The sequence below is a fragment of the Eucalyptus grandis genome, chromosome 10 (genome assembly GCF_016545825.1).
Source record: "Eucalyptus grandis isolate ANBG69807.140 chromosome 10, ASM1654582v1, whole genome shotgun sequence".
Lineage (NCBI taxonomy): Eukaryota > Viridiplantae > Streptophyta > Magnoliopsida > Myrtales > Myrtaceae > Eucalyptus > Eucalyptus grandis.
In genome coordinates, this window is record NC_052621.1 from 37194655 (window position 1) to 37317611 (window position 122957).

At 40.5% G+C, this 122957-nt stretch overlaps 20 protein-coding genes and 1 pseudogene across 30 annotated transcripts in view; 12 read left to right on the forward strand and 9 right to left on the reverse strand.

Moving 5' to 3' along the window:
- Nucleotides 1-5684, forward strand: part of LOC104423163 (pleiotropic drug resistance protein 1) — an 8341-nt gene extending 2657 nt beyond the window's left edge. Inside the window, exons 6-24 of the mRNA XM_010035632.3 lie at nt 49-125; nt 316-369; nt 457-547; nt 649-950; nt 1055-1336; nt 1406-1722; nt 1830-1990; nt 2082-2185; nt 2281-2443; nt 2521-2637; nt 2790-2923; nt 3042-3374; nt 3525-3815; nt 3896-3979; nt 4067-4200; nt 4313-4540; nt 4624-4795; nt 4889-5143; nt 5249-5684. Of these exons, the coding sequence (XP_010033934.2) occupies nt 49-125; nt 316-369; nt 457-547; nt 649-950; nt 1055-1336; nt 1406-1722; nt 1830-1990; nt 2082-2185; nt 2281-2443; nt 2521-2637; nt 2790-2923; nt 3042-3374; nt 3525-3815; nt 3896-3979; nt 4067-4200; nt 4313-4540; nt 4624-4795; nt 4889-5143; nt 5249-5509 (3560 nt within the window). The 3' untranslated portion in view covers nt 5510-5684. The remainder of the gene's footprint in view (nt 1-48; nt 126-315; nt 370-456; nt 548-648; nt 951-1054; nt 1337-1405; nt 1723-1829; nt 1991-2081; nt 2186-2280; nt 2444-2520; nt 2638-2789; nt 2924-3041; nt 3375-3524; nt 3816-3895; nt 3980-4066; nt 4201-4312; nt 4541-4623; nt 4796-4888; nt 5144-5248) is intronic.
- Nucleotides 5685-16345: 10661 nt separating this feature from the next.
- On the forward strand, nt 16346-24594 carry LOC104423162 (pleiotropic drug resistance protein 1). Its single transcript, XM_010035631.3, has 24 exons — nt 16346-16903; nt 18091-18211; nt 18391-18479; nt 18661-18745; nt 18862-19021; nt 19124-19200; nt 19391-19444; nt 19531-19621; nt 19723-20024; nt 20128-20409; nt 20478-20794; nt 20903-21063; nt 21155-21258; nt 21354-21516; nt 21594-21710; nt 21863-21996; nt 22116-22448; nt 22599-22889; nt 22970-23053; nt 23141-23274; nt 23387-23614; nt 23698-23869; nt 23963-24217; nt 24334-24594. Exons 1-24 carry the CDS (start codon nt 16560-16562, stop codon nt 24592-24594), a joined length of 4359 nt encoding a protein of 1452 aa, XP_010033933.2. The 5' UTR covers nt 16346-16559.
- Nucleotides 24595-27357: 2763 nt separating this feature from the next.
- LOC104424185 lies at nt 27358-29145 on the forward strand (annotated as a pseudogene).
- A 1910-nt stretch (nt 29146-31055) lies between these two features.
- Nucleotides 31056-35891, forward strand: LOC104423165 (putative tRNA pseudouridine synthase). The gene is made up of 7 exons (XM_010035634.3): nt 31056-31345; nt 31434-31469; nt 32479-32591; nt 32704-32852; nt 33870-34014; nt 34153-34596; nt 34800-35891. Exons 1-7 carry the CDS (start codon nt 31072-31074, stop codon nt 35226-35228), a joined length of 1590 nt encoding a protein of 529 aa, XP_010033936.2. The 5' UTR covers nt 31056-31071; the 3' UTR covers nt 35229-35891.
- Nucleotides 35892-36933: 1042 nt separating this feature from the next.
- Nucleotides 36934-41450, forward strand: LOC104423167 (biotin carboxyl carrier protein of acetyl-CoA carboxylase). Its single transcript, XM_010035638.3, has 9 exons — nt 36934-37247; nt 38329-38517; nt 38643-38722; nt 39627-39683; nt 39841-40074; nt 40226-40288; nt 40825-40893; nt 41043-41088; nt 41187-41450. Exons 1-9 carry the CDS (start codon nt 37226-37228, stop codon nt 41255-41257), a joined length of 831 nt encoding a protein of 276 aa, XP_010033940.1. The 5' UTR covers nt 36934-37225; the 3' UTR covers nt 41258-41450.
- A 731-nt stretch (nt 41451-42181) lies between these two features.
- LOC104423166 (aspartate racemase) lies at nt 42182-45997 on the reverse strand. Its single transcript, XM_010035637.3, has 2 exons — nt 44591-45997; nt 42182-42756 (listed from the first exon to the last, which is right to left on the reverse strand). Exons 1-2 carry the CDS (start codon nt 45314-45316, stop codon nt 42475-42477), a joined length of 1008 nt encoding a protein of 335 aa, XP_010033939.2. The 5' UTR covers nt 45317-45997; the 3' UTR covers nt 42182-42474.
- A 7052-nt stretch (nt 45998-53049) lies between these two features.
- LOC104423168 (uncharacterized protein At1g15400) lies at nt 53050-53451 on the forward strand. Its single transcript, XM_010035639.3, has one exon. The coding sequence runs from the start codon at nt 53050-53052 to the stop codon at nt 53449-53451; it is 402 nt and encodes a 133-aa protein (XP_010033941.2).
- Nucleotides 53452-59225: 5774 nt separating this feature from the next.
- On the forward strand, nt 59226-63660 carry LOC104423169 (probable polygalacturonase At1g80170). 2 transcript variants are annotated; one of them, XM_010035642.3, is made up of 10 exons: nt 59226-59482; nt 59614-59943; nt 60646-60777; nt 60890-61060; nt 61145-61165; nt 61298-61505; nt 61817-61898; nt 61975-62083; nt 62213-62329; nt 62944-63660. In XM_010035642.3, the coding sequence occupies exons 2-10, from the start codon at nt 59728-59730 to the stop codon at nt 63232-63234; spliced, it is 1347 nt and encodes a 448-aa protein (XP_010033944.2). In that variant the 5' UTR covers nt 59226-59482; nt 59614-59727; the 3' UTR covers nt 63235-63660. The 2 variants fall into 2 exon arrangements, with proteins under 2 accessions (XP_010033944.2, XP_010033943.2); XM_010035641.3 differs by having other exon boundaries at nt 59226-59943.
- Nucleotides 63661-64176: 516 nt separating this feature from the next.
- Nucleotides 64177-65634, reverse strand: LOC104423170 (hypothetical protein). Its single transcript, XM_010035646.2, has 3 exons — nt 65341-65634; nt 65089-65194; nt 64177-64656 (listed from the first exon to the last, which is right to left on the reverse strand). The coding sequence occupies exons 1-3, from the start codon at nt 65496-65498 to the stop codon at nt 64396-64398; spliced, it is 525 nt and encodes a 174-aa protein (XP_010033948.1). The 5' UTR covers nt 65499-65634; the 3' UTR covers nt 64177-64395.
- Nucleotides 65635-70521: 4887 nt separating this feature from the next.
- On the forward strand, nt 70522-73804 carry LOC104423171 (pentatricopeptide repeat-containing protein At1g52640, mitochondrial). Its single transcript, XM_010035647.3, has one exon. The coding sequence runs from the start codon at nt 70690-70692 to the stop codon at nt 72256-72258; it is 1569 nt and encodes a 522-aa protein (XP_010033949.2). The 5' UTR covers nt 70522-70689; the 3' UTR covers nt 72259-73804.
- On the reverse strand, nt 72434-76012 carry LOC104423172 (pentatricopeptide repeat-containing protein At1g52620). 3 transcript variants are annotated; one of them, XM_039302736.1, is made up of 3 exons: nt 73151-76012; nt 72588-73056; nt 72434-72479 (listed from the first exon to the last, which is right to left on the reverse strand). In XM_039302736.1, exon 1 carries the CDS (start codon nt 75855-75857, stop codon nt 73389-73391), a length of 2469 nt encoding a protein of 822 aa, XP_039158670.1. In that variant the 5' UTR covers nt 75858-76012; the 3' UTR covers nt 72434-72479; nt 72588-73056; nt 73151-73388. The 3 variants fall into 3 exon arrangements, with proteins under 3 accessions (XP_039158670.1, XP_039158671.1, XP_010033950.2); XM_039302737.1 differs by lacking the exon at nt 72434-72479 and having other exon boundaries at nt 72548-73056; nt 73252-76012; XM_010035648.3 differs by lacking the exon at nt 72434-72479 and having other exon boundaries at nt 72548-73056.
- A 695-nt stretch (nt 76013-76707) lies between these two features.
- Nucleotides 76708-81136, reverse strand: LOC104423173 (pentatricopeptide repeat-containing protein At1g80150, mitochondrial). 4 transcript variants are annotated; one of them, XM_010035650.3, is made up of 4 exons: nt 79137-81136; nt 78702-78898; nt 77602-77850; nt 76708-77492 (listed from the first exon to the last, which is right to left on the reverse strand). In XM_010035650.3, exon 1 carries the CDS (start codon nt 80578-80580, stop codon nt 79369-79371), a length of 1212 nt encoding a protein of 403 aa, XP_010033952.2. In that variant the 5' UTR covers nt 80581-81136; the 3' UTR covers nt 76708-77492; nt 77602-77850; nt 78702-78898; nt 79137-79368. The 4 variants fall into 4 exon arrangements, with proteins under 4 accessions (XP_010033952.2, XP_039159455.1, XP_010033954.2 ...); XM_039303521.1 differs by having other exon boundaries at nt 77602-77855; XM_010035652.3 differs by lacking the exon at nt 78702-78898.
- A 1658-nt stretch (nt 81137-82794) lies between these two features.
- On the forward strand, nt 82795-84578 carry LOC104423174 (mediator of RNA polymerase II transcription subunit 4). Its single transcript, XM_010035655.3, is given in 2 exon segments — nt 82795-83080; nt 83083-84578. Coding segments are annotated over 2 exon segments (1290 nt in total). The 5' UTR covers nt 82795-82926; the 3' UTR covers nt 84219-84578.
- A 439-nt stretch (nt 84579-85017) lies between these two features.
- LOC104423175 (RHOMBOID-like protein 5) lies at nt 85018-87652 on the reverse strand. 3 transcript variants are annotated; one of them, XR_005547000.1, is made up of 6 exons: nt 87224-87652; nt 86420-86583; nt 86167-86336; nt 85768-86030; nt 85565-85680; nt 85018-85254 (listed from the first exon to the last, which is right to left on the reverse strand). XR_005547000.1 is itself a non-coding variant. In XM_010035656.3 (5 exons), exons 1-5 carry the CDS (start codon nt 87526-87528, stop codon nt 85620-85622), a joined length of 963 nt encoding a protein of 320 aa, XP_010033958.1. In that variant the 5' UTR covers nt 87529-87652; the 3' UTR covers nt 85277-85619. The 3 variants fall into 3 exon arrangements, 2 of the variants coding, with proteins under 2 accessions (XP_010033958.1, XP_039159456.1); XM_010035656.3 differs by lacking the exon at nt 85018-85254 and having other exon boundaries at nt 85277-85680; XM_039303522.1 differs by lacking the exons at nt 85018-85254; nt 85565-85680 and having other exon boundaries at nt 85764-86030.
- Nucleotides 87653-88131: 479 nt separating this feature from the next.
- Nucleotides 88132-89677, reverse strand: LOC104423176 (embryo-specific protein ATS3B). The gene is made up of 3 exons (XM_010035657.2): nt 89220-89677; nt 88833-88940; nt 88132-88606 (listed from the first exon to the last, which is right to left on the reverse strand). Exons 1-3 carry the CDS (start codon nt 89349-89351, stop codon nt 88331-88333), a joined length of 516 nt encoding a protein of 171 aa, XP_010033959.2. The 5' UTR covers nt 89352-89677; the 3' UTR covers nt 88132-88330.
- A 2705-nt stretch (nt 89678-92382) lies between these two features.
- On the forward strand, nt 92383-93454 carry LOC104423177. Its single transcript, XM_010035658.3, has 2 exons — nt 92383-92779; nt 92952-93454. The coding sequence occupies exons 1-2, from the start codon at nt 92629-92631 to the stop codon at nt 93191-93193; spliced, it is 393 nt and encodes a 130-aa protein (XP_010033960.2). The 5' UTR covers nt 92383-92628; the 3' UTR covers nt 93194-93454.
- Nucleotides 93455-97492: 4038 nt separating this feature from the next.
- Nucleotides 97493-100565, forward strand: LOC104423178 (hypothetical protein). Of its 3 annotated transcripts, none has more exons than XM_018864497.2 (6): nt 97493-97662; nt 97769-97851; nt 99016-99241; nt 99618-99705; nt 100111-100177; nt 100260-100565. In XM_018864497.2, the coding sequence occupies exons 2-6, from the start codon at nt 97831-97833 to the stop codon at nt 100311-100313; spliced, it is 456 nt and encodes a 151-aa protein (XP_018720042.1). In that variant the 5' UTR covers nt 97493-97662; nt 97769-97830; the 3' UTR covers nt 100314-100565. The 3 variants fall into 3 exon arrangements, with proteins under 3 accessions (XP_018720042.1, XP_010033961.1, XP_010033962.1); XM_010035659.3 differs by having other exon boundaries at nt 97495-97662; nt 98989-99241; XM_010035660.3 differs by having other exon boundaries at nt 97495-97662; nt 98994-99241.
- A 1034-nt stretch (nt 100566-101599) lies between these two features.
- Nucleotides 101600-103810, forward strand: LOC104423179 (glucan endo-1,3-beta-glucosidase 14). The gene is made up of 3 exons (XM_010035661.3): nt 101600-101849; nt 102134-103170; nt 103533-103810. The coding sequence occupies exons 1-3, from the start codon at nt 101789-101791 to the stop codon at nt 103608-103610; spliced, it is 1176 nt and encodes a 391-aa protein (XP_010033963.2). The 5' UTR covers nt 101600-101788; the 3' UTR covers nt 103611-103810.
- Nucleotides 103811-103863: 53 nt separating this feature from the next.
- On the reverse strand, nt 103864-106265 carry LOC104423180 (palmitoyl-monogalactosyldiacylglycerol delta-7 desaturase, chloroplastic). The gene is made up of 5 exons (XM_010035663.3): nt 105509-106265; nt 105269-105409; nt 105029-105169; nt 104418-104524; nt 103864-104327 (listed from the first exon to the last, which is right to left on the reverse strand). The coding sequence occupies exons 1-5, from the start codon at nt 106052-106054 to the stop codon at nt 104117-104119; spliced, it is 1146 nt and encodes a 381-aa protein (XP_010033965.1). The 5' UTR covers nt 106055-106265; the 3' UTR covers nt 103864-104116.
- An 824-nt stretch (nt 106266-107089) lies between these two features.
- On the reverse strand, nt 107090-109041 carry LOC104424186 (SNF1-related protein kinase regulatory subunit gamma-like PV42a). Its single transcript, XM_010036555.3, has 3 exons — nt 108659-109041; nt 108040-108391; nt 107090-107419 (listed from the first exon to the last, which is right to left on the reverse strand). The coding sequence occupies exons 1-3, from the start codon at nt 108964-108966 to the stop codon at nt 107090-107092; spliced, it is 990 nt and encodes a 329-aa protein (XP_010034857.3). The 5' UTR covers nt 108967-109041.
- Nucleotides 109042-109668: 627 nt separating this feature from the next.
- On the reverse strand, nt 109669-120765 carry LOC104423181 (topless-related protein 4). Its single transcript, XM_010035665.3, is given in 29 exon segments — nt 109669-110256; nt 110334-110500; nt 110732-110920; nt 111561-111656; nt 111743-111871; nt 112004-112183; nt 112260-112370; nt 112950-113048; nt 113051-113092; nt 113266-113355; nt 113428-113534; nt 113537-113585; nt 113690-113924; nt 114039-114166; nt 114346-114441; nt 114521-114616; nt 114745-114815; nt 115052-115121; nt 115223-115272; nt 115275-115331; nt 115452-115575; nt 116484-116581; nt 117137-117275; nt 117617-117779; nt 117882-118040; nt 119247-119360; nt 119447-119626; nt 120269-120417; nt 120582-120765. Coding segments are annotated over 28 exon segments (3312 nt in total). The 5' UTR covers nt 120370-120417; nt 120582-120765; the 3' UTR covers nt 109669-110084.
- Nucleotides 120766-122957: the final 2192 nt, after the last annotated feature.

Sequence of the window (122957 nt, forward strand, 5' to 3'; positions counted from 1 at the left end):
ATATCTGTATAATGAGAAAAAGGTGGATCCTTTTGTGGCACTCTGTAGATATGTTGGCAGAGCTATCGAGAAGAGAGAAAGCAGCAAATATAAAACCAGATCTTGATATCGATGTCTACATGAAGGTACTGCTAATAGTCGCTTTTCTCCCATTTTCCAAATCAAACAAGGATATGGAACACATCATGCATAAGAAAACTCGACAAGGAACAAAGTGTTTTTGAGTACAACACTGGCATAGTTCCTTTCTTTCTCACGGGCAGAAAACAGTGTTGAGTTTACTTGTGGGGTCTTTTGTGGTGTAAAATCCCCCAGGCTGCAGCAATGCCAGGTCAGGAGGCCAGCGTTGTGACAGATTATGTTCTCAAGGTAACCTTTGACAAGGATCACAAAAAGTAAGTCACACAAACAAATTTGGAGGAATAAACGTTTGATGAACATGTCCATTTTCCACAGATTTTGGGGCTGGAAGCTTGTGCAGATACCATGGTTGGAGATGAAATGATCAGGGGTATTTCCGGAGGACAAAGGAAGCGTGTGACCACAGGTTAGTAGCAATTTCCATCGTTGTAGATACCGGGAAATTAATATACGACGTTCCCTCTCTAGTCTAATCAGCAAAATTGATCACTGACCTGCATTTGCCAGGTGAGATGCTGGTCGGGCCCGCAACAGCATTCTTCATGGATGAGATATCTACTGGGCTGGATAGCTCGACCACGTACCAAATAGTGAAGTCCCTGAAGCAACTCAATCACATTTTCGAAGGCACGACCGTTATTTCCCTTCTCCAGCCAGCTCCAGAGACTTACAATATGTTTGATGACGTTATTCTACTATCTGATGGCCAGATCGTGTACCAGGGTCCTCGTGAGCAGATCCTAGATTTCTTTGAATCCATGGGATTCAAATGCCCCGAGAGGAAGGGTGTTGCCGACTTCTTGCAAGAAGTACGTTGAAACATAACAATTTTCCACCTTGCAGATTTTAGGAGATCAAAAGCATTCTCAAAGCAAGTGTCTTGCAATAACACATTTTCCTTTTATATTGATAGGTAACATCGCGGAAAGATCAGCAGCAATTTTGGGCACGTAAAGATGAGCCTTACACTTTTGTCGCAGTTTGGGAGTTCGCAGAGGCATTCCATTTGTTTCACTTGGGAAGGAAACTCAGGGACGAACTTTCCACTCCTTTTAATCGAAGCGAGAACCACCCAGCTGCTTTGACTACCGAAAAATATGGTGTCGGAGTAAAGGATTTGCTGCGAGCTTGTGCCTCAAGAGAACTCTTGCTTATGAGGAGAAACTCCTTCGTTTACATTTTCAAGATCTTTCAGGTAAATGCGGGACTTCAATTCTCATTTCAAACTTGAACTAGCTATAACACGACTCAACTCATTTATCAGCTCACGGTTGTCGCGTGTGTTGTGATGACCCTCTTCTTTCGGACTAAGATGCCTCGGGATACCGCAATTGATGGAGGGCTTTACATTGGCGCATTGTTCATCACTCTCGATATGATCATGTTCAACGGAATGGTGGAGATTAGCATGACAATTGCCAAGCTCCCGGTTTTCTACAAGCAGAGGGATCTCCTCTTTTACCCGGCATGGGCATATGCTCTTCCAAATTGGATTTTAAAGATCCCTATCACCTTTGTGGAGGTTGCAGTTTGGGTGTTCACGACCCACTATGTCATCGGATTTGATCCACATGTTGATAGGTGGGAAAGAAAGGGGATAAGTCCACTGTTGAACGATGGCAAATCCAACATCGCATTCGTAAAATTTTTATTGTTTCGATTATGAGGTCTCTGTGTCGTGTTTGCAGATTGTTCAGGCAGTACCTTTTGCTTGTGCTCGTTCAGCAAATGGCATCAGCCTTATTTCGGACAATTGGGGCAGTGGGTAGAAACATAATTGTTGCCAACACATTGGGGACATATTTTCTTTTCATTTGCGTTGCATCAAGTGGTGTTACTCTTTCAAGAGGTATAGTGTACAGTAGAATTCAAAACCTTTTTTTCTTTGGCCTTCTTTAGTCACGAGGAGTGCTAATTTCGAATCCTCATACCAATTGCAGAGGATATAAAGAAATGGTGGATTTGGGCTTATTGGGTATCACCCCTAATGTACGGCCAGAATGCGCTAGATACTAATGAGTTTTTATCATCAAACTGGAACCAGGTGAAACCTTGCAATTGCTCGATGCCAGAATTTCGTATTTCTCCATGAATATCGTTTCAGACCACTTGATTTTTGTTATGTATGCCATGTGATAGGTTCCCTTCAATTCAAGTTCCAATGAAACACTAGGAGTTCAATCTTTGAAGTCACGTGGAGTTTTTACCCATGCCTCCTGGTATTGGATCGGAGTTGGGGCAGAGTTGGGATACATTTTGCTCTTCAACATCACGTTTTCGATGGCTCTCACTTTCCTTAACGGTAAGTGGATTCCAGTTTCTTCTTCTTTAGGCTTCAGTCCATTGGAGCTAGCCTAACTTCTCTAAGCAATTTTGCAGCCTATGGCCGATCTCAGGCACTAAAATCAGAAGATCATCAAAGCAATGAAAATGATCATAGAGAAGGAGGATTGGTTCAGTTGGCGTCTCGGGGTTCTAGTCACCAACAAGCACCTGGTAATAGTCTCATTGTTTCTTTCAGATTTTATTGTCTATTTTTAGCAGGTGGGTGATGAACAAAAGACTAACAGTAGAGGCTGAAAAGAGCAACTGTTTTTGTCAAGGACTTGCGTTATGTCTTAACCAACGTTTTCTTTTCGGATTTGCAGTGAGTTCACCCAGATCCTCGTCTACAAGTCCCCAGATGGCCGGCATGACTAATAGGAAAAGAGGAATGGTCCTGCCATTTGAGCAACACTCCATCACTTTCGATGAAATCAAGTACTCAGTTGATATGCCACAGGTAAGAGATTCAAGTTGAACCATGAGAAATCTCAAGATGGTACCTCTTCCTGATAGAAGCATATATAGTCATACCCGAGTATTGCCATTTAATTACCTTGTTTTGTCTATGTTGGCAGGAAATGAAGAGTCAAAGTGTTCTCGAGGATAAATTAGTGCTCTTAAGGAGTGTAAGTGGTACTTTTAGGCCTGGTGTTCTCACAGCTTTGATGGGTGTCACAGGTGCTGGTAAAACTACTTTGATGGATGTGTTGGCTGGCAGAAAAACTGGAGGATACATCGAAGGAAACATAATGATTTCCGGGTATCCAAAGAAGCAAGAGACATTTGCTCGGATTTCTGGCTACTGTGAACAAAACGACATCCATTCACCTCATGTCACGGTCTATGAGTCATTGATTTACTCTGCATGGTTGCGCTTACCTGCTGACATCGACACTGAAACCAGAAAGGTCGGCCTCTATCCCTCGTTATGAACTCTTCAAGTTTTCACTTCTTTTAAAGTCCAAACTTATGGCTCTTTTTGTCTAGCTAGTTGTGAAGTCGTAATCAAGAGTCATTCTTATCCATCATATCATTTGTATTTCAAAAAACCTTTACAGATGTTCATTGGGGAAGTCATGGAGCTTGTGGAACTAAATCCACTGCAACAAGCCTTGGTCGGTTTGCCTGGTGTCAATGGTCTTTCTACAGAGCAACGAAAAAGGCTAACCATAGCGGTTGAACTAGTAGCAAACCCCTCCATTATTTTCATGGACGAGCCCACATCTGGGCTCGATGCAAGAGCTGCTGCTATTGTCATGAGAACAGTAAGGAATATAGTGGATACAGGGAGAACTATTGTGTGCACCATCCACCAGCCCAGCATTGACATATTTGAAGCTTTTGATGAGGTGAGTAATGTCACCACAACCTAAGTACAAGAATTTGTCCATAATGCTATTGATAAATGAGCCATGTACCTCTGCCGTAGCTTCTCCTATTGAAACGAGGTGGGCAAGAGATATATGTTGGTCCGTTGGGTCGTCATTCTTGTCATCTAATCGAGTACTTTGAGGTACGAGTTGCTTGGCTGGTAAGGTTTCAATTTCCCTTTTTCTCAAAGTTCACTAAATCACCAAGAAGAGATACCTTCATGTGAAAGGGAATCCGAGGAGTTAGAAAAATTGAAGACGGTTATAATCCAGCAACTTGGATGCTTGAAGTCACAACACCAGCACAAGAACTTGCCCTGGGGATTGATTTTGCTGATTTCTACAAAAATTCGGACTTGTACAGGTGGGTTCAGTGCATTCTGAAAGGACCAGATTTTAGCCTTGTTAATGACCATAAGAGGCAACACTCACATAGATTGCAGAGAGTTAGATTGACACATCCTGCAATTTTCCAGGAGAAACAAGGCTTTGATCAAAGAATTGAGCGTACCACCTCCTAATTCCAAGGATCTCTACTTCCCCACTAAGTATTCACAGTCAACTTTCACCCAACTCATCGCTTGCTTATGGAAACAACATTGGTCTTACTGGCGCAACACAAACTATACAGCCGTTCGGCACCTCTTCACAATCCTCGTGGCCTTAACTTTCGGGAGTATGTACTGGGATACCGGATCTAAAACGTAAGTCCTGCCTAGACACGTAAAAGTTTTAGCCCGTGTACCATCAAACTGGATGTGTGTTCATCAACATTTGGATCTTGCAGGAACCGAACACTAGACGTAATTAATGCAATGGGCTCAATGTATGCCAGCTCTATTTTTCTTGGGGTCCAAAATGCATCTCCTGTGCAACCAGTTGTATCGGTGGAAAGAACAGTTTTTTATAGAGAGCGAGCTGCCGGGATGTATTCAGCCGTGGCATATGCTCTAGCGCAAGTAAAATTTTGCTTCGCAATGATCCCCATCTTCTCTTAAAAATCAGTATTCTAATTAACTGTTCCTTACGTTGTCCGAATCCCAATATTGTAGGTTCTGATTGAAGTCCCCTACATCGTTGCACAAGTCATAACATACACCCTCATAGTTTATCCGATGATTGGATTCGAATGGACAGCTGAAAAGTTTTTCTGGTTTTTGTTCTTCGAGCTCTTCACTATGATGTCATTCACCTTCTTTGGCATGATGGCAGTAGGCTTGACCCCTAACCATCATATCTCCAGCATCATTTCCTTTGCATTCTTCTGTCTATGGAACGTCTTCTCGGGGTTCCTAATGCCACGAACCGTAAGTTCTATCCAGCAACCATTTCTGATTTTCTTGTATCTTTTTCCAACATGGTATTGATGCCTAATAATGAGAGATTACCTTTACTTGCTATATCTTTAACAGAGGATGCCTGTTTGGTGGAGATGGTTCTATTGGGCATGCCCAGTTGCTTGGACTTTATACGGGTTGGTGGCCTCGCAGTATGGTGATGTGGAGGACATGCTTGAGGACTATGGCGGTTCAGTGAAACAATACATCAAAGATTACTTGGGTTTCAGACACAACTTCCTAGGGGTGGCCGCCGGCATGATCGTCATGTTCCCCATTCTCTTTGCTTGCATTTTCACTGTTTCCATCAAGGTGCTCAATTTCCAGAGGCGATAAAAGTTTTTTAGCATTCGTTTTGACTTACGGCACATGGCTAATAGCATTACCATCGCCAATCGAAGAGGCGTGGGTTCTGCACTCATGTTATGAACAGGAGCCTTGCAGAGATCATTTCCAGTTTGAACTACTGATTTTAATGAAGGGCAACTGATTATGAGTCAGTCAGTCCTAATATCCATTTCTCAACCGAATCAATCTGTGCAATATTTAGACATCGAGTAAGATTACAGTTGTTCATGTCATGCGGATGAAGTATTTTAGAGGAAACAAAAACCAGACAAGATCAGGATAATATAATTTGTCATTTCTGACGGTATAAACGTCATTTCTTTGGCCACAACACAATTTGGCCAAAATTTTTTAGCTTATATTGGAGCTGTAGCAAGATGAAGGTAAAAGTTGCATGTTAATAGACATACTCATGTCATCGCTAGTTCAAACAGCTCTTGTTTTTCTCCTTGAACCTAAACGTAATCTCTTTTATAATTAAAGTGACTTTGAACATTAAATAGAAGATACCACCGCAGGCGGTGGTATCGCCCAATTGGATAAGGCTCCCATGATCCTTTATGAGGAGGAGAGGAGTTCGAATCTCACTGGCCGCACGGGATCTTAAGTGTGATGTCAGAGTGGTTGGTCTTCTGCTAGCGTCTTCCCGGGTTTACCTCGCCGGTTGCCGGCTGTACGGGGGTTTCCGAGTCATCAAAAAAAAAATTAAATAGAAGAGAAAAAATTTAAAAGAAAAACACTTAATCTAAAGACAAATGCATAATTATGGAGTGATTATTTGAATGGGTAATGAAATAGACTATGCAACTGATAGAATAATTAAATACTAAATCACACTTTTGTATTAATTGAAAGGTGTCGCGATCTAATTTTTTCGGATTCAAAACTAGGTAAAACTAGATTAATGGATTACTAAGTCTTTAAGCTTAGCTCGGGCTCTCCCAAGCCCATATCAATTCGCGACTTAAGTTTGAATTTTTAACATGCAAATGATTTTCAATCAGAAGTCGCCACTAATCTATTTTTGGTGAGTCGATTAGAAACGGGAAATTTACTTTACTCCTACGAACCAGAGATTTATGAGTTTGGTTTTGGTTACACCAGACTATCTAAGTGCCATTTCAGTACTTTTATTTCATTTTAAAAAAAAATATTTGGCAATTGAATTGATTTTAATTTAACTTTCTAACATGTGAGGTGATCATACATGTGCGCATACTGCTAATTTAACACTCAAGAAAGCAATTAAATAATGCAAAACATACTTCGAAGCAATGAAAGCATATGCATTGTTAAATCAGAATTCACATCAACAATCTTAAATATGATTTCTAATTAACACGCAATTTCAATTTTTGTTTTCACTTTATTTAATGAAAGTCATGCGATGCACGCTAATAATCTAATATGACATGGCAACATGACCTAAACTATATGACATGAAGAAATGTAATGATTAAATCCAATCTAAATTAACCAGGACGATTTAATTCTAGTGACATGTGATGAAATGCAATGATGTACAAGATTATTTTAACTAAAATAACATGCGACATACAATTTAATATGCGAGCTTATATGTCACGCGACATTTATTAAATGACCTAATCTAATGACGGGCAATTTCTAATTATAAATGAACCTAACAATAATCACTAAAATGACGTGCATTTCATGGACTTAATTCTATATAACGTGCACATGATTTTTTTTATTCTAAAAAATGCAATATATCCTAGAAATTGTAACTAATTTACCCTAAGACAAATTTTATGAAATTCAAAATGCAAAAATGATCTAGCTAGATTAAGATTCTATCTAATTTAAACTAGGGATTAAGTCATATTAAATCCTAATTTAAACTAAGACATTATCTAGATCTAAGATGCAATTTATCTAAAAAAATGATCTAAATTTAAAATGAAACATGCAATTCTAATCTAAAATGCACAATAATTTTTCTTGTGTTTTTCTTTAAGAAATTCGAAATAAAAACTAACAACCTAAATGAATGCACTTTCTTTTTTTCTTTTTTTTTTTTAAAAATTTGTAGTAAGATTGAAATCCTAAATATGCAAGATAATAAAAACTAACCTAATCCTTATTCAGATTTTTTTTTTTGATTTCCTTATTTAAAAAAATCTCAAAATAAGATTGCGATTTTAACCCTAAAACTAGGAATATTCTAAAACAAACTTAACCTTAATTCGAATATTTTATGGATATTTTTTAATGATTTTCCAAAACAAGCAATTATCAAATAAACATCGTATTTAAACTAATCGGGACATTCAATCAAATAAATGATTAAAATAATCGAAAAAATAACATGTTATCTCACAAGTTACAATTATCCTAACCTGGTTATCACGACAACAAGATCAAAATAACTAAAAATCTTATCAGAATTCTTACGAATCAAATTAATAGTTATATTAATTAACACTTAAAATGCTATTGACAAACCCCAAAAATTAATATAATTAAAAAATGATTCGATATCTTACGGATCGAATTAGTAATTACAATAATTCTGAGAAGACCCTGCCGATAATGCCTACAAAATTCATTAAACGAAGATCACTTCAAATTTACACAATAACAACTAAACTTAAAAGAAATAGATAAAAAAAATAATAAAACTACCTAATTTCCTTTTCTTCTTTTCTTTTTTTTTTCACACGTGTAACAGTGGGTCTCGAAGGGCAACCGGTTGATCAGTCCGGCAAGGAAACTCCAGCAGAGGCAGTTGGTCGCCGGCGTTCGGAGCCTTGGCGAGAGTGGACCGGCAGCAGCAGCAAGTCGCGGATGAGGCGGAGCAGCGGGCTCGGATCTGGATCTGGCGGAGGCGGGACTTTGGGCTGTAGCTTTGGTGGTGCGACGCTGGGTGGGCGTCCGGATCAGGCGCGGCAGCAGCGCTGGTGTGGCGGCAACGCGGGGGCTTTGCAGGCGGCGGTAGGCGCAACGGAATCTCGGAGCAGTGCAGTTCGGTGGCGTCGGCGCAGCACGGGTCGTCAAAGCAGAGGGCTGTCCGTCGGGGCTCCGGTGTTGAACTCGGGCGTGGCCAGCGGAACGTCGGTGGAGCAGAGAAGACTCGTGGATCTGGCTGAGGCGACGTCGCGATTTCGGGGGGCGCGGAGCAGCCTCACTCAGAGCAGGGGCACGGGGCCGGCGCGGTGGCGAGCGAGCAGGAGGTCGCGGGTCACAGTGGACTGCAACAGAGGGCAAATCGGCTCTCCGGTGCGGTAGATCGGGCTCCGAGCGGGTGCGGGGACTGAGCAGAGGGCGGTGATGGCGCGGTGCGGTGTCCGGTGGGGAGGTGGTCTGCTGTGATCGTTGATGCAGGGCTTCGGGGACAAGCGGAGGCGCGGCGGAGCTTCACGGGTCGTCGAGTTGGGCGACGAGCAGTGCTCAAGTGCGGGGCACGCGGATGATCAACCGGACATTAGCAAGGAGGTGCGCCGGTGAAGGGACTGGACACCAGGAAAGCATCGCTGAAGAAGATGAACAGGAAAATCTTTTCCTTCCTCTTTTTATTTTTTATTTTTACTTTCGTCGGCTTCCCTCTGTCCTTTCACTTTTGACTTTTGTGTTCTTTTCTTTTCGATTTCCCAAAAACCGAAAAAAAAGCTCCTCCTCATCTTAACGTACCCGATTGCTTTTTATAGGTAAAAACAAAATGCAATCCTTACGTGAATATTCCATCGGACGAAAATATTGTTTATAATCTCCTGATCACCCAAAATCCTCTTTTTTTTTTTTTTTTTTATCTCCTTGATATTCCCAACAAACTAAAGATAAGCTTGCAACCTGATTTTAAAAACCACCATAATGTCACATAAAATCTTAATTTCCCACGAGATAATTAATTAAAAAAAAATAATGTGCTTGGGCTAATTTGCTCTTTTCGTGGGCCTAGCCCGATCTACCCAATTAGAGCTCATAAACATAAATTTGAACCCATTCACCACTGGTCCAATAAAATGCAAATAAAAAATAAATGCACCTACAACTAAATTCTATGCAGTTAATTAATTAATTAAAAAAATATATATATATATATACATATTTTTTTAGGGGTTAAAATTAATCCATAATTTTTCAATGCGACAAATGACTAAACTGGTAGCAAAAATTTAGGTGTCAACAAAAGGAATGGAATGTGATTAGTGAAAAGGTAATATGGCCTCTTTGAAGTCCAATGTCAAAAATTCTTCATTGGAAACATAGTCTGGCAACTTTAACAACAATGACGCCGCTCCTCCTCCATTGTCCATTGTCGTTCTCACCCCTCCATCCCTACCCATGCTTTGAGCTCCCAAGATTTGTCCGTGGAGGAAATTAAAAAAAATGGCAATGTGGCTACTCCCAAGAGTGCATGTTGAGTCGGGGTTCTTTAAAAACGAATTGCATGAACGAAGCCCTTTCCCTCTCCCTCGCTTGCTCTCATAACCCCAACTTTGGCTTTGACAAAATTTTACCCCAAATTTTAAAGAGGGCTCTTCACCAACCTTTTCAAGTTTGACAAAATTTTGCCCCAACTCTCTAGATTGGGTTGGGTTTCTTCAAATACATCTCTAAATGACGTCATTTGGACTTCTCACTCAATGATTATCTTGCCATCGAGCCATGTCGAATCTTATATATATTAAATCATTTGTACGTTCGATTTTTCGATGAGGCAAATAGTCAGTGGGGTTCGAGTGAAAGATTTTTTAAAAGATGTCTTACTCAAGTGAGTGAAAAAAAAGTTATAATAATCGAGTGAGCGCCATAAGAAACTTACGACACTTGTGGTGTTCTTATCCCTTCATACTTTGCTTTACTACTATTCCTACTTTTTACCTAATCAAACACCACTATATGGAATATATAAGAAATGTATACATATTGTACAATGTGAATTTTGATAATAAAGAGGCTATGGATGTTCTTGAATATTTTCTAAAGTTTATGCTGGAAATTTCACTCTTTGCTTAATTGCAATGTTCTTACATTTTATCTAATAAATATTATTATCTAGAGATATATTGCCAAAAATTAATAAATCTATATGTACAAACGAATGTATACCCATATATATATATATATATATATGTACAATGTGAGGCATTGGTGTTTGGATTACGTGATCTTCTTAGCATTGCGATTTCTTTTTCTTTTCTTTTTTTCAATTTGAGATATGGAACGTAAATATTATCATTTTGCAATTGCATTTAAGTGATAGAGGAAGAGTTGTGATAGGAAAAGAAACATTACTTTCTTTTTTTTTGAGTACTTTGACAATTTAAATGGTGAACTACTATATTATTTTCCAATTACATAAGAGACATCAAATTTAGACTTTCTAATGGTAATATTGATGAGAATAGATAGATTGTTAGATGGATGATTTATCATGGTGTTGGGAGGCAATACGTGAGCTCGAAACCTCCATTCAAGTAGATTGCTAAGAGAGCTCTGAAATCCGAATTCAAAACTTAAGACAATGAGTTATAAATTAACTAAGATATAATAATTGCTCTATTTTTTTCTCATATGAGAGAGAGAGAGAGCACCATGGTATATGGAGAAAAACTATTCACCAAATGCAGATTTGTTGTTTCATTTATATAAGGTTTGATTTTGAGTTGAAGAATATTAATGTCGAGAGATTAATTTTATGGTGGTTTGGATCTATCTTTTTTATGTTTCCTATCTATGAAAGACATGAAATAGTTTTTACCAAAAAAAAAAGACATGAAATAGTTGGTCAATACTTGTGGTCTTTGAAATTTTCTTTATAGTTTCTTCTATAGAAAATAAAAAAATTATATTCTCTAGCTTAGTTTCACTGGTCCAGTCTAGTCCAGTTAGTATAGTTCCTTCCCAAGAATTGGGAATCGGACCGGTTATTCAGACATGTGGAGCAACCCAGTGAACAACCTTCTTTGTTCTAAAAGCAAAGGACCTTCTCATGCACTCCTCTCCAGTTTGCACATCTGATATAGAGATCAAGCCGTGCTAAGAAACAGGACCAAACTGAACTGAGGATTATGAAAATAAGTGCAGAAAGACAGAGAGACACCACAAAAACATCGAGCTGTTACTGACCGCACGCCAAGATGCGGTGGAAATACACAGAAGAGGAGTGAGCAGCCTGGGGAACGCGAACGCGGAGAGACAAGCTTAAGCAAACCCTGCCCAGCAATGGGATCCTAAGTGAGAAAAACAAGCGAACATCATAAAACCTGGTTTCGAAGCATTATATAAAAGAAATATGGAGAATCTGAATGAGGGTTTTTTTTTAATACTGGGAATGCTGTTGGTAATTTCAGTTTGTTGACTGACTTTTCTAAATTGTTTTAGAGAATATAAATGCATATACATTGGGTACTTCATATTAACGAATCGTTTCATCAATTCTTACAGGCCAATCTGGTTTTTTCGGGCTTCTCAATCTTCCTCCTTCCTTCTAGCAAGGAGACACCCTGCCGTTCCTTAACACCTCTCTCGTTCCTAGCTGTCATCTCCCGTTCTCTCGAACCCGACGAAGAGTTAACCTAAACAAGAGACCCCCACGAAGCTGTGCTCACGAGCATCAAGAGGCCTCACCGAAGGAATGGGAAAAGCTCCGAAGCGGCCCTTATCATTTTGTGAGATATGCCCTTCTTGTCCTCTTGATATCCCACCACCACAAGATAAAGGTATTCGGTGAGACTGCAGTCTCACTCGCCTAATATTTTCTCAAGATAACGGAGGTCAAAGGAGAAATAACGGAGAGAAAGAGGAACTTTAAAAAATTTCTGATATGTGGGACCAGTTTGAACACATGTCAAGCACTGAATGGACTCACTATTTGTAGGTAAGGGTTGCGGCCCTCGCCCGCACATGTCAAGTGCTAAATGGAGTCATTATTAGCGGTGAGGGTTGCGCCCCTCTCCCATGCCTGGTGTAGGTAGCCTAACCTAGCTTGTGGTTGAAGGGGGTTGGCCACCAACCCTCACTAGACTTGGTTATTTATAGTTAAAATGACTAGATGAACTTAACACGTGAAAATGTGTAGGACTTACTTGATAAATTTAAAAAATATATGATTGAATCGGTCAAAGTATAATAGATTTATGAATTTTTGGATAATTTTCTCGCATTAATCTATGGTCAGGTCTAAATGAAATGTCAAGCCCGACATTGGGGCTTGGCCCTGACCGGGCCCAATTGATATGACCTTTCTACATCCAAGGCAGCAAACAACCACTTCCAAATAAGTGCAAAGGGCTTTTCTCCTTTTTCCCTATGAAAATCACACTACATCTCTACCCCCATGCGCCTATTTTGTGGCCTGACGTCTATGATCTCTATTTAGAATTCTCTTTCTGCGTTCAACAACTACATGCTATAGTGACCCAAGTGGTTCCGGCCATGCTCGCCATCCTATTCACCTTCCTAATCCTCGTGTTGACCAGAAAACCACTAAACATGCTGTAAGTTCAGACAACACGACTAGGTTTGTGTATGAACAGTTTCGTTTCTGAAAGCTTTCCTAAATGCAGAATTGCAGAGAGATAAAAAGAATGCTTATGAAGTTTAATCGATGCTTGAACTTAGCTCCCGCTAAGGGCACATTTAATAATCATCCTATTCTTGGAAATAATTTCTGCTCAGAAATAATTTTTTCAGATTGTGTTTTTTGGACGAGTTTTTGAGCATTCAAATGCATTTGATAATTGCACAAAAAATTTATTTTCGGAATATAAATATATTTGGTATTACTCTCAATTTTTTTGTGATTTAGATTTTTTTTTTTTAATTTTAAAATAATTTTATTACATTTTTCTTTTTTTTTCTTTTTAAATTTTCTTCTTCTTCTTCCTCTAGTCAATCGCAAGCCTTAGCCATAGCTGGCAATCCTCGTTGGCCTTGAGAGAGCCTCACTAGCCCTTGGCAAAGCCAAGCTTCGCCCAACCATCGTGAGGTCAGCCTCGCATGGTCAAGAGACTTCAACCTCAGGGCTTAACTTGACTGGCAATTTTTTTAATTTTTGATTTAATTGTAAATCTATTCCTAGGAACAAACTTGTTCCTAGGAAAAAAAAAGTGATCAAACGGATTATTATTTATTTATTTTTGTTTTGAGGAGTAAAATGATAGAACTAGGCATTGTTGGTACGTTACCAAACAAGCCCTAAGTAATCATTTCTCTTTGGCCTACTTTCATTGAAAAAGGAAAATAATTTTGTTGTGAATTAAAAGTTGCTTTTGTTCATCCATTATTGTCTACTTAGCACTATTAGGTACTTATAAAAATCAGAATCATGAGTAGTCCTTTTGAAGCCTGAGAAGCCAAACTCATGGAAAGTCGCTGGGAAGGAAATGGCTATAATGAAAGATGAGATTCAAAATGAATATAATGGTATCTTTTGGTACTCAAAAGATTATCAGTTATTACATTTGATTACATGATTTTTTTATACCAAAAACTTAGCAAGCGAGCGTCGTGTGCACCATTTCTACTATGATCGTAAAGATTCGAGGTGCTATAAGATAAATGATAGTCTAATAATCTAATTTGCAGTAATAATGGAGAAATGTGAAAGGTGAAAGTCACAGCCACCCTAAAGCAAGACCTAACACTATATCCTCGGCAAAAAAGAGACATGACATGGGTGGCATCGGACTTCCCCCATTATCGTTCGCCTATTCTGTGGAGCTATACACTCTTGGGTTCCGTTTTTTTGGAGAGAACAAATCATTTATGAATCATTTTCTCAAAAACAAATGCTTGTATCGCGTAAAATAATTAATTAATGAAATTTTCATTAACAACAAAAAATTTATATCTAAAATTTTTTATGGAGGATGAAAATATTTTTCGTTCAATTTTGTTTTCGCAAGTTATATTAGCTATCATTTTTGGAAAATTGTTTTCCTTCATTTTTCCATGAAACACACACAACTTGTGTGCATCTTTTTTTTTTTTTTAGAAAATGAATGATTTGAAAAACATATTTATAAAATTAATCACTCGTGTCGCTTGGAAAAATGAACGAATGAAAAAAGTTCCATCGTTCAAGAAAATATTTAGATATAAAGTGTTGTTGATAATAAAATGTTTTTCATTAATTAATTATTTTAAGCGACACAAATAATTACTTTTGAAAGAAATTTTCAAATAATCCATTTTTCGTGAGATAAATCCACTCATGATCCTTTTCATAGGGAAAAAGAATAAAGATATTGACATCACAAAGAAAAGGAGAGGATGGTCCGACAAGTGATGGCAGTCCACTTCAAGACTATTTAGTCTATTACGACATCATTAGAGAACTTGCTTTTAACACAAAATCATCGACAATCCGCATAGCTTGAATTTACTAGAACCGATCTTAGCATGCTCCCCCTGATTCCCACCAATTTCTTGATTTTTTTTTTCTGCCTTCTCGTTCCCATCGCCTTCAACCTAGAATGCCGGATGCATTTACATCTCATAGGGTGTCCAGTCTAGACATCTAAAGCCGCCAATTTTGGGGGCCTAAAACTATACTCTATATCTCTCTAGAACTCCACTTTTTGCACCTCCCTGGCATTGCACAAAACCGGGGATACAAAGCTAGCATGCAATTATGTGCAGTGACATAAGGCATGCTAGCTTTGCAACGGACTCTTTACCCATCCTCACTCACCCCAGACGCGGGTGACTACTATATTAGTCTACCTGTTGATAGTCGATGCAAGCACCAATGTAGAGTCTACTTCCCCATCGTGAGGTCTCTTATTTCATTATCTATCTTTGGGCAGAAGAACAGCCCAAGTGTCATAATTTGGCACGGGAGGACACTTAAGTGCCATAACTTTAAAATGGTATACTTGAGTGCCAGTTTTGAAGTTAAATGGGACACTTAGGGGGCGCATGACAACCATTCTGTTCCAGAAATAGTTTCTTGAACAGAAATAGATTTTTTTTATTTCTATTTCTAGAAGAGTTTCTAAGCAAAAATAACCGTTTGATAACGACACAAAATTTCTACTCTAAAAATAGAAATTCGTTTAATAACGACACAAAATTTCTTCCTTTCGAATGACGGCGGCGACGACCGACGACCTTTAATATAAAAAATAAAAATAATTTAGTAACAAAAAAATAAAGAATAAAATAAAATAAAATAAATCATAAAAAATAAAATAAAAATATCATTTTATTTTAAAATAAAAATATCCTTAAAATAAATTTATTTTATTTATTCTATTTTATTTTTATTTTACGAATAAATTTATTTTAAAATGAATAAAAATTACAAATAAAAATAAATTTATTTGGCAAAACACTCAAGGCAAATAAAAATAAATTTATTAAATCTAATTTAATTAATTTGGCTCAGCCCTCACCCCCCGTTCAATCTCCCCCCTTTTTAAATTTTCTTAATTTTTAAAAAATGTTAAATTTTTTTAAAATTTTTGAATATTTTAAATAAAATTAATTTTAAATCTAATTTAATTAATTTTTATATTATTATTTACACGTAGACACGAAACGGCGTCGTTTTTGCATTTTCTCCGCCACGTTAGCATGCAAAACGACGCCGTTTTGGACCAAACTTCGCCGGAAAATTGCCACGTCGGCCATTTGGCTGGATTTTTGCTTTGGAGTGGCATTAAGTGTCCCATTTTACTTTGATATTGGCACTTTAAGTGTACCATTTTAAAGTTATGGTAGTTAAGTGTCATCCGTCTCAAGTTATGGCACTCCAGCTGTCCCAACCTCTCTATCTTTGTCTTCCTGCTATAGAGGGAATACAAATAACAATGCGGGGTCTTCCACTCTAAGACGGATCTCTCCCATGTTTCCTCCTTGAGCCTTTTAAGGACCTGCTCAGGTCTGTGTGTGTTCTCGCATTCCCTTGCAACAATGCTCGATTCATAGGCCCATCTTTTCTGTATGTACATAAATGCATTCCCTCGCAACAGTGCTCAATCCATAGCCCATATTTTCCGCACGTACATAAAAGAAGGAATATCAGGGACGCGTCCGTCGATCATTGCCTTCGTTCTTCGACTCATCAATGGAGGGAGGAGATGTCTACAGAGTGAGCAGGAGCCTGCGTGCGAGTGTCTCCGGGGCGTGGAGGAACCGTGGGATGGACGAGGCGTTCTCGGGGTCCCTATCACGCCGAGGCGACGAGGATGAGGACGACGAGGAAGCTCTCAAATGGGCCGCCCTTGAGCGGCTCCCCACATTTGACCGCCTGAGGAAGGGCATCCTGACCGCCTCGCGTGGCGGAGGGGATGAGGTCGATGTGCTGAACCTCGGCTTCCAGGAGAAGAAGAAGTTGCTCGAGAGGTTGGTGAGGGTGGCCGAAGAGGACAATGAGAACTTCTTGTTGAAGCTAAAGAACCGCATCGCGAGGTAAAAGATATTGAGAAATGCCATGCTAAGTGTGGTTTTGTTTCACCGAAAATTTCATGGTAAAATAAAATATTTTCTATAAAAATCACTTTCTAATAAAATGTTTAGTTTTCATTTACTTGGTGGTTTAAGGAGAGTGATTTCGTTCTTATCAAAAGAGAAAACTATCTTTTCTCAATTTAAACTTGTTATTTTCAGTCCATGGGAAATGTTTTCCATAAATCGATTAATTTTCCATCATCCAAATATTGAAAAGTTGGAAAATAATTTTCTGAAATAGTTTTCCTCCAAACTAACAAATCCTAAATGATGTGGTAGATTTTACTATTTTTTTAATTGGATCCACTTATATAAATATTCTAATCCCTTTGTGATTAGTCTTTCATAAAAAGCAATGATATTAACTTGTTTATTCTATAAAATGAAGCAGCAAATGGTTAGTAAGTATTCAAATAAGTGCATCATAACGGTAAATCCGTCATATCATGGTATTCTTATAATTCTAAAAACTTAGAATTCCTTAGCAAATTATTGATCCTTGATCAACGAAAGACAGATAGTTCAAATAAGAGTGGGTATTCCAAGACTAATTGATAGTTTAATTTAAAAAAAAAAAAAAAAAGTTGGTTAGTCTCTTATGGATAAATTCGAAAAAAGAAAAGGTAAATTGAAGATGTTGGTAAGAAAGACAAGTCAAAGTTACCAAAAGATTAGAAAGGTTGATCTTCTGTCAAATGATTTAGTAGTTTTATGAAAGTGTTAGTATGTTAGCAACAAATTATTGAGAAATTGGGAGACCCGTCACTTTTTTTATTAATAGTATTTTGACACTTACCAACTCTTTTTGTAAAAACATATCCCTTTTTTTGTGGAAATAGGATGATAGAATTGTCGTAATTGGATTGCCAAGGCATTGAAAGAAGCTGCCAACTGATAGAATAGAAGTTACAATGCATTACCTTACCAATCCTAATGAAATTGCAAAAGTAATATTTTTCTTCGTTTACCACGGTAACTATTCATACAAGTGACTATCTGCTGTAATTAAGCATTTGTGAGCTAGTAATGCAAAATGAATATTTCTTTTCTTTATACATATTTTTCGCACAAATTGTGTTCGACTGTTAAAGCAGTTTTAGTGACATTTTGTCCAATTATGGTTCTTATGAATGTGGTTTTCGTTGTAGAGTGGGAATTGATCTTCCTACAATTGAAGTGAGATATGAGCATTTGAATGTGGAGACGGAGGCTTTTGAAGGAAGCAGAGCTTTGCCCAATTTCATTAACTTCAGTCTCAATTTTGTAGAGGTAATCACCAGCACCAGCAAGCACATCAAACATAACAAGCGCACTTTTTTATTTTTCATTTAGCAGAGACAAGAACACTGACCATTAATTATATACAAATGCTCAAATGTAGTAAATATGTTTCTGTCTAATATTTTCTTATTCTTATTCTTTTTACCTTTTTCCTTTTGTTGTTGAAGGGCATCTTGACTTCCCTGCACATCCTCCCTAGCAGAAAGAAACACTTGACTATCCTGCAAGATGTTAGTGGGATCATCAAACCTGGCAGGTGGGCAAATTAAACCAAATTAAAAACAACTTTAAATCACATATGAAATGGAATCTCACTTCTAAGTTCAGTTTTTTTTTTCTTTTTTCTTTTTTTGGCTTGAACCAAATGACGAAGATTTTTTTTTGTTTCCTTTCTTCTTTTTCGCAACCGGTTTCTGATTTGCGTTCCGTTTTTGCAGGATGACATTGCTTTTAGGTCCTCCTAGTTCGGGGAAGACCACACTCCTGTTAGCTTTGGCTGGCAAGCTTGACCCCAAACTGAAGGTAAATGCAATTATTTCATTTAATTTCACACCTTTTCTCTTACCCGATTTCCAACGTGTAGTCGCTGAAACTAAATCTGTCTCAAAGTTCACTAAAATACAAATACTGTTACTTAGACGACAGGAAAGGTTACTTACAATGGACATAGCTTCAATGAGTTTGTGCCCCAAAGAACTGCGGCCTACATAAGTCAACATGATCTTCACATCGGAGAAATGACAGTAAGAGAAACTCTGGCCTTCTCTGCGAGATGTCAGGGGGTCGGAACTCAATATGGTACTTAGAAATCTTTCTTCTTCTATCATTTACATAGTCGGGTTTGAATATGAGATATCTGTATAATGAGACAAAGGTGGATCCGTTTGTGGCACTCTGTAGATATGTTGGCAGAGCTATCGAGAAGAGAGAAAGCAGCAAATATAAAACCAGATCCTGATATCGATGTCTACATGAAGGTAATGCTAATAGTCGCTTTTCTCCCGTTTTCCAAATCAAACAAGGATATGGAACACATCATGCATAAGAAAACTCGACAAGGAACAAATGGTTTTTGAGTACAACACTGGCATAGTTCTTTTCTTTCCCACGGGCAGAAAACAGTGTTGAGTTTGCTTATGGGGTCTTTTGTGGTGTGAAATCCATCAGGCTGCAGCAATGCCAGGTCAGGAGGCCAGCGTTGTGACAGATTATGTTCTCAAGGTAAACTTTGACAAGGATCACAAAAAGTAAGTCACACAAACAAATTGGAGAAATAAACGTTTAATGAACATGTCCATTTTCCACAGATTTTGGGGCTAGAAGCTTGTGCAGATACCATGGTTGGAGATGAAATGATCAGGGGTATTTCTGGAGGACAAAGGAAGCGTGTGACCACAGGTTAGTAGCAATTTCCATCCTTGTAGATACCAGGAAATTAATATACGATGTTCCCTCTCTAGTCTAGTCAGCAAAATTGATCACTGACCTGCATTTGCCAGGTGAGATGCTGGTCGGGCCCGCAACAGCATTCTTCATGGATGAGATATCTACTGGGCTTGATAGCTCGACCACGTACCAAATAGTGAAGTCCCTGATGCAATTCAATCACATTTTCGAAGGCACAACCGTTATTTCCCTTCTCCAGCCAGCTCCAGAGACTTACAATATGTTTGATGACGTTATTCTACTATCTGATGGCCAGATCGTGTACCATGGTCCCCGTGAGCAGATCCTAGATTTCTTTGAATCCATGGGATTCAAATGCCCTGAAAGGAAGGGTGTTGCCGACTTCTTGCAAGAAGTACATTGAAATATAACAATTTTCCACCCTGCGCTTCTTGAAGATCAAAAGCATTCTCAAATCAAGTGTCTTGCAATAACACATTTTCCTTTTTTATTGATAGGTAACGTCACCGAAAGATCAGCAGCAATATTGGGCACGTAAAAATGAGCCTTACAGTTTTGTCACGGTTGGGGAGTTTGCAGAAGCATTCCATTCGTTTCACTTGGGAAGGAAACTCAGGGATGAGCTTTCCACTCCTTTCAATCGAAGCAAGAACCACCCAGCTGCTTTGACTACCGAAAAATATGGGGTAGGAGTAAAGGATTTGCTGCAAGCTTGTGCTTCAAGAGAATACTTGCTCATGAGGAGAAACTCCTTCGTTTACATTTTCAAGATCTTTCAGGTAAATGCTGACTTCAATTCTCATTACGAACTTGAACTAACCATAACACGATTTAACTCATTTATCAGCTCGCTGTTGTCGCCTTTATTACGATGACCCTCTTCTTTCGGACTAAGATGCCTCGGGATACCACAACCGATGGAGGGATTTATATTGGCGCATTGTTCTTCTCTCTCACTATGATCATGTTCAATGGAATGGTGGAGATTAGCATGACAATTGCCAAGCTCCCGGTTTTCTACAAGCAGAGGGATCTCCTCTTTTACCCGGCATGGGCATATGCTCTTCCAAATTGGATTTTAAAGATCCCTATCACCTTTGTGGAGGTTGCAGTTTGGGTGTTCATGACCTACTATGTCATCGGATTTGGTCCACATGCTGATAGGTGAGAAAGAAAGGGGATAATTCTACTGTTGAAAGATGGCAAATCCAACATTGCATTCGTAAAATTTTAACTGGATCGATGTATGAGGTGTCTGTGTCGTGTTTGCAGGTTGTTCAGGCAGTACCTTTTGCTTGTGCTCGTCCAGCAAATGGCATCGGCATTATTTCGGACAATTGGGGCAGTGGGTAGAAACATTATTGTTGCCAACACATTAGGGACATTTTTTCTGCTCATTCTCTTTGCATTAAGTGGTGTTGTTCTTTCAAGAGGTATAGTGTCCAGTAGAATTCAAAACCTTTTTTTCTTTGGCCTTCTTTAGTCAAGAGGAGTGCTAATTTCGAATCCTCATACCAATTGCAGAGGAAATAAAGAAATGGTGGATTTGGGGTTATTGGGTATCACCCTTAATGTACGGGCAGAATGCGCTAGCTACTAATGAGTTTTTATCATCAAACTGGAACAAGGTGAAACCTTGTAATTGCTCGATGACAGAATTTCGTATTTCTCCATGAATATCGTTTCAGACCACTTGATTTTTGTTATGTATGCCATGTGATAGGTTCCCTTCAATTCAAGTTCAAATGAAACACTAGGAGTTCAATCTTTGAAGTCACGTGAAGTTTTTACCAATGCCTCCTGGTATTGGATCGGAGTCGGGGCAGAGTTTGGATACACTTTGCTCTTCAACATCACGTTTCCGTTGGCTCTCACTTTCCTTAACCGTAAGTGGATTCCAGTTTCTTCTTCTTTAGGCTTCAGTCCATTGGAGCTAGCCTAACTTCTCTAAGCAATTTTGCAGCCTTTGGCCGATCTCAGTCACTAAAATCAGAAGATCATCAAAGCAATGAAAATGATCATAGAGAAGGAGGATCGGTTCAGTTGGCATCTCGGGGTTCTAGTCACCAACAAGCACCTGGTAATAGTCTCATTGTTTCTTTCAGATTTTATTGTCTATTTTTAGCAGGTGGGTGATGAACAAAGGACTAAAAGTAGAGGCTGAAAAGAGCAACTGTTTTTGTCAAGGACTTGCGTTATGTCTTAACCAACGTTTTCTTTTCGGATTTGCAGTGAGTTCACCCAGATCCTCATCTACAAGTCCCCAGATGGCCGGCGTGACTAATGGGGAAAGAGGAATGGTCCTGCCATTTGAGCAACACTTTATCACTTTCGATGAGGTCAAGTATTCAGTTGATATGCCACAGGTAAGATGTTCAAGTTGAACCATGAGAAATCTCAAGATAGTACCTCTTCCTGATAGAAGCATATATATTCATGCCCGAGTATTGCCATTTTAAGTACCTTGTTTTGTCTATGTTGGCAGGAAATGAAGAGTCGAGGTGTTCCCGAGGATAAATTAGTGCTCTTAAGGAGTGTAAGTGGTGCTTTTAGGCCGGGTGTTCTCACAGCTTTGATGGGTGCCACAGGTGCCGGTAAAACTACTTTGATGGATGTGTTGGCTGGCAGAAAAACTGGAGGATACATCGAAGGAAACATTATGATTTCGGGGTATCCAAAGAAGCAAGAGACATTCGCTCGGATTTCTGGCTACTGTGAACAAAACGACATCCATTCACCTCATGTCACGGTCTATGAGTCATTGATTTACTCTGCATGGTTGCGTTTACCTGCTGACATCGACGATGAAACCAGAAAGGTCGGCCTCTATCCCTCATTATAAACTCTTCAAGTTCTTGCTTCTTTTAAAGTCCAAACTTAAAGCTATTTTTGTCCAGCTAGATGTGAAGTTGTCATCAAGAGTCATTCTTATCCATCATATCATTTGTATTTCAAAAAAACTTTACAGATGTTCGTTGGGGAAGTCATGGAGCTTGTGGAACTAAATCCACTGCGACAAGCCTTGGTCGGTTTGCCTGGTGTCAATGGTCTTTCTACAGAGCAACGAAAAAGGCTAACCATAGCGGTTGAACTAGTAGCAAACCCCTCCATTATTTTCATGGACGAGCCCACATCTGGGCTCGATGCAAGAGCTGCTGCTATTGTCATGAGAGCAGTAAGGAATATAGGGGATACAGGGAGAACTATTGTGTGCACCATCCACCAGCCCAGCATTGACATATTTGAAGCTTTTGATGAGGTGAGTAATGTCACCACAACCTAAGTACAAGAATTTGTCCATAATGCTATTGATAAATGAGCCATGTACCTCTGCCGTAGCTTCTCCTATTGAAACGAGGTGGGCAAGAGATATATGTTGGTCCGTTGGGTCGTCATTCTTGTCATCTAATCGAGTACTTTGAGGTACGAGTTGCTTGGCTGGTAAGGTTTCAATTTCCCTTTTTCTCAAAGTTCACTAAATCACCAAGAAGAGATACCTTCATGTGAAAGGGAATCCGAGGAGTTAGAAAAATTGAAGACGGTTATAATCCAGCAACTTGGATGCTTGAAGTCACAACACCAGCACAAGAACTTGCCCTGGGGATTGATTTTGCTGATTTCTACAAAAATTCGGACTTGTACAGGTGGGTTCAGTGCATTCTGAAAGGACCAGATTTTAGCCTTGTTAATGACCATAAGAGGCAACACTCACATAGATTGCAGAGAGTTAGATTGACACATCCTGCAATTTTCCAGGAGAAACAAGGCTTTGATCAAAGAATTGAGCGTACCTCCTCCTAATTCCAAGGATCTCTACTTCGCCACTAAGTATTCACAGTCAACTTTCACCCAACTCATCGCTTGCTTATGGAAACAACATTGGTCTTACTGGCGCAACACAAACTATACAGCCGTTCGGCACCTCTTCACAATCCTCGTGGCCTTAACTTTCGGGAGTATGTACTGGGATACCGGATCTAAAACGTAAGTCCTGCCTAGATACGTAAAATTTTTAGCCCGTGTACCATCAAACTGGATGTGTGTTCATCAACCTTTGGATCTTGCAGGAACCGAACACTAGACATAGTTAATGCGATGGGCTCAATGTATGCTACCTCTATTTTTCTCGGGGTCCAAAATGCATCTCCCGTGCAACCAGTTGTATCGGTGGAAAGAACAGTTTTTTATAGAGAGCGAGCTGCCGGGATGTATTCAGCCGTGGCATATGCTCTAGCGCAGGTAAAATTTTGCTTCACAATGATCTCGATCTTCTCTTAAAAATCAGTACTCTAATTTTATGTTCCTTACGTGGTTTAAATCCCGATATTGTAGGTTCTGATTGAAGTCCCCTACATCGTTGCCCAAGTCATAACGTACACCCTCATAGTTTATGCGATGATTGGATTCGAATGGACAGCTGAAAAGTTTTTCTGGTTTTTGTTCTTCGAGTTCTTCACCATGTTGTTATTCACCTTCTTCGGCATGATGGCAGCAGGCTTGACCCCGAACCATCATATTGCCGGCATCGTTTCCTTTGCATTCTACCTTCTATGGAACCTCTTCACGGGGTTCCTAGTGCCACGACCTGTAAGTTCTATCTAGCAACCATTTCAATGATTTTGCTGATTTTCCTCTCTCTGTTTCCAAAATGGTAGTGATGCCTGATAATGATAGACTACCATCACTTGCTGTATCTTTACCAGAGGATGCCTGTTTGGTGGAGATGGTTCTACTGGGCATGCCCCGTCGCTTGGACTTTATACGGGTTGGTGGCCTCCCAGTATGGCGATGTGGAGGACATGCTTGAGGACTATGACGGCTCGGTGAAACAATACATCAAAGATTACTTGGGTTTCAGACATGACTTCCTGGGGGTGGCTGCCGGCGTGATCCTCGTGTTCCCCATTCTCTTTGCTTGCATTTTCGCCATTTCCATCAAGGTGCTTAATTTCCAGAAGCGATAAAAGTCTTTTAGCATTCATGGTGACATACGGCACATGGCTAATAGCATTCCCATCGCTGATTGAGGAGGCACAAGATCGAAGAGGCACGGGTTCAGCACTCATGTTATGAACAGGAGCCCTGCAGAGATCATTTCCAGTTTAATCGACTGTAATCTTACTCGATATCTAAATATTTCATAGATTGATTCGGTTGAGAAATGGACATTAGGACTGACTCGTGATATAATGTCAGTTCTGATGGTATAAACGTCATTTCATTGGCCACAACACAAATTTGGCCAAATTTTTTTAGCTTATATTGGAGCTGTAGCAAGACGATGGTAGAAGTTGTGTTTGAATTAGACAGACTTATGTCATCGCTAGTTCAAACGGCTCTTGTCTTCCCCTTTAACCTAAACGTCATCTCTTTTATTATAATTAAAGCGACTTTGAACATTAAATAGAAGAGAGAAAATTTAAAAGAAAAACACTTAACTCAATCTAAAGACAAATGTATAATTATGGTGTGATTATATATAGGAGTAATGATAGAATATTTAAATACTAAATCACCCTTTTTTATTAATCACCCGCCGTGGTGACTCAGCTGGGTAGGCGCTAGACTTCTATCGTGGAGGTCCAGTGTTCGAAACTCCTGCAACATGCGTTACAGGAATGCTAGCTTTGAGTCTCTTGGTGTTGCAGGAAGGCTAGCTTTGAGTCTCTTTGCAACTTACCCAGTGGCACGTGTGTGGTGATTAGCATGTGTCGCTCCCAGTGATTTACCTCCGGCTGCCGAGCGTGCAGGATTCCCTGAATCACCAAAAAAAAAATCACCCTTTTTTTCTAATGGCTTAAGCTTTCATATCTAGCTCTCTTACATAACATACACACACACACACACACACACACACACAGGGGTGAGCATGGTCCGGGTTGGTCCGGGCCACCCCCTAACCCTAGGACCAACCCATACAGTGTCGGTTCTCAATTTTTAGAACCGAGGACCGACCCTATTAAGCCTGGGACCAAGGATCGGACCGACCCAATGGGTTCGGTCTGGTTCCAGGGTCAACCCGGGACCAATCAATAATAAAAAAGCAAACCTACAAATTCAAATTACACATCCATCGATAATGTGGCATTGTGCAATTAAACTATAAATACCAATACATATTTAGTAAATTTAAGATGACACAATAATAGAAATTTCGTGCACAGTAACCGTTCATCGAGATATGGGACAAGATGGAAAGTTCTTATAATCATCTATCTTTAATATTCATAATACCATATGCAAAAGCGTTTTCCTACATTTGATTGTAAAGTCCACTTAACCAAAAATGAGCTTCACACCACTTGACTAGCAAATCACCGTACCAACCGCTAAAGATACTACTCTACTCTTAAAAAATTTCTACCATTTGACACAAATTGAAAAGTAAAGTCCAGCTGAAATTCATTAATAAAATACAATTAAACCATAAAAAGTTCAAAATACTTAATATAAACCATGAATATATAACTGCACATCTTGTTAATTCACTTGAACTTCTAAATACTTGAAAACAAAACAAACGACTCATAATTAATACTCAACAAAAGTTTTAAATTGAAATTACTATTAGTACTATTGATAGAACATCTCAATATAAAATAATATAACATACATTTTACTTAGGTTTGAATATATAAAAGAATTATAAATAATATAATATAATATACAAGGTTGGTCCGGGATTGACCGACCCAAAACTCTTAGGACCGAGGACCAGCACACGTACGATATTGGTCCCGGAGTTTGAGACCAAGGACCGGCCGGTCCCCTTGGGAATCGGACCAGGACCCGAAGCGGGGTTGGGCCGGTCGGGGTCGGTCGGGGAGTCGACCCAAGACCGCTACTCACCCCTACACACACACACACACACATATATATATATATATATATATATATATATAAACATATTTGTATGTGTGTATTTATTGAAATGAATGGAATGTGATTAGTGGAAAGGTATTATGTCCCCTTTGGATAATTTTCCCATGATTTCTTTTTTCTTATTCTACTTTTATTCATATTTAGAGATGAGAATACTAGAAATGCTATAACTTTTATACGACGCTCACTTATGTGTCGTAATTTGATTTTATTTTTTTGCTCACTTGAATATCACATTAGTATAAAATTATTGACTTGAGTACCTATTCTGGCAATTCATCCTAAGTTGCTTTTTAAATTATGTCTTTAATCCGACATGGCTTTTTTAAGAGAAATTGAAGTCTAACGTAAAAAATTCTTCAATGACACCGCTCCTCCTCCATTGTGCATTGCCATTCTCACCTCTCCATCCCTACGCATGCTTTGAGATTTGTCCGTGCAGGAAATTTAAAGATGGGGTTCTTTAAAAACGAATGGCACGAACGAGCCACATTCCGTCTCCCTCGCTTGCTCAGATAACCCCAACTTCGGCTCTGACAAAATTTTGCCCCAAATTTTAAAGAGGGCTCTTCGCCAACCTTTTCAATTTTGACAAAATTTTGCCCCAATTCTCTAGATTGGGTTGGGTTTCTTCAAAAACATTTCTAAATTACGTCATTTCAACTTCTCATTCAATGATTATCTTGCTGTCGAGTCACGTCGAATCTTATATATTAAATCAATTGCAAGTTGGATTTTTCGACGAGGTAAATAGTCAGTGGGGCTCAAGCGAAACATTTTTAAAAGGTGTGTTACTCAAGTGAGTGAAAATATATAATATATACTAATCAAGTGAGCGCCATAAGATGTTCATTGAGGAAGTCGCGGAGCTTGTAGAACTTAATCCACTGCGACAAACCTTGGTCGGTTTGCCTGGGGTCAACGGTCGCTCTACCGAGCAACGCAAAAGGCTAACCATAGCTGTTGAACTAGTAGCGAACCCCTCCATTATTTTCATGGATGAGCCGACCTCTGGTCTCGATGCAAGAGCTGCCGCTATTGTCATGAGAACAGTGAGGAATACGGTGGATACAGGCAGAGCTGTTGCATGCACGATCCACCGGCCGAGTATTGATATATTCGAATCTTTTGATGAGGTAAGTAATGCCTACACATCCAGAGTACAAGAATTTATTCGTAATGCTATCGCTGCATGAGCCATGTACTTGTACTTGTGCCGTAGCTTCTCTTATTGAAACGAGGTGGGCAAGAGATATATGTTGGTCCATTGGGTCACCATTCTTGTCATCTAATCAAGTACTTTGAGGTACTCACCTCGGTTGATACTGTAGGTTCACTGCATTCCCACAGGCCCAAACTTTAGCCTTGTAAGCGACCATATGAGGCACTCACATAGACCACTGAGAGTTAGATTGACACATCCTGCAATTTTCCAGGAGAGCCAAGGCTTTGATCAAAGACCTGAGCGTACCACCTCCTAATTCCAAGGATCTCTTCTTTCCCACTAAGTATTCGCAGTCGACTTCCACCCATTTCATCGCTTGCTTATGGAAGCAACATTGGCGCAACACAAACTATACAGCCGTTCGGCACCTCTTCACCATCTTCGTAGCTTTACTTTTTGGGGGTATGTGCTGGGATATCGGATCTGATATGTAAGTCCTGTCTAGACATGTAAAATCTTTAGCCTGTGTACCATCGAACTGATGTGTCTGTAAACCTTCAAATATTGCAGGAACCGAAGAATAGACGTGCTTAATGCAACGGGCTCAATGTATTCTACCGCTATCTTCCTTGGGGTCCAAAATGCATCTCCTGTGCAGCCGGTTATATCAATGGAAAGAATAGTTTATTACAGAGAGTGAGCTGCTGCGATGTACGCAGCCCTGCCATATGCTCTAGCGCAAGTAAAATTTTCCTTCACAACAATCTCGATCTTCTCTTACAAATCAGTACTCTAATTAAAAGTTCCTTATGCGGTTTGAATCCCCATGTTGTAGGTTCTGATTGAAATCCCCTACATCCTTGCACAAGTCATAACGTACGCCCTCATAGTTTATCCGATTAATGGGTTCGAATGGACAGCCGAGAAGTTTTTTCTGGTTTTTGTTCTTCATGTTATTCGTCATCTTGAGTTATAATTACTTTGACATGCTAGTGGGAGGCTTGACCCCGAACCTGCAAGTCGCCGGCATCATCTCCTTTGCAATCTTCCCTCAATGGAACCTTTTCTCAGCGTTCCTTGTGCCGCGAACCATAAGTTCTATCTAGCAACCCTTCGGATGATTTTGCTCATGTTCTTCTTCCTTTATCCAACATGGTATTGACGCCTGACAATGAGAGACTACCCTCTCTTGCCGTATCCTCGACACAGGATGCCTATCTGGTGGAGATGGTTCTACTGGGCATGCCCAGCTGCTCGGACTTTATACGGATTGATGGCCTCGCTGTACGGCGATGTGGCGGACAAGCTCGAGGACTATGGCGGCTCAGTGAAACAATACATCAAAGATTACTTCGGTTTTAGACACAGCTTCCTGGGTGTGGCCGCGGTAGTGATGGTCATGTTCCCCGTGATCTTTGCTTGCATTTTCTCTGTTTCCATCAAGGCACTCAACTTGCAGAGGCGATAAAAAAAAAACACACATTTTTAGCATTCATATCGGCATATGGCGCCGCCAATGTCATTCCCATCGCGGATTGAAGAGGCACGAATTCGGCGCTCATATCATGAACAGGATGCTTGCAGAGATCATTTTTTGTTCGGACTACTAGTGACTTTAATTGAGGGCAGCTGATCAAAGGGTCAATCAGTCCTAATAATCCATTTCTCAACTTGATTAGTTCTTGCAAAATTTGGATATCTATTAAGATTATAGTTGTTCATGTCATGCCAATGAAATATTTAAAGGTAAACAGAAGTTCAGACAAGATGAGGATTATCTAATTCATCACTTTTAGTTCAAACAAGATGAGGATTACTTAATTCAATCACTTCTGATGGTATTAACTTCATTTCTTTAGCCACCACCGCCCGTAGCGATGCAGCTGGCTTGGGCTCTCTCTCCCTCACGAAGGGGAGGAGTTCGAATCCCAGATACGTCATTAGAGATTCTTATCTGGAATACTATAGTGGTGGGTCCTGCAGCCGCTCTCCCACTGTTTGCTCGCTCGGTTTACGGGTTCTCTGGATTATTTAAAAAAAAAAAAGAACTTCATTTCTTTAGCCACAACACAATTTGGCCAATAAGTTTAGCTTGTACCAAAACTAAAGGTGTGTGTCAATTATACTAAAAACCGACTTTGAACATTAAGTAGAAAAGTAAAAAGTCTAAAGGAAAAACTCTTAAATTCTTACTCTTAAAATCTTACTCTTAAAAACTCTTAGGGTGTGCATGGAAACACTCCAAAAAAGTGTTTCCGGCACAGACACTTCATACGGAAAGTGTTAAGAACAAAAAGAACGAAACGCGTTTGGTTGCGTTTACATTCTTTTTTTTTTTTTGTTTCTGGAACGAAATAAGAACGAGAAAAAAAACAATAAATTGTTGTTTCTTGTTCCCCGAAAACAAAAATGAAGAAACATTTCCAGTGAGCTTCTTCTCTCTCTTCTTCTTCTCTTCTTCTTTTCTTCTTTTTTTCTTCTTTTCTCTTTCGCGGTCGCCGGCCTCGGCCATGGCTGCGGCCGGCCGTCGAGGCTCGGCGTCGCCGGCGGGGGCGAGGCCGAGCGTCGCCCGGCCCCCTGCGAGGCTCGGGCTCTCCGGATCTGGGTGAGCCCAAGCTCGCCCGGCCAAGGCGAGGCTCGGCCTCGCCCGCGCCAGCGACGCCGAGCCTCGCCTTGGCCGGGCGAGCTCGGGCTTGCCCGGATTCGGCGAGCCCGAGCCATGGCGCGAGTGGCCTAGCCAAGGTGAGGCCGAGCCCGTGGCTAGGCAAGACTAACTGCCCCGTCACGGGAGCCGGAGACCGTGACCGAAAAAAAAAAAAAATAAAAAGAAAGGAAAAAATGAAAAATAAAATAAAAATGTTTAAAAATTAAAAGAAACAAAAAAGAATAAAATTTACCAAACGTGTTTTACATTCATTTTTTATTCCCTGGACTAAACGTTACCAAACGCGTTCTTTTGTTCAAAAATTGTTTCTCCTGAATGAAACACTTTTTTTTGTTTTTTTAAGGAATAAAAAAGAATGAAACGTTACAATTCGCACCCTTAAAGTCTGTTCAAAGTAACTCCTCATTTATTATAAATAAATACTTTTCGACTTAATAATTTTCTTGAATAAAGTAATTACACACTTCAAAGACAACGCAACATTTTTGTTTCTCTTATGTGGATTCTCTCTTGAATTTTTTATAGAATACAAGTTAATAGCCAATGCACTCAATATGCATAAATCATATAATATAAGTCGGATTAAACTCATTCTCCTAGGTGTAATTTTTCCCAGACACAAAAAAGGAAAATTTAAAAAAAAAAGAAAAGGAAAAAGATAAACAGAAAAGCCAAATAAAGAGCATCATATAGATCGCCTCCCTTCAGTCATTTCTTCAACCTTCGGCCATGGCGGTGTGCTCGCATCGACTGCTGCACTTCCCATGGCTGTTGCTGAAGCCCTCGAGCCCAAGAACCTCGGCTCTTGCAAACCCAGATGGGAGCAGACGCGTAGGAAGGCTCTTCCACCGCTGCTCAGCTCAGACCCTGTCTTCCTCGCCGCCTTCGCCGCCGGCTCTCGAATCCTGCGGCGCCCCGGAAAGGTCGGAGCAGCTGAAATGGCAGGCCTTTCTGAAGAAGAAGGTGGTGATGCGGGTCGGGTATGTGGGCACCAATTACAGGGGTGAGCTCGAAGCGCTCTGAGGAATGCCGGTGATGCCATCTTTTTATCCGTTTGTTGATGGAGGGGCTTTTTTTTTTCTTTGCCTCAGGTCTTCAGATGCAACGAGATGAGCATTCGTTGTCTAGTAAGTCCATGTTTGTGTTGCTTTCTCTTCGTTTAGTTTCGCAGCTGAAATGTTTGTTTTGACTAACTGCTCTGTTTATATCCATTGTCTTGATTTGTACTCAGCTGTTTTTTCTGAGCTTTCGGTATTTGACTGGATTTGTTTCACATGTTGTACTAAGATAAAGCAGCTTGTCCATTGTGTAGGTAGTCTAGTTTAATTTATGCAGGTTGTGCCTTATCATGTACCGTCGACTATGTTTACGACTATGTTTACGGAATCAAGGGGCGAGTCTGCGAGATGGTTTCTTTGCCATTTCATAATAACTACAACATAATGCGAAAAGCTATCATGGTTGGGTGCATTTGATGAGGACTTTTAGTCATTTGATTTTCATAAAATCTCTCCTTTGTCCCTTCTTTAATTCTGCTCTGTTGAGAACCTTTCCCATGCTTTTGTCTAAGATGCCAGAGGGACCAACCTGTTGAACAGAATCTTCCTTGCTAGATCTCAATTGTGGAACTTTGGTCCAGTACACTTTTACGAACAAAATGCAAATAAAATTTGTCCACTTCACAAGTCCATTCAAGACAAGACATCTTTGTACCTCTTTTGAATTGTTTACACCCTCATGTTGCTGCCATAATTGGGAGTTAGTTTCTTCAAAGTTCATGTTGATGAAGGTTTTGCAGCTCTGTGATTTATGAGCATGCATGCACAAGGTGCACTCTACTTACAGAAGTCATTGTGGAAGCGGAATTTTTCAGTCACACCTCCATTTGTCTGATCTCACTGGGATTCTGATGATGAAAGCATGTTGTGCGCAAAATAGACAGTGTTACTTTGAATAAAACTGCTTTAAATCATAAATTTAGCGATTCACATTTTTCTTGAGTAGCGATTCATGTTTTTATTGAGTATTTACCCATTTGCTTGTGTCTTAATATATGTCAAAACATCCTTGCCACGGAGGTCATGTTTATGTTTACACAAGATGAGACCTGGCTAAGCATGTAAACTCCAAATGCAGCTGTAGAAGAAGAGTTGGAAAATGCTATCTACAAGGCTGGTGGAATTCTGGAAAGTAACTTTGGGAATCTGAATAGAATTGCCTGGGCCAGAAGTAGCCGGACCGACAAAGGAGTGCGTTCTCAGGAAATCCTTGTCATTGATATGTATCTTACGTCTTTTCATGTCATCACTTAGGATGAGAATTTGGATATCTTTACCCTTATGGTGGTGGAAAACTTTCTAGGTTCATTCACTGGCGACTACCATATCACTCAAGATGGAAATTCCTGACGATGCATGGAAGGGGGACCCTTATGGTATCCATCTTGCCAGTCATATTAATGCATATCTTCCTGAAGATATCAGAGTTTTTAGCATTCTACCTTCAAAAAGGTGGAGTGGAGTTTATGATATATATTCATCACATTCGTCTAATAAGAATTACTTTTCTATGGATCAGATGTAATGCTAAATTCAGCTCTACACTCAGTTACACTATTAAAAAGAGTATGTCATGAATGCTGTAGGTTTGTCTCCTCATAGTTTTGGCTAGACTTTTATGCTTCATTTTTTGTTTTTTACTTTCTTTCACATGAGATATTAATTGGTCAATAAGCTAGCACAGACTTGTTCTTGTCCAAGTGGGTTTAGCCAATTGTTCCTTTCTGAAGTGGAGCTGGCACAAATAATCTTAGGATTATTAGTTGGCGGAAAGCCGCCAACTCAAACTTGTTTGCTCAAATTTCTATCACTGGAAGTGATCTTAGCATATATCATTGAAGAGGATCTCTGGTTAGAATACTGTGTAAACAATGATGCCAGATAAATTCTAAGAATGTAAAGCATTTGAGGCACTTAAAGTTATTCTAAGTGAGGCTTTTAAAACTAGTGCATTCTTAATACTTTTGTCCATCGAGTGAGAAACCATCTTTAGAGCTGATATGAATCCTACCAATTTCTTGTTTGTGAAGTTGCTAAATTAATTGGATGACTCTAAAATGAATTGGCTAATAGAGAACCTTCTCTTTGGACATAGAGGAAGGGAATAATTAAATGAACTGTAAATACTTTTTCCTGCAGGACCTATCCTCAGTATGTTTTTTGTACGTCTTTCCATCAGAAGCTTCATGTAACCTTTCATTAATACTAAATGTCCACATTTCAAGGTGTTGAAAGAAGTGGAAATAATGTGCAATTTGTGTTTGTTCATAATTTTGTAATGTATGCACTTGATAATGATCATTATTCTTCAGTATCTTTGATGAGCATTCACATATTATCACCTGTTTCAAAGATTTTGCATTTTGTGGAGCTGCTAATTACCGCAGCATTTTCAATGGCCATTTATGTGACATTGTGTCTATTTTTTCTCCCTATCAATCCTAACTTTTGTTACCGGAAAATCTCCAGGAGATTTGATCCAAGACGGGAGTGCAATATTCGGAAGTATTCGTACCTTCTTCCTGCTGAAATTATCGGGATGAAAAGTAATTGTACCTCCAGCGAAGTTGATCATCACATATCAGATTTTAATGATATATTGAACACTTTTGAGGTTCTGTACTTGTTTCCCTCTTTTTGCCCACTTGTCCTATCTTTGTTGTTCTCGATGCTGTGGTTGCATCTGTATTACAAAAGGAATTTTAACAGACACTCATCTGGCCCTTTTCTGTTGTGTATGTCCTCTTTGCAGGGAGAGCATCCTTTTCATAACTATACTGTACGTTCCAAGTACAGAAGAAAGTTGCCCATAAAGAAGTCACGGAAAGACAGGCGTTCAACTATGGAAGAAAAACCATTTGATGCAGCGTCTGCATCTGAAGAGGAAGAAAGCGATGAAGCGCTTACAGAGAATGAACTTGCGAATAATTGTGAGGGAACAGATGAACATGCTCTCCAGGGAGGCCTTGATGAAAATTTAATTGACTTTTGCCAAAATCGTAGGAATGATCTACGGAGCAGAAGTTCAAATAATGTCATTAAGGCGAGATGGTTACATGAACCTGATCAGAAAGACCGAATTAGTTCTTCCCATTTTAGAAAGATTCTTCACTGCTCCTGCGGCAAATTGGAGAATCTGCTTGGGTCAAGTTATGTTGAGCTCTCCATTTGGGGAGAGTCTTTCATGTTGCATCAGGTAATCCTTTTCAAAGTAGCTTCTCTTAACTCCTGAGGTTTTGCCATAAGCTATCCAGTTCATACAATTGATTGCAGGAGAAATTTTATCGGTTCTAGTGTAGGTTAAATGATTTTTTTCCTTACTGCGTGGTTTCATTTGAAAAATACCTTCATATATGGTGCATCTGGATTCCTATAATAAGAAGGTCTCATATTCAACAGATCCGCAAAATGGTGGGGACTGCTGTAGCTGTAAAGCGTGACTTACTTCCTAGAGATATTCTCACATTGTCATTGGCCAAATTTTCCCGTGTTGTGCTACCACTTGCTCCATCTGAGGTATTGATACTTAGAGGGAACAATTATGTCACGAGAAAGGGACCTATTGATGTTTCTAGGCCAGAATTGATGGCATTTGTGGAATCAGAAGCTGTGTTGAGCACCGTTGACAAATTTTACAGATCAGTAATGTTGCCTCAAGTAGCTAGATTTCTGGACCCATCAAGACCCCCTTGGAAGGAATGGGTTGAGAAATTGGATGAGCACACGCCAATTCCAGTCACACAGTTGGACGAACTCAGGGCCGCTTGGGATTCCTGGAAGGAAGCTGCAGAGACTCGAAAAGCTGCTGCGTCTGTTGTTAGTCAATGATCAGTTGACATGTATTACAGTGGGCATCTTGCAAATTGTTGATTGGCTTCACTAACTTTCAGACAAATTGGTCACAACCATTTAACAAGACCATAGCTTCTATTGCTGCGCTGAGGCACGTCACTGCTGCTTCTTGTAATGGCATATCCGTGTTTTTTGTTCGCTTCATTTCAGGCCCCCAAGGAATCTGCAGTGCCTTATAGTTGGATACTCATCCTTGTGGACACAAACTCTCCTCTGCATATGTCTCATTTCGCGGTTGATGTTTATTGGAGGAACTGTCCCAAGTATGGACCGACAAACCTCGCAAAACCGAGCATTTTACAAGTTAAATTCGAAGTGACCGCCATTTGCTGCCAAAAGTTAGAAGATTGAAGCTTCTGGATTTGCTGATTTGTTATGTTGTGGTTACTGCTCAAGAAGCATTTGACATGGTGCCTTAACAGATGATTTGGGAGGCTTTTCGAGCATCCGAATAGCTATTATTTCGTCTTTTGTAATCAAACGGTATTTCTGCTTGTACCTTGGTGTCAAGTGTAAACCGCTGAGCATTGCTTGGAGAGGAAGAATGTGTGATGAGTGACACTTGTTTGAAGTACTTGTAATTTTCTTTTTCACAGTGATGATTTGATTATCTTCAACAACAACGAAAGGATGAATCCAGAATATGATTTAGGACTTCGCATCATCTAAAATTGGTGGAATGGAAAACGCATGCTTGTTGATTGAGTAGGTGTTAGCATAGTCTATACTTATCCCTGCATCTTAGGCGTGTTCATATAATCTTCGAGAAAAGTACTAAAAAAAAAAGGTTTTATATATTTTTAAGTGGTACTAAAATAATTCTAAACCTTTTAATTTCGTCATCTTAATCCTAATATTTTTACATTACTATCAATTTAATCCATCTAGTTAATTTAGGTAAAAATTTATCAACAGGAATTCTGACCATTATATATAACATGATAGTTCTAACATAAATAATTTTTAAATTTTTTTCAGTTTTTTATTATTTTTTTCTTTCCTTTCCTTTTTCCCCGGTAGCCGACCCTCACTTGCTACAAACAAAGGCACTGCAACCCCACTCATCCAACAAGCAAGGGCCCCCTAGATCCAGGTGAGAGCCTAGCGCCCTTGCTTGTTGGCCAATGAGGGCCATGACCCCACCTTTTGTCAGGGCGAGGTTGTGAAGGCCCTTGTTCATGGCAGGTAAGGGTTAAGACACCCTCACCTAGACTAGGGGCTTGCCCTTGTGTGTGAAGTATAAAAAAAAATAATAACAATAATAAAAAATCAATAAGAAAATCATAAAAATATGTAAAAATTATAAAATTGATCAACATCATTATCGATTGTGCCACGTATTACGACCGGCATCATTGTCAACAATTTTTGGCTGAAATTAGTCGGATGGAATAAATTAGTACCGATGTGAACAAATTTAAGACTAAATTAATCTAACTGAAAAACTCAAAACTGAATTGATATGTATATAATGGATTTAAAACTTGTTTGGTACTTTTTTCTTATATTAACTCCTAATAAGGCAAAAAAAGGAAAAACAAAACAAAACACCAGCTGTGAAAGGACAAATCTTGAGGACAAGTAAGTAATGTCCAGAAACTTCAAATTTTAATTTCAAGTGGAGATCTGCATCATCAAGAGAGCCAACATTATTACAAGGGGAAGAAGATGCCGGGCCCGACCAAATCCAATCGGAGCGACACAGTTGGCAAGTAAGTGGGGTTTCGCGCATTCCCTCACCGCAATCTGGAAGGTCAATCCGCCAGGACGATCAACGAGTGTCCCTCTCTCTCTCTCTCTACACGGCGAGGGGAAATAGGAAAAAGGTCGCAACTTTACACTCCGCCAGCTTCTGATTCTCGCCCTCCCGCTGCCTGTCACTCCCCTCAGCACTCGCCCGCGCCTTCCTCCTCTCGCTTTCCCAGATTTATGCATTGCGCCCCCGTCTCCGGCGATTCGTTCCTCTCCTTCGGATGCTACTGTCAATGGCTTCTTGTGAGTCTCTCTCTCTCTGTCCCTCGCTTTTTGGGCTCTCGCCCGTGACTTTCATTGGCGCTGTTTCGACGTGGGCTCTGTTCTTTCGTCTTGGGGAGGAGGAATTTGGCGTTTAGCGAATCTGGGTCTCCGTAATTGCCACGCTTTCATGTCTTGATGATGCTTTGGAGCGTCTTTGGTTAAGTAATTCTAGTTTCGTGGTTGTTGGTGTTATTGTCATAGTGCTCTCTTGTAGTGTTTGATCTTGCAAAGCACCAAGAAGGCGAAAAGGCGAAGATATGAGATTCTGCTGTAGTTTCTCTATGTTGGGTTTTGTTTACTTTCGCACATTCTCTTGAGTGCACGTCCACTGCGCTGCTGTTGCATGAAAGATGGCTCGAAAGAAAAGAGAGCTGCTTAAATTTTGAAGGAAAAAAGAGTCGATTCGTCTTCTTTTGTTATTAGTTCTAGATTGTGTAGATGAGAACACTGCACTTTCTTGCTCTTCTTAATGTGGAATCAGTGCATTGACACCAGCCAATCTATGTCAAATCCATGCAGCACTGCCATTCCAATTGATTTCATGTTTGATGCCGGATAGTTAGTTGTAGGGTTTTATAGTGGGAGATGATAGGTTATTAAACACATAGATTGCGCTGCTATAATGGCTGCAGAAGGGAATTGTTCAATGAACTTTTTATTTTACCCCTTATGAACCGCACTTGTTAAGGCGTGCTTTAGATTTAACTCGGGATTTTTCATGGGCTATGGCTTTGTCTTTGCTACTTGTTACATTCGAAGAGACCATAACTTGGTTACTGCTCTTATCTCCTTAAGATATCATAAGAGACATGTGCTGGCATGTAGAAGTTTAGGTTATCAAAACGAGCGAGTAGACTTGACATTGGAATGCTATACTCTGTGTGGGTGTGTGTGTGTGTGTGTGTGTGAACATGTAGATGTATGAAATCATCAAAGTTGTCAGTCCATAGCTTTATTTCCCTGTCAACACATCAAAACAATTGTGAGATGGCCTTTTACTGTGAATTTTATCTCTGGTTTAGCTATGGATCTGTGCTAATTCCCATGTTTAATTTTTCAGGTAGCTTAGGAGCTTCAAATGTTAAAATAGCGAACTTGAACTCTGGTAGACCAAAAATTGGCGAATCACGTCTCTCATACGGTAGAAGTTGGATAGTGTTGAAAACACCAAAGTATGCAGGTTTGACCTTATTTCAGCAGTTGGATAAAATATGCCCTGTATGCTGTCATCCATCTTCTGGAAGCCCATGTAAGTAGCATTTGTCGATACTAACACTTCCCTTCTGCCGCAACCATCTATATTGAGACTCACGTTTTTCATTGTAAGTTTTCACCTTTGCTTAGTCTGAAAGGTTCTCTTTAACCCTGCAACAGCCACTTCCAGTCTGTTAGATGATTCTGAAGATTCAGAACCATCCAGTTTAACTAGCCAGCTCATACCAAATTCATCTGAGGTTAGTATTTGCAATTAATTGTCAATATAGGATAAATTTATGAATGTTTCAGTTAGCCAATTTGTTTGCATTGTTTTCTCCTGGCATTTGCTTTTTGTCATACATGTGCAAAATCATGTACTGCCTATTGCAGAATTGATCACCATAGCTTGTTTTTTAGATACAGTGTTCCAGTTTATGCATCGAAATCGGTGTTATGATGATGAGAGCATACTATAATCAATTTTAGAATCAAGGGGGATGTGGATATGCCATTTTTGTTTGCCTTTATTCATACACATATGTGGTGTTGTTTGAGCATAAGGCCAAATTCTGTGGAAGTGTTCATCTTAGTCACTTACGCTTCTCGATAAATGTATTTTCCTGAAAGAGTACCCTTCATTTAATGTTTAGGTAGAGCTCCTAATCTGTTTGCAACAGCTAGCTTAAATGTTCTTTTTGGGCTGTGGCACTCCCCACATGGAGTGAAAAGAGCTTGCCCAAAATGCCCTCCTTTTATGTTCCATCCGATTGTGTACGGGACATGCTTGTTAGGCACCGAATTTTAACAAGTGGTATGGTACGTTTATAATATCCCATATAGAAGGGGAAGGAAATTGAGATGTGATACTCAGTTGAGAGTGCCAAGTTGCACTCTTTTTACTTCTTTTGGAGGCTTGACCCGCGTAGTATCAGGCCAGATCAACTACCTGTTGACTTGTACATTGCCCCTCATCCAAGGGGCAGTTCCATGAAATCAAAGGTCCTATATTCTCGCAAAATCCTATAATTTTATGAGCTGGGTATTGATGAAATTTTCACAACTCGTCCCTCCAAATTTGTCTTCCTAGAATAGGGATGCTTTCACTACTGCATCCTTTCCATTATTGGAGTTTACAATTGTCTCCACATTCTTCCTTTGTAGGTGGAATCTCTGCTCACAGATATATGCGAGACATCAATCGCAGAATTTGAATTGAAGGTTAGCACTTGGCGGCCAGTTCCTGTGCTTGGCATAGTATCTCCTCTAGTAACTCCACAAATTGGATTTTGTAAATTTATATCCTGTATATTTTCCCTAGATGGTACATATACCTTGCAATTCTCTCTTTTGATTTTCAATTTTTCAAAATTGTCAGCTTAATGGATTTCGGCTATATGTGGCAAGGGATGTAAGTGGAGGACATAAACCTCTTCCTCCTTTTTCCCCAGCCCCAACACCTGTCCATTCAAATGTTGAGGCAACTGATACAAATGGTTCACTTTCAAAACCATCTTTGGCCATCTCCAAAGCACTAACTTCTTCAGATGGAGGGCCAACTTGGCTTGATAAAGCAGCTGATGCAGGCCTCGTGATACTCCAGTCTCCAAGGGTGAGAATTTCGAACCTACCCCCACCAAAAAAAAAAAAAAAACCACACGCACACAAAAGAAAATAAAATTGTTTGTGCTGTTTTTTTTTTTTTTTTTTTTTTTTTGGTGAAAAAATTGCTGTTTATCTGCACTAAAATTCAAATGATGTAGGTGGGATTTTTTCGGAGATCTCGAACCATTAAGGGGAAGCGCGCCCCACCTGCATGCAAAGAGGTAGGTTTTTGTGTGCTCATGCACAGGATGGTTTTGTGAAATGAATTGTTCACTTCTCTGCTTTCACAGTCATTGAAATGTATTTGCCTGGTGTTATTAGGGAGAAGGAAGTTTTTAAGGCAAAAAAAATTTAGATACTTTCTCATATATATCATATTAGGTGAATAGTACTTTTCTTTGTTTTTGGGGTGGAAGTTATGTCAATGGCTCCCAGAATTATTTCACTTAATTTGTTATTAGATTTAACTTCTGTAAATAATATTTGACCTGAAGCGTTGATGTTTGGTCTGAACTTTGGCATCGAGCAAGTCCATAGGATGTCCATTTTAGAATGCTCTGGTTTATTTGTTTCTCACTAAACTGAACGCTCTCAAAAGTGGGATGATGATTCAATCAAAAAAGAAAGCAGCATGATTGGCAAAACAATGTCGATATTATGCTATGGACTGACGACTTATAAGCTGCTTATAAAATTTCTGCAAGTCCTTTTCTGTGGACATCTTTCATGGCTTCTGATAATTCTCATGGATTGACAGAAGCAAATAGTGAAGGAGGGTCAAGTAGTTTGCTATATCGAACAGCTTGGGGGAGAACTTCCAATTGAGGTCAGTCTTCACTTTTTTTTCATTTTTTTTTATTGGCTGTGTGTTTGAATGGAGTCTTTTCTGGTCATAATTCTGGTCACACAAAAGGCTCATCTTGGCATCAAAGTAGTCCGGTTTCTAATCTATCTACTTGTATTGATCCTTTCCAGTCTGATGTATCGGGAGAGGTTGTCAAGATCCTGCGAGAGGATGGTGGTATGTACTATACATTCCCTTCTCTGGTGTAGTAGTCGTTTTAAGTTCCTATTATATGCTTGATTTACCCATATTTTCTTGCTCTGTTTGATTGACAGATCCAGTTGGATATGGTGATGCCCTCATCTCCATTCTTCCTTCTTTTCCTGGAATCAAGAAGCTGCAGTAGATGGTTTTCTTCACCTTGCGTTGCATCTTCAGTAGCTTGAGTCCTTAGACAGAGTGTACTTATTGCGGCTTATTTAGCTGTTTTAACTCTCAGATTCATCTTTATTCACGGTACAATGTTCACTACAGCGACATAAACTTTTTTCCCCTCATCTTTTATAAATGAAACGAGTAGATCAGAAATTTTGGATGAAGCCCGATGTCTCGACAGTTTTAGCACATGGCTGCAGAACATGCAAAGGCGAAGGTTACAAGCATGAACCTTTATGCCAACGATAGATCAAGATTGGAATTATTCAGAATTAAATTGCTAGTTATACCTGGCTATCGAGATGCTGATAGGATTACTTGTCCTTGAGCCTTTTGTGCTTGGACCATAAAAATTCTTCAGGCAAGGCATTCTCTAGGCTAATCATAAGAAAGTTTATCTTGTATCATGCCTATATATCTTTTGAAGAGCAATAGAAAACGACCACCTTTAATTGCTGTGCTTTGTCTTCCTTGATTTAGCAATAAAGACAGCCATTTACACGAACTTAGTGAAATCAAGATTTTAAGCAACTCTATGTGCTTAGGACTGATTAGACTCTGAAAGCTCGCTTACAAATCTGCGCATTTCTGCGATTTACAACTGAACTCAAAAAATCTTTGCTTTCTTGCTGGGTGATCTTGAGCTCAGACATGCATTCCTCTTGATATATTCTGGTCTCCCACAGAACAGAAATTGTCTGATAATAGTGCATTGGCCTGGGTTTCCCAGTCGGAGGGAAAGAGCATAACTTGCGAACGACCAGGTGAGTTTGTAGCTAGTCCGCTGAACAAAAGTAGGAACAGTAAATTCCAAGAAGTGGTCTTAAGCTGTCTATATTCTGCCTCAAATTGTATCCACGTTTCAATAATGATGCAATCAAGGACCATGGGGGAATGAAAACCAACCTCGTATGCTTAAGAAAAGATTTAGAGATCGTTTGAATCGCCCAGGGCAAAAACCGATCACAGAGGGAGCTACCAATAGCTTACTCAAATGCAATCTGTCTATAAATGAATTACAACGTTGACTCTCTTTTTGACACAATCGCCAGAGAATAATGTAGTAACTAGTTCTTATCGCCAAAGTTACCTGTACACGATATCAATCGATGAAACAAATAAACTATACAGCCTTTCAATGAAAAACAAGCATCGACCACTCACAAGTATTCAATCTTCTATCTATTCTTAAGAACGTCTTTCAACGGCTTTTGCCCACTTGATAGTTGACCTGGCCAATGCATCAACGGGGTCTATGCATTTCTTAAGAAGAGGATCATCTTGAGGCAAAATATCTCGCAGGTCGTCGGATGCAAGGATGACAGTGTTCACTGCCCTTACTAGGAGAACCTGAAGGGCGATCCTCAAAAGATTTCTAGCCCCTTCCATGTCATCTCTGTTCGAAGCTTCAATCGCAGGAACTATAGTGTGGTCCATTGTTGCTTTATCTGGCAACACGACCTCAAATCCCTGCATGAAAATGGCCACTCAATCGATAGCACAGATAGAATTTAGTCTCTCGGTTTTACATGACAAGTAAATGATATGAAGGATGTCCTGTAACCCATCGTGCTCAAGGCAAGGATTTAAAGCCCACCAAAACCTATAAAGGTTGCTACTCCACACGTCCATATGAAACCTCCCAAAAATCTCCCTAGGAACCTAAATGTGTCTTCAACAAGGGCAGTCAATACTTGTAATACCAACCACATCAATCGGGTAGACTGCACAGCTTCCTAAGAAAACAAGGGAGTTAAACAGAAATGACCACAACTTAGTGCCCTCATCTAGACCACCCACTCCCTCAACAAGCAACTTAAGGCACAAGCAGACGAGCAGGAAGATAAGGTTTCCTGCTAGTGCTATCATCAAATTCGCACTATATATGTAACTACACAGAGCCCACAATAGTGGACATAGCAAAGCCTCTGTGCATGAGGAGAAAAAGAAGAAGAAGGATTGCGCTGTCAGATTCCATCAGAAAGCATAGACTTCTACCCCAAAAAATAAAATAAAAAATGGTCAACTTTTGTGGTGACTAATTAACTTGACATCCATTAAAGTCAAAGGAACAGAAATTTCATGAAACTGGGTATCTCAGGAAAAATCAGACAGAATTGCTTTTCCAGGATTTAATCTTTGCCATCTTCCGTTGGTACATAAAAAGTGCAGGAGGCGAATAAGGCAGTATGATGAGGAAACAGAAGTGGCGATTAACACAGCAAAATAATCTTGGTATTTACTCAGTGGAACCTAGAGGTGGTTGACACAATCTCAAAGTAGAGGCTGCAAATAGCCATGGTAGAGGAATTGCAACGAGAGGATGTACTTCTCCAATATCAGCATTCACTAAAACACAATTTTTATATTGTGTGTTTCTTCATCAATGACCTAAATCATACCTGTATATAGAACTTTCAATTTTATGTCCTTTTTCCTATCTTATTATCAGCACAATATGCCATACAAAACTCCCACAAAATATTTGAATGGCGTACATGAATAGTGTACATCAAATGAATATTTAATTGTCCTTCATGGCAGATTTCCAAATTAAAGCATACTAGTGGACAAATTATGACACATTTTGCTACACGAAAGAAGAGAAATGGTCCATGCAAGACCAGGAATTACGCTCAGACCAGTAGCATTACATTTTACTTGATAAACATTTTGTGTAATCATGCTTTAGCAAACTGTGATAACAAATGAAACTCCCTTTGAGTTCTCAGGTGTCACACTGTTTTTCACTATTCCATCTAACATACAAAGATCATATTATACAACTGAGCCATATCAGTCATCTGTGCTCTCCTCTTTATCACGTTGCATTTACTGCAACCTCTGTTACTATGAAAACCCAGATTTATGGAGGACCGCTATAATTATGAACCCACCATCCTTCTCACGCCTAGGCGGCCATTAAGCATCTTATTATTATACAAATTGGGAAGTCAACAGAATAAATTGATATAAATGGATATGTCCAGCACAAGGTGAGAGAAAGATGCTATAGGCAAAAATATCACAGCTAGCAGGCCTTCAACATAGTCAAGAGGTGTGCTTTCCTTACTGAAAAGCCACAAGCTTTCAGGAGCTCAGAGGATACTGATTTAGTAGAAAAGTCAAGCAAACCAAATGGGATCTGTTGTGTCTGATTCCCTCCAGTTTCATAATGAATTGCCAAACGGTCAGACCAATTCATTGTTTTCCAGTTATACAACTTTAAGGGAAGAACTGGACCAATTATAATACAGAAATGTCAATCATGTTAAGATGCAGAGGATAGAAAGAATGGAATTACCTCATTCTCCAGCTTTTCCTGATAAAATCCTGCCTCTAGAATTGCACTTGTTGTGAGCACACCAATCCGAAGAGGGCTTCCAGCTTCAAGTGGCTTCATTTTCATTTCGCTAAGCTCTTTAGCAACACACTCAGCCATGTTAAGGAAGGAAATTGGACATCCATGACTTATGTCATCATGCCAAGAATGCGAAATGTGACAAGGCATTACTATGCATCGAGCTCCTGATTTCTCAAGAAAGACCCGCTTCTGGCGCAGGTTATCCACAATCAGTTTATGGTCCATCTTGGAAACTTCACTTTTTCGGCTTATTGAAGGAAATGAACTTCTTTCATGTGATAACAGTTCCTGATGTAGAACTGGGTCTGAGCAAAGTACAAAAGGAAGACAATTTTCTCCGACTTTTGAACTCCAATTCACTAGCTTTCTCACAAAGTCCAGGGTTGATCCAACAGATACTCCTCCAATTATGCCCACCGAATCTGCTTGACTGAGAATTGAAGCAGAAGAACCACAACTGGCTGAAGCTAAGTTCAAATTTTGGTTCTTCCGTAATTCTGGTAAATTATCACTCTCTTCAGTTTGGAAAAGAACGGAAGATGGTGGTACAGCAAAATCTGGATTTGATCTTCTCCTATACAGTGCTCCGTGCGTACTAACAAACCCGAATGTCCGAGCCGGGTAATTTAACGCGGGGAAAGACACCGTGAAGCCTCTATCGAACATTCTCCTATCCCACAGAAAACCACTGAAGCGACAAATTTCGAATTCTGATCTCAAACAACCCGGGACCCTAAAACTGCAAAACTAATATCTAGCAACAGGAGAGCAAATGAAATAAAAGACCATCAAGAAGTCCAAGACAACCTCAGGATTCTAAGACGGACCAAGAAACATCCCGTTCGTACTCTTATTTTCCATCCCCAACCGAACCCAATTCCTAAAATCCCCAAATGACCATGCAAAATCCAATCTTGAAAGCCAAAGACTGCAGAACGCCTCCAAACAGGCAAACCCAGAAGCAAGAAACTCACCTTCCAAACTTACAATGCTCACTTCACTAGAAGCTTCCAAGAATGACAGTACATTCCTCTCCAAGAACAAGAACAAAACCCAGTCCCTAAAACCCAGAGAGACTCTCTAGAATTCAAGCAAACAGACAAACTAAGTGAAGTTAGGAGGGAAACGAGAGAAGCTCCCACCCAAGTCCCGAGGGGATTTCACGGGGACCAATCATCTCCGGAGGAGGGGCCCAAACCGAACATGGCAAGTGGAAGGGAATCTTTCGCGAGCGCGACGGGGTCTCTCCCTCTCTTCTTTTCTGCAACAGCAACGCCTCCACATTCTATCCTCACAGCAACTACGAGCACGCACCAACGCTATCCAAGCGATCTTGTCGTTCATTTTTTCACATTCCAAGAAACGGAACTGTTCAGTCCTTTTCTTTTCGAAAACAACACAAATAATTCCTGAATTTTGAATTTTCATCACTATGTGTGTTGATGAGTTAAACCATAAACTGATTTTGTATGGATGTATTGTGATATCAAGCACATTAAATTCATATCGATGTATGTCGATTTTGGTACGTCAATAATGTGTCAAATCATATAAAAATCTATAATTTAAGAATGTCAACTTACATTATTTGGTGTTCGTAAAGTTGAACTTTCAATTGATAAGTGTAATAATTAGATTCCTTCGATATCTTAGTGTGATTAGACCTTCTTATCTTTTTATGTTAAAGGCATTTCTCTAAGATTAATTACGGAAATCCTCCTAGTACTTATCTAATTCATTTCCCTTTTATCGTGAGTAAAATAAGACTTTTGCATCATGGTCCAATGAGGATGGATTAGTGCAAGTCTTGACAAGAGGACTAATAATACACCGAGGACCAATGAGTTTGCAACCCTTTGAGCCTATTCAAATCCTAAATCCTTATCTCATGTGATGGTCAATCATAAGCCATCAATCTCTGTTTATCCCACCTCCACCTCCACCATAAACTGATTTGTATGGATGTATTATGATATCAAGCACATTAAATTAGTATCGATGTATGTGATTTTGGTATAATAAGGCTTCTACCCCTTAGGTAATCGTATCATCCTTCGAAGCCCCTAAGCAAGGAATTTCATTTTTCCGAGCTTTAGAACTACAGAAATATGTTGTGTACTTTCTATACACCTAGATATCTAGATATCTTTCTAGATATCTTTTGCTTAGATAAGTACAAAAGCAAGATATCTTAGTATATAAAGAGAAGACCGACCTTAGCCTATTGAAGTCGATCTCAGCCGATATCAATAATGTGTCAAATCATATAAAAATTCATAATTTAAGAGTGTCGGCTTACATTATTTGTTGTTCGTAAAGCTAGACTTTCAATTGGCAAATGTAACAATTAGATTCCTTCGATATCTTAGTGTGATTAGACATTCTTATCTTTTTATGTTAAAGGCATTTCTTGAAGATTAATTACGGAAATCCTTCTAGTACTTATCTTATTCATTTCCCTTTATCATAAGTAAAATATGATTTTTGCATCATGGTCCAACGAGGATGGATTAGTGCAAGTCTTGACAAGAGAAGGACTAATAATACACCGAGGACCAATGAATTCGCAACCCTTTGAGCCTATCAAAATCCTAAATCCTTATCTCATGTGATGATCAATCATGAGCCATCAATCTCTGTTCGTCCCACCTCCACCTCCACCTCCATCTCCTTGATTCTTATCCATTTGAATTTGAGCCGATGAAGACTCTTCAAGTAATTTCGAGGATGGTAGAGAAAATGGGGTTGAAAAGATTGGATTTCACCGATCACATTAATCATGAACATCTCGGCTTACCAATCAGTCAAGCATGCTGTACGCGGGGCCACAGCTTGCGGCCAAGCAAAGCATGGAAAACCAAATGCTTTTTTTGTCAGGATGGCTTTGGCCTATCTATCTCGGGTGTGGTCTTCTGCTGATGATGACCGTTTCTCGCCTGGTGCATGTCGATTCTCGGCCACGTCTAATGGTCTCCATGCGTTATGTGGTCCGAGCCGCTGATGATTTTCCATCATGAGCAGTGATCATAGTTACAACCTCATGAAATGTCATGTCCCTTCCCTTGTCTTTGTCCTATCAGCTTACACACGTACTGAAATTGAAACCACACGATAAATGAAATATTATGTTATAAATAAAATTGAGGTATTTGGTCACGAAGACCATTACCGGATCTCACCTTTGAATCTAGAACATCCATATTAATGTCCGAGCCGTAAAAAGTGGAGGGCCCAATTCCAAATACAAAGCAATAGCTACCTCTGCCATCAAAGCTGCCCCATTAGGACGAAGGCAAGACCAATAGCTACCTCGTGATTCAGTAACTTTTATAAAATATGTAAAATATTTGAAGGATAAATAATTAAGAAATACTTATTTAAAGTCAATGTTAGTTCACTGATCGGTAAAGCAATGTAAAAACTAGGTTCAAAAGCAAGCAATTGAAAATGGAATTGTTCACTAATAAGGTGTTCACCTAGATGGTAAAGGAGTATGTTCCTTTTCCGGTGGTCTTGAGATTATTCTACAAGTAAAATCCTCCATGCACCTTTTCGACAGAAGGGAGCGTGTCCTTAAAAATGGATTACTCGAGGTACGAGAAAGTTGACCGAACACTACCCGATCTGTTATATTAAATAAGAAAGTTGAATTTCTTAGGTTACATGAATAAATTCCATTTATATCATCTTACACATGAAAAGGATAATGGGTGGAATGTTCCTTTCAAAGTATTAGTTTTTTACCGGTAGTTGAAGTACCAATAGTTAAATACTAATAACATATCATACGTATATGTGAGTCAAAATATCAAAAGATGACTAAAAATCTTATTAGAAAAGATTTAGAAAGTCTAAAAAGTTTGGCTTATTACTTCCAACTTTTGGTAATTTGGGTGCAACAACGTTCACAAACATATACCTTTGAAGAATTTTTCCTGAAGGGTCAAATCCAGAATCAAACTTTTAATTTTAGCTTTAACATAGACAAAAAGATTTTTTTTTTAAATAGCAATATTTTATTCTCTAGTATTGATCAACGATCTTTTGAAAACGAAAATAGTCATAAAACATCTCAAAAAAAATTAATACCAAAAAGAGATGGATTCCTGATATTCCTCAATTGATAAATCATCTAGAAAAATCACTTACCACTTCTAATATAAAAAGGAAAAAAAGAAAAGAAAATACTATGAAAATAATTTACCAATTAATTCTCAACCAAAAGGAGAGAAAAAGGACAAGAGCACAAAAAGTTATGGATAAGCCACATCAACCTTTAATATTCACAACGCCTTCACTTTAATATGTGTATATATATATATATGTAGAATTTGTTAGAATAGAGTAATATAACAAGTCAATAATAATTCCCATTCATTAAGTTGAGGGGTGATAAATCATTTTTTCTATAGTCATATGATGGTCCAAACAGAAAGCCCATGGGCCAAGGATATCAAATGGTCCTTACCCAAACAACGGCCCATTAAGTCGAATATCCTATCTTATCTAATTTTATCATAATTAGAAATTCAAATGACTAAATATAACATTTGTTAATATGCATTGAGCATCTACACAAATGGAAACTAAGACTAATGGTCTATGACTATGATTGAGTGGAACTGCAGCTCACATTGCTTTATCTTTGTTTGCGTTATGCTGATAAGATCCACGGGTATTTCTTTCTCTAGTGAAATTTGCATGTGAAGGGAATGAAGGGTTTTACAGATTCAGCTGTCAAAAAAAAAAAAAAATTAGATTGGAATGGAGCGTGGGAGCTCATGGGGATTCCTTGATTTCTAAACTGAGTGCCAGGTTTCAACTGGTATCTCGATTTGAGCTTGTGAGCAGGAGAGTTTGCCCCTCGATCATCTTCTTGGGGCTATCCGATATCCTGTTCTTGGGATGGATGAATTAAATAGTAGGGATGTTGCAGACTTATTTCGACGGATTCTCGAGGCTTGTTTCATCTGACTTTCATCGCTTGCTCGGTCATTGTGACTATATTATTATGTCCGCTGCCCGATGGCTAGATCTGTTGCAGTGTTGAGCTTCAGCGTTGATGACTGTACCAATTACGCAAGCAAAGAGAATGATCATGTTCTCTTTATCTCTGCAGGAGAGTTCTGCTCCTAAAAGTCCATTGACAATTGGTTTTCTCTTGCATTTTGCAAGCATAGCATGGGGTTCCCCATAGGCCCTTTGGTCCTGGTCTACTGATGTTATGAAATTGATCAAAAGTTGAAGGGTTAGCACTGGAAAATATGGAAGCTTTGCAAATTGCTCTTACCGCCACAGAGACAATTTGCAGTATGATTGCTGCAGTTGGCGCATAAGAGCAACTAGTAAGCATGCAGAAGTTACGATGAAGCTCCTAAAAGATTTCAGAGCTTGGAAAGACCGGTGAGTCTTGAAAATTTGACACAAGCCAACTAGCTTCATAACCACCATCTAGATCGCCCAATAGATGCCTGTTTGAACTCATGATAGACCAGCTACATCTGAAAATCAGGAACAGGAGAAGCATAGGGTCTAACCGTAAGCTTAAGAAATCGCGAGAGCTGTATGGAGTTCCATGACCGGAGATCCCTTGGAAAAATGGGTAGGTTCAATCAGGGACGACTTAGATTGGTGGCTAGAGCCTCAAAGGTCGGTCCAGAGTGTTGGGAAAGCCAGGGATGTGAATGTTTACAGGAATCATCGAGTTGCCCTGATTGTTGGGCAATCAGCTAACTCAGATAAAATATGTGGATGGATCAGTTGGAACTTTGGATTTGGACAATGGTGCAGGAGAGCTTCCCAGAATTGGAAGCAAATCTGAATCCAGCAGAGCTTCCTGAATTGGAAGCTAATCTAGACCAGCGACGTTAGCTAGCATTATTCGCATCGAGCCTCTTCATGCTCATCCTTGGATGATGCACTTGCCACCACTAAGATGAGACTCCAAGACAGAACGCTGTTCTATGCTGATGAGATGTTTCGCCTTTCATAACGATATTTGGAGGAGGTGGAATTCGAATCCTTCCATGCATCTCCTTCCTGCTCAACTGAAGACGATTTCTCTAGTATAAATAGCAGTCCCAATATTCGGGCTTAGCTACTGTATCTGATTCTTCCCCAAGTTCTACCGCCTCGTAAGAACCTTTCATTGTGTTTCAAAATGAGCATGGTTTTCATTGCGAAGTTAGGAAGCTTATCGGGCAATACAATCGTAAGTCACAAAAGAACGCCAGCTTTTGAAAAGTGCCCGGAAGTACTCACCGCGGCTCGAGCTAATTTGGTTTCTATCTCATGATCATTTATTCATATCACATTGACTGTGTTGAGCCGCACTCTGGTCTATCAGACTCATGACTTACGCTTTAGGCTTGGTCCGAGCCCTCTATATTTCCATGACTACAGTGCCATTCAGCAGCAAAATTTCCAATGCTATAGCAGCTCTCCTCTCACAGTCAGGTCTTCTCATTTGTATCATCAAATCAATGCACCATGGGTCTCAGTCTGTTCATTGCCACATCCAAAAGAAGCTAAGCACTCAGAGCAGTGCAAGGATCAGAAACTGGGCAGACAAAGCTTTTCAAATCTGCACTAAGATCTTAAATATCGTTCATGCATTTGTCAAACACAACACCGACTGGCCCATTCAAAATCAAACTTTGCTTGAAAAGCTCAATGCAATTCCTAATTTTTCAACAATAATGTTTTGGCAGTAAGTAGTGGCAAGGGTCCCCTCAGTCTTGTGATCAGCTTACTAAATGCTGCAAAATCTATCTGGGACCCACCACGTCTGTAGCAGCAAAAGTCCTGATTGATTACCTCATCATCGTCCATAATTGCAGCGTAGGACTTGTATTTTCCCTCACAAATTTGCGCATACTATTCATTTTTATCTTAATGTGTGTGGGGTGATGCTGATCTTATCATGATAATGATGATGAGTCACACTTCAATTAGTGCTCGATGCTGTTTTTGACAAGCAAACTACTTGCCGGCCTCTCCTGGTTGCTATCATTGGAAGTTGCCGTATCCAATGAGCTCAATCATGGTAAGGGCGAACATCAATCCCCATTTTGACTAGCCCTTGAATTTCGGAACTACACAGTACCCCATATCTGCAAGACTCCCTTGAAAGATTGCAGAAACCCTCCAGTCCAAGTCTCGTGCTACGTGGATAAGAGAAACCACTTTTCAAATTCACTCCCCTTAATTCTCTTTCAAAATAGGTGCGCGGTTCATGAGTTTGTTTACACATATGCCTTTGTTGACTCTGACAAGGTAAATGAATGAGTTCATGCGAATAGTCCATGAGGCCATTTTCATTGCTGGAAAGAAAGCCAACCCATCGAAGTAGTTTGACCCTAGTTCCCATTATGCTCGGCCATCTCTTCTGATACTTTGGCTACAGGTGAAACTCGAGTTCCCAGCTTCAGATCAAAGATCCATCAAGCTAGCTTGAACTTCTCTCTAAGTTGTCCAATCTTCTTTAATCACATGCAGATGAATACTCTCTCTTCTATCGTCATATCCATGCATGGAGGTGAGGGACAAAGGATTGTCCCTCCATGTTTTTCCTCTTTAGATATTCGAGCGAGGGCATGATTTGGATTTGCTTAGACACGGTCCTAGCTCTCTCCATAAGACAGACGTTCTAATCTGACCATCTTAGAATATAGTATTTCTGTTGGAGCGCGGTTGAACTGCCTGAGACTCCAAAGAGATTCCAAAAGCCTGTCAACGTACACGCCCAAACAAAGCTTCCGCGTCTTGGACGACGGCGTGCTTAAATTACCTGGCGTTCTTCTTCTTCTTCTTCTTCTTCTTCTTTTCCTTTGTTCCATGTTTAATTTTATTGCCAAGGTCACTTAATATAGTAGGTAAAATTCGACCTAGGAAATATGCACTTCGCTTCATAAATTAGCTAAGACAAGACCCAAAATTTAGTGAGCATAGCAAATGACTAAGCATAATTATTAAATATTTGTCATAATTATTCTTTCCTTGAAACATGTAACCCTAGTTGAATCCCACTTATGGGGGAAACTTAATTTTTTTTTAGCGGTTAATGGATTTGATGAAGCTCTGCTGAGTATTGTCATAACTATCGTTAAAATTAAGTCTTAAAACATAAAATAACAAAAAAAAAAAAGTAACAAAAAGTAATGTTGACTAAGTTAGCCATGCGATGACTTTTTCCACTCGGAATACAGCACCAAAACTTCCTATTTCATCATCTCATCGTGTATAAATGCAGGCGCACAAAAGTCCAACTTTGCAACAACTAGCCCGCAGAAAAGAGGAGAAAAGGCAAAACAAGGAGAAAAAACGTCTCCTTCCTCCTCATCATCTCAGCAACGTTCACACAGAAAGAGAGAGAGAGAGAGAGAGAGAGAAAATTGATCATGGAGCAGATGGGTTTGAAGAGATCTGAGGTATCGTTCAGGAGACAAGGATCGTCGGGGCTTGTTTGGGACGACAGGTTCTTGTCAGGCGAGCTGAACAAGATCGTGAAGCAACACGAGCAAGAACAGCAGGAGCAGGACAGGGACAACAAGGACGCGACCCGGCCTCCAAGAATCAACGTGACTCCAGCGCTGGATAGAAGCCAATCCAACGGCGGCGGCGGCGGAGGCGGAGGAGGACGAGGCTACCGCACCTCCACGGGGAGGGTGTCGCCGGCGGTGGAGCCGCCGTCCCCGAGGGTCTCCGCCTGCGGGTTCTGCAGCGCTTTCAGGAAGCCGCCTCCTGCTCACCACAAGGCCAGGAAGCACGCCAACAAGCCCGGCAAGCGTAAGGCCAGATGAATCTTCCTCATCCTCTTTCTTTAGGACTTTGAACTGTGAATTCTAGGAGGTGTTCGAGATCTCATGCTGCTTGATCTTGTCACGAGTGAGGTTGAGGATTTTCGAAAGAACGATTGGAGATTGAAGGTGCTTTTCTTTTCTTTTCTTTTCTTTTCTCTGGTTGTGTATATTGGTCCGGTTGCTCCTTATACAGTGCTATTTCAACGTTCAATTGTTTTCTGCTTGCTTAGATTTTGCCACATACGATTTTCTGCATAAATTCGCCCGTCAAGAAAAGCAAAATATTAATGTAGGATACGCATAATCTTTGTAAAAACTGCATGCCAAATCTTGATGATTCGAAATCTTCCGTCGACCACAAACCCTAACCCAAGAATTTTCAGGGGTGTAGCTTATCTCGTGAATAATCTCTCCTTGATAGTTTCTTTCCTTAATTTTTCATTTCTTTTGTTCGTCGAATCCTCGCATGCAATCCTCCTAGAAATTTCTTCCTCACGAGAGGATTCTTTATTTGATCAACCGCGTGATATATTAACCAAAAAAAAAAAATCTTGGTAAGCCAATATTCAAATTTAACTTTCTTTTTTTTTAAATTATCGATCGACATGAACATGGCGTATCTTCCTAGGGCTCACCGACGAGATTGTGGTGGACCATGTTTCCCGCAAAGCCGAGTTGACGAAGGTGGGGGCACATGACGACAATCCTCTAACAAATCCCCCGTCACTATCTGGTCCGAAAACGATCCATGCAATCACCCACCCCACCGGCCGCACCTATTTTTCTTATTTTCTACAGTTCCTAAATTAGATAATAATAATAAATAAATAAAAAAAGAGTTCGATCAACATAGAGATGGTGCCCAAGCTTAGCATGGTCCCTAGATCGACAGACTAATTTATGCCGGTTTAGCAATCCCATCGACAATTATCAGCACACTGAAAAATGAGGATAAAAGTCTTATCAAGTCTTAAACATACCGTCCTACGGTATCGAATTTGTCTTGCAACTTTTCAAATTTTGTAAATTTAGTCCTGAACCTTTTGATAATTTATTATTATAATTTTTTCGGCTATTTTTATAGGAAATCGGTGACGTGGATGCCATGTCAGTGATTTTGGTCAAAAGAATTATATTGATAAATTGTCAAAAGATTTAAAATTAAATTGATAAAATTTAAAAAAAAATTAAGACTGAATTGATAATCGTAGAATAAGTCTTAAGACTTTTCAGATAAATTTCCTTTCACATAGAAAATGGCTCAGTCACAAGCTCTCGGCATCACGAGAGAGAGTTCGATAAGATGCCTTCGTTTGTCTTTGCTCTCGTTTTATGTTCCATAATTAATCTACATCGTCCGCTTAATCATCCAATAATTATGCTCTAATCATTATTTGTCAGTGTCGGGACATTGTATTGGACCGCCTTCGTGATCATTGACTCTTTGCCAGTACCACTTAATCACGGACTCTCGTTTGGGGTTTTGAAAGGTAATCATGCAATTAGGATCGTGCACTCTTTTCCACAAGCAAGATTTTTTTGTCTATAAACTAATGGGTTTAATCATAACTCAATAAGTGGACTAAGCCCTACTTCAAACAAAACGCAATGAGCAAATAAAGACACTGAAAAAGTTGTCCAAAAAAATCTAAATGGTAAAATAGCTAATTCGGTTCTAATTTAATTTTAAAACTTTTGACAATTTTTCAATTTAATTTTTCGGTCGATTTTGGCATGGCCTCATTGACTGTAACAGCCCAATTAGCGCTAGCCATATATAGTACATAACCATCGCTAATATAAATAATTTATACAATTTTATATTTAAAAAAATCCTTTTGTTTTCTTTCTTTTTATTTCATTTTCTTTTTTATTATTTCCAGTTCACTTTCCCTAAAAGAGCCGATGGGCAAGCATCACTAGCAAGTAGCAACTCAGCACTTGCTAGGATCTTGGCAAAGGTCATAGTCTCGACAATCAACGCCGGCTCTTTTTGTTGGGAAGTGAATGGGGAATAATAAGAAAAAAAGAAGAAAGAATCAGAAAATTTAAAAAGAAAAAATTACAAAATTGTCCACGTCAACCATCGATTATATCACATGGATGGTCAACTATTTCTAATCAAAATTGCTTGAGGGCTCTCTATTAAATAAATTATTTAAAAGATTTAGGATTAAATTGATAACATTAAAAAAAATTATGATCAAACTGGCCTTTAAACTAACAAGGTTTATTTTTCTAACAACTTCAACACATTGCATAATCTCTGCCCTATATTAGCAATATATGTGTGTTTACTATCTATCATTGGAGAAAACAAATTGATCTCTAATCGCGCGTTAATAATTTAACAGGCGCATTAAGCATTACTTTTAGGGGCGACCGTCAATTCCCAAAATTTCCATCGCAAAATGTCAAGCAAAATGCTCGGTGGACCACCTTAAATTTTTAAGAAACATGGTTTTGTCCAACGTGAGACGTACTAATCCACATGTGAAAATTCTTTCTTTTCACTGCTAAATTGCCGACGATGAATTCGCGAATGTGCCGCAAATAAGTCGCTGAATTATTGAGGGAAAACAGAGAAAGCAATCAAAAGGAGCAGAACATCGTGGTTCCGGACAGGATCCATCTCAAAAGAAAGGCAGATCCCATGAAGAAGATCAGATAACGAGAACATTTCGAGCACGTTCATTTAATTCGACACGACAATCCAATGTGGAGCGGGCCCCACCTTGGGATGGTTGTAAAGGTCGAGGGGGACATATCTCTATTTTTTCTTATTTTCGGGGTAATTTCCCGGGAACACATCTCTATTTTTCTTTTTCTTTTTTTTGGGGTAATATCCCAGGCAATTAATATTCCTGATTTCGATGCCCATGATCCTACCCAAATACCGAGATGGAGGTCGCCAGCGTGTCTCGATTTCGGGACACAATGCCCGCAGGCTCTCCGCGCGATGCAGAGCAGCCGCCGCGAACGAGCACGATCCCTAGCAATCCATGTCGGTCTAGTGTCGAATCTTGCACTCGACCATCAGGCGTGCGTGGCATCCGATTATGGGATCATGGGTTGCATCCATTGTATAATTTTAATGCGGAAAAACTTCCCATTTCATCATAATTTTTTCCAATTCTATCAAATTAATTTTAAATTAATTCCCGTTTGAAGTTACAAACACAAAACGAACTGGAATGCCACATTTGTAATTCCTGATAAAGATTAGTTAGAAATATTACAATGAAATTTCGTACATAAGTTTAGGATCAAATTAATAAATTAAAAAGTTCATAATTAAATTAGCACATGTACCATATATTTAAAATTGAGTTGAGGTAATTTTATCTTTTTTAATAAAGATTTTATTCGTTTTAAATTTATTTACTATAGTCCTCGTAGAATTAGTAAATACGACAGTTTCCACGATAGGCATTTATAGATCTGTTAGAGTAAAAATAGGAATTGATTTTCCGAATTTTCCTAGACATGGCAGAAGCATTCGCGAATAAAAAAGAAGGGAAAGAAGAAAGAAACAAGACATGGATACGCTCGCAGAAGCAAATCCACTCTGCCCGGTGTCCCTCAGTGCTGGACACTGTTCGATTCGATGGACCGCCACTAGAAATTAGAAATAAGGAAAAAAAGAGACGGAAATTTAATAACTAAAATTGGGGGGGGAGCTAAAGTGACATATCCTGCTGGCACCAACCTCGGCGCGCCCTCGCGACACGTGTACCTCCGTGTGGGCCCCGCCGGTGAGCTAAACGAAACGATAGGAAGGACCAAGGCATGGTTCGATATGAGGACAGGAATAGGAGTAGAGGGGGCACGTAGGCTAGGGGAGGCGGCGAAATTGCGCGTGGCCGACGTCGGCGGCAGCCATGTTGGACCACCGTTTGGAGCCGTAAATTGACCGTTAATCGAGCCGCCTCCACGTTTGACCACTTTTTTGGGTGGTTTCGCTCCGAACCGGCGCTCGTTGTCGATCAGGGTTCGAGCGCCGAACGCGGTAGCGAGATGCCACGCGTTTGATTGGGCTGATCTCGCAACTCGATGTGTCGCCATTGAATCTATGTAGTTAGTTAAGACGAGATCGATATCATTTCAGGATAGAACTTAAAAAATGAGAATCAGAACATATCCGATTCCAAATTTTGATATACTCAGAATAAATTTTGGGTTTTAAAAACTAAGAAACGAGAATCAAACCGGTAAATACATATCCAGTTCCAAGTTTTGAGATACTCAAAATAAATTTCGAGTTTCAAAAACTAAAAAACTTGTTTTGATGGTAGATTCCAAATTTGAAGTTGAGGAAATCTATAACCTAAAATTCGAAACAGATATCTGTGTGCGTGTGTTTATATATATATATATATATATATATATATATATATATATATATATATATGTTTTTCGCACGATCTTACAATATTCTATGATATTCGATGATAAATATATAATCTGAAATTATTAATTTCAGCTTTTATTTTATAACTAAGATTTTTACTTTGTTAATATTCTAAATTTTTTTATGCGTTTAAATATAAATTAAAGTCGTGTGCCTAAATATAAATTATAATTAGTAAATTATAATAGTAAGCAGTGATAATTAAATATGATGATTTACTTTAATCATTCAATCAATAATATAAATACAACCTAAGTAGATTCTGAATCAAATCTTGGAAATTGTGATATAATATGTTCCGGATTCCAAGGCATGTAGGGTAAATTTTAAATTCCATGTGGAACCTGTTTGAAACGCGAAACTGCTCACACCTAAAGATACCAGATCCGTGTAAGCAGCGGGCTGGCAAGAAACGGCTGCCGCCGCCGCCGCCGCGCCGTGTAACCTAAGGGAAATGGGCTGTAAAGTTTTGGGCGTGGGTGCTGAGACTCTAGAAGCCCATAAGGCCTTTACTCTTTAAGTCTTTCCGAGGACCAAGGAAGCCCACCAGCATCGGGCTTTTCGATCGGTTTGAGGCCGAGGTCCACTCCTTCTCGTCCACCGCACGAATCGGAAGGAGAAGATGGGGGGGATTCTTTTGCCACGCGCGGACGCGTAGATAGATTCCCCAAATAGAGAAATGAAAAAGAAGCAGTTGTGATTGGGACGAAAGCACCGACGAGGAGCATCCGTGACGCAAGATGCACAACGTGGGAATCGGTCTTCCTCATCTTTTGATATCGTTTGGCCTTAAAAAGGAGCACTTTTGGGGGTTGGCCATATGACATTTTACCTGAAAATGAGCTTGAAAGTATATCGGAAGCTCACTCATTCTGGTATGGAAGGACCAAATAATTAGGATTGGGAGATCTGAGAGAGTTCATTACATGGAAGTTAATTCTTCGATTTTGCTTAATCAGTGGGACGGTACTAAATGTGAGGATTACTGGCAAAGAAGTTTTGGAAACAATCTTGTTACTAATAAGTTGTTGAGAGCAACTGAAAAAACTAAACTGAGTTTCATTGATTCATTATTTTAGTATTTCGAAAATGCTGAATTTCAGCTTTTTTAAGCCTAATTTTTCTCAGAGCCCATTGGAGATAGTTGTCCAACACTTTTAATAGTTTTCCAAAGGCCTTTGAAAATCGAAAATCGAAAATCTCTTAAAAAACATGAACCAAACACGTCATGACTACCTAAAAATCAACTCTGCCATTGGTGTGGACTCTTTCATCCCTCCAAGTTCTTTTATTCGGATTCCATCCCCGTATGTATAACTTAGACATATTCATACAGACATGTTCAACCAAAAGAATGATCATCATTACCAATGCCTATGTTTCAATTTACGTAAAGATGCGATAAGGAGAAAGAAAAGAAAGATCTTGACAGTGCTAAATTCGCTGGCTAAACTTGCCTCTGGTTAGAAGCAAGAACATGGAAGAAGAAGAAGAAGAAGAAGAAGAACCGACAAAATCCCAAAACAGGGAATACGAGCAACGTTGATAACTACAGGGTGTCCAGGGCTTTACGGAAACTTCGTCACTGTACTTGCGTTTTGGGCAGCGACGGTGAAAGAGGTGCCGACAATGAATGATGTCGATGCCGAAGTTTCGCCCCCTCGCTGTCAAATTTCGAGCGCACATTCGTCCCTTTCGTTCTTTAATTTAGCCATTCACGAACGGCGAGCTGAAACACTTGAATTACGCAGGACAAAAAACAGAGAGAGCCCCTGATTTCGTTTTCTCCGCTTGGATCCGATTATGCCCGACGTGAATTGAGATCTCTCCCTATCTCTCTGTCCTCTCTTTGAAGCCGGCTCATCATGAGACGACGAAGATCACGTTTTTCTCCGGGACCCTTCATTCTGCACGTCGGTGTTCTCTTGTTTGTCTGCTCAAACATCGTTCTTGCCGAGAGATTCGATTCTCTGCCGCGGCTCCCGCGTCCTGGGTCGACCGCGCGCCGGCCCAAGTCCAGGATTGTTCTGTCGGTGGACGATCATGGCGCTAGAGGAGATGGTATTGGTGATGATACCGCGGTAAAGTCCTGAACTTTGTTCGTGTGTTGTCTTTCTTATGAATAAGTTGGGGATCGATGTGTTTCCTTTCTGCCACGGCTTCTGACATCGTCAAGGAGAATGGTGGGTAGTTAGTAGTTGGTTGATTAGCGTAGCAAATTTCGATCTTTTTGAGGTAGTTGAGCGAGCTATGATTTTTTATGATTGTTGCTTCAGCTGCACTTTGTCTGCTTGATTATGATTCCTCAGGATATTAAAATGGGGTAAGTTTTGTCTGGAAAATGGAACTGTTCTTGTTCCGAGGAGAACCGTGTAATTTGTAGATGTTCTTATTTTATTTCCCTGCACGATCTGAAAGATCTGTCGCTGATGAAATCTGTGATCCAGTTGTTTACCTATTATAACTGTTGCTGCAACAGTTTTGCCTTTCTTCCCTTCTCATGTTGACTCCGGTCTGAGTACCCGGCTGCTGCACAATAGCTTGAGATACTACGACTTTTTAAGAACAAGCAATTGATGCAGAAAAGTTAGAATATTATTTCTTCAGAATGAAGTAGGTGCAAGTAAGAACCCGCAGGTAGTAACTGGGAGAGACCCTTTGAATATATTAGCTTCAGTTCACCTATATCTTTTATAATGATGATCTCATGCTTTCTTTATTTCTTTCTTTCTTTCTTTCTTTTTTTTGTTGATCGAATTGTAATGATGATCTCATGCTTTCAGGCTGTTGGAAATGTATGGAAGTTAGCTTGCTCTCTTTCTGCCCCAGCAAGAATTCTTCTGTCAGCTCAAAAGACTTACTTATTTCGCTCAATTGATTTTGCTGGACCTTGTCGATCGAAGATCACCATAGAGGTACTATAAAAAATGGATTTCTGTAATAAATCGAAACGTTACCCTGATTATGCTCTTCATGTGAGCCAATGAGTATGTATTTCAGTATATGAAGAAATGAAACTTATGATAGATTGCAGGCAGCGTTGTTGCTCCCAAAGATCCCGAAGCATGGGAAGGATTAAATCCCCATAGATGGATATATTTTCATGGAGTGAAGCACCTTACTGTGGAAGGAGGGGGCGAAATCAATGGAATGGGGCAGGAATGGTGGCGTTGGTCTTGCAAGACAAACGCGACTAATGTAAAAGTTTTATGCAGATCTCTCATCTTTCTTGAGTTTCTCAAATCATGCATCCATCTAAGCTTCTTGTTACTTCTTATGCAGCCATGTCATCCTGCTCCAACGGTTAGTGATGGTTTATCTGGGATGCTATGCAGTCAGCAGCAACGTTTGCTTTACTCAATGTCGCTTTTTCCTTCAATTTTTAAGATTTTAACCTTTATTTTATGATTGTAACGTCAAACATTTCATATCCAGGCTGTCATTTTCCATAGATGCAAGGATTTGATTGTGAGGAACCTCAGGGTGATCAACGGTCAGCAGATGCATGTGGCATTTACCAATTGTCTGCGGGTTAGAGCGTCAAACCTCGGAGTGATAGCCCCTGCTGCGAGCCCTAATACTGATGGAATCCATATAAGTGCTTCCCGTGGTGTTCAGATTGAGGATTGCATTATTCGAACAGGTTTGGCTTTTTTATTCATCATAGCACCGTTCAACCATGAGCGGTTTCATATGTGCAGAGTCCAAATCTATCTCCTGGACTCCAACTGACTACAGAAGATAGAGGATGAGAATTAACAACTTTATACTACTTTGAATTTACTCGATTTTGATTTTCTATCTTGTTTCCTTCTTTTGCTAGTATCTTTAAGCAAGTTTGACTTGGAGCTTCCTCCCGTCTGATTCATCAACAATTAATATCGCCCGAATGAATATGTCTGATTCTCACAAATATCTAAATTATTTCTAAAACATAATGAAAACCTTATCCAGGTGATGACTGCATCTCTATAGTCAGCAATTCTTCCCGGATCACAGTAAGAGACATTATTTGTGGGCCAGGACATGGTATTAGGTAAGAATTTCTCCCTTCAGTTAACTGGAATTTAAGGAATATGAGGAGTAATACTGACGATCCTCCACTATTTCAGCATTGGGAGCTTGGGGAAATCGAAATCTTGGGCAGAAGTTCATGATGTACTTGTTAATGGAGCGCTTGTGTCCAACACTGATAATGGTTTAAGGATTAAAACGTGGCAGGTGAACTTCTCTTTCATGTATCATGGCATACGAGGTTTCTTTTCCAAAACCTCCTTTCAGTTGACAATCCCTCATGCAGAGTGACTTCCATTTTTCTGAATCGTCATCCCACACTTTCTTTTCTCTCAGGGAGGTGGTGGCTCTGTCACTAATGTAATTTTCCAGAATGTGTGGATGGAAAATGTATCACATCCTATAATCATAGATCAGTATTACTGCGATTCTTTTGAGCCTTGTCCCAATCAGGTAATTCACCATTCTACTGGCTTAAATGGCTGTAAGTACCTTGATCTTTGCTACGTAGGATGTAGTCCCATGCAAACTATAGCTAGGATATCCTGTCTTTCTTGACTAAGAGTCTATTGTGGATCAATCAGAAGTATATGGATGGAGTGGTTCTTGAATTCCACCTGTTTTCTAGAGAAGCATGCAATTTCATGGACAGATATCCTATCGACTAATGGAATTGTACCGTTTTCATACATTTAAGCCTCCAAAATAGTGGCATCACGCAGAATGAGCTATTTCACGCAGCCTGCCAGAAATTAGATCAAGAATTTCTGCGCCCTCCGCAGTTGGACAAAGAATGCTTACCTTTAATTTTGGAATACAGGACTATCTTTCATATGCCTGCCTGACCTAGATCTAGCACAATTAAAAGGACTTCCTTTGTGATGAGTCTTAAATTCAGATACCTGTCTGCATGTTCTATTCGTAGTTGCTGCTTCAACTTTTTACAATGCAAACCTCATCATGGTTCATGCGTTTACAGTTCCTTTCTTCTTGATTAATCTGTCGTTATTTCCCTTCATCTGCAACTTAAAAACACTGTTGAAACACCCATTACGTAATCAATGCAGACATCAGCAGTTCAAGTGGGGAATATATCATTCATGGGGATCAAGGGGACATCAGCTACCGAGAAAGCTATGATATTTGCCTGCAGTGATGATGCTCCATGTGAAGGGCTATATTTAGAAGACATACATCTTGTTTCACACACTGGTGGTACTACAAGATCCTCCTGTTGGCAAGCACATGGCTCTGTCTCCGGTCGAGTATATCCTCCTCCTTGCTTGTCATTCGAAGACAGAGACAGCTTCATTAAACAGAAAACTCAGTCTGGCTCTGAAAATTTTCATTCCTTCTAAAAGAAGAGTCGTGATGTTTTTCCTTCCTTTTGCATTGGGGGTTGCATATTGCCGTTGCATCTCCAAGGCAAGGTTCAAAGGACTCTGCATTCTTTTCTGGCTGTAATTAGAAGCCAGTGAGGAAATAAAAGCAGGATCTTCCATTGGCTAACCAGGGACGGACGTTGATCATGTGCACACCTTCCCACTTTTTAGGTTGCTCTTTGACATGAGATTGAATGGAAGAGATTTCATTAGTTAAGCAGTCACGCTAATACTTCATGTTGCTGTAATTCGATCTTCATGCTGTGTTTAATTCAGGAATAGAAGAGAAAATGTAAGCAAAATGATCAGCTTTGCATGATTATTTGTTCTGCAGCAGCTTATGACATGTGAATAGTAACTTCTCTGCCAAGCAAATAAATTGGGTTTGCTCCATTTGTTTTCCATGGCTTTTGCGATTTCCATCAAAACAGCGCCCTTCATTATTTTTCCTGGTTAAATTGCTCTCTCGCTGAACACGGGAAACTTCAAGGTTAAGAGAGAACTCTCATGTGTACCTTGACAAAATGCATTGTTCTTACCATGATCATGATCCCATGCTTTGATATAATTAGTTTATGTGAAGAAAGTCATTAAATTCTAAGGCTCTATTTGTTTGATAGAAAAATATTTTTATTATTGACAACAATTTATGTCTAAACATTTTTGTGAACGATGAAGATATTTTTCAGTTAGTCATTTTAATGTTCGTGATTGTGAGGAAAATGTTTAACAAATCCATTCATTATTTGCGATAAAAATGCACCTAAATGGAAAAAAGCTTCGTTACTTGTTGACTCATGCAGTAATTTTGCCACATAAAACCTCTCTCAAAGGGAAAGCCATCATACACTGAAAAGTTACATAGATTAAGCCCATGGTTCTGAACCTCCAACATGATCAACCATGAAGAGAACAGCATGAGAGATAAAGATTCTGTACAGGTCCCATCTTATTTAGGTAAAAAATGCTGGACAGTCTTTTTTACATTACAAATTAAAAAACGTGGACAAGCAAGGGGGGAATGAACTGGACACAAAACTCAGAATGCCATCTTTCATTACTGATCAAATTGAGTTGTCATTCTGAGACAAACCGGTGATACAACAACAAAAAAGAAGAAGAAAGGACAAAACTCAATTACTGCTGGACCACCTGCTTGATCTGCTGCTGCTGCTGCTGCTGCAACATCTGGAGGTTAACACGAGAGCATGACCGCGCCATCTCACCAGCCAGAGGGATCACGGGTAGGCTATCACAGTTGCAGATCTCAATCATGAACCCATCTGGGTCGTGGAAGAAGAGCTGTTCCACTTGGATCCCACCTTCCTCTACGGCTGCCCGCACATAATCCATCCCCATCTCCTTCAGCTTCTTCTCCACGGCCTCCATGCTCTCGCACTGTACAGCACATTTTAATGTTTTTCAGTGATCAAATGCTGTCAAAAAGTTCGACATTTCCTCTGTTTTTTTTTTTCATCCCCAGTAAAAGTTACGTTTCCAGACTGTTTCTTCAATGCAATATGCACAGGGTGATATCTATTTATCAGCAGCAACGTAATTTTTTCTGATCAATATGGATATTTGTATTCAACAGACTATTTCCTAGAAATCGATTTTTTCATCAACATTAAATGGAACATTAACATAGTGAGAGAAGACTGACAAATGACAATTTGACTCCAATATCAGGTGCTCCTTTGGAAACTTGAGAGCAAATTATATTTGACTATGTTACCGAATGCACATTAATTTGATATGAAGCAGAAATCTCCCAAATGAACTTCTTGCACATAATTGAAGGAACTTTTTTTCAATTTAAGAAAGATATACCTGAAAGGAAATATGATTATCCTTGGGGTTGATCTCACTTTTCTTGGGCATTTTCTCCGGATCCTCCGATTGCAACAGATGCATTCCAATCCCATGTCCGAAAAGCCTGTAAAAAGAAAAAAAAAGAAGAAAAGCTTATCCAAGAGAGAAGATTCATTTTTACTCAGAGCAAAGACAACGACAGATCAACACTGCATTGTTCTTTAGTTTTTTTCAATGAGTCTCTCATCGTTTCGGGAGAAATCGAATTACCATGCACCGTCAAAGTCGAACGATCCGGGCCTCCTGATGGGAACGAAACCAAGAACGTTCTGATAAAAGTTCATGGACTCCTCGAGCGATCGACACACGAGCGAAATGTGGTTCAGAGACGTGAGATGCAAAGGGTTCTGCAAGCTGCTTTCCTTCATCTCTATCTCTTTTTTCAAGAAAATGGCAAACCCAAGATCAAGAAAGAGGCCTGCACCGGATACTTAAGAAACTCTAGGAACTTTCAGTCAAACCCAAGAAAAGCCAGATGTTTCTGTGGTTCAAAGGATAAAGAAAAGAGAGAAAGATGCAGGATTTGTGGTTGTTGCAGATGAGCATGCACCGAGAAAGAGGAGTGCACGGAAGCTTTGTATGGGGTTGGACGAGAGATGAGGAGGGAGGGCTTTGTATATTTATACAAGCGGCCATTGGCATGGCTTGGCATGGCATAGGAATTTCAACATGAGCCACGTGGCGCCACGCGAGGATTTCGGATGACGTTGACACGTCGGTTCCACGGCTGACTCGGATTACCACCGCCGGTGTGATCTGAGAATACATGTGCAAACGACCGGATTGACCAGGTCCCCACCCGTGAAGCAACAGCAGTACGTGTCGCCATCTCTCCCGATAATACAAAACCTTAAAACAAACTTTGTTTGTTGTTGGCTTAACGTAACGAGAAACTGTAGATAAGTACACTTTCGATAAATTTATCCCAAACCTAATTTAGTAAATTTTTGATAATTTTATCCTTGACTAATATGTCTATCATTAATTTACCCTAAATAGAATTAATTGCCTCATCCATAACTTCTCTGATTTGGCCTAATGGTATTCAAAGTACTCTTTTGAGATTTACCATCAATTAGTTTTCATTAAATTGAACTAATACCATAAAAAATACAAATTGGTACACTTATAACATACAAAGGATAAAACCCTAAATCGAGATACCTATCAATTGTCGTATATCATCCAACTCATTAATTTAACAGTTAATTTAACGAAAACTAACGGATGATAAATTTGTTATAAGTATATCAGTTTATAGGACTTAGTGGTCTAAAGTTAGTTTTATGTAAATTTATCACATATGTACTAATTTTGGATTTTTAATTATCAAAAATTTAGTTTGGGATAAAATTATCAGAGACTAATTTGGAGTTTTTTGTAATATTAACTCTACAAACTAGGAGAATCTTTGTTTCTTCTTCTTGTATGGTTTGCAAAGGAGGGGACCATCCTCATATTGGCACCTTCAATAATATGAGCAATCAAATATGATTAAAATAAAAAAATAAAAAAATAAAAAAAAAACGCTTTCCTCTACTATCACCCTATTCTTTCTCTTCGATAACCTGAAACTCATTTTCGATGCATCGATGTTATTTCTTCTATGCTAATGTTGAATCATTGCTACTAATATAGCAAAGAACGTGAATGCTAATTTGTTCTCTACAGACACATCGTTTTGTTGCCTTTCTTTTTCTAGCTAAGTTTTATCCATCATGACGTTTCATCGAACCAAAGATGATGCTATCACGTTCTCTATGTCGATTGAGTTGTACCACAACGCACAAGAGGAGACACCGTGTTCCACCGTGGATATTTCTTTTTTTTCGGTAAGAGGTAATATATATAAGGGCAAATGTACAAAAGATCACAACATCGAAAACATACACTCAAGATGAGAGAACATAATGAGTGGATGGATGCCAAGATGTAAAAGCAACATCACAAGGCAACCGGGATAAGGAAGCCAAGCTAATAAAAGACAAGCACGGCATGGACAAACTGGCAACCAAAACACAAATTCCACAAAGGAGGAAGGAGACCACCACTACAAAAAAAACAACCACCGCAGCTTAGAAGAAAACCCCCGACAAAGGCACGGTAGGGTTAGGGATCCCCAGAGAAAATAATTGGGTAAAGGCTCCAGCTTCTCTGCAACCTTCTGTTCCTAAAATTATCATCAATGTTCCTGAAAGTGATAGCTTTATCTCTAACCACTTTGAACAAGTGGTTCTTCGTAGCCAGAATAGTAAGAGGTTAGTCCCTAAAAAGGATGATTTTCTTATTCCCCAGATAATGTGACATAATGCACTCCAGCGTGGATACTTCTTCCTTCTCCGAGGAACTCAATTTACACAAGTAAAAGACTGCTCTTTGTATGTAAAAAGCACATGACAACCATCTCTGCTGAAGTTGGCCAAGCAAGAGAACATGCTAATTATGTTTGAAGGAGAGCCAGAACCTTCGTGACCTGAATAAAGAGCTTTTCTAGAGGCTTCAAAGTGTTGAATGCGACATTTCCCCTCTTTCATGCGTTGCAAGGCGGAGGTTGCGCTCGCACTCGAACGCTCCACAACATTCGACGCCGAACAAATTCGGGAAAATTCAGAAATTACACTACTTCTGCTCCTATGTCACTGGCGAAAGCTCCATCATGTTTACGTGCCAAGCCTTGTCAACATGCACTAGCCGTGTAAAAGATTGTCGGGATGTAATTTACTAGAGTTTTCGCTTCCATTTTCAGGTCTTGCAAATGCGGAACTGTCACTGCTGACACGAAAGGTGAGAATGATACGTGGCCACGTCTTCTGCTCTTTTGGAGGTCGCCACTTTGTTCTGATAAAGCGCCTTTTCAGTTCTTTATGATTACCGACCCAAAAAAAAGTTGTTTATGATTGAAAGGCCAAGCAGAAGATTCGAGAAATCTAAATACGAACACAGAAAATTCAGGAAAACAACGTTGTTTAGGGCAGATCAGAACTAGGAGCACATCTGCTATGTCGAAATCAAAAAGGCGATCGAAAAATAAAGAAATAGTTAATATATTCAGATCAGACAAAATACCATCTGGGAGCACATCTGCTATGTCGAAATCAAAAGGTCTGGGAAAATTCAGGAAAACAAAGTTATTTAGGGCAGATCAGAACTAGGAGCACATCTGCTATGTCGAAATCAAAAGGTCTGGAAGAATCCTGATAGATGAGTCGAGTTGTTAACTGGGGATGTGTCAACTGGGCTGACGCTATGCAAGCATTTGAATAATATTCACTCAATTCAACGAGCAATTATCAAACTTATCCACCTCACTTGCAGATTCCTTCGCAAGTGCTGCGAGAAAGGGACTTGCTGGTTGAAAATAAAAAGGACTAACAAGGCAACATTCGGTGGAGACAAGTTTCACTTCGAAAAATCAGTCTGTTCTTCTTCCTCAACAACTTTCAACATTGAGTTTCTAATATAAATGTGCTATGTCTCGATCAATCTTAGTCGCTTGTTCATTTAGCAGAAGTTGACTTCTAATGCATATGTCGTAAGCATCTTTGATAATTACTTGGTATGTGTACGGAATGGAGAGACCGTCACATTCAATGGGGATTAGTCGGGTGATAAAAAAGCCCGACATCAATTGAAATATAAAAAAATGGGATTTGAGATGCTTCTTTATCCCTACCTGATCGATAGTAGTCACTATGGTGAGTCTCACATAATCAAACTACTACCAAACATATTAGTTTATCTCAGTTCAAATCAAGCACCAATCTAAGTTGTCTCTTAACAGACCAAAAAGATTATTTTCTCGGCAAGTAGTTGTCACTAGCTCGTCGCCACAGAGCCAAGACCAAATGAATTCGCGATTACAATGAAACAAAATATTCTGCGGCATTTCAGAGTGTGTAAGAACAGTGTACCATGGCTAGTACTCAAACGACAGCAAAGTGACCAATGAAATGTATACGGTGAGAGTCCTTTGATTGTGGAAAAGTGGTGTTGAAAGAGTCCATCGGTTTGCCATGGCCCAGTCCATGCAGCTTGGGCCCAAATGGGCTTGAGAGCTCCTACACCTCAAAATTTATAATTAGGTCTATATGAGATCATGCTCGATTATACCACGAGTATCAACTAAATTAAGGAATGAACATCGGTCTAGGGTCAATCTTGGACTAATCTTAAATCGGCCCAACCCTATCGGTCCTAATCCGATTCGTAGGGGGACTAGGTTGGTCCTTGATACCGGGATCCTTCCATTAGCACTGTGTGGGTTAGTCCTCAGTCCTGAGAATTTAAATTCGATTTAATCCGGACCAATACTAACTATATATAATATATATCTAAAATACATTATATATCTATATATCTAATATATTTTTAATTTTTTATATAAAAAAAATCATAAATCAAATAATGTCAACGGTATTAAATGCTCTTTAGTAAGGAGTCCGAGTAATTTTACAATTTCTTTAATAGCATAAACTTTTAATATCTTTTATTGAATCAACAACCATAATTTACGAATGAGGAAAATGTCTCTACAAGGAATCCTCACCCCTCACAAAAAGGTGTAAATAACTGTCTTTTGGGATTCTTTCCAGTACTCATTGTTTTTTTCTGTCTTCTTTGTTCTCTTAATTTACAATTTGCCAAAATCGAAAAAAAAAAAAAACTTTTTGCTCGCCTCACTTGACATTCTACCCCACTTGATCTTTTTATTGAACCCATTGAGTCGCGGTCCTCAATCAAAAATTTAAAAAAAAATTTTCGTTAATCTTCCTCATAGTGTTTTTTCCTGTCTTCTTTGTCCTCTTAATTTACAATTTGCCAAAATCGAAAAAAAAAAAAAAAAATAGAAACTTTTATGCTTCCCTCACTTGACATTCTACTTGCGCCGCTCATATCTTTTTATTGAATCCATTGAGTCAGTTCGGCCCTCAGTACAAAAAATAAAAAAAAAATAAAAAAAAATAAAAAGATTATCGGTTGGTCCCGAGTTCACCTTGGAAGCGGAACAAACTTATTGGATTGATTCGGTCTTTGATCCTGTGCTCTAGAATCGGTCCTTGAAAAATTGAGGACCAATATTGTAGGTTGATCCTAAAGTTAAGAGGTAGATCGGCCCAATCCGGACCATGCTCACCTATAACCAATTTTAGGCGATGCTTGTTTGTTTGAAAGAGCTTTTCTTCCTAGAATCACGCCATCAAGCTATATTAATACCCTACAAACTATATCCCACCATCATATTATGACATGTCACAATATATGACATGCCAAGGTGATATCATATAAGAAATTAATCAAATATTTGTATATTTATCATGCTCGTTGCTGAATCTATAAACATGGGGTTTAGCATTATATTTGCTCTTATCTCCTGTTTGAAACTTTAGATCTGCAGAAGTGAGATTTCTCAATAATGTTGATGACAATTGACAACTAATCAAGACCCTCGCTGGCAGATTGGCACACAAAGTTCAACTGTTTTTCCATTTTCAGATTCTAAGATCCTCTCCAAAGACAATTTGCGCATTAGCGTACCATTCGATTCCTACGAGGTTGGCAATGGCCTTCACTTCACTCACATCCAAATCAAGAACTCTGCACTCTCTCTTCCACGCTCTGCGCAACCGGCCCTTCTGTGTCCTCGCTCCGTCGCCCCGCACTCCGCATTTCGCATCCGACCCACCATTGCCCGAGCTCGTCAACGACGTCTCCCGCGTCCTCAGCGACAACCGCAACCCTCACCACGATTTGGAACGCTCCCTGACCGCCTTCTCCGCGCAGATATCCGCGAACTTGGTCGAGCAAGTCCTCAAGCGCTGCAAAAATCTCGGCTTTTCTGCTCACAGGTTCTTTCTCTGGGCCAAGAAACTCCCGGGCTTCGAACACAGCCCCGAGAGCTACAGGATCCTGGTCGATGTGCTCGGGAGCAGCAAGCAGTTCGCTTTGCTGTGGGATTTTCTGAGGGAGATGAAAGACTCGGGGAGTTTGGAGCTGAACCCAGAAATCTTTTTTATTGTTTTCAGAGGTTATAGTAGAGCCAACTTGCCCGGTGATGCTATAAGGGCCTTCGGTAGAATGAGTGAGTTTGGTATTGAGCCGAGTACTGCTGATTTCGACCAACTTTTGTTTGTTCTATGTAAGAGGAAGCATTTGAAGCATGCTCAGCAGTTCTTCGACAAAGCTAAGGTTGAGTTTGAACCGAGTGTGAAGAGTTACAGCATTCTGATCAGAGGGTGGGGCGATATAGGCGAAGTGAATGAAGCACGTAGACTGTTCGATGAAATGCTGCAGAGGGGTTGTTCGTTGGATGTTCAGGCATGGAACAGCTTACTGGAGGCTTTGTGCAAAGGAGGCAATGTGGATGAAGCATATACTATTTTCAGGGAGATGGGTCCAAAAGGGTTTGAACCAGATGCTTCTACGTACTCGATATTCATCCGTGCATACTGCGAAGCGAACGACTTGCATTCGGTTTTCAGGGTGCTCGACAGAATGAGGAGATATAACCTCGTGTCTAATGTGTATACTTACAATTGCATAATACATAAACTATGCAAGAATGAGAAGGTTGAAGAGGCTTACCAATTGCTAGATGAGATGATCGAAGGAGGGGTCAATCCAGATGCATGGAGTTACAATGCTATCCAAGCTTACCACTGCGATCACAATGAAGTCAATATGGCTCTCAGACTGTTATCTAGAATGAAGCGAGAGAATTGTGTGCCGGACCGGCACAGTTACAACATGGTACTCAAAATGCTGATCAGAGTGGGGCGATTTGATAGGGCAGAAGATGTTTGGCACAGTATGGGAAAGGTAGGATTTTATCCTTCGGTCTCGACTTACTCCGTTATGGTCCATGGTCTGTGCAAGAAGAAGGGCAAATTGGAGGAGGCTTGTAGATATTTTGAGATGATGATTGATGAAGGAATACCTCCATATTCTTCTACAGTGGAGATGTTGAGAAATCGACTTCTAGGTTTGGGCCTCTTGGAGCATATTGATGTTCTAGCTGGGAAGATGGATCGTAGCACTTGTTGCTCAGTGAAAGAGTTCGCAAGCATGATGAGAGGTAACAAGGTGGGTGAAAGATGGAGAAGAGAAGAAACTGAGCCCGAAAGTGAGTGAATTTGAGATACAATTAGAGCTGTGACAGCCTCACAGGTTCTTGGAGAGCATCTTATTCCATGTACCAGAACTCGTGGTCGTCACGACCCACATAATTATGCCATGTCGACAGCACAAGCTGAGAAAGTTAGAGAGTTACCATAAAAGGATGTGTCTACTTGACAGCAGATTTTTAAAGGCACCTCCCCAAGTTGGCAGGTTAATTGAAACTGGAAGAGTTTCTGTTAACAAAAACATTGATTGTTTTATTTTCGACTTGCAAGTAGATTGGAAATAAGGAGCTTGCAACTAATGGAAGAGGAGTCACTAATTCTCATTTTCTCAATCACCTTTATGGAGTGTGATTGACATGCTTTGATGTTGAACGAAAACCTTTGTCTTCCAAAAACTAAATGAAGAAATTCTCATGCTCCCACCAAGAAGGGGAAAAAAAACCCAGTATACGAAATCTTTATCTCCTCTCATAGCTGTGCATTACAGTATATACAGTTGTATCAAAGAAATTGGTCTTTTGATTGATGAGGCTTGCCTTCATCAGGAATCAACTTAACATTCCCACATAAAGCTTGCTTTACAGCTGAACAGCTGCTCTGAATATGTAATCGGCAAATAGTCCCGCCTCAAAACCTATTGAGTCATTGAGCAAAGCAACCCGACCTGGCTAGCACTCCATTTAAACCGCTTGCCTGGTCATAATGCTTATATTTATCAAAGACAAGCTGTTTCCTGCAGCTATCAACATTTGTTATGCTCCAGGATCAATGGAAGAATCATTTGCAGTAAGCAGCATCAAAGTTTCTGCAAAAAAACCCTAATTTGATGTTAATCTTATGACAAAAGCAGCTGCTATTATATTCATTCACCAAAAGATTGCAATAAGAGAAGCATCTACCATCATCGAATCCAACTTATTGACAAGAGTGAAGCAGCTCCCCCAAAACTGCAGAGGAACCATCAGATGACGGTTCAAAACCAGATGGGACTTGACTTCACCTGAAAGGCGTTTTAAGTTTACAGTCCTCACTCTGGAGAAGGCAACACTGAGACAGCAACGTCAATGCATATCTATGGAATTGCCCCCAGGCCACAAAACTTTCTGTCCTAGAAACACACTGAAGAATAAGGTCCTCTTATGTTACTCCCACCTCGTGCACATTTAGATCACAAGACCCATGGTTCGCCTCCAGAGTTTGTAAAACATAAGAAGCCTCTGAACTCCTTCCCTCATACAAGTAATTGTCCAACATCGATGAGTATTTTGAAGCTACCTTCAGAACCTCTTTGCTCAAATTGCATGGAATTAGACCCTTCCAGGCCTGTGATTGACCTTCTAAGAAAATCCCGTGAAGCAGAGAAGCCAATAAGACAGGATCAGGAAGTGATCCCTTCTTTGTCACCTTATCGTACAACATTAGAGCATCTTTAACCATTTTGTGCTGGCAAAGACAAATAAGTATAACACTGTAAGCAGCAGCTTGTGGTGCCCATTGGTCCAATGTCATATCTCTAAAAAGTTTAAGGGAAATACATTTCTTCCCTTGATATATATTAACTATCTCAGACGTCGAGCTAGATATGTTGTCGATGAGCCCATGGACAAGATAATTAAGTGTAACATCATTTGGACTGCAATTATTCTCCAGCATCAGTTCAAAAAAGGAGGCCGCTTTTTCAGGCCTTCCCTCCTTAAAAGAACTGCCTATTAGTATACTGTATGTTACCACATTAGGCTCTAAGCCAGAAGATTTCATTTCAAAAAATAAATCCTCAGCTCTATCAAGATTTTTACTGCAGCAAAACCCATCTATAAGAGAGGTATAGGTGACCACGTTTGGCTTGCATTTTCTCATAATCATCTGGCTGAACATACTCATTGCTTTGTCCAAGTCCAGCTGCTTTCCATACCCATCGATAATAGTGGTATAAGTAATCTCATCTGGCATGAGCCGCTCCTTTAACATTCCATGGAAATAAGACATTGCGTCCTTCATCATTCCGAGCCTGCAGTAGCCCTTAATCATCGCGTTGTACCCAACAACACCGAGATTCAGACCCTTCCTAATTGCAAATTCGAAAATATCCTTAGCTTCTGCGATTTTTTCATGTCTCGCATACCCATCAACTATAGTAACAAAAACATATTGGTCTGGGTCTATGTTGTGGTTAAGCATCTCCATGAGTAGCAACTTGGCAGCTTCAAGCCTGCTTTTCTTGCAAAGCCCACTCAGCAAGACATTGTATATACCTGCATCAGGGAAAACTCCCTTTTCCATCATTTTTCTGTATACTGTCAAGGCTACATCAATATCCCCATGGAGAACGGTTCCATGGATGAAAGCACCATAAGTAACCATGTCAGGCTTCTCTCCTCTTTCTGCAATATCAACGAGCAAATTGGATGCTTTCTCATATTCCCCTTGTCTGCAATACGCTAGTATCAGCGGAGTACAGGTTAACTTGTTTGATGAGAACCCTTTTCTAAGTGCCTTTCCAAGAAAACCCTCAGCTTCCCTCAGCCTCCAATCCTTACACAAAGAAGCAATCAAGATATTGTATGTCACAATGTCTGGTTCACAACCACTTCGAACCATATTTTCTACCATTTTCACAGCTTCTACTTCACGACCATGCCTGTAGAGACCATCAATAATCGTATTGTATATATACAGACTGACACCAAGACCCCTCTCCTCCATTTCAGTGATGAGCTTATCAACCAAATCAAATTTCCCTTCAATGCAAAAACCTCTGATCATGGACCCAAAAGTTTGCAGCGTGGGCAAAAAGCCTTTCGATATTGACTCTTTGAAAAGTGCGTGGGCCTTGTCAACATTCCCAATCTTAACATATCCATCAATAAGCGTATTATAAAAGACCACATTCGGTACACAACCATGTCCCCACCTATCCTGGATCATTTTCTCACCTTCCTCAACTTTGCCTTCGCTGCACAAACCCCTGACCATGATGCAAACACTAAAATTATCCACGGCGCCAACACCCTCCGCCTCCTCTCTAGCAAGCATTTCATCATAAACCCGACGGGCATCCCGCGTTCGCCCGTGATTCACGAGCGCGTTAAGCAAACAATTACAAGCGAAAACATCCGGCCAGCAACTGCAGACTTCCCGCATGGCATCGTAACTCCGAAGCGCCTGATGAACCATCCCGCAGTCCGCATACGAACGGATCAGCACATTCACGGCCTCGCGAGTCGGCTTAACGTCCTCTCCCATCATGCTCCCCTGCACCAACTCGATCTCCGGGAACAGCCGGCACTTGGCGAGGAGCTTCAACAGCGAGGAGTACCCGCTCTCCCCGAGCGACCCATGTCGCCGGCGCCGCTCGGACGCCCAATGGAAGAACCGCAGGGCCAAACCGGGGTCGTACACTCTATCAAACACGTGGTGGGCGACGTCGGAGACGAGGATTCCGGCCCCGGCGAAGTGGTCCCCGAGGGAATCCTGCCACTGGGGAGATGATGGGTCGCGGAGGATGCGGATGGCCTCGTTGACGAACCGCTTGAGGTGGGGTTTCGGGGAAGAGGAGGCGGTTGGGTTGCGAAGGGGTTTGATCCGGGCGAGAACGTTCTTCGACATGGGAAACAGAGAAGACGGAAGCTGTGCAGAGGGCAGGAAAGGCGGCACCTTGGAGTTCAGTCATTGACAGCGGGGTTAAGGACTTGGCGATTAGAGACGTTTTTTCCGGTTATTTCTGCAGCTTCGCGTCCGTGCGCCCGGGAAATCGATAGCTTCACTTCCTTTTCAAGATGTGAATTACACAACAGGAATTGAAATTTCAAATTCACCAAAAAAATATATATTATATATTATATATTTCTATAGAAAAGCAATTGTTATGTTATAAAGCTGTTTCGTGCAATTTGTCTTTTTTTTAATGTTATAGTGCTGCATGTACCCACGATAACATAACAAATAATTACCAACGGTTTTGTACTTAATTAAAACGTTTAGGCAAACATCGATCGTTAGTCGAGTTGCGCAATAGTCATCATAATGATTGGCCATGATTATTTGTCCAACCTAATGAAGATATATGTAAAACTCTTCTTGCATCTAGCTCCTTCACACGTCATCTTTATGGATTGATTCTTTAGTGCCATCAAGGGAAACAAAAATAGAATTTGTGACAGGTATACTGACATGTAAAAATGAGATGTATGCAAAAATCTATGATATATCAATTTGAGTATTGATTTAGCTTTTACGGGTACCGGTATGCTAAAGGAGTTAACAGCACAAGCCACGATTATCTAAACAAAGCAAGATTGGATAATTATTGGTCGTGAACACAATACAAGTTCATGATGAAATTAAGCAAAATTATTCGATTTCTAGTCAGTTCAAGTGCAACAATATATTGCCTAAGTACCATTCCTCTTCCTCCTACTCGCGCGAGTTTTCTCAGAAGTACATTCATCTTCAAAAATCCAGGCTTGCCACGTGAATAGATTTCAAAATCAATGTCTTGAAACTACACTTTGCAGAACGAAAATAGAAATCTATGCAAGACCTAAAGATCAAGGAGTGATGTGATTAGGAATTCGATGTTGATTAGTAATTCAACAAATCCATAAACAATGCACTATCATATTTGCCTTGGCAAGCAATTCTACAGAGGCTCTCAATGTTCCCTCATCGACTAGTCACTTGCTTGGCAAGTTCTGCTTGAGCTTGCGCCTTCATACGGATCCAGTTAATACCAATCAAATCTCATTCCCACATAGGTTGTACTGTACTCGAGCTGTAGACGGCATGGAGTCCAGTTAGAAATGCTGTGACTCTGAACAAAACACAAGTTTGTATAGGCAAATGAATAGCCCAAACTACGCGCTCCTCCACAGCTCTTTGGTGCATTCTCTTTGCAACTCCATCATCATGCCCGCCATAACCCCTTAGTAATTTATAAAAGATACCAAGTGGAAATGTTGCATGTTTGTGAATATACAATGCATCAACACAACACTGTTGGGAAGCCATGGCTTATAAACAACCTTATCTGTGACAAGAGTATGACTGAACCAATGGTCAGATCTCAAAGAATTACAGCATTTCCATGAAAACACAGCTAACAACAAAAAGTATCTCCATGTTGCTCTGGAACTTTCCACTTTCTCGAATTATTGATTATTCAACTTGAAGCCAAAGGCTGTATCAAAAGAATCTATCAATGCCGTGTGACTGAAATTGATGGAAAACAATTCTGGCTCAAACCTGTTGCATCAAAGTATTGATGGGGTATATAGTAAGCATTCATCTCCATAACAAGACAAGTGCTGAGGCTGAGGATTTAAGAGGTTGGTAGCAATCACTTATCTATTACCTTCATAGAGGAGCTAGGTCCATATTGCAGTGGCCGGATAATTGCCAGACAACCACCATGAAAGACTCAAGAGCGTGGTAAGGAAGCAAGTGCGAGAAGTCAGAACCAACCGTTTCTCTTAAAATGAAAGAGAAAAGGGTTGCATCTGTTGGTAATTTGCTATATGCTCTTGATCAGTATCCTAACAAAGGCAGCGGCATCCTTGTGGAAGTTGTATCGAGCTCGATCTCATCCTGTTGATCAGAACTTCTGCACTTATATTTGCATCACATTGAAGAAAATCAGAGAATTAGCAACATGTCTGATCTCTGTAAATAGATAAGATACAAAAAATAAGTGGATCCAACAAGCTGACAGAATTATTGCTTCAGCTAAAGGGATGCAAAGTTATTCCACACCAAAATCGTTAACCTAAGAAAACTTCAAGGCTTGAGGATTGAATTTCTCTCTTGCTTCATTTCCCAAAGAAAAGTTTAAAAGGCCCCGTAATTCCTATTTCCAATATGTCAAAAGGATTACAATATGATATGCCAGATGCATGGGCAAGCCTTCTTCCAAAAGGAAAGTTTAATTGCAGTATAGAAATTGCATTCCATGGCTACCAGTCTGAGCCATTCATGATATAAGGCCCATATGATCTGTTGATGAGTGCTTTCTTACTTTCCAGGTTCAATATCTATGTATGCAGTAATCAAATTCCAGTCCAAAATGGAAGAGGTTAACGTAATCGCGAACTAAATTCTCTGCATAATTTAACAAAATTCTTGATATTGCACAGCTTGTGTAATTACCTGAATTCTCCTTTTGTGAATTAATTTCATCAAATACGAAAAGACTACTGTTACAATAGACCTTGTACATGGGTACTTGCGAAGCCTTTATAAAAAAGTCAGACTAAAAGAAGCAATTCAGATTCAGAAACAAATCTAGCTTCCACCAAATGTGTGCTTAATACTACTCAGGGTGGACCTACTTTCAAAAACAGTAAAAAGAAACAGCATATTACTTGAAGATTCAAGCTTTTCTCACGGACGGATACTTAGGTAATCAAACATGGCTGCATGCATACTAAAAGTGAGCAAGGGAAATACGAGATATACCATGGTAGCTATTTTGACTAAGCCTTTCTCTCTCACCATGCCTTAAAACTCTGACCTTGAGGTATGGTCATCTTAAGTCCAACCACAAGGCCATGAAAAAGGCTGGTCACTCCATGCTAGATGTACTGAGAGCCTGACGAGGTCCCCCTGTGTCCATCGCCATCCATTCACATAAAAACGCTGAATAGACAAGCCCCCTGAGAAAACTCAGAAGTCAAATCTATCAGGACAAACACTGGGGACTGGAAACAATTTTGAGGTGGAAGGTAGTGTTAATGTCAAGTTAATCCTCTAATTCCCACAAAATAATTTTACATGGAAAAGTCTATGAAGCCACGGCTTTAAAATGCAAGGGCCTCTTCATGCTTATGCTCATGCACATGCCTGTGAAGAGGGAACGGGAGGGAGGGAGAGAGAAAAAGAGAGGGAGATTACATTACAAGCAATGGCAATCACATGGTTGTCATCCACCTGGAATACTCGTTTTGTAGCAAAAACCAAGATCATGAGCTGGAGAAACCCGTGTTCCATAGAATGATTATGATATACTCTAGCTCCTTTGATCTGATGTGATGACACCAAAGAGCTCTGAAATTTCAAGTTAGGCGTCACAGCTCTGATGGTCTGAAAATTTTTTAAGAGGTTCATCATCCACCCAAAATCATCTCTAGGATAATTTGGACTGAAAAGAGTCTATCTGAATCTCAGAAAAAGGTGGTCTCTTCTTCCGGGCCAGTGCTATGATCATCTTAGCTTTCCCAGGCTGCCCACTTTTCTTTAGGCCTTCAAGAAGTGCAATAATGGAATCGACGCTAGGAAACCAACTTTTTCGCATGCAGTCCTTACACATTGAATATGCCAAATCCAAATCGCCTCCCTTACAAAGGTAATGGATCATGGTCTGGTAAATCTTAATATTGGGTCTGTATCCGTGGCCATGTAACGCAGAATAAACCCTCTTGGCCATTTCAGGATATCCCGCAAGGAAGAACCCTTTAATCACCAAATTATATGTGACTTCATCAGGGTTAATCCCAATTTTGTTCATCAAAGCAGCCATCTTATGAGCATTCCAAGCTCTTCGCCTATTTACCAAGTACTGAATTCTAGCGTTGAAAGTTGCTAGATTTGGCAAACAACCCTTATGCACCATAAGATTCCACAAACCGTTACCAAGTTCCCACCTATTGTTCTTGTATGCTGCGGACAGTAGTGTAGTATATGTAACTATGTCTGGTATGATACAAGATTTCTCCATCTCTACCATGACTAAATAAGCCTTATCCAAAAAGGACATTTCACAGAACGCCTTAATAACAATGTTGAGAGAAATTATGTCCAGCTCTATACTAAACCTTTGTGGAACCTCACTAAGGAGGGCCTCAATAGCTATTAAATCACGGGCTTCTATCAAAACGTGCAATGTAGCATTGAAAGACTTGACAGACCTTCTACAACCAAACAAGTGCATGTCATAGAAAGTATTGAGCGCATGCTTAACCATTCCGGCCTTACCATACAGCATGATAATCCTCACAATGAACCCTTCACGGCGACCCTGTGGAAGGGCCTTCTGCTGCTCAAGCAATTGCTCGATGTAGTCAAACCGGCCAGCGCCTGCCAGCCTAGAAACCGTGTCTTCAAAAGCAAAACGGTTCTCAACAACGAGGCGGTTGTGAGCATTCGCCCTAAACAGGTGGAATAGCTTATCAGGGTCCCTTTCAGATTTAAGCTTCAGGAGAGCAGGTTCCTCTATTGTCTTTGCCTTATAAATATGGCTCGACACGGCTGAAGGACTACTACTGTTCGATGCAATCGTGGCGGTGGCGGCGACAGCGGCGGCATGGCAAAATCTGCGAACGGGACGCAGAGAAAGCATATTCTGGGATTCTCTTCACATGGAAACATACCCACCAAGCGAACTCAACAAACCAAGCACAAACTCCAGCCGCCGACAACGTTGGCTGCCCATAAATTAAACCCAAAAACACAAGAACCCGAATCCCCCCCACACACAAAGTCCAGCGCAATCACCCGCCAACATCAAAAATGCCTCCTTTCCAAGACTTCCCGTGAGCTCAATGCCGAATAACATATAACCCCGAGCAGCAGTATGCCTTTCTCTTATCTCACACCAAAAAGAATTCAAGAAATCAGCTGCTGCTGCAAGAACGTCCTCAATGTCAGACAAAAAGGGACAGAACAGAGCAACCATTCATCGTCCGAAACCGATTGAGAAACTGGGTTTTCTCGGGCTCGACATGAAGAACGGACGACGACCCAAGAGAAGCGAATCGGCGACGGGAAAAGGGTATCGGGAAATCACCGCGGAGCACGGCGGATCTGGGAGCGGCCCGAGCTCATTCCTGGTGGGCGCTCGGCGTCGCTCTGGATTTTTATTGAGGCTCTTCTTGATGGGGGAAGGGGTTTTGGGAGAAACGGAGGGGGTTTTGATGTGGGGATGCACGGTAAGCAACGGTGCACCTCCCTCTGAATCTTCTTCCTCCGCTGCGATTGGTCTACCCGGCTGGCTTCTTGGTGGGCTGCGTCGTGGCGTAACGGGGGCCCGGATAATTCATTGACATTTTTTTTTTAAAATTCGATGTTTATTTTCTTTTTTCCTAATTTTGAAACATTAACAGGCATTCGAACTTCAAATTTCTTTTTGACAAAAGAAACATTGATATCTTGAAATTTGTATGCCACACACCTAAAAATGCTATTTTCAACAAGATTATGGTCCGGAAATGATTCATTTGAGGCTTCGTTTGCTTTGGGAAAAAAATAAATAATTTGAAGAATATTTCTTTAAAAACGATCATTTATATCGCTTACTATAATGAATGGATAAAAAAAATTTTCATCATCCATGAAAATATTTAAGTATAAATTATTATGAATGATGAAAATATTTTTCTATTAACAAACTGTTTCAAGTAATCATTTAAAAAAAAAAAACATTCTCTAATCCATTCATTTTCTATAAAACAAATATAATGTAAATGAATAAACAAAAATCATCTTCCACTAGAGGAATGATAACGTAGGAAATATCAAGATGATCTTATTATGAAACTTTATAAGAATAATTACATGAATAATTCTTGAATTTTGACTCAATATGCAATGTGAACCCTAAACTTCAATTTGTTCAACATGGTCCTTTAACTCTAACTCAATGTGCAACTTAAAATTTGTTTAATATGGTACCTGAAGTTTTATTAAATGTTTAAAATAGTCATTTACTCATATTAAAATATTTCATTGTTATCTTGTCGTTAATGTAAGTTCAATAACAAATTCAAATATTTTCGTGTAGTTCAAGAATTAGTTTGAATATACACAAAAAATTTAAGAATCACATTGAATATATTTAAAATTTATGAATGATATTGCACTATGAACTAAAATCTAAGGACACTTTATATAAATTTAAAGTTTTAAAACACATTGCATGTTAAATTAAAGTTTATAGATTATTTGTGTCATTTTTCATATCAATCCGTTTTAGACAGGTTGGCCCTAGATATAATTGATTGCCACATGTTTTAATTAGTTACATTGCATGTAATATAAATGTCTAAGGTATTAACAAGATATAATAAAATCCCCTTGGATAATTTCTTATAGGGTCTCGACATCTTTCCATTCACACATAAGTTACTCATATTAATGGAAAAAAAAAATAATTTCCAATCAAAAAATCAATTCTTTGTCCAAAATATCGGTAACTTTCTCTTAACTTACCGCTATTGATCCACTATTGTAAAATGGTCCATGTATATCTAAATTAGCCACTTGAATGGGTGATAGCGATATTAAGTTAAATTTTTTTTATACTACTAGAAACCCACGGGAAATGGATCTTTTAAATTCAATATAATCAAAATAAAACCTAGTTAATCAGCAGTTGAAGCACATTACCCGCATTATCCTTTTTCTTGCAAATTTATGTGGTTATAAAACAAATAAAAGAGAACACAAATTATTATTATCATGCACATTTGGAAAATTAATTAATAAAATGGAAAAATAAAAATATTTACGTTCTGCGACTTTTTTATTTTTATTTTTTAATGCACGACCATCGCGGCCCAATTTCAATTCACCTTCCGCCGGAATTCTTCGCTGGCAAAACTCGCCGTTCCCCTCGATCCGTCGAACTCCCTGCGAATCTCCTTCTCCTTCTTCGTCTCTCCGGTCGCCGGAACCCTAAACAGCGGCGATGCTTCAGCACCAAATCTCGCATTCGCCGGCGAGGCTCGGCCTCACGAACCCCACCAGCTCCAGCTCGCCGTCCCTCTCGAACCCCAACCCCGCCAAATTCGCCGCCGCGGTGGCCGCCGCCGCCCACCAGCAGCCGCACCACCACCCCAACCTCCCCCCGCCTCCTCCTCCGCCGCCGCAGCCGCCGCCGCCGCCACCGTCCCGGCCACCTCCTCCACCCTCCTGTCCCTCCTCCCGCCCCTCCCGCGGGCCCAATCGCTCCTCCTCCAGATGTCCGCCCTCGCCTCGAAGCTCTTCGACGTCTCCCCCAACCGCGCCCTCTGGCTCTCCTCCTTCCGCGGCTCCCTCCCTTCCTTCCTCTCCGCCCAATCGCCGCCGCCGCCGCCCGCACAATCGCACGGCGCCGCCCTCCCCGAGCCGCCGCCCTCCTCGACGAAGGAGATCCTCGCCCTCTTCACCTCCCTCCAGACGCAGCTCTTCAAGGCCGTCGCGGAGCTCCAGGAGATCCTCGACCTCCAGGACGCCAGGCAGAAGCTCACCCGCGAGATCCGGTCCAACGACTCCGCCCTCCTCTCCTTCGCCAACCGCCTCAAGGACGCGGAGCACGTCCTCGACGTCCTGGTCGATGATTACGCCGACTATCGCCGCCCGAAGCGGTCGAGATCCGCCTCCGCCGCCGCGGAGGACGATGGGGACGATGATCTCGGCGGCGGCTCGACCACCACGGTCGCCTCGCGGCTGAATCTGTCCAACATCGTGTCCTACGCGCATAGGATCAGCTATACCACGTTCGCGCCGCCAGATTTCGGCGCGGGACAGGCTCCCCTTCGAGGAGCCCTGCCGCCGGCTCCCCAGGACGAGCAAATGCGCATCTCGCAGCTGTACAATGTGGAGGATATCCAGCTGCCGAAATCAGCCGTCCAGGATGATCACAAGGAGAGTATATCGATGGTCGAGCCAGCAAACCCGGATGTGCCGGCAATTCCAGGGTTACCAACGAACATCGTTATCCCGTCGGGCTGGAAACCGGGGATGCCGGTGGAATTGCCGACCGACTTGCCTGTTCCACCACCTGGATGGAAACCGGGCGATCCGATCGCATTGCCCCCGATGGACACCCTTCCTGTTCGCAGGCCCGAGGAGCCACAATTGCAACCGGTCGGTCCCCCAGGATTGCATAAGGAGCCTGAGACAATACAGGTCCGGCATGTCGACCTCGAACTCCCCGATAATTTCGATGACAGCAGTGACTACAGCAGCGACGATGCGAGCTCTGAAGACGACGAGTGAACTGATGTGGATGGGCCTTTGTAATCGATGGGCATTTTAGAACTAGTCTTGAGTGCTCCTTGTATGAACCTGATCATTTATATAGTAGGGTGTTCCTTTCTTACTGATAATTCTTTCAGAGGTTCGGATGATGCTACTCGAGAATATTTCGTCTCAAATCTCGAAACTTTGAACGATCGATTACAGGATCGGATCAGGATCAGAAATACATTGAGTAGTTCAAGATACTGGCAAGCTATAGCTTCTGTTGCTGATTTTTGTGCCGTGGTTTACAAGCTGCAAGCTGCATAAGTTGGGTTATTGCTCTCTGCTTGTGATCTCTTGAAATGTCTGAATTTGGATATGAAAGCTCCTATTGAATTTAGGGCTCTTGTTAGATGGAAGTTGAGACCTAAAGCCTTGGCCATTCTTGATGATCAACTTATTAACACGTGTTGCCAAGTTTCATCAAAATGAGTTATGGTAAAATCATCTTCAAAGTCCTACCCACTGTTCACTCAGATCGGGAAAGGAAACAATTGCACTCTGAGATTCTGTTTTTTGGAATCAAAGAGGTTTATTAGACCTTCTTGCACAATCGAAGTTCCAAATCCCTAACTTGTCTAAAATCGCGGTTTTGTGTTCTTCACATCATTTTGACTGTAATGAGCACTTCATCTCGCGTTTGTTTCCTGCTTACGCAGTCCTACCACAATGCTCCTTATGGAATGTCCTGAAAGGCTATGCCGTCTTCTCACTAAAGGTAAGTACGTTGTGAGAACGGCTACTTGGAACGAACTTGAAGTAATTAGGGAGGGAGGGTAAAATTTCTATCTGTAATTTGAGACTGAACCACCGTTTAAGTTCCGCCTCCCCGGGGAAAAAAAAAACACAAATTCGAGCAAGTTATTACACATAACATCGATCAAGTAGACATATGTTTTGCATTATTGTGTACACAAATTGTCAAGTCTTCCAAACTGTCTTCAAATAGCCTCTTTCGCCACTCTTCCAATTTTGTTGCATTTTGTTGGGTATGCTCAGGGAAGTACGTAACCTTAGAAAGAATCACAGTTTTGACATAAAAGTTGGATGAGATACAGTAACATGTTCTACAGAAGCAAGAGATGCAATTGTTTCACTCTCGTCGCCCCAAGCGATGAGCACAACCAGATATTCATTCAGATACCACCGTATTAGCATTACATATAGATTGGCGTTTCAAGATCCATTGATGCATATATTCAAGCATCTCAAACTCCCGCAATGTTCGTTGGCATGTTGCCTCCCTTCAGCAATCGATGATGCCATAGACATTAATTCAGCTATGGCATAGTTAGAAATGCGAGGGAAGCTAGTCTGGGTACCTGCTATTGCTCAAAGAAGAGGCGATGGGATCGAAACAACAGCATCATCAGTTCTCTAGAACGGTATGTTCTTCAGATGCTGGCCGTTAAACAGTTTAGCCATTCCTGAAGCATATCTGTCATCAAATTGAAAGCATCAGATGACTGTTGCGATGAAAGCTCATCAGTATTGAATTGAAGGATATCCACATAAGGTCAGTTACCCTGCAACTAGGAGGATTAGAGCGGTGACCCATAAACAATATTGGTAGCTCTTATGCTTGGACTTTTTGTGCTTCACGTCGTATCCATCAGGGATGTACCTCCTGCTTACGTACCCAAACTGGGGACGGATTAAGAGAACAAACCCGAGAAGGAACCCGGAGATGAACCCTCCAATGTGGGCTGAGTTATCCACGTGAGGTATGAGAAGCCCAATGGCCAGATTTATGACGACAACGATCACTAGAGTGAAAAGAGCTGTGCACTGAATGGACAAGAATTAGAAAACCTTGCCCTTTGAACTTTTTTTTAAGGCCATCCTTGACCCCCTGAACTAGAAAGTCTACAATCAAGCAGGTTCAGCTTACTGTTAGAGCAGAGCCACTGGAAGATAGAATTACCTTATTCGCATAAATGGTCCAGTTCGTGATCAGCTCAGAAAGCATAGCTCCCAACAGTCCAAAAAGAGCACCGGATGCCCCCACCGATATTTTCAAGCCATCACTGATGGTAAGTGTAGATAACAAGCTTCCCCCAAAGCCAGAGAGCACATATAAAGCTCCAATTTTCACTGCACAAGTATGTTACTCGAAATTAGTGATCATTGGGAAAAATTAGTCAGCTCGGTTCTACTCTCTAGAGTCTAATTCTTACAAAATCCAAACTCTTGCTCGAGTCCTATGCCAACAACGATGAGGCTCAACATGTTAGTAGCCAAATGTAAGACTCCCGCATGAAGCCATATGCAGGATATCATTCGCCATCCTTGAGCATCCTCTACCACAAGTTTTCGCTCAAGGCCTCCAAGTTTTTCCAGCCTGCACGTGGCAATTCGATTGTTCAATAAACATCTAGTCCGAGAATGCTCAGAAGCACAAGATTCCTATCAACAACTATGCTGCGGAGAAGAATGTACTAGGTATATCCGATATGACATTCTCCTCAAAATTTCATCTATTGCATCTGGGCATTTTGAATCCACTTTCGAGACGTTTTGTTGCCTAACTCCTGCCAAAACATCAGGCTAAATCGACTCTGTATACTCCTATGCCCATCCTTTGAATGGAAAACCGCTTTTCCAGTTGAGCTTTTTTTTCTTTTTGGGCTCTATGTTAGTAGAATTTAGGCTGGGTTTATCAATGAGATGAAATCTTTTTCAGCCCTCATACACCAACCTATCCTCAAGCTCTACCATATTATTGAAACTGTATGACAACCAATCGTTTCTTTTCCTTCACTGAACAAGCCAAAGCATTTGACTTCACAGAGAATTTCTATCCTTGAAACGTTCATAACAAGAAAATGAAAAAAAAAAAAAAATTCCTGACCCCTCGGTTGGCTTAGCAGAAGGGTTTAGAAATTAGAACTAATGTAGCACTTTGCTGTATCGAAAGAAATTAAAACAAGGGGAAGGTGAAAAAGATAAATGATAGATCAGAAAATAGAGAGCCTTCTTACGTGATGAGGGAGGGGCCTAAGAAACGGTTCTCTTTCAATGGCTGAAAAGAGAACCTCCCTAGCAGAGGGTACAAGATGCAACCCTTAGGCTCCTTGCTGGGGCAGTTGTTGACGTACATCGTGTACACGAAGAGCCCAACGTTGACCAAGAAGATGAGCGGAACGAGCCAGGAGAACCACTGCTTCGGAGGCGGTGGTGGAGGAAAATGGTGATGGGCTGGACGTGGCATCTTGGTGCCCTTCTCTATGTCCAATGCTGGCAATGGTGACGAGGACGGCGAGGGGGACGCCGAGCTTTTCCCCATCGAGGAGGAGGAGGGAATGGGTGCACGAGGCACCGACCCTTTTGACGGTGGTTTACGGGGTTGTTTTGATAGTTTTGATTCCGAGGAGGAAGCGAGGAAGGAGGGAGGGAAAGAGAGAGAGAGAGAGAGAGAGAGGGAGGGAGAAGGGTTGGATGGTGAAGAATGATCTTAGGTGTAATGGGAGTTAAGTTCGGTACTTTTCCCGCTAAGAAAAAGGGTTGCGTTGGTGAGATTATTAGATATGGTAACTGATGGTTGTAATTTTATGCGATCTAGGATGATTTAACATAATATAATTCATGACCATCTCATATGCAATCAAAAGTTTCAAACTTCATAGTTCAAATTCAATTGCCCGCTTACTTCCCTTGTAATTTTGTTCCCAAGTATGATTGCTGACTTTTCTGATCTGTCAAAGTGTCCTTTTGATGGTAAGTAACTTGAGGATCAAGTGGCTAAACAGAGATTTGACTTTAGTTTCTTATATGGGAGAGTCGATTCTGCAGAAAGCACACAAAGCGCGGTGTTCTTGAGAAATTGCAGAATGACGAAGATTTTGCTTGTGGTCCTCCAATTTTTAAGAATGTATCGGAGACAGAGACGTGCCTAAAAAAAATGAGATTGCATTTCAACTGATGCAAAACCCATGCGGAGAGGTAACATGCCAGTCTTATTGTTTTGATCTCATCCTTATTGACCGAAGCATTAGGCTGAAAATCAGCTCATCAACCCTGCTCAATACAAACCACCACCAGCCCACCTAGAGAACCTAACCAAGTAGCACATGTGCAAGCAAATTCTACTACATTGCAGACGAGGATGCTGATTCCAAATAGCCGCCACAATGGTTGAAACCGAACCAAACGTTATTCGGGATGAAAGTGTTGTAGTAAAAAGTCACAGCCTTTGTGTAATAGCCATAGACAGTCACGCTTTCGGGTTTCCACCCGTCATATCCACTCCGGTAGAGGTAGATGTAGCAGACTTGGTATGTGCAGGGTCCATATATGTCGAACGTATCCGTGGAGCATCGCTCGAATGTATGGGTCGACGGATCGTCCAACCTAGGCGCATAAACCTGGCCAGCCACATCAATATGAAACGCAGAAGTTAGATTTCATCTAGCTAAAGTAGTACCATTTCAAATAGAAAAAGAAAACAGGGTTTGCATCCGTCGGCTAGAATTACAAATGGTAAAGATATACCCAATTATCAAGATATGGAACTTCTTGATTTATGGGCTGTGACTATTTTGATTAGCTAACCAAAATACCTTGGAGCACACATCTGATCAAGCAGTTTACCTGATTTCCATATGCATCGCCAAACGAGAGGCTGATCTGGTCGCGAGTATACGAAGTGGAAGAGCAGCTCGTCCTTATTTTCACCGTGTATGAACAGCTGTTCCCATTCTGAAATGCGACACCTCAGACTTACTTCCAACACAAAGTGATTTTCAAGCAAGAAATATGAGTCTCCCAAAGAAAGAACGAAAAAAGGGGGAGGACAGGACAACTCCAGCCTTAATCCCAAACAAAATAGGAACTTCCATCAGATACTCTAGAAATCTGAGTTGCTCAAATTCCTAGCAAATTGCAGACCCACATCTCTCTCTCTCCCTCGGAAATAGCTTTATCAAAAGCTGTTGGATTCATTCGTAAAAACAACATGGATCGGAGAGATGTTCATACCTGAGTGCTATTGATCTTGAAGGATTTGAGGGCATGAGGGACTGATCCCGACCCATCTGAAGCGAAGTTTCTGCCATGGCAAAGAATCGAGAGCAGCGCGAAACAGAGGAGGAAAGTCAGAACCTGGCTCATCTCTTTTGCTTTACCCTTGAGCTTGAAGACCCGTGAGGAGGCAGAGCTCTCGATCTTTGAATTATATGGACTTTCGAGTCGGATGATTTTTTAACCTTTCTGGTCGATGTCAGAAGAGTCAATCTGTAATCCGTCTCTACAGCTAAGGAACTCGGTTGTTTATAAGGAGAAACGAGAAATCTTGGTCATTGATTAACAAGATTCCAAGAAGACATTCGCTGGCTCCATTATCATAATCAACATTCCATTTCAGCCGCATGGAGGAGCGCTATCTCCCTCGGCCACCTTCCTCCTTTGTCACGGACCGACCGATGGCCCTTCTTTGCTTGCCACTTTATCGTGAATGGGGAGGGCCCAAAAGGCCCAAGCTGCAGACTTTTCTTCATTTCATGTGTCTGTCGATGTCGGATAAAGAAGGAAAAATCAAGTAAAGTTTGACATCAGATGCTTGATGATAAGTTCGATTCCATCAGATTGCTGTTTATGTAAGGGTCGACCTCTGGCCCCCCTCACAATGATGATATAATCCGTCTTTGGGCCGCAACCACACTGTCATTGCCCTCACGGTTTTGTTCTTTTGGTTTCGCCTGAAAAATACCTCATTGCGAGTTAAGATTGGTGTCATATCTTATAAGGCACGTCACTTTACTGTCCCCAGGCGATGTAGGATTCGATTCATTTATATCCATTTTGCCATCCTCGAGGTAGAGTTGCACTCCCATCCCTCATAAGACCGGATCGATTCAATTCATTCATATCTTCTTTATCATTGTGACATGCCAACAAGCATGTGGCATGATACAACTATGATATGGAAATTTAATTGTCAAAATGGTAAAATCTAGTTATGACACATGGAGCATATATTTACGCAATAGATGTTTGGACAAGTTCAAGCCTTCCTTGGGTCATTGCAAATTTTGATCCCTAATTTTTTTTTAATATTTGGAAATAAATCAAATTCGGATGTGGCTTTTTTGTAGAATGTGGAATTGGATCAACTAACAAAACCTATTATTAGGATTGCACAATCATCTATATTTGAATTTTACAAGTACAATTTAATTTGTAATTTGGTTAAATTAAAAGAATAAGTCTCAAGAAACTCTAGCAAATAAAAATATAAAACTTGAAATTTCAAAGGATAATAACAAAAATGATCTCTAAACTTTAGCCCAATATGTAATGTTGTCTTTGACCTTTTAATATATTCAATGTAGTTCCAGAATTATAACCCAATGTATAATATGGTTTTTGAACTTTTAATTTGTTCATTGTGTTCCTTAGAACAATATTGAATATTTGCCTGTAGTTCAACAACTAAAACATGTAGCAAAAATCTAAAGATTGCATAGAAAAAATTTAAGATTTAGGGACTATACTGCACATTAGGTAACGGTTTTTATGAGTCATATTGAATCAAAATTCATGAATCATTTTTGTTATTTTCTCAAATCTCAAAATAGAAAGAGGTCATTTTTCACCAAAAAAAAAAAAAAAAGAGGTTATTTTCACCAACACTCAAATCTCAAAAATACATCGGTGAAATCATGCCCCATCACTGCGGCCATACTGGTGGTCACACAAGGCATGTAATCACCTTCGGAGGAAATCAACAAAGATTGCGACCTCCATCGCCACGATTCCTTCGCTCTCTCCGTGCCCCTATAATTGAAATTAGAATCGGACGCTACCCACCACCGCGTCCATGGTGGTTCTCGCAACCATTGATCTAGGGTCGCACGAGGCAGGAGACCTCATATTTCAAGGTCGTGACCTCCATAGCTGCAAGTCACAACTTTGGCATGCGCATAGAGAGAGAGAGAGAGAGGAGCTGAGCGGGCGAGGGGTTGGTGTCGCGGACGAATGGAGGCACGACGGCAAGGGCTTTTGGGAGCGGCGGCGGTCGGCCATAGTGATGCGATTCCGGTTCGATCTCTCATTTCATATGCCCAGACATTATGGGGAAGAAGACATGATCAAACATGGAAGCAAAAGATGGAGAAAAACAGCACACATATCAACCGTCCAAATTTAATGATTAAGGTCGGAAATATTTGGTTTAGCTTTCCGTCGTCCAAACAATCGGAAAGGAATATTAATTGATCGAACGGGACAAACGGGCATAGGTCAAATTGCGTCACTGAACACGCAATCCTATGATGGACGGCTTGTCGGGAAAGCTTTCAGAAAGGCCTAGAACTTGATTGATCTTGGAATAAGCTAGGAATCGCCAGATGGTGCAAAGCCATTGGCTGCTTCCAACCATCTCCCTCAACCTAATCCTCGGTCTTCTAGAAGTCCAAGAACGGTAGACCGTTGACTGGCCTTAAGGGTTCTCTGCCTTTGTTTCGTTCGCTATTGCGTGCGGTGCATTGAAGGAGGAGGACAAAAACCCAACACCTACAATTACTCACGCCCCACCACTTTCTGTCGCCCTTTTCAGTTTGGCAAGAGAGAGGGAAAGAGGGAGGGAGAGATGCCCACGTCTGCTCTTCAATCCCCCCACGCCTCCAACTTTTACCTAAAACCCACCTAACCCCTCCCCTCGCACACTCCCCAAATCCATGCAACTGCCAAAGTTAGTAGCTTCGTCTAATTTTTCGTCCCGGACCTCAGCGTTAGAATGGAAAAAGGACTACGGAGCAGGACACTGCAAGGATGGTAAAACCGGTGAATCGAGCAAGCGTCTTAAAACTCTTTTTACATGTCATATTGTTTTTTTTTTTTTGGGTAAAACCCGCCTAACCCCTCACCCATACATTCCCCAAATCCTTGCAACTCCACGAGGATTTGGAAATTACCGCTCATGTCACGTAATTTTTCGTCCCGAACCTCGACACTAGGATGGGAAAAGGGTTTCGGAATAGGCCTCGTGTCAGACACTGAAAGGATGGTCGAGATATTGATCTTTCCCCGTGACCTGGTTTCACCGAGCCAACGTCTTAAAACTCTTTTTTTATATGGTATGTAAAGTATGGGAGAGTCTAGAGTTTCTCCTTTTAGGGATGTCTGTGTTGCATTAATCGACCTCTGCCTTTCCCGGTCCAACCGAGGTTGTCGAGAAAGGGAAAGCAGAGAGACTTTCCTAGACTTTTCCACGGGTGGAGTGGAGCAGACAACAGACCCTGCCCTGCATATAAATACGCGCCCCACCTCCCTCCCCTGTTCACGCCTCCCGTCACATGCAACGGATTCAACTTTGTCCTCACTCTCTGGCGCCTTCCCCCCCCCATCATCATCGTCCTCACCGCTGCAGTCGTCATCATCTTCTGCGATGAACTCGCCGAGTCTGGTCTTAGCGACGACAGCCATGGCCGCCGTCTCCAGCACCGTCCTGTTCCTTGCTTTTTCCTGGCACAAACCCCCCTTACCTCACGAAGAGCCTCATCCCCCCGAGCAAGTTCTGCGATCCTGCTTACGTTCAGGTACTTGGGTTCGTGTTCCTTCGTGTTCTTGGGTGGGAAGTTGTTTCTTTTTCTCTATCTCACGGTTCTGCAAATGGCTCTTGCCCGTGGCTTCTTTCCCTCGGTTTTTTCCAATGAAAAAAACAAGATTGGCACTAGGGTCTCGTCTCACATCGTCTGTTTCGCTTGGCAGATGGAAAAAAGAAGGAAAGAAATGAGAAGAAGAAGAAGAAGGTGCGATTTGCCGACGACGTGAAGGAGCCGAGAGGAAATGGGGACGAGTTCAGGATGAAGATGAAGATGAAGGAGATCAGAAAATCAAGTCCTGTCGAAAGAAGTTGCAGGAGCGAAATTCCTGAAATTCCTGCGAACAGAGTCGCCCTGTACAATGGAATCCTCAGGGATCGAGCCAACCGGATGGAGTGCTCGCACTGATCAAATTTAGTTCAATCACTTCAATCACTTTCCCCCTTACTTTTCACTTCTGGGTGGATAAAGTTCTTTGATTTTCACGTTTTTCCCCTGTTCGCCTGTGTGGTAAAACAAATGTGTGGCTCTCAAAACAGAGAAAAAAAAGGGGTAAGAGGTTTTCGTGCTCCTCCTGTGGAAAGAAAAGATCTGGGCCTTTTATGTGGATGTAAATAATATTTGCGACGGCTTTGAAAATGAAGATTGTTGTCCTTGTTATTACCTTAATTTGTCGCTATCGAGTTCATATGAATTCCTAGACTTCTTCTCCAACTCCCCATCAGATCAGAGCTTCCATCACATCCACTTAACTAAAGTTGTTCAGATGGTTCTGGAACAGAAATCAAAAGTATGATCTGATTTATCAACAGAACTAATCAGCATCGACCGCTAAATCTCGATTTAGCTTACGTACGAATATAATATGATCTTGGAATGTAGATATGTAATTAAATGAAGCGGTACGTGAACTATACCGAGAACTTAGTTCATTTGTCGTGCTGCTGCTGAAGAAATAGTACAGCGATGTCAGTATCGCTGTGTAGAATGCACCACACATTTTTTTTATGGACTATATGTAACTTTGATAATGCGAAGAGAGGTCCGTAGTCCATGCATATCTCCCCATCTCCCAAAGTACATAGCTGGCTGGCAAGTTGGGCAATTTGGAGGTGACCTGAATGGAGCTGATGGTGATGGACCACAGTGAGAAAGAGGAGAGAAAGCTGGAAGAACCTCGTGAGAAGTTGCAGCTCACCAGCTTTTGCCCATGTAAGGCCAATCAATGTGTGTTGCGAGTTGGATATCAAGCCATCTATTTTGACCATTTCTCCTTCTAGGCGGCTTATTTGAATGTTGTAGTCTAACGGTTCGAGGTCCATGCACCGCACCTCGAGCTATTGGGAGCCAAACTCCACGTGAGACCCATCTGATTTGATGGCGCACCTACCTTGTTCCGTACCAAAATTATGGCCTTCAGTCGTAGAGAAAAGATCAAACATCTCCGAAGTTGCAAGCTCCTTGATTTATTTCCGCTCTATTATCTAGAGCCATAGGCATGTAGTAATAGACTTATACCCATTGCTTCAAAATGTTAATGAATTGAAGCCAAGACCCATGTACATTTAAGATTACTACAAAATATCATATTAAAACGTTGAAATTGGGAAATCAATCTATGGAGATTATTCGAGTTGTTGAGAATTTGTTGACGCGTTTTCTTCTATTGAACAATCAACCTACGTTTGAGTCATCTTTTACCTGTCTCCATCAAGTCCACCTCTCAAATGAATTCTAAAGGTAGATTCTTTCAAATCGATTTGGTGTTTTCTAGATGGTGATTATATTTCCGGACGCTCCTGATAAGACTTGAATCCAACATCGAAATTAGATCAGGAAAATGTCTAGTCATTTTCGTAACCCGTGGCCGAACCGATTCATCGACTGAAGGTATAAGGATCATAATTGAGACATTTGTCAAGTGTTCATGCGAGCAGCTCAAGCCCGTCGATTACAAGCGTGAATATTTTTGGGTTCTACATCTCTTTTTCTTTTTCTTTTATTAAATTTTGTGTTTTGGATGAGGACATCTGTATTTTAACAGCACTATGTCCAATTTTAAATTCCGTTCTGTACCCTTTTCTTTGGAGCCATCAAGGAAGTTCCACCGAAGAGAAAGGTCGTAGTCAATTAATTTAAGGGCAACGGTCCAAGCATCTGTCCTCGGACAAAAAAAAATTATGTTGAATTAGTGGTGATTCATGGTGCTTATTATATATCAAATCAATGGTCCCATAGGTTTTTGCGGGATCGGTCTCGTATAAAATATGGGCTATTGGATTTAAAAGCTGAATAATTTCATGGGTTAATATTTTGAAATCTTAAATTGGTATACATGTGACAAATTTATCAAAAACTAATTTTTTGATAATGAAAAATCCCAAATTAATACACATTAACAAATATACCCAAAACTAATTTATTCGACCATCAAAAACCCCAAAATAGCATATTTGTGATAAATATACTCTCAATTCAATTGGATTAATACCATAAAAAATAATAAAAACTGTACAACTGTGACATACAAAAAGTAAAATTTCAAACCGCTATACTAGTAAACTGCCATGTATCATTAAATTTAGTAATTTAATAATAAAATTAAACAAAAACTAATAAATGATAAATTTATCACAAGTGTATCGGTTTGTGATAAATTTGTAAAAAAATGTACCGATTTGGGGTTTTTGGTGGTCAAAAAATTAATTTAGGATAAATTTGTTACATGTGTACCAGTTTGGAATTTTTTAGTGTATTAACCCTAATTTCATCAATCAAATCAATTTTTAAAAATGTACCCCATAAAGTGCCGTAATTTGTTGACATTTAAGGAAGTGGAAAACGTTTTCCATATCTTCTTTCACCTCACCAATTTTCACCAAAAACATTTTCTTTTTATTTTTATGTTTTTTTTTCTTTTCCATTTTTTTCCCTTCTTCCTTGGCCATAAAGCCTCGCCACTGGCTGATGAGACCCGAGCTCTCCAGACACCGATGGCACTCAAGCCTTGCCTAACTTGCCCGATTTGTCTCAAGCGAGCTCAAGCTCACCGACCTTGGTGAAGCTTGGGCTTCCTTGGATTAGTCGAGCCTCAAGTTCATTGACTTGCGTCTTGGTTGGTCGCCAAGCTGTCGGCCATCGTCAAGGTACGCGGCCAACGAAGGAAGGAAGAGGAAGAAGGAGAAAGGAAAAGAAACACAAAGAAAAAAAGAAAAATTTAAAGTAACAACAGTTCTATTTTTTTATAAAATAAAAATAAATTTAGGATTTAAAAAATATATATGAAGATAAAAAAAATCGATGTTTTTGGTAATTTTTCTAAGAAAATCAAATTAGATACCGAAAGGTGGAAAATATCTTCTAACTTGATTTTAAGTTTCAATCGAACACCGAAAAACATTGTAATTTTTCTGGAAAATATAAATGGCTTTCTCGAAAATATTTTTCATAAACGTGAAATTTTTCATGCCACGAAGAGAGCCTTAATCAACGAAACTTATGACGATGAATGATTGTTGCTTTTGAATAAGCTCCATTGATTACAAATTTGACAGAAACACTGCTATCATTTAGGTAACTTTGCTGCAAAAAGAGAAATAGAAAGTTACAATAAATTTAGACAGAAGTCACAATCATGAAAACCGACATGCTTGCAAAAGCTTGTGGTAATTTGATATCTCCAAAGGTAGAACATACGATTATTGAGGACAATTATTGATTAGAAGTTCTATCTCTTAAGATAATGTAAGGTACATTACCATCCCGTTGACTAATTACTAAGTGACAGGAATTTCTTGTTACGAACCATGTAGCTGGATTACTACATAAAAAAAGGAAAGTACTAAACCAGTCGAGCAAAATTACAACGTGGCAAGACAATTACTTAGTAATTCCATCGTCGACATATGAAATATAAAAGGGAAGTACCCCGTTAGGACTAATTAGGAAAATTACTTATTACTGGATAATTACTTATGGCAACGTCCTCAACTTAAACGAATGCTACTATTTTTTTTTATTTATTTATGAATTTTAACTAATTTAATAAGGGCAGTCAAATTATTATGAGTTTAGCTAATTTACCGTGGCTTTAGTTCCTTTAACAAGTGTGCGTTGTATTTCTTTACAATGCTATTAGGAACTTAATAATTGTAAAATTTTTATTTAATTGAACTAGTTTTCATGTACTTGCGCGATATGCGCACAATTAAATTTTATCCCTTGTACAGCATTAACAAAATTCATAATTTTAACTGCACGAAAAGTACTTATTCTCTTTTTATAACTATAATATTTTTTTCCTGAAGTAGAAAATTATTAAATGAGCATTTCATTAATTTATCGATAATTGGAAATGGAATTTTTTAAAAATTCAATAAATAAATGATTAAAATGGAGATAAGCATTTTAAATTCGTTACGAAGAGTGCAGGATGAGGTTGAATCCACCGTAAGACAATTAAGTAATTTTTCTAAGTGCACTTTTTATAATAGAAAGCGAGTGGTAAATTTCTTGATTTACCTTTTTGTCATTTTTCCTAGGTTAAATTTACCCATTTTTCCTCTCTCTCTCTCTCTCTCTCTATTTGTTTTATAAATACGAAAATAAGTGTAAAGTGGGGTTTAATGGAAAATACAAAAGTGAGATAAAAGGGGTTTTTCTTACTTTAAATAGGCAAATGATAATAATAATTTTTTAATAACATATCCTGTTCAGGTTTTAGCGTGGGGTTGCGTTCCCCAATAGCAGTACAGCACACAAGAAGAGCCGACCGAGAATCCAAGAGCCCATCTGCGTTAGGTGATCAGAACTGAGGAAAAAAAGACAAGGGAAGGAGAAGGAAACGAAGAGAAAGAATCACTGGGACAGTTTCAGAGGTGGGTATCTTTCCATCTCACCCTTTGAATTCCTCAAATATATATATAAAATATTTTTTTCTGTTGATTTGTTCCTCTGTTTTCTGGGTTTTTGATTCTCTGTCAGGCCTCTGTGATCGCTCTTTCCTGGGTACATAAGGCAATCAGCTCCAGTTTCCGGGTCTTTCTATGACGTATTTCATGCATGGGGTAATTTTCCCACTTCAAAGTTTCAGTTTTGGAAATTGGGTTTGTATAAAGTTTCTTCCTTTTCTGGATGAATGATCGAGAACTGTGTTCGGGGTGTGAGTTTTAACGGGTAATCTGTTTTATTATTGGGGGTTTTTGAGGGTTCCTTGTTTGGGGGAGTGGATGAAGAGAATCTGGCCGGCCTGATTTAATCAGTGGTAGTGGGTGTTCTTTGTATGCATAGCTCTCAAAGAAGTTATTTGTTAATCATGGGATGGAGATCAAGAGATTGCAATGTACTGATCGCATTCTTGCTGCCTCAATTGCCGACGAATTTGATGAGTGAATTTTCTGTTCCCGCGTGGGTATTTGCTCTGAAAGTTGTGAATTCTTTGTGGTCGGTGGAACAAATTTACTTGAGCTCACAAGTTGTTTGGTATTAGTGGTCCCGTGGCACTTCATGCTGCATATGAATCTTGAGGTCTTTTTCTTTTTCTTTTTTGGGTTGTGCGTCCATCCAGACTTTCATGAGAGGAGGTGTTCCCGAGAAGTAGGGATATTCTCTGTTTCTTTCATTACTCGGTTTCTAGTGATCATTAGATGTGAGAGGCGATGCTGTTCTGACCAGTGATGTTCTTAGCATATGGTTTATCCTTGCTCAGAGAGAATGCGATGCTTTTGTGATATTTGGAAAATGCATTCTATGGAAGAAGTATGGAATTATTTATTTTGTAATTCAATCTCTCTTTTTCGCCATTATAAAAGAGTGTAGATGATGTCACGTCATAGCAAGGTTACCGGGTTATGATCAGGATGTTTGTCTTTCCATGGCAAGTAGGAATTCTTACTGTGAGCTAAGCCTTATCTTATGGAAAGGGTTGCTGAATATAGGCACTGTACATAACTTCTTCTGGGAGGTTTTTCTTTTTCTTGTATGCTGCTGATGATTTAGATGTCATGCTTTTTCACTGACGACCCCCTCCTATCAATGAAAAGGGTAGGAATCAGAGCTGCTTCTTGTGCTTTCTCAACCTTAAGCCCTTCCTTGTTATTGTACTCCAGTTGCATAAGAAAATGAATAAATATCGACAGATACGGCTTCTAGCCTGGATTTGCTTTGTTGTCTGTTCCTACATGATTTAATATGATTTGTAACAGAGCAGTTGTTTTGGATGCTGTCTGAAGCCAAAACCAACTACTGCATTGGATGTGCCATCAAAAGGGTCAGAAATTCATGATCATAAGTTGAAAAAACCAAGCAAATCAGAAGATTTCTGGAGCAGTAGCACATTTGATATGGACAATAGTGCGGCTCAGTCACAGGGGAGCATCTCATCAATCAGTACCTCAAACCCGACTATCGACCCTCAAGCTGGCAATCCTGGGACACCTTCTGAATTCGTTAATCATGGTGACTTTTTATTTTATTTATTGTGGATTGGTCTTTTGGTCAGGTTTCCATTAACAAGAGAAACAAAAGGCACATGCTAGAATGGCTATTTCGGTACCATTCCACAATATGACATATTGGAGTGACATGAAGCATGTTGCCTCAAAACTGACATAACATTATTTGTCATCCGGTTGGACTGTCTTTAAAAATTAAAATTTGCTTCCTGATATCCTTGAATTTTCAGATGCATTAAGATAGCGTGCAATGACATGAAGATAATGTGTCAACATGCATTGTTCCACTTTGCGGAGTTTTTTTGGGGTATATGGCAATAATTACCGCTAGAGCATGCATGTCTCTTTGCTTTTTCACCTGACACAAGTTTTCCTTGTAGGTCTTATACTTTGGAATCAGAATAGACAGCGTTGGAGAAGTAACAAAAGGTCTGAGAATCAGACGCAACAAGTTCAACCTAAATTAAAGTGAGTTTCTTGTGACTAAAGTACAATTTAGCAGAGCCAAATAGACTAGCATTTTCCAACTTTTTGCATCAATTAAGTGAAGCAATTTCCCACATGATTTCGGTCATGTATGACTAGACAGATTTTAAGATTGCCGGATTGCTCTGTCCCATTTAATTGCATCATTTTCACATTCTTTATCTGTGGACATCACTCATCATCATACATGGATGTGATTTTGTAATAATAGCATATTTTTGAGGTTACTATCGTCTTGCTAGTAGTTTGATGTGTGGGAACTCTCTGTAGAGTAGATACCGTCATCGTTTTTAGGTTCCCTGTGAGAGGGCTTTGACAATGTGTGGATCTTTTATGTGAAACTTACAGCCCCTACATTGTTGAATCAATTTCTGTCTGGCTTTGCAGCTGGAGCGCTACATATGATAACTTACTTGGAAGCGACAAGCCCTTCCCGCACCCTATACCTCTCTCAGTAAGTCTTCAATTTTCAGGCTAAGATTGTTTTCGTACATGTATATCGTGCATGAACTTTGCGCAACTTCGTCATCCGACAGGAAATGGTGGATTTTCTCGTGGATACCTGGGAGCAGGAGGGACTCTATGACTGAAGAAATCATGCAAGCTTCAAAGATGTCTGGAGGTTCTAAAATGCTCTTATCGGCTGCTGTAAAATACATTCTTTGTTTGAAAAAGAAGTCACTAATCGAGAAACGCTTTGTATACTGACTGAGAAATCACATGGAAATAGGACTCCGTAGTTTGTTGGCCTTTTGAGCTTTCCCTGTTCCTCATTTTGATTAAATAGTGGGAAGCTGCCTACGCTGTTGGACGGGAATTAATTAAGTCTTTAATTATCTTGAGATGCTGCGTAAATTCTCTAATGCATTTGGCAGATGAATAATATTTGGTAGCGCGCTCTCTCTCTCTCATATATACATGCACACTCGCGCACTTTATTGGTGTTGTTCTATGGAAACTGGTCATGTTTCCAGCCACAGCTATAACTTTTGTGATCGTGGGGCTTCTTTCAATCAGGTAAGTGGACTTTGCTTCAATAAGGTTTCTCTATTTTTACCGAGGTCACAAAATCTCCTGTTAAAAACAAAAGTAAATGGCGAAAGAACGGTTTGCTTTTTCCTTTGCCCGACGGCGCTGGATGTATTTTGTAGCTGAACTAGCTTGATCTGAAAAGTGTCGAACTGGACACGCATGTTCCTGTAAAGAAAAAGAAAAAAGCGTGAATTTTTTGGCCTACTTGAGATTATAATTGGTCCAGGTTCTGCGGTCCCGAACGTACATAAGTGATAAATTTCAGAGAAATAGAAGTCAAAAATGTACACATAGAGAACTTGACCGTTCTCTGAAATTCCCTGCTACATCTCGGCAATGTTTGAAAAACTAGAACGATCTTCAAAACGTCAGCTTTCGGGCTTCGTTTCGCATCATGCGGTCAAATCAATCAACATTGCCGGGGGCATCATTGTACACTCGTTTACCTTCCCTTTCTTCATAAGCTGATACAAAGGAAGAAAGGCAAATGGGGCCATGCATGAACTTGTTTTTATCTAATAAAATTTTCCCCCCTGTTTGGTTGATTTATGAACTTGGAGCATGAGGGGTAAACCAAATATCAGGCGAAGATTGAATCGTAACACGGTTTAGCTACGAGAGAAGTGAATGAAAACATCCAAAGTAATAAAAGAATATCAAGGAATGAAGATAAAGCATCTTTCTCTGAGGGGAAAGGAAAAAAGTGAGGGTAAAGGAAGAATCTATTCCAAGCCCTTTTAGCTCCGCCAAATCAACCCATTTCTCTCTCCTTCTTTAGATTAACGTCAAGAATCTCCGTGTGGGGTGGTGTTTTTTTTTTGTCTCTGTCGCCATCTTTGGGCTAAGGTTAAGAATCTGGATTGGTCCCTGAGCATGCCGCAAGGAAAGGCATTTGGATCATCCAAAGAATTGTTTTTTGGGTTTGTGTCGTCACGAGTTCTTGAGTTTCTAAATACAGGGTCAGACCCCATTCATCCTTCCTACAAGTGGAATGCCATTCTCTGCATAACCTTTCTTACTCCTCTCCAAAACAATGAAGGATTGCTCCTCTTTCTTCCTCTGCCTCCTCATTTTCTTCTTCATTTCTCCAAATGGTATGCACAATCTCCATCCTCTTTTCTAAAGTTTTTTTCATAGCAGTTGCACTTGTATTCACATGTCCTATCAAGAATTTGAAAATTTGCGTTGAAAAGTTCTATAATCGATTATTAATTGCACTTTGTGGCTTTTGAACAATTGATGCTACTGAGAGGATGAGAATGCCGTGATAGAAGTTCATTATCTGCTCAGAATGAAGAAGTCTTCATATGAATATAAAAATGCACCTTCAGAAGTTCATTTTGTTAATGCTTGGCTCACAAGGCTCTCCTTCCTTCAGTTATTTTGACAGGGCATGCTTTCACGGGGACATATGGAGTGTGCTATGGAAGAATCGCGGATAATATACCTGCGCCTAGCGAGGTGGCGACCCTCCTCAGAAGGGCGAAGATCAAGAACATCAGAATCTATGATGCTGATCACAGCGTCCTCACCGCCTTTGAGAACTCCGGCGTTGAAATAGTTGTCGGCCTTGGTAATGAGTTTTTGAAAGATATAAGCATAGGTGAGGACCGCGCAATGAATTGGATTAAAGAGAATGTCCAGCCGTTCCTCCCGGGGACCCTCATCCGTGGAATCGCTATAGGAAATGAGATTTTAGGAAGTACTGATCCTGAACTTTGGGAAGTCTTGCTTCCAGCAGCTCAAAATGTCTATAGTGCGCTTCAACGTCTAGATCTGAACAAGAAAATTCTAGTCCAGACTGCGCATTCGGAAGCTGTCTTCGCCACTTCGTATCCGCCTTCTGCAGGGGCATTCAAGGAGGATGTCCTTCTATACATGAGGCCTCTTCTACAGTTCTTCTCTCGGATTGGGTCTCCATTTTACATAAACGCGTATCCCTTCCTAGCATATAAGAGCGATGCCGAGCACATTGACGTTAACTACGCCCTCTTCAAATCAAACCCGGGAATACGTGATAATAAGACTAAATTACATTACGACAACATGTTTGAGGCTCAGGTAGATGCAGCATATGCTGCTCTTGAAAAGGTCGGGTTCCCGAAAATGGAGGTCATTGTGTCGGAAACAGGCTGGGCTTCCAAGGGAGACGCAGACGAACCTGGGGCCTCACTGAAGAACGCCAAGACTTACAACTCCAATCTGCGTAAAAAGCTTCTTAAGAAAAAGGGCACGCCTTACAGGCCTAAGATCCCTGTCAAGGCATACGTGTTTGCTTTGTTCAATGAGAATTTGAAGCCCGGACCGACCTCCGAAAGGAACTTCGGATTGTTTAAGGCTGATGGGAGCATCTCGTACAATATTGGGTTTCCTGGTCTTACATCTAAAGCAGCCTCGACTCGGATCTCTTTCAAGGTACAGGACCTCTATGTCAGCCTCTTTATCCCATCCTTCATTTTGTTTCCGTAATTACCAGGATGAAGTCTTCAAAGAGAGTCAAGGACTCTCCTAGATTACTTACTGGGAGTGCACTGGTTGAATTTTGATGATCACATTTAGCATTCATATTCTCGAATCACAATGGCGATGCATGTTGACCAAACTTTTGCTACTCTTATCATCATCATAATAATAGGAGACGTTAAGTTGGTATTTAGGGCTAATAACAAGACGACACCAACTTGGCACTTTCAATGTACCCGTAGATTGGCAGGTTTATGCACATCGAAATGTTGTTCTTGCTCTGATGCATTGTTCTTTCACATGATGTTTTTCAGGAGTTCTATAGTTCTTCCTATGTATTGGCGCTAACGACTGGTGCGGCTGTGCTCCTTCTGAACTCATTTTCGTATTAAGAAAACGGTCCGGAGGTCACTCAAGTCCTAGGACACATTTGAAGCCAACCCAGAAACCAGAGGATTCAAGTTCTCAATTTGTATGTCCTCGTGTAACTATCTGATTCATTTAAGTAACATCCAATTCTTTCAAATGTTCATCCCCATTGTACAGACTAGAGATCTGAACACAATGGTGAATTAACGACTTTCTTGCTTCTGCAAATATGGTTTTCTTTATCTGTCGTCGTTACACATATTTGACATTCATTTGTAATTGAAAAAGTTCAAGCGGGGGTATTCATCAATAAATGCAAAGCTCATACTTGAGTACATGGTGGAAGTTCACATCATCGAGTTTCCCTTCTCATTCAAATTACATCTGGTGTAATGTAAATAAGTTACATTTGGTAAAAAATCAGTGGCATTTTCTGCTTGCGAAAGCTTTTAAAAGGAGGTTAATAACAAATTCGAGGCAGTCCATCTCAGAAGTGCTGAAATATGGCCTTCGACTAGACAGTCCAGATTTAACTGGCGGTGCCCATGTTCAATGCCAAGCGCTGCTTCTGAGCTTCGTTGGGCAACTTCACATCAGTGGCCAAACCAAGAACTTGAAGGAGCCTCACCACATACCATGTCATGTCAAGCTGCCACCACTCTAGCCCATGCCTTGCCGAGTACTCGAATGCATGGTGATTGTTGTGCCAACCCTCACCAAATGCAAGAACTGCCACCCACCTATACGAAACAAAAAAACGTACATCTGTGAATAAATAGATTTTCAAGAAGAATGGATATGTGAGAAATTGGGGACAAAAATGACTATACCAATTGTTCCTTGATAAGTCCCCAGTGTTCCATGCTTGCTTTCCCCAAACATGGCAAGCTGAATTCACAAGCCATGTGATGTGATAAACCCACACGATCCTCACACCCTACACGGCAAAGAAGCTCATATTAGGGACAAAAAAGTTAATGAGCAATCTCAAAAAGCAACAAGAATTTGGAAAAGAAATCTGAAGTTGTTGAACCGACCATTCAGAAAGCACGCTCATGGTCCAACAGACGCCAAAATCTAAAATAAAGAAACGAGTGCTTTGTTTGAACAAGAAGAATCCAATAAGTCCATAGATCCTGCTTAAAACGGCAATTTCTTAATCCTAAAACACCCTAAAGAACAGAAACAAGTGCTTTGTTTGAATAAGAAGAGTCCAAAAAGTCTACAGATCCAGATCATGGAGATCGGTCTGCGATGCCTGAGCTGGCCGGTCAATTTGAGTGGCCAAAGAAAAACCAGGCCCACAAGACTGAGCTGATGCCTTGGACATCAGATGGAGAGGATCCTAAGAGAAGATGACAAAAATCTGGGCAAATCTAGTGGTGTTAGTGACTGGGTTCGGATGTAGAAGATGAGATCGGAGTAATCATCTTTCACTTACCATTCCCCACACAAGGAAGGGAACTCCTCCCAATGCGTAGAGCAGAACGGCAAGCGCAATTGGGTGTGCAATGTAGGTGCTCTGCAGGAACCTGTAAAATGGCTGCTTCTGCAAATCCCCCACGTTGTTTGGTCCTCCACACTGTCAACAAATGTCATTCACGTATGCATCATTCCCCTTATGATGCGTGAGTTAGAGAGAGAGAGAGAGAGAGAGAGAGAGTTTTTTCACGTTTGATACCCTTTGAACAATAGAGTCGGTATCAAAGAGCCAACTCGTGTGGCTGAACCAAAAGCCTTCGAGGGGACTATGAGGGTCTCTCTCCGAATCACAGTACTGGTGATGGTACCTGTGTGTGCTCACCCAATCGATTGGATTCCCCTGCAAAATCCCATTGAGAAAAACAAGTAGTCAACCCACAAAGAAAAGCCCCTAAAAAATCAAACTTTCTCCCCCTTCTTCTCTGTTTCCATATCTAACCTGAAGAGCCAAAGTACCACAGTATGCAAACAAGTACTCCAGCCACTTGCTCAGCTTGAAGCTCCTGTGGGAGAGGTTCCTGTGAAACGACAGCGTAATGCCGAACAGACCAGTGACCACGTACAAGGAAACGGCGACCCAGAGGGCGCTCCAAGAGAAGTAAAACGGCGCTAACAAGCTGAGCAGATGCATTGCCAAAACGACGCCTGCAGTCCCGATGTCCAGGGAACTCCACTTCCTCCCCGAAAAGACTCGCCTTTTCCTCTTCACCACCACGTCCGACAGCAGAATCCTCCCCCCGCTCGTGGCCTCCGGCTCGGAGGCGCCGACGAACCCGGCGGCAGCATTGAGGCGGGACGTTCTGTTTTTGCCGGGGAGACTGTTCGGGACTGCGAACTTGCGAAGCGCATTGTGTTGGATTGGCGGGTGGAGATTGAGATTGAGCTTTTGACGATTGCTAAATGAAGTCGGGTGGGTTGAGGAGCGAATTGGGAGGCGGCGAGGAGCGAGAAGGAAGGGTTTGGGGTTGGCTTGAAGCAGACCCATGATGTGTCAAAGTGGAAAGGTGGTTGGTCAGGGTGATTAATGGGGTGGAAGTGGAACAAGAGAGGACATAATTGACACTATTCGTGGTGCAAACGCGGTCAAGGAGGACATGAATGAAGCACCATAATTCATAGTGGAGCGACAATGGAGAGAGGGAGAGAGAGAGAAGGTGGTGGCAGGGAAGGAGGGGAAGGAAGGGAATTGGAACCAGATATTTGCAATCTGCGATGGATTGCGAGGGGGTACTCTGTTTTGTCATTTTCCTCTGTTTCGCTATCGCCAAGACGTCTCTCTGTATCATGTGTTAAGTCTCTCTCTCTCTCTCTCTCTAAAGGAGCGATGAATTCAAGGCACTTGAGGGGTGAATCATCGCCGACCAATTTTTTTTTTTTTTTTTTTTTTTTTTTTTTTTTTTTAACTTCGTCTAACTTTACGTCTCTGAGCATATTCCAATATGCTTTCTGTCACCATCCCTTTCCTCCAGCAAACCAGAGTTTTGCTGAAAGGTTACACGCATTCATATAAACACCGTTGACTTTTGATTTAACTGTCACTGTATGTTTGCCGGAAGCAAGAAGCGTGTGATTGGCATGATCAAGACACTTCGGCTCACGCATGGCGCAAGAAACATGATACACGCGATCCGACATTCAAGTATCGACGAACCACAGCGAGAATCGGTCGATGGTGTTCGGATCAGTCGTACCACCTAAATTCAGATACATGTCGCTATCATGAACGAAACCCAGAAATTTCTCGTTTCTTTTCCCTGGACATGTCGTGAAACACATGCAGGATGGCGACCCTCCAGAAGGGTTGGACCGGCCATCTTTGAAAGTCGCAGTCCTAGAAGGTCAAAATGCAAAAGACACGAAATATAGAGATTCCTGTGAAGCTAACAAGGCTTTCCAATGCTCAACATCAAGCTTCCAATCAGTTGGAAAAACCTAAATTTTTACCATTCAAGCCGTGTGCCAGAAAAATCTTCACTAGCATTACCCAAAAGACCCGCAAATGTCGGACTCGGGCCGAGCGCTATGCAGACAGCAGTGCAGCCCTGAGGACTCTGATCATGTCCGTGAGGGACACGAGCCCGGCCAGCGAACCCTGGTGATCCACCACCCACACTCTATGCACATGTTTGTTCACGGCCTTGTCCATCACCTCGGCGAGCGTGGTGTCGTCCCTGCAAGTCACGAGCTCCCGCGGAGGAACCCCCTCGCTAGAAGCTGAGTATAAAGGGCTCGGCGATATCGACTCCGTGAACTCGAGCGCAGTCGCAGATAGCCATGGTCGTTGCTCAGAAACGTGGCACCTCCTCAAGTCGGTCGCCGAGAACGTGCCTATGAGCTTCCTGCCTCTTCCCTGTGTGTATCACAGTCCAAAGATAGGACCAGAGTAAGGTCCGTTTGGTTCAATTTTGGAGAAAGGCTTTGCATTTTTCCAAATATCAAGTATCAATTTTCTCCAAGTATCCTTTACAAAAAAAAAAAAAATCTCCAAGTATCAAGTATCTTTAACTGAATACATTTAGTGAAGGCAAGAGTGTTTGGACACTCAAAAATGTATATATTTTGTAAATATTTTGTAAGGCAACTTTAGATTGAAAAGGACAAAAAAAAAAAAAAAAGAATGGAGCAAATGAGCCTAACTGAAAATACTCTTAAATGCTTAACCAAACGGGGCCTAAATGAAAATACTATGAAATGCCATATGCTAACATTGTCATAAGCTATGCTACTGGCAGTAAAAATGTAATGGGTGATAAATTTGACTCAAGAATCTATGCCTACAAAAGGTGATGCATTGTCAAGTCCCATGATTCGCCAAAAACTCTATCGATCGAGGCGTTTTCAATCTCCAAAATCTCAAGAGAACCCGTTATGAAAATGAGAAAAAGATGGGCCTGGACTTGCAAAGTCATCGAAAATGTGATGCTGGAGAAAGCTGACGAATAGGGAATGAGCAGGGAAAGAAGGCCATACAATTACAAGTTGGCTGTGATCTTCCTCTTCAAGAGCACCCGACTCCACTATCGGGACAGCATTGAGCAGAGCAGCCCTCATGCACTTGATGGCTTCAATGACTCGTGTCCTATCGGTTATCGCGTAGACATTCCTATTTATCGCTCCCAGCTCCTCAACGGAGCGCGACAGGATGGCTGCTGTCCCGGAATTGTGTTCCTTCAGGAACTTGAGTACATCCATCTGCGTGAGCATCCGATAGCTCGACGCTGACTCCACGAGCTCGACCCCTGAAAGGTTCTCCATGTGGCTGTCTAGGGGCACCAGGGCTCGGTGTATGCCTTTGCTCAACACTTCCATACAATCTAGGATGCTGCGTATTTGTAGCGTAAGTCATGGGGATTAAATTTGTCTGATGAATTCAGTAATTCGTACCCAAAAGGTCCTTGACATTTTCCAACATTGGGATTTCGCAGGATATAATTACAGCTACAACTGATTAAAGGATCGCATTTTCCTCTTTCGATTGAGATAATAAAGATCTTCGTAGCAACATGAATTATACAGCATCCTGAAATAACGATTGAGTTCATACACGTCAATTCCAATACAAGAAAGCGAAGTCAAACCGTCGTATCACCTTGTATTGGGGTTTAGAGTCCAGAGGCTGAGACCCTCAAGACAGTGTCCGATGATGTTAGACACCGGAACGGCCATCTTCTGAACGAGATCCGACGACCCGTCGCCACTGCCGCCGCCATTCACCCGGTCATCTCCGGCAATGTGGGCGAGTATATCGAGCATGGTTACCATCCCGATGTAATGCTTCCTGATGGTGCCCGTCTGCTTGTCGGACTCCATGATCATGGACCCACCCGCGCCGATCCACTGGCCGGGCGGGGCTGCCACCGGCACCGCCACCACGGTGTTCGCCACCAGGGCGTTCATGGTGTGGGCGAGCGACGCCGTGTAGGGGGCCTCCACAAGACGCCTCGAGTTGATGACTATGTCCTTCACTTTCTTGTCTCTCCAGGGCTGGTTTGGATCGGTCGCGAGTGGCTTGGGTGACGCGCTGCTGATCTCTGCCATCGTTTGCTTTGGGTTTGGTTTCTCTTTTGCAAAGCTACCGAACTTGTATACTGAGGACGTTAATTCGAGCATCGAAGGAGGACATGGTATATAAGTGCAAACGCAGACTGCCAAAGTTGTGTCACTTGGTACGTGTCGAGGCTTGGTTTAAGATGACTTGCATGGATGTGCACAGCTTTTGCCACGTAGCTTCGCATGGAAAATGAAACATTAGGGCTTGTCGGCACATGTCCCCAGAGATTTGAATTCGATCTTTCTTGTTAATGAATTTGAATTGGCCTAGTATCTACGTGTCTACATTAACCATTTCTACATTTAGGAAGCTTTTGTTAACTATCACGACGCTTGCTGTGAATCTCGAAATCACGAGAGTGACATATGGTAAGAGACTTGTCATGCATCCATCAGGAGCTGCACAATTTCTCCACATGGTGAAACTTCCGAAGCATAACATCATCCTCTTAAATGACAGTGGATCTCAAACAATGAAGATTTCTATCTTCTTTTCGCTCACTGAATAAGAAAAGACACTCGGTACTTGTAGAGAAAAAAGAGGGTACATGAAAGAATGCAGTTAAAACTGTTGAAAGCAGAATTTCTCTTTCATGAAGGACAGTCGGCCAGTATCCTCTCCCCGTAAAGGGTTTGGCATGAACCAAGGAGGAAAATGTACTCAACATTCTGCACTTACATTCTCGTCAGGTGTTACTATGTATATCTTCACTGTACGATGAGATTTGTATAAGTTTTTGTTTTGCTGTACTCCTGGTGAGTTCAAAGTTCTCAATCCTCATCTCCTAAGTATCTATGCTATGTCAAAATGTCTGTACCTTTTAGTCTCAATCCATGACTTGTATGAAGGGAAGTCCTTGTAAAGCCTCAAGAAAAACTATACACCAAGCGCTGCATCATTCTTACAGCTACTTTTGCCCTATTTACTTGGAGATGAGCAATGTCCCCGGGGCAGTTTGTGTGATTCAGACCTGGATGCTCTCTGGCCCGGAACCATTGCGGACAGGAGGAGCTGTGCCCCATTCCTGCTCCCATTCTGGAGGCTCCAGGACAATAACCTCGCCATTCGTGAGTCCCAGAGCAAACTGGTTAGGTTCAGAAGGGTGGGCAGCAACGACGACTGGAAATACGGGGGACCTATCATATAGCAGCATCAGTAATCGTACAATTTAAATTGCAAAATAGGCGAGGTCTCGGATTTTTAAAGAACGCACCTGGAATTAGGAGGCAGATAAGAAGCGGCGCTGATCCAACACTTCAATTGGAGCGTTGAGGCGGTAAAGATGCCCACGCTTCCATCTTCGAAGCTTGTGTATATCGACATGCCATCACATGAATACATAGCATCTGTGATCGGTGCACCAGACTCCAGAGGAAACCACTGCACAAGAGAGGTACCTTAACCATATGTAAAGAACTTTTTATTGGATGATTGGATCTAATAAATGGAGATGCGTGTCACAGTGAGATCTCAAGCAAATAAAAGGAGAATTACCTTTTGGGGACACTTTGGGGTACACTTATGATCCCAAGAGTGCTATAATCAGCACATTTAACCGAAGCAAAGAAAAGGGGGCAAAAAAAAAAAATCATCAAGGATGCGGGTAGTCACCTGATTATGACAATCCAACTTTGGAGCTTCATATATGGCTATTTGAGTCTCGTGAACAACAAGGAAGTGCCGTAGATTTTGGTGAAATAGCACACGCGTCTTCGCGAGGGTAAAGGACACATGCCAAGTTGGGATTTGCAAGAACTTACTGGCCTGGTTCTCCCACTTATCTATGCTCCATACACACAACTGCAAAAGGAAAATTGAACGAATAAATCCAGCCAATCCCTTGTATTCAGCCAAAGTAAAGCTATGATTTTTAGTTCATATATGTAGCACCACTTAAAACGAGTAACGAAAAGCTAATAAATCATCACTCCAGACAGACAGCCACCTCACAAATTCAAGAGAAAAAGGTTCCGTTGGAGTCTTAGCTAGCACTGGAACAAGTACTTCAAGTTTCTGATTTTGACAACAAAATCCTAGATTGCCAATGTGGGTTTCTCTCAGTTGATGAAAGTCGCAGAGCTCCAGCTATAGGTAAGAGACTCGAAAAATAGAAATTACCTCAAAGATTCAGCCCCGTGTCCTATAAAGTTTGACCTCCTGGAATCTAAACTCATAATAATTTCAAAACTGCAAACCTATCATTTCAATGTCAAAGCAAAATGATGCAACCAAATCTATATTTCACCACTCTCTCTATGCCAACCGACCCACCCACAGCTCAAAGAGAGAACATACAAATTACTGCGCCACAAAGCACATGCACATGTGTGTGTGTGTGTGCGCGCGCGCGCGTGTGTGTGTGAGAGAGAGAGAGAGAGAGAGAGAGAGTCAATCGACACCCATCGAAACACTATTCTCCATCATATCATAGAAGACATACCTGAGCATCAGCCCCTGATGACACAAGAACATTCAAAATTTCAGAAAAGGCAAGACCAGTTACTCTCTTTTGATGACCTTTAAATTTACTTTCAACCTACAAAGTGGTCACAAGAAGAAAATTCACATCTGACACTACAAAGTACGAAACTAGCAACCGTAATTTCTGATGAAGCCACATACCTCACTGACTCGGACATTGTAGATAAGGATGGAAGAATCCTCCATGCCTATGGCTATTATGTTATTGTCTCGAGGGTGGAACTCAAGGCACGTTGCTGCAGGGGGTGGTGGCATTAAAGTCGTCATTGTCTGCAGCCAAAGAAAAAAAAAAAGTGGAACAAAAAGTGGGTATTCCCCTTCAGTTGAGAAAATTCAAACACAACACTATAATTTCTATAGTCAGTACCAAACCAAGAAACGATATTTCATAAGATGCCACACCTTAAATGTCATCATATTGAAAAGAGAAATTTTCCCTCCCGAAGTGGACAGTAGATAAGAGTCGTTCTTTGAAAGGGCAAAGCAGGGGTTGGCATCATCAAGAATTATGTTGCTTATATCATTTGTCATGATTATTCCACTGGAGGGTTGCCATAATTTTGGTTCGACAGCACAGGTTGCCTACAAAATTCAGGGCTTATCAAGTGGAAGATCAACAAATAAACATGCTAAGCAACTTTTTAAACACATGACATACCTTTCCCGAGGGATTAAACTCATCCTGTTGCCATTTCCAAAGTTTGTGCACAGCATTATTTGTTAAAGCAAGTATAGCACCTCCTGATCTTGTATATATCAGCCTAATGATCTGAAATATGAAGTATGAATCATTCTATCCATACACGGTTGTGATCAGATGTGCACATCAAGCATGCATGGATCTCACTGGTCTGTCAATATATATGATCATGCCAGTTCGCAAAATGTGAAACATAGAAAAAGGGGTCCCTATCTCTTGGTTAACCCTACAAGTATATCCAAGGAAGTAGCATAAAAAGGATGAATTCATATCTACAAAAAAGGAGATATTCTAAGTCGAGATGGGAGATAACTAAAGTCCTCTTAATTATCAGAAGTGATATTTGCCATATGAGTGAATCTTTGGGGAAGTAAAATAGGTTTCCCAAAATAGTAGCAAAAAGAACATACATCCAACAAAACCAAGCTCTCTGCTTATGCTGATGTCTGAAAATGACCAAACTCCCTTAAAAATAAGCAGACATTCATCCAAAAGGTAGATCAAACATTAAATCTACTAGATTCACAGAAAAGCTGAACCAACAAATAAATAACCTGACATTCAACCCAAAGGAGCCAAAAGGGAAAGTAATAAATATATATAAGAAATGCAAATTCCGATGAGGTCCCCAGAAGAGCTAATACATACTCTCGTTGGGAGCAGCCTATCTGGAAGCCGTAAAGACTGAAACTTAGACTGTTCATCATATTCCTTTAGCTTCCAGGCTTGAGAATTCTCTAATTCACCATTGGTTCTTGTTTTGACATCTGAAAAGTTTTCGAATCGCCATTCTGCAAATTTTGGGTATTAGTGCAGATAAATGAGAAAGCAGATAAATGACAATACAGATCTGACATAAATTAATGAGAAATTAAAGAGTTTACAATGACCTACTCAAAATCACCGTGCTCTCAATATTAGAACCTTGAATTTTTTACTTTCAATGGGGGAAGTATGTTCTTACCATTCCAAATATTGAAGGTGCCGGGGAGTGTCTACCAATGCTTGTTCCAGCTGCTGAACTGGAAGCAGCCAAAGACGCCATTGTAGGACCCTGCATGATGAAACTGCCTAAATACAATGGCTTAAATGTGGGTCAGTAGAAGAAATATAAAACTCACCCTACCTTTGCTGCGGTCTTAAGTTTAGATGCATCCAGCACACGACTTCCATTGGAATGAAGAAGGTGCACAACTTTATCATTTGCAAGTATTTTGACAGCATTCTCCTTGTGGAGACAGCCAAAAGTAAACCTTCTCTATTAAATTTTATGCAAGGAGTAACCTAAAAGAGATTTTGAGATTGTCAAATGAACAAACTTCTAACTCCCTTTCCAAAAAAAATCCTGGCGTATTAAATTACATAAAGGGCGACCTTAGCAAGCATACCGGTAAACCACCCTCTGCATCAATTGTTGTCAAGACATTATTGCTGTCCATATCCCAAATTTTAATCAGAAATTCATCACCAGCAGCTAAGAATCGGTTCTTAACTGTATCAAATTGGACAACCCCGCCCGAACACTTTCCTAGGCCATGATAAGCTCGTTTTATGGCCCCCTCACTTTCAACCCACTCAACAAGGTAAGATTCCCCTTCCTTGTTAGTCCCACATGAAAAAACCCTGCCAAACACGTAAACAGAGGGAAGAAATATTAAAAGGACTTGACGAACTTGCGTATCTGATCATAGAGCAAAGCATACATTACAGGGAAGAACAACCACAGAAGAGAGGTACCTTGTCCCATCAGCAGAGTACATTATTTTTGTGCAAGAACGGCCAGGAGCGTCAATATCAAGTCTAGGACCCATGTTATCGTACAACCATACCTTAATTCTCCCATTAACTGTTGTTGAAAAGATGAACTAGGGAAGAAAACACATAATCAAGGGTAAGAAAGCCAGACTAGAAGAAAGTAAAAGGTCCTGAAAGTGCTTGCTAAAGAAAGAAAGTTTTGAGGAACCAATCCTAATACACACTTCTATTTGCAAAATCTTGCCCCCTGTGCAATTATTTTCTCTGAAGGCAGAAATAGAGTTGATACCTGAAAATCATTTCTGTAATGGGGGCACACCGAGTAAACAGATGATTCATGACCTTCAAAAATGAATTGTCTACTGCCAGTAATAGCACTCCACACCTAGACGACGAAAATTTTTTAGGACAGCCAACATCCTTGAAGATATAGGATGAAGAATGGTTGAGGTCCTCAGCCAAACCTTTACTGTCCTGTCTTCACCACAAGTGACAAAGTACAGTTGCTCCTTTACTTGTGAAAAAGCAAGATCACTGACGTAACCAACATGAGCATCCACCTGAAAAGCATTTTGTGAGAGGAAGAACAGACACTAATAAAAGATGAAAAAGCATTAAGAAAAGTATGAGTCAGAACTGAGGCAAAAAAATACTGTGGAACATATTCTGACACATGAAAAAAACAAACCTCCAGGTAATTCTGTATGTTGCCACCACGATAGGAATATATTTGCGCCATGTGCTTCGAATATGCAACACCTAAAAGAGAAGCCAGCAAAATCTTCAGCAAGTAAGGGGCAACTCCATTTTCATCTAAATGGGGAAAAGAAACCTTAAATACACTGCCCTAAACATGAAATTATTTAGTTTTTAATGAGGATAAAATACATAAATTTATAAACATGAATGATAATAAATAGTCCCTGATGATCCAATCTGAAGGAAATTATCAACAAATTTTCATCAAAGCAAGTTGTAAGCACTCTTAAGCATACCGAAGAGGTCTCCATCAGGACTCCAGACGATTCTGTTCACTGATGCGGTGTATTCAGTGGCCAAGGATGCCTATTACGATTTATAACTGACATAAGCATGATAATCGCTCCTACAATTTGGAAAATCATATAATTAACTAATTTAACTGAATTTAGGCATGAAACTCATACTTGCAAATTCTCTGAACACGCTCCAATGTCCCAGATTTTAAAACTCCGCAAAAAAGCATTTCCCTGCTGACAACCTCCCAGATTCTGATATCACCAACGTTTGTTCCAACTTAAAATTGACACATTAGAGGACTTAATGAGTATTCGACAATTGTGTATTTAAACGTCAAAAGAAAGATTTGATGATACAATGATGGCACAGAAAGTTTAAACAGAGACAAGAACTAACCAAGAAGTACGGTTTGTTGTACTGGATGAAAATCCATGCTCTTGACAGCGGCTCCCTGGTTCAAATTGCAAACAACAGTCTTTGGCAAATCATCAGAAGAACGCAGCACAGCCGGATGGTTAACCTGCAAGAAAAAATGGCATGCTTCCCAGAATTTCTACAGCATAAAGCAAACTAAGCGTGGTGTATAGTTATCAGCTAAAAACAAAATGAAACTTAACAGCGTGCACAGCCACAGTAACAATTGATAAGACCAAAGAAAGGTGGCAATGTTTAGAACCTCAAATCTGTCTTGGATTACCTTGAACTACCTTTTTAAAACTACAACTTAGCAATTAAAGCTTAACCTCACTCTTCACTGTTAATGGGTAAAAAAATAAGCAAATAGAAAAAAGGAAAAACAATGAGTATATATATTGTAAGGGTAAATACACATAGGCACTCGATCAGGAAATCTTTAGACCAAAACAGAAGCCTCATGTCACGTCTCAATTATCAAGCCTCCCTTTCCTCTGCAACTCTACCACCACAATCTACATTGATTGGAAGGCAAAGGAAAGGGACAATGGATTTTACGGCACAAAGGCATTAGGCAGCACCCATGGAGTATGTGTAGTAGACATGCAACCTCATTCCATGGACCAAAAATTTGGGGTGTCAAAAACCAAAATCAGATAATCCAAACCTAACAAAACACAAGTTTGGTGTGATCAGGATATAGGTTTGGTTTGGGTTGAGCTGTTTTCTCATTTATTCAAGTTACTGGTTCCGTGTCCATCTCAGTCCAAAAAGTAAACAGATTACTTTCATTGATACAGTAAAAATCACTAAGGCCCACCGACTAATCTTTCAGTTGACAGTGATTGTATTATGGGGGTCTGTTCTAACCACTTTTGAGTCACTTTTTCAATGTTTAAGGAGATAATATTCGGTTTTCCAATTCTCAGTTTGAGATTGGTGGTACAATAAGTTCATATGAAATTTTTCATTTAATGTGAAGGATTCCAAACTTAACTAAACTGCATAAATTACCTCATTGAATATCCCAATAGGTCTGGATCTCTTGCTAATGTGCTCATCATCTGTTACCGGGCTGTAAGGAGGCGTTCTGAGGCGTTTTATCACTGATGCTGCTCCAATATGGAACATGCCAAATGGTAAGACTAAGTGGACACAAAAATCTGAAAAAGCATAAGAATTGAGAATTTGCACGCAATAACATCCTTCACATTCAAACAGTAGTTATATCAAGTACAACAATGGGAACTAGAAAGCAGCCACACCACATATGAAGTCGCCCCCCCCCTCCCCTCTCCCAGAGCGGGCAGGGCGACAAAGTTAGATGCTCCGACGACATGCATATGGAAGTAAACCACTTGGGTCAACTTTCATTCAATTCACACAAAACACACACTTGCATGATCACATTCAGTATGTTCATGTCACACTTTGCTTTTCTACATAAGCTGAGGAAAAAGGGAAACTCTGTTGATGGAAAACATCTCAAATGTTTCAGACAAGCTATTTAATTGCCTAAATATCTATTCAGATTGAACATGACATATTATGAATTGAAAAGGCCTGTTGCATTAATCTTTTCAAGAGTGTACATGGTTTAGCATACTTCATTCCCGAGAATGTAAGCATAAAAAGAAGGAGAATGTTTCTCAAAGTGAAATACCAACCTGCAGGCCTGGGAGAAGGTATTGCAATGGGACGGCCAGAGACTGTTGGTTGTGGTGTTATGGATGGATTAGCCCGCCATCCTGCCAGAGATGCCATTGGAGCTGCTGGTCCTGGCGCTAGCTGGAAGAACGGGAAAGGCTGAAAGAAATACATGTCTTGTCAATAAGAAAAGCCAAACTAAATAACCTGCATTTTGTTCAGACTTCATCCAAAGGACATATAAGAGCTAATCATCTCGTGTCCACCCTGACTGACTTAATGTCAAACGTACTTTTAGGTTTTCCCAGGAAATGAAGAGATATTATATTCCACTCTGACAGATCAAGAAAAATATTTCTAGATAACTTTATTTTAATATTCTAAATCATTCCATCTTAAGTAAAAGCCAAATTCGAAATGTCAGAGCAAAGGTAAATATAGAAAGCTAAAAGCAAAGACCTTCCAAACGCACAGTTCTTAATTACAGCAAGAGATTCTACCGCTGAGAATCCACCAAATTTAGGAGTGCAACTCAATAAAGGATTCATTACAGGAGGTGGAGCGAGATCTCCATTTGATGTCCCACAAGTATGATCGACAAAGAGGGTCTTTATCTCAGGGTCGGGCTTGGGAGAGTTGCACATCTGGTGCTGCCAATTCAGACTGCATTTTGAATGCAACACAGTAAAGCTATGCAGGATAAACAAGATTAAAGAAAAGCTGTGATATGGAAAACTTTTATTACTTAACTGTTGATTGATTTACCTCTGATTTATAAGTGCCCTCAGCCTAGAGTTTTCAGAGCAAGGAAACTGAAGCTTATCACGAAGGACTGGATTTGCCTCAACCAACCTTTTAAGTTCATTTAGCATTAAGGTCCTCGCATTCTTAGAATCTCTGTAACTTGATAACTGTTCAACCTCCCTGAAATTGTACCAAAGAAAGAAACAAAGCAGGATCAACCAAAAAGGATGGAAAAAAAAAAGAGCAAGTACCTAACAGTCCTAACAGTTATACTCCATCCGGTTGTCATTGCTTTACTTGACACATTCTCAAGCTGTAATGACAGGCAAGTGGAAACTTAAGTCTCCCCCTTGAGGTTTGCACAACTAATTTATGTTGCCCCAACCTTCTACCTCCCAGAACGTGAGAAATCATGAGGCTTTCTCTAAGTGACAAGTTCCCAACTTCAAGAAACGCATGCTTGTCAAGACCATTCGATTTGGCACCGAAGTTGCACTTCTCAAGTTAATAGAAGAGTTTTAATGTGCTAACTCATTAACATACTAGCAAGAGTGGCGTTTAAAACTGAAGAGGATAGTAGAGTTTCACAGCCGCGAAGCTAGGTGGAAACAAGGACACATTAGATCCATGTAAATCCAGGAGGATGTTTCCACCATAAGCTTGTCACATGCAAGTAAAAGCCTCCCAGGTTTCACTAGTCCAAGATGTCCCTATGTCAGTCTTCTTTCAACAGAGGCAAAACCCTACCATCTTCCTTAGCTTCGTTTTACCTCCCCCTTTGCTGCAAATTAAAGTATTTTCACAGTGAAACACACTTTGCAACTTTAAGAAATGTGTCTTCAGGACAACCAATGGTTTCGATGAATGTACCCAACTATGAAGCTAGGAACAAGTCAAGTGAGATGGGCATGCAGATTTCTTTCCTGACAAATCTCACAGAAAGAAGCTTGGAAAAGATAAAGCAGTTGTGTAAACTTCAGGGGGCAAACAAACACAGTTCAGTTTCCAAGGAGACAAACCGAAACTGTCATAAAACTTCAAGGTGCATATTATACTCTCCCATGGAAGTTTGTCCTACCTTGCAAGAGCAATCATACAGTTGTATGCAAAAAGGACTTTAAAGCAGCGAGATTAGATATAAATTGTTGAAAATGGCTCATCTTTCTAAAATTGTTGAACATATAAATTTTTTCAGACTCTCCAAAAACATTTTCCAGAAACTGCAAACATCACTCATCAAATGGCCAATAGCGATTCTTTGACAAGTTTGGCTATTTTATGTAGATGTCCACATTTTGTCCTACCACTTACAAATTGCAAACTTTTGCATAGTGGATGATGTATCGTAATTAGCTGCCCACAAATCAATTAAATTACACAACGTACCTAAAGTCATGTAAGGACAGAAGCATCGCCATTTCCTTGAAAAGTTCTTCATTGTAAGTAGAAAACGCTTTGAGGTCATTACGAAGAATTTTTGCAGCTTTAGCATCGTCACGTCTGAAAATATAAAGTCAAGAAGCCATAAAACATAGTCCCAGAAAATTCACACCTCTTAAAGCACGCACCAAGAATCTCTAGTTTACCTGTCCAATGCTTCAAGATACTTCTGCTTCTTAATCTCAAAGAAAATCTTCGTCGAGTATCTATTGTCATCAAACTTTGTAAACCCAGAAAGATACTTCTCAACCTCATCCAATTCCCCATTAGTCACAATATCCTCAAAATATTTCATACTGAAGAAGCAGCCAGATTCTTTCTCCAATCTTCAACAATGTGAATCAGAAAGAGGGAAAAAAGAAAACAAGTCACCATTGGCTCTCACTATTTTTTCAATGAGCTCAGCAATCAACCAACCAAAATATACTAATGCATGACAAATTTACTAAAGCATCTTCATCTTCACCGATTATCATGATGTCATGATGTTCGACCAATGACAGGACCACAGGAGCCCTAAACGACCACCCTAAGTTCTCTAAACGCTCATTTTCCACCAAACCAACCATCCACGGCCTTTAAGATTCCCACGACTTCTTACTTCTTATATCAACCAAACAGAGAGACACGACAGCAGTCCACAGGCAACCTCCGGAGGCGTAATCCTACCTCACGATCAAAACTGAATTCGACTCCCAGCACGAGGAACTCGTTCCAGGTGAACAAGGAAACTGAAGAGTTCAGTTCCGAGTTGCAAGCGTGATAATAACGAAGAAACAGAGTCTAAAAACACTTCCAGCAAGCACACAAATCCGCCGCCACCGTGATCACGTAAAGAAAAGACCTTTTCTCCATTTCCATCACATTCGACCGAGAAGCAGAGCCAATCACACAGACAAGCGCACAAGACACGCGCGACGATCTCGACGCGGCGAGAAATCCCCCGGGAAGGAGGAGAAGAAGCTCACCTGTGAGCAGTCTCCTCGAAGTTCTCTTCATTCAAAAACTGAAGTACCAGAAGCACCAGCTCTTTACCCAGCGACGACGAAGACGACAACGACGACGACATGCTCGGCACCGATCCAGCTCGATCCACCGCGCGAATCCACTCCCTTCACTGCACACAAAAAGAAAAAGTAAAAACAACCGAAAAACCCACCGAAAATTAGGGCTTCAGCTTCCGCATTTCGCCACCGCTCGAGACCGGACGATCAAAAAAACCACGACCGAATGCAAGCACGCGAAATGGAACAGGAACGGGGACGTCGGAATGCAGACAACCTTCGGCTCCTCGTCGCAGCTTCCTCGCCGGAGATCGCCGGAGACGAGCGGACGGAGCTCTCGCCGCCGCGGCCGTACGCCTTCTCCGTTCCTCTGCGACGCTCCCTCTCTTCCTCTCTCTATCTATCTCTCTCTCTCTCTAGAAATGGAATTCTGCAGTGTCTTACCTGGAGAGAAATTTTCCAGGAAAATGCTGAGCATAGTGAGCCTTGGCGCCAACCCAGTCCATGTTAATAAGCTTGAGCGGCTTCGGTCGGGTACGGGCGAGCCCACGGCTCTCCGTGGGACCTTCGCCCACCGCCGTCGATTTCGCATCACGCGGTCAGGCCCGGTGCGTCTCGGGACACGTCAGATCCTACGTGTCGCGCGTATCCAACGGTTGACAAGGATCGAGGACAACGACATCGGGGGCACTGGATAAAGGCCTCTTGGTAGATGGCTTGTTTCCGTACGAGGGGTACTCGTTTCCCATTTTTGCATGGAGTTATGGCGACACGCTAAAATTTTCAAACGCCTAGAATTTACAAAAAAATGCGGTAATCCCATGATTTCTTGGGGGATAACATAAGTAAATTTTTCATAGTTCATTTTTTTTTTTTTTTTTTTTACTGACAATGACCTTTTCAAGAAATCAATTCCATTTTCTTACATGACTAATGTCTTCTTTTTTGAAAAATAAAACATCATATACGGGCAAATTTAGCTGGCCTCTTTGAAATGCTCGTTGATTAGCGTGATCTTCCATTAGCTCTCTTTAGAGGAGTTACTATGTAAGACAAGAAGGATAGCGTGATACGCGTGAATATCAACAACGACGGTCAATCATATCGATGAATGCGACAAGTGTTGCACATGACGAAACACCGGATAAGATTATTAACTGCTCCAGCCTTTGTTTGTAAATGGACACAGATCACGTGGGACACGGTACTTATGTGGCACGAGGGATTGTGCTTGGGTACAAGGGCGAGCACAGTCCGTTTTAATTCGATTTGATAAATAAAACTTCCTTTAATGGCTTATTTAACTTATCTCTTTAACATATCGGTTACCATGACTTACCGTAAATTCTGTCTTGAGTACTTATTATATAAGACACGAAAGAATGCGTGATATGCGTGAATACTGACCGTATGAGTAAACGGATCATGTTAGAATATGCGACAAATGTTGCTCATGACGAAATTACGGGAAAATGGTTAACCGCATTGTTTGTAGCTGGACATAATTCACCCGAGACACGTACTCATGTGGCACGAGAGAGTGTGCTCTGGTATGGGAGCGACCATGATGTGGCTTAATTTATTTGAAAAGTAAAATTTTCTTTAATGGCATATTTAGCTAATCTCATTAAGATACTTGGTTAGCATGACCTTTTGTAAGCTCTTTTTAGATAAGTTATTATACGAGACAAAAAAAAAAAAAAATCTGATATGCGTGAATATTGACAATGAGCATCGGTCATGCCGAAAGATGCGACAAGTATTTCACATGAAGGATCAACGGGAAAATTGTTGGTTGATCCTCCCTTGTTTGTAGTTAGGCACTACTCACATGAGACATGTAATTGTATGGCACGAGAGAGGGTGCTTAGGTATAGGACCGAGCATGATGTGGTTTGATTCAGTTTAAAAAAGTAAAACTTCATCTACTGGCATGTTTAGCTAATTTCTTAGAGATACTTGTTAGTATTAATTTCCTTTTGGAGGAATTATCAAACAAAGCCCGAAAGGAATGCGTGACATTTGTGAGTATTGACAACATAAATAAGTCGTGTTGAAAATTGCGACAAGTGTTTTTTTTTTTTTTGGTAAAGGGGAAATTGCGACAAGTGTTGCACGACGGAACAACGAGAATATTATTAATTACTCCTGTCTTGTTTGTGATTGAGTACTACCCACATGGGATTCTTATGTGACATAGGAAGCGTGCTCGAGTACAGGCGAGCTTGATACGGTTTAATTTAGTTTAAATGAAAACCAAAATAAAATCAAGTCAAAATGGGTTTCGAAGAGTAAATGTGAACAAATCATATTTGTTGCTTGGTTTGATTGGTAGCCACACTAAATTATTTTATTTTTATTGAATATTTAAATAATAAATAACACATTTGTTTAATGTTTAAACTTTTAGAATAGTTGATTATGATCCTACTAAAATCTCATAGTAGTCCCATAAAATTTCGCGCTTTCTATTCACAATAAAACATCCTTTATCCTCATAATTTATTTAATGGCTTTAAGATACTCGTTAACACGTCCGTCGGTAACTTTTTCAAGATATTTTTATATGACATAAAAGAGTATCCGATTCAAAGAACGATGACCGCAAGGAGTTGATGGACGTGCTTGAAAATGCAACAAGTATTACACAAGA

Excerpts from the sequence above, each read along its gene's own strand:
- LOC104423162 (XM_010035631.3), top strand. The coding sequence starts at position 16,560 with ATGGAGGGAGGAGATGTCTACAGAGTGAGCAGGAGCCTGCGTGCGAGT. Across the intron at positions 19,622-19,722 it reads AAGGAAGCGTGTGACCACAG|GTGAGATGCTGGTCGGGCCC; the intron begins GTTAGTAGCAAT and ends TGCATTTGCCAG. Across the intron at positions 20,410-20,477 it reads ACATTTTCAAGATCTTTCAG|CTCGCTGTTGTCGCCTTTAT; the intron begins GTAAATGCTGAC and ends CTCATTTATCAG.
- LOC104423165 (XM_010035634.3), top strand. The coding sequence starts at position 31,072 with ATGGCGGTGTGCTCGCATCGACTGCTGCACTTCCCATGGCTGTTGCTG. Across the intron at positions 31,346-31,433 it reads TGTGGGCACCAATTACAGGG|GTCTTCAGATGCAACGAGAT; the intron begins GTGAGCTCGAAG and ends TCTTTGCCTCAG. Across the intron at positions 31,470-32,478 it reads AGATGAGCATTCGTTGTCTA|CTGTAGAAGAAGAGTTGGAA; the intron begins GTAAGTCCATGT and ends CTCCAAATGCAG.
- LOC104423167 (XM_010035638.3), top strand. The coding sequence starts at position 37,226 with ATGCTACTGTCAATGGCTTCTT. Across the intron at positions 38,723-39,626 it reads TCATACCAAATTCATCTGAG|GTGGAATCTCTGCTCACAGA; the intron begins GTTAGTATTTGC and ends CTTCCTTTGTAG. Across the intron at positions 40,894-41,042 it reads GGGGAGAACTTCCAATTGAG|TCTGATGTATCGGGAGAGGT; the intron begins GTCAGTCTTCAC and ends GATCCTTTCCAG.
- LOC104423166 (XM_010035637.3), bottom strand. The coding sequence starts at position 45,316 with ATGTTCGATAGAGGCTTCACGGTGTCTTTCCCCGCGTTAAATTACCCG. Across the intron at positions 42,757-44,590 it reads AGGAAAAGCTGGAGAATGAG|GGATTTGAGGTCGTGTTGCC; the intron begins GTAATTCCATTC and ends ATTTTCATGCAG.
- LOC104423168 (XM_010035639.3), top strand. The coding sequence starts at position 53,050 with ATGGAGCAGATGGGTTTGAAGAGATCTGAGGTATCGTTCAGGAGACAA.
- LOC104423169 (XM_010035641.3), top strand. The coding sequence starts at position 59,728 with ATGAGACGACGAAGATCACGTTTTTCTCCGGGACCCTTCATTCTGCAC. Across the intron at positions 59,944-60,645 it reads GTATTGGTGATGATACCGCG|GCTGTTGGAAATGTATGGAA; the intron begins GTAAAGTCCTGA and ends TCATGCTTTCAG. Across the intron at positions 62,084-62,212 it reads TAAGGATTAAAACGTGGCAG|GGAGGTGGTGGCTCTGTCAC; the intron begins GTGAACTTCTCT and ends CTTTTCTCTCAG.
- LOC104423170 (XM_010035646.2), bottom strand. The coding sequence starts at position 65,498 with ATGAAGGAAAGCAGCTTGCAGAACCCTTTGCATCTCACGTCTCTGAAC. Across the intron at positions 65,195-65,340 it reads TTCGACTTTGACGGTGCATG|GCTTTTCGGACATGGGATTG; the intron begins GTAATTCGATTT and ends TTCTTTTTACAG. Across the intron at positions 64,657-65,088 it reads ATAATCATATTTCCTTTCAG|TGCGAGAGCATGGAGGCCGT; the intron begins GTATATCTTTCT and ends TGTGCTGTACAG.
- LOC104423171 (XM_010035647.3), top strand. The coding sequence starts at position 70,690 with ATGGCCTTCACTTCACTCACATCCAAATCAAGAACTCTGCACTCTCTC.
- LOC104423172 (XM_039302736.1), bottom strand. The coding sequence starts at position 75,857 with ATGTCGAAGAACGTTCTCGCCCGGATCAAACCCCTTCGCAACCCAACC.
- LOC104423173 (XM_010035652.3), bottom strand. The coding sequence starts at position 80,580 with ATGCTTTCTCTGCGTCCCGTTCGCAGATTTTGCCATGCCGCCGCTGTC.
- LOC104423175 (XM_010035656.3), bottom strand. The coding sequence starts at position 87,528 with ATGGGGAAAAGCTCGGCGTCCCCCTCGCCGTCCTCGTCACCATTGCCA. Across the intron at positions 86,031-86,166 it reads GGACCATTTATGCGAATAAG|TGCACAGCTCTTTTCACTCT; the intron begins GTAATTCTATCT and ends TTGTCCATTCAG. Across the intron at positions 85,681-85,767 it reads CTAATCCTCCTAGTTGCAGG|ATATGCTTCAGGAATGGCTA; the intron begins GTAACTGACCTT and ends ATTTGATGACAG.
- LOC104423176 (XM_010035657.2), bottom strand. The coding sequence starts at position 89,351 with ATGAGCCAGGTTCTGACTTTCCTCCTCTGTTTCGCGCTGCTCTCGATT. Across the intron at positions 88,941-89,219 it reads TCAAGATCAATAGCACTCAG|AATGGGAACAGCTGTTCATA; the intron begins GTATGAACATCT and ends GTCGCATTTCAG. Across the intron at positions 88,607-88,832 it reads GCGATGCATATGGAAATCAG|GTTTATGCGCCTAGGTTGGA; the intron begins GTAAACTGCTTG and ends GTGGCTGGCCAG.
- LOC104423177 (XM_010035658.3), top strand. The coding sequence starts at position 92,629 with ATGAACTCGCCGAGTCTGGTCTTAGCGACGACAGCCATGGCCGCCGTC. Across the intron at positions 92,780-92,951 it reads GCGATCCTGCTTACGTTCAG|ATGGAAAAAAGAAGGAAAGA; the intron begins GTACTTGGGTTC and ends TTCGCTTGGCAG.
- LOC104423178 (XM_010035659.3), top strand. The coding sequence starts at position 97,831 with ATGACGTATTTCATGCATGGG. Across the intron at positions 97,852-98,988 it reads TGACGTATTTCATGCATGGG|AGCAGTTGTTTTGGATGCTG; the intron begins GTAATTTTCCCA and ends GATTTGTAACAG. Across the intron at positions 99,242-99,617 it reads TTCTGAATTCGTTAATCATG|GTCTTATACTTTGGAATCAG; the intron begins GTGACTTTTTAT and ends TTTTCCTTGTAG.
- LOC104423179 (XM_010035661.3), top strand. The coding sequence starts at position 101,789 with ATGAAGGATTGCTCCTCTTTCTTCCTCTGCCTCCTCATTTTCTTCTTC. Across the intron at positions 101,850-102,133 it reads CTTCTTCATTTCTCCAAATG|TTATTTTGACAGGGCATGCT; the intron begins GTATGCACAATC and ends TCCTTCCTTCAG. Across the intron at positions 103,171-103,532 it reads CGACTCGGATCTCTTTCAAG|GAGTTCTATAGTTCTTCCTA; the intron begins GTACAGGACCTC and ends GATGTTTTTCAG.
- LOC104423180 (XM_010035663.3), bottom strand. The coding sequence starts at position 106,054 with ATGGGTCTGCTTCAAGCCAACCCCAAACCCTTCCTTCTCGCTCCTCGC. Across the intron at positions 105,170-105,268 it reads CCGACTCTATTGTTCAAAGG|TGTGGAGGACCAAACAACGT; the intron begins GTATCAAACGTG and ends ATTTGTTGACAG. Across the intron at positions 104,328-104,417 it reads GACTTATCAAGGAACAATTG|GTGGGTGGCAGTTCTTGCAT; the intron begins GTATAGTCATTT and ends TGTTTCGTATAG.
- LOC104424186 (XM_010036555.3), bottom strand. The coding sequence starts at position 108,966 with ATGAACGCCCTGGTGGCGAACACCGTGGTGGCGGTGCCGGTGGCAGCC. Across the intron at positions 108,392-108,658 it reads ACTCTAAACCCCAATACAAG|CATCCTAGATTGTATGGAAG; the intron begins GTGATACGACGG and ends ACAAATACGCAG. Across the intron at positions 107,420-108,039 it reads ATCACAGCCAACTTGTAATT|GGAAGAGGCAGGAAGCTCAT; the intron begins GTATGGCCTTCT and ends TGATACACACAG.